This window comes from Gopherus evgoodei, unplaced genomic scaffold, assembly GCF_007399415.2.
Source record: "Gopherus evgoodei ecotype Sinaloan lineage unplaced genomic scaffold, rGopEvg1_v1.p scaffold_37_arrow_ctg1, whole genome shotgun sequence".
NCBI classification, from domain to species: Eukaryota; Metazoa; Chordata; order Testudines; family Testudinidae; genus Gopherus; species Gopherus evgoodei.
This window is the reverse complement of record NW_022060049.1, coordinates 45,716-186,268: the sequence shown is the minus strand read 5'-3', so window position 1 is coordinate 186,268 and position 140,553 is coordinate 45,716. Positions and strand designations below refer to the sequence as shown.

Sequence of the window (140,553 nt, the reverse complement as noted above, 5' to 3'; positions counted from 1 at the left end):
CCAACAGTTATCCCCTTTCCAGGGCCTGTTGGCCCTTGAGGCACCCTTCCTGTGGTGAGGAGACAGTACTGTGACCGTCTGTCCCCTCCCAGGTTAGCCTCCTGACTGAGTTTGGTTCAGGGCTTTTATATCCCTCCCAGCCTTCAGCCCAGCTGTCACTGCTTAGCTCAGTCTATTGCAGTGAGCCAGCCCTCATTAGGGCCCGCAGCTGGGCTCCCTGCTGGCTGCTTTGCACCTCTGCCCCGGCCTCTCTGCCCGAAGTCAGGGCTTAGCCAGCATTTTAGCAGGGCAGTCAAGGGGTTTTACCTCTGCCCTGCCACACACTTTTTCAGTCTCTTCTGCTGTGCTTTTGACTCCAGGTTTTGAAATTGTTACCTCCCCCCCGGTCAGTTTTGCTTTCATTCCTACTCAGTTTGTTTTCAGCTCCCTTGCGCTGACCGTAAGGCAGGGGTAGGCAACCTATGGCATGGGTGCTGAAGGCGGCACTTGAGCTGACTTTCAGTGGCACTCACACTGCCCAGGTCTTGGCCACCAGTCTGAGGGACTCTGCATTTTAATTTAATTTTAAATGAAGCTTCTTAAAAATTTTAAAAACCTTATTTACTTTACATACAGCAATACTTTAGTTATATTTTATAGACTTATCGAAAGAGACCTTCTGAAAACATTAAAATGTATTGCTGGCACACAAAACCTTAAATTAGAATGAATAAATGAAGACTCGGCACAGCACTTCTGAAAGGTTGCTGACCCCTGCCCTAGAGCATGAGGCCTGGCTTGCAGGGGAGTCTCAGAGGAAGTCCTAACTTCACACACAGTTGGCTTTGTGGAGACTTTGAAACCACCACATGGGATCATTTTCTCCTGATGGGAGTTTCTGTGAAAGCTAAAATTCACGCCCCAGCAATGGCGCTTGGACCCTCTTCTCTGAACCTGGATTTTGGGGCCTGCGAGCTACACCCTGTGTGAAGGGGGGAGAGCAAAGATAGTTCTGCCTTTGAGCCTCACAGCATCCCCTGTGGCTGGCCTGATTAAAGAGGGGCTGGCTCTGAAGGGAGACCTGTCTCCTCTTCTGTCAGCCTGAGGTTAGTGGATTGTAGCAATGAAGAGTTGTCAGCTCAGAGGAGGCTGCAGGATAAATCTCAGCCCCTGCGGGAGCCTGGAGGCTAGGGGTGATGGGCATGTTAGTAGCAAGCAGTGCTGGCAGAGTTGTTTTCTTGGGGCCCCCACTCCCAGAGGGAATAATGCAATGCTGTTCTCTAGACTGGAGATACTCTCTGCCAGCGTAAAACAGGAGCATCTGAACACAGCATAGGAAACTCTCAGGGCCTTCAGGCCTGGCCTTCCTCAGCACAGCACATCCAGGTGGGCTCTCCCTGCTCTCTCTCTCCAGCCCAAAGCCCCCCTGCTTCCCAGCTGGGCAGATGATATCACCTCCCCCAAGCCTCGCCTCTCATTTGTCTTCTCTCCAGGTAAATAGGGTCACCTGGGCCGCCTCTCCTCTCTTCTGCCTCTGGCTGGAACCACCTGTTCAGGTCACCAGGGTCCTCTCTTCACAGCCCATTGTCTTCCCACTGGCCAGAACCAGCTGTGACTCCCGAGCTGGGCCTCCTGGTCACCAGGTCACTAGTCGCTAGGGGGCATCCATTCTCTAGGCCATTGGCCGGGGTCCCGAATTCCATCCCCGGTCCTCTGTAACAACAAACTCCCTCTCCCCTCACCTCGTTAAATCAGTAACCCCGAGGGAAACTGTGTCCCACCCCCTCTGCATGCAAACCATTGAAAAAAACAAAAAAAACCCCCACTTCATCACTTCATTCAGAACAGAATATAGACGCTACTGACACAATGCCCATCGTTCCCAATAAGGCAGATGAACTTTTCCTGCTAGCCAGTCGGGATCCGGTCGTCCTGGGACACCATGCAGAAGCTGGAGTCATTGGCAGGGTGCTGGGGTCTGGCAGTGCTGATGCTGGGCTGTGCCCTGGAGCTAGTTCCCCAGAACTTCCTTTTGGACCCCAGTTTATGTAGTGAAACTTGAGTCCAGCTTAGCTCTACCTGAGCCAATCACTGTACAGACATGTTGCAAAATAATTCTCTGACCAATTGGAGCAGAGTGTGAAACAGTCATACACCCAGTCGTACACCATGACCTGTGTTGATGTGCACCTGGCAGAATTAGTTATGTAATGGAAACAATCAAAGACCCAGACAGATAAACAATAGAGAAGTGGGGACCAGCAAAGGAAAACAATCAAGAAGTAGAGATTTCACACCCACACTGCTGCTAAGTGATTCCTTGGAGCATCCTAAGATCTGTTTCTGTGCCGGGTGATGCTGGGCACTATTAGGGCAGGAGCCTTCTTGCCAGCCTGGTATTACACTGTTCTGAAATCATTTACATGGAATGTGAGGATGTGACGTTCTGCTTCTTGGCTCCTGCTCTCCTAATCTGGCTGCAGAAAGAGGCCTCCGACCGTACAGCTCAGCCCATGCCCCGCCTGGACCCTCTCTCCAGGGCTAGCTGGAAATAGACCCTGGGCTTGAGGGCAGGGGCAGTTGTCTCCGCTGGCGTGTGTGTGGGTGCTTAGTGCTCATGTTCTCACCACTGAGCCGGGTAGGGTCTCCCTAGTGGAATGGCTTTGTTGGACTCAGCATGGTTAGTTTGGAGGCTGCTCTTTGACTTTGCAGCCATGAGGGAGGATGAAGCCAGCCTGGTCAATTTCACACTCTGCTTTTGAGAAGTTTCACTTCCTACTTCTGCTCCTTTGGGGTGTCCGACCTGGCGGCAGGTTGGGTTTCCCCGTTGATCATAGACGTCGCAGCTGGGAAATCCCTCTTGGGCCTGCCTGTCCCTGCCCCTAGACCAGAGATGTGGGGAGGAGTTGGATTTTCTAGGGCTCTAGCACTAAATACTCCAAGCAATTAAAGCTTGTGCCCTCTCATTAGTGAGTATATTCCCTTCTAGGATAACTCCAATCTGTACATGGTAATGGAATACATCCCGGGCGGGGAGATGTTTTCCCACCTACAGCGGATCGGGAGGTTCAGGTGAGCATTGCCACAGGAGCCAATGTTGGGGCCAGTGTCCCTAGTGGTTACAGCTGGGTGATGGTTAGACTCCTGGGATGTATCCCTGGCTCAGGCAAGACAGTTGGATCTAGCCCTTAGAGCAGAGGGCCTGGGAGTCGGGACTTCTGCATCCTATTCCTGCCTCTGCCATTCACTCCTTGTGGGAAGGGGGGAGAATCACTCTGTGCCACAGTTTCCACCCCTGTAAATTTGTGATTTAGTTCAGTAGAGAACTAGACCTTTTATGCATTAGCAGCATCTGCAGCGACGCTGGCTTTGATCCTAATGCTGCAGGGCATGACCTGATCCCCAGCTGGTGAGGAAGGGATTCCCCATGGGGAGGGCTGCTGAGGTCTTCTGCCAGCACTAGCCACAGTCAGTGGCCAGGGATGCCAGGGCTAGATGGGGCCAGGGGGGATGGAGCTGGGGGTCCATGGGTGTGTGAGTGTTGGGGCTAGGGGAGAGATGCTGGTCTGGGAGGGGCTTGCCCTGGGTTGCCAGGCTGGATGGAGTCAGGAGTCTAGCAATGATGGGTGGGATGTGTGTTCTAGGGCTACTGGTCTGGCTAGCCAGATGGGGCCAGTAGCGTAGCTAGGAGGGGAGCCGGGGGAGTAGCCACTCCCCCACTGAGCACAAGTGGCGCCTTGTCAATTTCCTGGTGCCTTCATACTCACCTGGGGAGCGTTAAAAAAAAAAGGCACCAGCCGCTGCGGCGCTTTTATTTTACTCACCCAAGGGCGCTCCGGGTCTTCGGTGACGGGACCTTCACTCGCTCCGGATCTTCGGTGGCATTTCGGTGGCGGGACACCTGGAGCGAGTGAAGGGTCTGCTGCCGAGGAGCTGGAGCGCCTCCAGGTGAGTAAAAGCACCGCAGTGGGTGGCGCCTTTTTATTTATTGCTCCCCCTGTTCCCTCCACCTGGCTACACCACTGGATGGCGCCACCAGGGCTAGAAGAGTTGGCACATCTTGCCTGGGGTTGCCAGGGTAGATGGAGTCAGGGATCTATAAGGAAGGTGAAGGTGGGGGCGGCAGGGGGCCGAAGGTGCTGGGCTCGCTGAGAGAGGGCAGATCTGGCCCAGGAGGCCCACGTTCTCCTCCCACCTCATTGCAGTGAACCTCATGCCCAATTCTATGCTGCTCAGATTGTCTTGACCTTTGAGTATCTGCACTCGCTGGATCTCATCTACCGAGACCTGAGAATCTCCTGCTAGACTAGCAGGGCTACATAGAGGTGAGGTTGCCCCTCCTCTTCCCTTCCCCATCCCAGCGCTGGCTCCTGGCTCCCTGCAGTGATCTCCTCCCTGCCCAAGTCTCTCTCTGCTGCCATCCCCTTCCCAAAGCCAAGACACCCTCAGAAATGTAACACGGCCAGAATACATCAATCATCTGCTCCCCCCATTCCCCTCCTGCTGTCACAGCCTCCAGACTGATCCAGCTTCTCCACTCTCTGTGTTTTGGGTCCAGGTGATGGATTTTGGTTTTGACAAGCGGGTGAAAGGCCGAACCTGGACTCTGTGTGGGACCCCGGAATACCTGGCCCCTGAAATCATCCTCAGAAAGGTGAGCTGGGAAGGGCCTGTCTGCTGCCTGATCTATAGCTGATCTCTGTCCACCAGGTGGTTCCTCCCACCCCCCAAATGTTCGGTGCGTAACCTTGGGGCCTGCTTTCCACAGACAGGGTTATAACAAGGCTGTGGACTGGTGGGCCCTTGGCGTCCTCATCTACGAGATGGCGGCTGGTTACCCCCCATTCTTCGCAGACCAGCCCATTCAGATCTACGAGAAGATTGTTTCTGGCAAGGTATTTTGGCTGGGGGAGGGGACGCTTGTGCGATTTTTATTTTTGGGGTGGAGGAGGTTCCCCAGCTAAAGAGGGATGCCAAGTCTCAGCGTCTGATCAGAGTGATGCTCACATGCTGTGCCCCTGACATGCTCATGCCCTCCCATGCTCCCCCAATCCACAATACATGGGCATCCTTACTGTCATGTACCCCATTCCCCCTGCACCCCAACATATAGACCCTCCCTTGCAACGTACCCCTGTTCTCCAATGCATGAACATTGCTCCAATTGTGTCCCCCACACATGGACCCTCCCTCACCACGTAACCCTATTTCCCGTCTCATGGGGGCTTCTGGAACAGTTTTCTTAGACACTGTTGTGAGTTGCAAAGCCCTCCACAACCCTGCTACGTTGCAAGACTAAACATTCCTTAAACACATCAGTCATCTCCAGGCTCTGGTAGAGCACTTATCACCATAGTAACCAAGAGCCCATAATATTCCTCTGCCCACCCCAACGCCTTTTTGCCAAGGATCTCCAAGCACTCGTGTTGGACACGGTCAGCTTTAAACCTAGTGGGGAACTCAACAGGCCTGGGTTCTGTTCTTGATTCTCCTACCTGCTGAGTCACTTGGGCAAGTCATGTCTCTCTGTGCCTAAGTTTCCCATTATGTAAAATGAAGATAGTGATGCGGCAGCCCTGCTTTGAGATCTGTGGAGGAAAAATGCTCAATAAGAGCTGGGGGGTAGCTGCTAATTAACCATTTCAGCTCCTTTGTGTCAGTCCTCAGTAGCGCCCCCATTTCTCATCCACTCATTGTCCTGGAGTGTTTTTAAAGGGCTTGTTACTTATTATTAGGTGTATTACGATAGTGCCAGAAGCCCCAGTCATGGATCAGGACCCCATTGTGCTAGGTGATGTACATATTAGATGTATTATGGTAGTGCCTAGGCGCCCCAGACATAGCCTAGGACCCCCTGTGCTAAGGGCTGTACATTACTAGATGTATTACAATAGTGCCTCAGCAGCCAGGCGTAGCCCAGGATGCCTCTGTGCTAAGGGCTGTACAGTATTAGATGTATCTATGAATCTAGCCACAAGGGCAGGGCAAGTAAAAGCCAGACCTCTGTCCCTCCTCCACACCCCAGGTCCGGTTCCCGTCTCACTTCAGCTTGGACCTGAAGGACCTGCTCCGGAATCTGCTGCAGGTGGACCTCACCAAACGCTTTGGCAACCTCAAGAACGGGGTCAATGACATTAAGAACCACAAATGGTTTGCTACCACCGACTGGATCGCCATCTACCAGAGGAAGGTAGGAGGGCAGTGGTGGGTGGCTGCGGGCAGAAGAGAGCCTGGGTAACTTTCACATGTGTGCAGCCTCTGTAGCAGGAATTGAACCTGGGATCATCAGTGCCCAGGCCTCTAGGAGCGCATTGATTACTTGGACTCTGTAGCAGGGTTTGATGGCTGGGTCCAACCACTATGGGGAGATATGCTCACCCAGCATTGGTTTAAAGTAGGGAGCCCTCAGTCACCTGTTTGTAACATGGTGGCAAAAGCATGGTCCTGTCCTCACCCCCTGAGGATAATAGCCTACTACTGCTGCTGCCAGCTAATGACATTCCTCTAGCTCAGGTGGAAGAGGGCTGTGCTGAAGGTCCTGATTAAAACCCTACTGATGATGCAAGTGGGGGGTCCAAGGGGCTCATGACCCCCTCCCCTTCCCTGATTGCAAAGTGAGAGGAGGGAGCTCTGGGCAGATAAAAGAGGGCTTGAGGAGGTGCTGATTCTGCATCCCTCATCTGGTTGCTAAGGGGCCTGATCCTGTATTGCTTAAGAGTGCTGGGGGTCCCCAACCTTCCCCTCCCCTCCCTTTGCAGGTGGAAGCTCCCTTTGTACCAAAGTGCAAAGGCCCTGGTGACACGTGTAACTTTGACGACTATGAGGAGGAGGAGATCCGGGTCTCAACCACTGAGGAGTGCGCCATGGAGTTTGCTGAGTTCTAGGACCAGCAGCACCCCCAAGAAGGGCACATGCGGGGAGGGGGTTGGATTTTGGTTTCATAGATAAATTATATCTATATAGCCCTGTGGCTAGGTCTCCCCCCACAAATCCCCCTTTTCCACAAAGAAGCCTGAGAGTCCCATCTAGAGGGTGAGGATATCATCCACCCCGCCCTGGGAAACACGTCTGTGTCCTCCAACAACTCTTGTTTCACTGGAGAAAAACAAAACAACCTCCTCGCCCCGAGCCTCCACTTCCTCTTTAACAGTGTGCTTTGTTGTGAACATATTTGAAACAATTACCAATAAAGTTTAAAAAAAAATCAGACTGGCATGTGGGCTGTTCGGCTCTAGGGGACAGTTGTTGTTGCTGTGATGAGCTGGGAGCTGTTCCTCTCCCCGGAGGCCCAAGGAGTTCAGGGATGGGGCTTGTGGGGGCTCGGTAACTGCCATAAACGGTACCTGAACTCGCCTGGAGTTGAAAGCCCAAAGGGACGAGTGTCGGTGCTGAAATGGGGAGGTGGCATGTAGTCGATGGATAAACGGGCATCCCAAGCAGCAGTGGAGAGATTATTTTATTGCTGTGTCTGGGAGGGACGGGGGGGCGACAGCTGCTGGAATGCCAGTGCTAGGTCTAGTGCCCACAATTCGAGAAGGAAGGTGAAAAATTGGGGGGGCAGAGAGTTGCCGTGAGAATGATTAAATGGAGGGGAAACCTGCCTTATGTTGAGACACAAGGAGCTTCTTAAAACAAAGGTTAAGGGGTGCTGTGATCCCTGTTTCAAAGTACCTAGGGGAATAATGAGCTAGTCCCGCTAGCAGACAAAGGTCTAAAGAGAGCCAGTGACTGGAAGCTGAAACTAGAAACATTCAGACTGGGAAAAAAGGGCAGGTTTTTAACTAGGGTGTAATTAGTCATTGGAACAATTCACCAAGCATCATGGTGGATTCTTCATCACTGATGCTGTTTAAATTGAGATGAGAGATTTTTCTAAATGATTTGCTTCAATTCCAACAGGAGTTCATTCAGGGAAGTCCTGTGGCCTGTGTTATGCAGGTCAGACAAGGTGCTCACAATGATCCTGTCTGAATCGATAATCTAGCTCAGGTCCGCACAACATGCGCCCACAGAGCCTCACTGTGTGGCCCGTGGGGGAATTCTAAATCCCCCGCACGCAGCGCTCTGCAGGCAGCCCAGAGCCCTTTGAATCCCAGCCGCGGCAGGGAATCAAAGGGCTCTGGGCTGCCCGCAGAGATTCCCAGCCACGGCTGGGATTTAAAGGGCTCAGGGCTCTCTGCGGCTGCGGGCAGCCCAGAGCCCTTTGAATCTCAGCCCGCGGCTGCTGATTGCCCCCTCCTTGGACCCCTGCCCCAACTGGCACCCAGGACCCCCACCCCCATCTAACACCGCTGGTCATTGTCCCCTGATACCCCTCTCCTGAGACCCCTGTCCCTAACTGCCCCCCCCAGGACCCCACCCCATATCTAAATGCCAGTGCTCCTTGTCCCCCAATTGCCCCTGCCCAAGACCCCTGCCCCTAACTGCCCCTTGGGACCCCAGCCCCTATCTAAGCCTCCCTTCTCCTTGTCCCCAACTGCCCCCTCCTGAAACCCCCCCAACTTTCCCCCAGGACTCCACTCCCTACCTGTCCCCTGATAAACCCCTTGGACTTCCATGCCTATTCAACTGCTGCCTATCCCCTGGCTGCCCCCCTGAACCTCCACCCCATCCAATCCGCCCTGCTCCCTGTCCCTTGACTGCCCCCTAGAACACCCTACCGCTTCTCCAACCCTCAGCCCCCTTACCATGTCACTCAGACCAGCGTGTCTGGCTCCATGCAGCTCCAGACACATTGCTGCCATGCTCCGCCACGGAACTCACAGCCCCCTCGCCCCCAGCACCTGCCTTCCAGATTTGAACACCTCAAAATTCAGGAGTGCTCAGGCTCAATTTGGGCAGTTGTTACTTCATTTCTCCCAAATCAAATATACTGATCCACTGTAACTTGCTGTAGAAAAAGTGGGATAAAATTGAGCAAGAAATGCTTCCCAGTGGTTATTAGGACTGGAATTGCTATTTTCAACAGCCATTGCCTTTTGTTTGTTTGAAAGGAAGATAGTGATATTGCATTAGCAAATTCCCCATAGACAGAAAGAGTGGAACAAAAGAATAATAAAGGCACCTCAACTTTTCCTCATTTATGGAGGACAGTCTTATAATACGCATCCAGAGATCCTCCAATCACACAAGCTGAAAATTGTTCCACTTTACTGCAGCTCTGTAACCATATGGGAACCAGTCCTGTCTGTATTTTGTGCACATCTAAAATTCCTGCAGAATGACTCGCCCTGGGAGTGAGTTACCAGTGACCTAGGGCTGGGGCGGCAGGAGGTGTGTGTGGGGGGGCACTGGTGGGGGGAGCCCAGGGCTGGGGCGGCAGCGGGATGGGGGGAGGGCACTGGTGGGGAGAAAAGGGGGTAGCCCAGCGCTGGGGCGGCAGGGGGTGTGGGTCGGTAGGGGGAGAGCCCAGGACTGGGGCAGCAGGGGAGTACAGGGGGGAGCCTAGGGCTGGGACCGGGGGCAGGCAATTTATTTTTTTGTTTGGGGCAGCAAAAAACCTAGATCCGGCCCTGCAAAGGACTGAATGACCCATCCCAGCGGGGGATGTAGTCCAGAGACTTGATTTGAGCCTGCAATTTATTCCACCCCTGCTCTAAGCCTGAACCAAGAACTTTGCCATTACTGTATGTAATTGATTCCATTTAACCAATTTTAGCTCTCATCTATAGTTCTTTCTTTTTATGAATAACCCTTTAGATTTTAGATTCTAAAGGACTGGCAATGAAGTGATTTGTGGGTAAGATCTGACTTTCATGTTGACCTGGGTCTGGGGCTTGGTCCTCTGGGATCGGGAGAAGCCTTTTTCTTTAACTGGGGTGTTGGTTTTCTAACCATTCATCCCCATAAGGAGTGGTACTGGTAGTGATACAAGGGAACTGGAGTATCTGAGGGCAATGCTTGTATGACCTGTTAGCCAGTGGCGTAAAACCAAAGTCCTCTCTGTTTGGCTGGTTTGGTGTGCAAAGAACCCCCAGCCTTGGGCTGTGACTGCCCTCCTCTAAGCAATTTGTCCTGAATGATATTCTCAGTAGCGTTCCCCCAGAGGCCGCATCATTACAGCTTCAACCCAGAGAACTCCAAGAACGAGACCCCTTCTGGCCTTCATGCCCTTTTTTGCTGGACCCAGGTAACCTGCCTGCCAGGCTCAGAGTCCCTCGCCACACGAACTGCCCCATCTCTCTTCCCCCACAGCTGCCCACCAGCGAGTAGTTCCCTGTTGGTGCCCTGGCTGCAGTGAAGCATTGTGGGATACACAGGAGGTGGCCTCTGGTCAGTGCTGGAGTCAGTTGTTATTGCTGAGCATCTGTCCCTTCTCCCACAGGGGCGTTGGGCTCCCCCCAGTGTCTGTCTGTTCCTGCAGGCAGTGGGTCCTGGGGTGTCTTCCCTACTCCCCCATCCCTGCTCTCACGTGGCATGTGGTTTCTGGGCGAAGAGCACCGGCTGACACACCTGGCTTTCTCGCAGGAACTGCATCAGGCAGAACTTCACCATGACAGAGATGAAGGTGGTGCTGGCGCTGACGCTGCTGCACTTCGCCGTGCGTCTGGATGAGAGCAGGCCTGTGTGGTGCAAACCCTGGATCCCCCACACCTCGCTCCTAGGGCCATCCACTCCTTCACGCTGTGGGGGATCCACACAGCTCAGGGGCCTGGAGGTCAGGGGCCTGTTTAGATATGCAGGGAAAGGGCCGGGGGGGCATCTACTCTGCAAACCCAACCTGCTGCCTCCGGTCACTCTAGGTAATTGGGGTAGGAGGTGTGGAAGTGTCTTTGTTTCCATGTAGTCAGCACAGGAACATCCAGCAATAAAAACTTTTTCTTGTACAATGTTGTATTTGCAAAATGGACAGTTCTGCCCCCCTCATTGGTGACTGTCCCTGGGCCTTCAATAGAAGGCAAGAAATGCCCATAATGCAGTTGGTTGGTTCAGCAGGGGTTGGGGACAATTCCCTCCTAACTCATGGAGCAGCCAATGGGTGGGGGCAACACAGTGCTGCTAGAGTAGGGTTGCCAATTTAGTAATAATTAAAAACCGGACACTCTTCCCCCCGAGGCCCCACCTTGTGTCTTCCCCTGATGCCCCGCCCCCATGCACTCCTCTTCTCCTTCCCCCCCATTGCTTGTTGCTTTTGTTATGCAGATAAAACTACACAGGATCTTTTCAGGGGACAAGGCAATATGCCATGTTTATAATGATAACACAATTTGATTTATAACCATTAGCTAATACCTAATACCTATGTACACACACACACACACACGAAAACATCAAATGTTCTGCAGCTGCTGTATAGTTATCGGTCTCGAACGTATCTTGAGTCTGTGGCTTGCTTTCATAGCTTGGGTTCGCAGCTCGTAGCCGCTCACTGACCAGGAAGGCCGGGCAGGAGGAAGGGTTGGGTCTCTGTCAGGCACTCACCGATGCCCTTCAGTCTTGGCAGCAGAACGTTACCCAAAGTCTTCCATCTCACCTATCTCTTTTTATAGGCTGTAGTTTGAATCAAGAGTCTATAGGTCTTTCTGTGTCAAGCTGCTTCTGGGTTCAGCGTGATTGATCACCCATCAGTTGCAGACTTTCAGCCTCAGACCTGACTTTGATCTCGCTTCAGTTGTACCTTTGTTCTTTTCTTTTATAGTGGACTCTTCTCACTTTCTCAGGGCTGATGTTTGCACTTTCAACCATTGGTGTTTGCACTTTACTTCATCAGGACAGGCTGCGGCTGGGGGTTGATTCCATTATCTATACATACCTCAGTCACACATCTAAACTAAATTCTTACCGTTACAGCAGGGTTCTGCAAAATGGAGTGAGCATTTCAAAACGGAGTTTGAGTTACAATATGGAGTCTTATTAAAACCAAGGTAATGAACCATTTACAATGTTGGGAGGCAAACAGTGAACAGGAGTTACAATATTAAAACAGTGAGCTTGTAGCGGGATGGTCACCCTGCTCCTGCCCGCAGGGGTTAAAAGCAGCCCCGGGGGAGAGCTATGGCTGGGGAAAGGCTGAATGGGGGAAGCAGCCTCAGCTGTGGCCATGCCCAAACCAGGGCTCAGCTGGCCCTTATAAGAGGGCAGTGGGCTAGGAGCAGACAGTCTCCCTCTGGCATCAGAGGGAGAAGGACCAATCTGCTTGGAAAGCAAAGAGTACTGGAGTGAAGCAGGGCTGAGAAGCTCCGGGCCAGCAAATCCCCAGACTGCAGGGCCTTGTCCAAGGCCCACGGAAGTACTGGCTTGCAGGGGAAGGCAGCAGGTCCAAACCCCTGCTGCCAAAGATGCGTGGCCAATACAGACTGCGGCCAGCCTCAGTGAAAGGGGGCTAGATGGTGACTGGCAGTAGCCGCTGAGGCAAGGTGGGAGTGGGGGTTCCCCTAGGTGGGGAGACCCAGATAGTAGGTTACTGCCACAGCAGTGCTACAGATAAAGGGGCACTGGGGTCTGGGAGGGACACGGGGGCCAGCAGCAAGAGGGACAGCGACCAGGAGAGGGTGCTTCTGAGGAAAAGAGCTAATTCCCTGGTCAATCAGAAGGAGGTGCCGCAGGGATAAGTCCCTCACTGCTACGGACCCAGCAAGGATCGGTGACTTACGCAGCAATTGAATTGAAAGTGAAACTGCAAAAGCAGCCTGGCTGAACAGCTGCCGCTCTTAACAAGCGGACAGTAATTGAGCCGAACAGCAGTGGACTTTTCCACCAAGTGCCAACTACAGAGGCTTAACAAGCGGCTTAATTGTTAATTAGCTGGTTATTGCTAACCAGTTTTATGAATGAATGCTGTTTCATTCATAAAACTTTACTTATGAAGTTCTGTTTGTTTATTTACATTCTTCAGGAAAAAAAAGTTATATTAATAAAGTGTTAATAATAATAGTAATTAAAAGCCATTTCATTCTTCAGTTCTACACTTTTCCCTTCCTGCCCCGCCCTCACCTGGGTCAGGAAGGCACTTGCCTGCAGAGCTGGGGCAAGGAGCTGCAGCCTCCTGACAAAGACCAGAGGCAGCCTCAGCTGAGTCGGGGCTGGAGCAAGTGATGAGGTGTCGCTTCCCCACCTACCTACCTGGCAGTAACCGGACTTTCAGTGTTGGGTCAGTCGAGCTGACTGGACACTGTCAGGGCCGCTTTTCAGCTGGATTTTCCAATCAAAAACTGGGCATTGGCAGTACTATGCCAGAGTAGGGTTACCACATGGCTGGTATTTGACCAGCCTGGCTGGTTTTTGTATAGATTTGCCCCAGGGAATCTGCCTCAAGGAACTGATGGGCAGGATCCCCTGGGAGAATAACATGAGGGGGAAAGGAGTCCAGGAGAGCTGGCTGTATTTTAAAGAATCCTTATTGAGATTGCAGGAAAAAAACATCCAAATGTGGAGAAAGAATAGTAAATACGGCAGGAGACCAGCTTGGCTTAACAGTGAAATCCTTGCCAATCTTAAACACAAAAAATAAGCTTACAAGAAGTGGAAGATTGGACAAATGACCAGGGAGGAGTATAAAAATGTTGCTCAGGCATGCAGGAGTGAAATCAGGAAGGCCAAATCACACTTGTAGTTGCAGCTAGTAAGGGATGTTAAGAGTAACAAGAAGGGTTTCTTCAGGTATGTTAGCAACAAGAAGAAAGTCAAGAAAAGTGTGGGACCCTTACTGAATGAGGATGTGGAAAAAGCTAATGTACTCAATGCTTTTTTTGCCTCTGTCTTCACAAACAAGGTCAGCTCCCAGACTGCTGCACTGGGCAGCACAGTATGGGGAGAAGATGACCAGCCCTCTGTGGAGAAAGAAGTGGTTCAGGACTATTTAGAAAAACTGGACGAGCACAAGTCCATGGGGCCACATGCACTGCATCCAAGGGTGCTAAAGGAGTTGGCGGATGTGATTGCAGAGCCGTTGGCCATTAGCTTTGAAAACTCATAGCGATCGGGGGAGGTTCCGGATGACTGGAAAAAGGCTCCTGTAGTGCCCATCTTTAAAAAAGGGAAGAAGGAGGATCCAGGGAACTACAGGCCAGTCAGCCTCACCTCAGTCCCTGGAAAAATCGTGGAGCAGGTCCTCCAGGAATCAATTCTGAAGCACTTGAGGAGAGGAAAGTGATCAGGAACAGTCAGCATGAATTCACCAAGGGCAAGTCATGCCTGACTAACCTAATTGCCTTCTAAGAGGAGATAACTGGGTCTGTGGATGAGGGGAAAGCAGTGGATGTGTTATTCCTTGACTTTAGCAAAGCTTTTGATACGGTCTCCCATGGTATTCTTGCCAGCAACTTAAAGAAGTATGGGCTGAATGAATGGACTATAAGTTCAATAGAAAGCTAGCTAGATCGTCGGGCTCAGCGGGTAGTGATCAATGGCCCCATGTCTACTTGGCAGCCAGTTTCAAGCAGAGTGCCTCAAGAATCGGTCCTGGGGCCGGTTTTGTTCAATATCTTCATTAATGATCTGGAGGATGGCATGGACTGCACTCTCAACAAGTTTGCAGATGACACTAAACTGGGAGGAGTAGTAGATACGCTGGAGGGTAGGGATAGGACACAGAGGGACCTGGACAAATTAGAGGATTGGGCCAAAATAAATCTGATGAGGTTCCACAAGGACAAGTGCAGAGTCCTGCACTTAGGACGGAAGAATCCCATGCACTGCTACAGTCTAGGGACTGAATGGCTAGGAAGCAGTTCTGCAGAAAAGGACCTAGAGGTTACAGTGGACGAGAGGCTGGATATAAGTCAACGGTGTGCCCTTGTTGCCAAAGAAGGCTAATGGCATTTTGGGCTGTATAAGTAGGAGCATAGCCAACAGATTGAGGGACATGATCGTTCCCCTCTATTTGGCATTGGTGAGGCCTCATCTGGAGTACTGTGTCCAGTTTTGGGCCCCACACTACAGGAAGAATGTGGAAAAATTGGAAAGAGTCCAGCGGAGGGCAACAAAAATGATTATGGGGCTGGAGCACATGACTTATGAGGAGAGGCTGAGGGAACCGGGATTGTTTAGTCTGCAGAAGAGAAGAATGAGGGGGGATTTGATTGCTGCTTTCAACTACCTGAAAGGGGGATTCCAAAGAGAATGGATCTAGACTGTTCTCTATGGTACCAGATGACAGAACAAGGAGCAATGGTCTCAAGTTGCAGTGGGGGAGGTTTAGGTTGGATATTAGGAAAATCATTTTCACTCGGAGGGTGGTGAAGCACTGGAATGGGTTACCTAGGGAGGTGGTGGAATCTCCTTCCTTAGAGGTTTTTAAGGTCAGGCTTGACAAAGCCCTGGCTGGGATGATCTAGTTGGTGGTTGGTCCTGCTTAATTTGTCACTCTCCCATTTGGCCAGCTCCAGCTTTGTAGTTGCTTTGCTGATGCTCCTGTTTTTGCTTTACTTTGTTCTGTTTCCTTTACCCAAAATAAACAAACAGAAAATAATAAAATTGTAACCTTTCCTTTGGCTGTTCTCAGTCCCTATACTTGGGAATCACGTAAGTGATTCTGAACCAGGGGTACATGTACACTGGAGGTATGCAGAGGTCTTCCCAGGGTACATCAACTCATTTAGATATTTGCCTAGTTTTACAACAGGCTACATAAAAAGCACTAGTGAAGTCAGTGCCAACTAAAATGTCATACAATGACTTGTATATACTGCTCTATATCGTACACTGACATGTAAGTACAATATTTCTATTCCAATTGATTTATTTTATAATTACATGGCAAAAATTAGACAGTCAGCAATTTTTCAGTACTAGTGGCTGTGACACTTTTTTGTATTTTTATGTCTGATTTTGTAAGCAAGTAGTTTTTAAGTAGGTGAAACTTGGGGTACGCAGGACAAATCAGACTCCTGAAAGAGGTCCAGTAGTCTGGAAAGGTTGAGAGCCACTGACTTAAACTGTTTCCCCAGTGTTTGAGTGGTAAATCGCAGTTAAAATAGCAGCAGTATGTAAATCCTGCATGACTACACCACTGTGCCACAAAAATTCTTCGTCTGCACTCTCTGTAGCACTTTTCCATGTAACTTGAATGTAGCATTAATATTTAAAATAATGTTTCAACTATTGATTAGGTCAATAGAAATCATCAAAATTATTTGCATAAACAGCAGCATGTATTAAAGCAAAGATGTCATGATAGCTTCAAAGCTGTTGGGATAACACACGACAATGAGAACCATTTTGTATACTTCCACAAACACGAGAGCTGGCATTTCTATGACGGAGTTTGGGGGATGCAAAAGGAAAGGAGGTGTAGGTATTCTAGCCATACGATAGAGTTTTCCAAACTCTATTAACACATACCAAGCCACATTGCTGCTGTATGAGTCTCCCTAAACCACTAAGGATGCTAGCTGGTTTAACTTAGTGTAGTATATAGGCCTGGGTAGTACTTCTTGAAGTAGTTTGTGAGCACTCTACTGCTACGAGACAGACTCATATTTGAAGGACTCAGAGATCCGACCCCCATAGTGATGGGATTAGGGCTAGAAGACAAAGAGTTTGTGAGCACTGTAGTGCTATTAACTGTTGTCTATATTTTAGAAGCCATCAGAAATCACTCAGAACTGCAGGATAGGTTAAGCTAGACCTTGGATGTTTGCACGTAGTTAATAAACATGGTTATTTGAGAGCCAGCTGTGCCCGAGCAGCGTCTTCATGTGAATTTTGCTGCGTAACACGCAAAACACACAACTTTAATAATGTGTTTTATTGTTTTTATTAACACAATGTCATAAACAGATAGCTAAGGGTTAACGTCTCTTTCACCTGGAAAGAAGTAATCTGAAACACCTGACCAGAGGACCAATCAGGAAACAAGACTTTTTCAAATCTGGGTGGAGGGAACTTTGTGTGTGAGTCTTTTGTTCTTGGGTCTTCTGCCTGTACTCTCTCGGCTATGAGGAGTGAATTTTTCTATTTCCTGCTTTCTAATCTTCTATTTCCAAGTTGTGAGTACAAAGATGGTTTGTTGTTTTGTATTTACATGTCTATAGTTGCTGGAGTGCTTTGAATTGTATTCTTTTTGAATAAGGCTGTTTATTCAATATTCTTTTAAGCAAATGACCCTGTATTTGTCACCTTAATACAGAGAGACCATTTTTATGTATTTTTCTTTCTTTTTATATAAAGCTTTCTTTTAAGACCTGTTGGAGTTTTTCTTTAGTGGGGAACTCCAGGGAATTGAGTCTGCAGCTCACCAGGGAATTGGTGGGAGGAAGAAGTCAGGGGGAAATCTGTGTGTGTTAGATTTACTAGCCTGACTTTGCATTCCCTCTGGGTGAAGAGGGAAGTGCTTGTGTTTCCAGGACTGGAAATATAGAGAGTGGACTCCCTCTGTTTAGATTCACGGAGTTTGCTTCTGTGTATCTCTCCAGGAACACCTGGAGGGGGGAAGGGAAAAGGTTTATTTCCCTTTGTTGTGAGACTCAAGGGATTTGGGTCTTGGGGTCCCCAGGGAAGGTTTTTGTGGGGACCAGAGTGCCCCAAAACACTCTAATTTTTTGGGTGGTGGCAGCTTTACCGACCTGGTAACTAAGCTTGGAGGTTTTCATGCTAACCCCCATATTTTGGACGCTAAGGTCCAAATCTGGGACTAGGTTTATGACACACAATGAAACAAATTTAGATAAATGTTGCCATTTTCCTATTCTTAATTCACCAAACAACAAACTCCTTCATATGTAACTACTGTATAATGTCCCCGGATGGGGTGTACCAGACGCTCAGAGGCCCTGTGCTGGAGGCCTTGTGGCCTTGCCACTCCCTGCCCCAGGAAAGGGCAGTGGAGAGGGTCCTTCAAGCTGCCCAGAGTGACTGTGAGATACACAGCCCATCAGAAAGGAACTGAAGGGAGCAGCCAATCGGGGCCCAGCAGCGTAGTATGAGATGAGATGCAGGGCCATTATGAAATCAGTTCCTTACTAGAGTGAGAGCCCTGTGGTGGGCTGAGGGAGCTATCGGACCTCAGACAGAGCAGTGCTGGTGGAAAGAAGGAGCTCTGGCCTGGTTGCTGCTGGGGAAGGGATGAGTCTACTGGGAAGTGGCCCTGGGAATTAGAGCAGTGGTGTGGTGTAGATAAAGGGGCAGGATGGACAACTGCTGTCTGCAGGGGTAGTGAGCAGACTAGGGTCTTCCTCACCTGCCATTAGCCACTGGGGGAAATGGCCTGGATTTTGAGATACTCCAGAGGGGAACTGAATTCTTTAGTGGCCCAGTAGGAGAGCTGGGTCATGAACCTCCCTCTGAGGACATTGCCTCCACGGGGAAGCCCTGGAGTAAGGCCTGCTGTCAGAGCCAAAACCACTACTAGACTAAGGGTATGTCTACGCTGCGAATTAGGTCAATTTAATAGCAATCCGTTTTTTAGAAATCGATTTGATACAGTCGATTGTGTGTGTCCTCACTAAACGCATTAAGTCGTCGGAGTGCGTCCACAGTACTGAGGCTGGCGTTGACTTTTGGAGCATTGCACTGTGGTAGCTATCCCACAGTTCCCGCAGTCTCTGCCGCCCACTGGAATTCTGGGTTGTGCTCCTAATGCCTGATGGGGCAAAAACATTGTTGTGGGTGGTTCTGGGAACATGTCATCAGGCCCCCCTCTCTCAGTAAGAGCAACAGCTGAGAATCGTTTCACGCCTTTTTTCTGCACAAACACTGTAGCGCAGCAAACATGGAGCCTGCTCAGGTGCTGCATAGGGTGCAAGATAATGTGCGGCAGTTATGACCACTGTAAACACCACGCACGTTATCCTGCAGCGTATGCAGCACCTGAACCTGCAAAAGCAGGTGAGGAGGCGACAGCAGCGCAGTTACGAGAGTGATGAGGACCTAAGCCCGAGACAGGCTTTAGGGAGAGGAAGTGCAGGCACTGCACACACTCAACAGGGGGTGCTCATGAGACATGAGTGCACCCCTCTACAGGGAGTGAAAACGTTATTGCTGGATTTGAAAGCAGGCCAGAAATCAAGGGTCGGCTCTGGGAGTGGCATAGCCTGCTCTCTCCAGAACACAAGAAGGGTTATGTGGGGTGTGGCAGTCTGTCAGCTCCCACCTGGCTGCTCTGCATTGGGCTATTGCATTAACAGGCAGTTACTGTCCTTTGGCTTTGCAGCACAGGCCGCCTGGGACGCTGATGACCTTGCTGAACACGGGCTCTTGCCCGGAGATATTTGGAACTAGAGGTGATTGCCACGGGAGCGGGGCCTCTTGCTGGTGCCGTGCCAGGCGGGAGGTGTCAGGAGCGGGACAGGCCTGCGGGAGCGAAGCCAGCCCTGCGGTGAGAGGCACGGAGCCGTCCATCGGTATTGCTTCGTGCGGCCGCTAGGCGTCTCCGCTCTGCACAGAGCCCCGGCCGCCGGCGGGAGAGGCCCCTGGTAAACAGCCGAGGCCAGGCTGGAGCCGAGCGGGGTGGAGGGCGCGGGCTGCAGCCGGAGCCCGGTAAAGCCCGGTCCTTCGGGGGCGGGGCGGGCGTTTGGCGCAGCAGCGGGGGCCTTTGTGCGGGGCCGGGCCGAGCCTCCGCGGCGCGGTGACGGGCGGACGGGGCGGGGCTGTGCAGCCCAGCGCCTCGAGCCTGCTCCAGGGCAGCTCTGGGCCCGCTGCAGCCAGCCCGGTCCGCTCCCCCGCCCCCGGCTGGTTCAGCGTGGGGGGCGGGCAGCAGCCCTCCATCAGCCAGGCCGCCACACGGGGGGTGCACAGCTGCAGCCCGCGGATCTGCCCCGACCCCAGCCCGCTCCGGGACAGCTGGTAGGGGGAGGGGGTGATCCCTGTCTGTGCAGGGCGGGGGCAGGAGGCGATCGGTGTCTGTGCAGGGCTGTGTGTGTGACTGGTGTCTGTGCAGGGGTGTGTGTGTTTGGGAGGGTGGGGAAATCAGTTCTGGGTTAGGGCTCTGTCTGGTTCTGTTCAATATCTTCATCAATGTTTTAGGTGATAGCCTAAAGAAAAGTTTGTGGACGATTCCAAGCTGGGAGGGGTTGCAAGTGCTGTGGAGGATAGAATTAAAATTCAAAATGGTTTGGCCAAACTGGAGAAATAGTCTAAAGTAAATAGGATGAAATTCAATATGGGCAAATGCAAAGTGCTCCACTTAGAAAGGAACCATCAGTTGCACACATACAAAGTGGGAAGTGACTGCCTAAGAAGGAGTGCTGCAGAAAGGGATTGGGGGGAGGGCGGTCATAGTGGCTCACAAGCTAAATATGAGTCAATGATGGGACACTTGCAAAAAAAGCAAACATCATCCTAGCCTGTATTAGCAGGAGTGTTGTAAGCAAGACTCAAGAAGTAATTAGTCTGCTGTACTCCATGTTGCTATGCCCTCAGCAGGAGTACTGTGTCCAGGTCTGAACACCACCATTCAGGAAAGATTAGGGCGAATTGGAGAAAATCCAGAGAGGAGCAACAAAAATGATTAAAGATCTAAAAAACATGACTTACGAGGGAAGATTGAAAAAACTGGGTTTATTTAGTCTGGAGAAGAAAAGACTGAGTGGAGACATGGTAACAGTTTTCAAGTACCTAAAAGGCTGTTACCAGGAGGAGGGCAGTAAATTGTTCTTCTTCACCTCTGAGGATAAAGAAGCAATGGGTTTAAATTGCAGCAAGGGAGGTTTAGGTTGGACATTAGGAAAAACTTCCTGTCAGGGTGGTTAAGCACTGGAATAAATTGCCTAGGGAGGCTGGGGAATCTCCATCATTGGAGATTTTTAAGAGCAGGTTAGACAAACACCTGTCAGGGATGGTAATAATGCTTAGTCCTGCCATGAGTGCAGGGGACTTCACTAGACGACCTCCCGAGGTGCCTTTTAATTCTATGATTAGAGGGAATCAGGAGAGGTGCTGCTTTGCAATGGCAGCACCAGCTAGCGATTGCTCTTTGGCCAGTGGTAGCACTCAGAGCCAATTGAAGATCAGGCCTTATGGCACCAGGCCCTTCACAAGCACAGAACGAAGATGCTCCTTGTGCCAAGGAGTTGGGGCGCTGTCCCAGCGGCAGGGGTCCCTGGGTGTGCTGTGGGGTGAGGAGGGTGAGGCGCTTCCTCCATAGGTCCAGTCCAAGAGGGTGATGCTGTCAGATGTTTCCAGCAGAAGCACGCTCAGGGCTCCGTGGCTCAGAAGACCACAGAGCTGTTCCCTGTAGAGCTCTGGTGGCCAGGCTGTGTGCTCTGAGGCTGGTTTGGGGCTCTTTCGGGAAGGCCGTGGTCTCTTTCCCCTGCAGGGCCTGAATACGCTGTCTGCTCTGGAAAGTGCAGGAGTCTCTGTCAGCCCCTTGTGACCAAGGGGCTCGCTGGCTCTTTGCCCCATGCAGTGGGGTCCCCGGCGGGGCCGTTGGCTCACAGGATGTGGGCTGAGGTAACTGGTGCTTCCCGGACTTGCTCCTTTGCACGGAGTTGGTGTTCACCACACAGGGTGGCCTTAGCCAAGCCAGCTGTTTCCCACCAGTCCCGTTCAGAGGCTCAGTCCTGGCACTGCATGGAGCCAGTTTGGTTCAAGTCTGAAGCCGGCAGGGGGCTTTTATACCCCTGTGTTAGTGAGCGGCTCTGGGGCCATGCTGGCACCATGGCTGGGGGAGCCCTTGGGTTCATCTCCCCTCCACTCTGATTGTTTGTGTCTGAATTGACCCTCCTGTGTTTCTAGGGGCATTTCCTGGCTGTCCCGTCAGTGCCAGCCCAGAGTGGTAGATGAACGCCAAGCTCGGGGGTATTTACCTGGATCCCACCTGCTCTTTTCTCACCCAGCAGGGCCTCAATCCCAATACTGGATGGAGCGAGGGGAAGAGGTGCAAGTCCTAGATCTCAGAAAAGGCGAGGACAGTGAGAGCTGGTTGGGCCCCCAAACAGGTGAGGGATAAATAAGCCCAGCTGAGAGGGATGGGGGCAGCTGGGATCCTCCACAGCCATCCCTGCAAGCCCTCCCGGCCCAACTCCTCCCAGAGGTTGTCATCACCCTCTCCCTGATCCATGTGCACCACTGCACCCATCCCACCACCTGCACCAGGGTCCCCAGAACCATATGAGAGTAAACCATATGAAAAAGCAAATAATATTTCCAGCCTGCACAGGGGCAAAGAGAGGCTTGTAAACATGAGCTGGGTGATGCGGATGCCTGCCTGAGTCTGCAGCAGCCTGAAAATCCCAGTTTGGAAACCTGCTCCAGGGAGGGGACGGGCCATGTGGGTGATGCCTTGGGCTCTGACTGCCCTAGTTTGGGCCCTGGCCTCCTGTGGGGATGGCTCATGCCTGATTGCCCATTTGTTCCTGCAGGTGAGAGGCTGGCAAGCGTGGCTGGGGCAGTGGATGCTGCACCAGGAAGAGGCGGCACCAGCACTAATGTGGAGCTGATGGGGGCCCCTGCTGCGGGGGCAGAGGAAGCTGTGCCAGGAGGCAGTGCCAGGGTGGAGGAGGCTGTACCGGGCGGTAGCGCTAACGCAGAGCTGCCGCCGCACAGAGACCCCACAGTCAAGTGGCCCTTTAAATGCAGCGAGTGTGGGAAGAGCTTCCGGCAGAGTGCCACGCTGACAAGGCACCAGCTCCTCCATGCGGGCGAGAGGCCCTATGTCTGCACCACCTGCAGCAAAGGCTTTTGCGACCGCACGGCGCTGGCCACGCACCAGCGGGCGCACACAGGTGAGCGCCCCTTCCCCTGCCTGGCGTGCGGCAAGGCCTTTGCTGGCAGCTCGGCGCTGCTGGTGCATCAGCGAGTGCACACCGGGGAGCGTCCCTACCGCTGTGGGGAGTGCGGGCAGAGCTTCCGGCAGAGCGCCCACCTGGCACAGCACCAGCAGGGTGCCCACATCAGCCAGCGCCCCCACGCCTGCACTCAGTGTGGCAAGAGCTTCGGGCTGCGCTCCACGCTGGCACGGCACTTGCAGACACACAGTGTCGAACGCCCCTACGCCTGCCCTGACTGCCCCCGCCGCTTCCGCCAGCGAGCCCACCTGCTTCGGCACCAGCTGGCCCACACAGGTGAGCGCCCCTTCCCCTGCCCGGTCTGCGGCAAAGCCTTTGCCCTGAGTGCCACATTGCTGCGCCACCAGCTGGTGCACACAGGCGAGCGCCCCTACCGCTGTGGGGAGTGTGGGCGCAGCTATACCCAGAGCTCCTACCTGCGCCAGCACCAGCGCAGTGCCCACGCTGGCCAGCGCCCCCACACCTGCCCTGACTGCGGCCGTGCCTTTGCTGACCGTGCCAACCTCCTGCGGCACCAGCGGGGCCACACAGGCACCCGACCCCACACCTGTGCTGAGTGTGGGCGGTGCTTTGCCCAGCTGGCACACCTACGGGAGCACGGGCGCACACACAGTAGGGAGCAGCCATTCTGCTGCAGCCAGTGTGGCCAAGCCTTTGGGCACCGTTCAGCCCTGGCTGCGCACCAGCGCGCACACAGTGGAGAGCGCCCCTACACCTGTACCCAGTGTGGGTGCCACTTTGCTCAGCTTGCCAGCCTAGTGGAGCACCGCCGGCGGCACACGGGCGAGAAACCTCATGAGTGCCCCCACTGCGGGTGCCGCTTCCGCCACCGCTCAGCCCTGCTTCGCCACCAGCGCTCCCATGCTGGGGAGCGCCCCTTCCTCTGTGGGCAGTGCGGTCGTGGTTACACCCGCAGCTCCAACCTCCTGCTGCACCAGCGGGTGCATGCTGCTGAGTGACATCCCAGCGTCCAGGACGTCACCGGCATCTGGTGACTCCTCCACCCCTCATGCTGGGATGGTCCTGGCCTGGTCTGACCAGAGTCCACACTGTTGCATGGCCACTCCCCCGCCCACTGCCCAGGAATGGGGGTGGCTGGGCCAGGCCTGCGTTGTCCATCCAGGTACTGAGTGAATGAAGCTGCTGCCAGCAGTCATGGTTTCTCCAGCCCCAGGTAGCAAACCTAGGGGCAGAGCTTCCTGCAGAGTGGGGCCCTGCTCAGGGGTCGGGCTCGGAATGGGGGCTGTGCCCAGGCAGTGCCAGACTCCATTTTCTCCCCTTTTGCTGGCTGGTGCTGCCCGGGCTGCCACTCCAACACCCTGGGCCCTGCATGTGGCTCAACCAAGCCCAAACCTGCCCTGCTAGGCGGGTGGGGGCGCAGCTTCTAATGAATTTCTAAAATGTTTTGTTACAAAGTGAAAATAAACCTGTCAAATTCCCAGGAGCGCTATGTGGTGTCTGCAGTGGGCAGGCCCTGGGCCCCATGGCCTGACTGCACCAAGCACCCCGGAGGGGAATGCCAGCTGGGCACAGGCACTCACTGTTGCTATAGCTTCCTTTGTGCTGCAGCATCCTGGCTCCATTTTGGAGAAATGTCTCTTTGGGGGCTTTTGTTGCCACCACATTGTGGGTGAACATGGGCAGTGCCACCTCCCTGGTCCACACCTGTCACTGAGAGGAGCCAGCTGCCTCCCTCAGTTCAGCGCGGCATAATCCTTTGCAATGTCAGCAACGATTTCACTTCCCAGCCTCTCAGCAGCGCAGCTGGAGGTTTCTGTTCAGCTTGCAGCCCCAATGCGGCCCTCTCTTCCAGCCCAGCTTCTCCGGCCACCAGGTGGGATGGGGCTAGGCTGGCTCTGGTCACAGTCCTGCTGTGCTGCGAGACCAGCCTGCATGAGGACACCATCATCTGCTGCCTATGGAAATCACTAGCACGCTATGGCCCTGAGCAGGCTCTTCATTTCCTCTGCCTGGAAGTGTCCAAAGCTGCTGCAGAACAGCCTGCAGCAGGCCTGGGTACTCAGGGCCTTGCTTATGGGCCCGGAGCTCCAGATCAGCTTCACGCCTCATCTGCCACCTGTGGGGTGGGACATGGCTACAGCAGCATGGCCAGGCAGCCAGTGCGGAGTGGCAGACACTGCCTGGTGTCAGCAATGCCGGCCGACAATGAGCAGAGGGGAGATGGCTTCAGGCAAGAGGGATCTGTGCCCAGGTCTGGTGGAGAGGGGCAGCGACTGGGTCTTGGCTTTCCTAGGAGCCCCAGCTCCTCATCGTTCCAGCTCCCTAGACCTGAACACTCCCTGCTAGGCAGCAGGCTGAGGGGTACCAGCTCTGCTGCATGCTACTGTGGGCCTGGTCACTGGCAGCAGGCACCATGGCCATTAACCCCTGGAGCATCGATTCCCGGTGATGGGGCTTGCATGCTGCATGGGTGCCTTGGCCCTGGATTTAGGGTAGGCGTCACAGGTGCCCAGCTGAGGGGTCTCTCTCTCTGCTAGGGGGCTGGTGCCTGGGGGAGGGGGCTCTTGGGGGTTGCAGTAAGGGGGGGACCCTGAGTTTGGGTCTCTGGGCAGGCCTGAGCTTTGCCATATAGTGGAGGCTTCCTAGAGCAAAGCCAGGGGGCAGGTCTTGGACTCCCGCTGGCCCCTGCTGGGAGCCAGCCTGGGCCACATCTCCTGGGCCAGAGGGAGGCCCTTAGAGCAGGTGGGAGGTGCCGCTGCAAAGGCGGGATGGCATGAGTGCAGTGAGCCAAGGGCAGTAACTGGGGAGCAGCTGACAGGAGAGCCAGGCCAAGCAGCAGATGGAGGTGTGGGGCCTGCTCAGCCATGGCCAACTGCCCACCAGGGGGCTGCAATTTCTCCTTGCTGCTACTAGACCAAGGTTAATTGCAGAAGCTGGGGCCACATGGATCCTGGTCCTTGGTTGGGAAGTGACAGTGACCACTTGGCCAGCAGATCTCATCGGAGAGCCTGTGCTGATGTGCACCCCCTGAGCTGCAGCTGGTCCCAGGCCAGGGCATCCTGCAGCTAGAGCTAGCCCCAGGGCCAAAGCCATCTACAGGAGCAGCCCCCAGGACTTTGCTGGGAATTCAGGCCTGGGGACTGGGGGTCCCCAGCTGGGAGCAGTTCTAGTGTTGGGGAGGGGAGTAGATTCACCTTCCCCACTGCTGAATGCAGGCTGCAGGGCCCATGGGAGCTGCAGCCAGGTGGGCACAGTGGAAGAGGAGGAGTCCCACGCTTCATGGATCTGCTGGGGACTGATTCTGTACCACAGGGGGATGGGAGGGAGAAGGGCATAAGCAGGTGCAGAGCCTGCCCTGGAGAGCACAGGAGCTAGGTCCCAGTGCAGCATGGAGAATGGAGTTGGAGCCTCCTCTGATCTCACCAGGCACCTTCCCCTGCAGTGAGTTGGGGGGCCAGGCCCACCCCAGTTTCCTACATGCTAGATCCCACAATGGGAAGGGAACTGTGCATGGCTCAGTGGGCACACAGCTTGGCAGGGGCTGCACCCACCACCCCAGCAACAGTGGTTCTGCAGGTTGCCCAGAGTAGGGGCAGTAGCTCTTGAGCGCTTTGCTTTCTCCTGCAGAAGCCAGTCTGGGCTGTGAGTTGAGATCAGCAGAGCCACAAGCCCACTCTCATTATTCCCAAACACCTCCCCAGGGGCTGATCAGAGAGTTGGCCAAGATTGACTGTCAGCCCCGGCCAGTGGAAGTTTTTATTTTGGCAGGATAGGCAGACCCCGCCCCAGCCGTGCAGCCACAAGCAGGTTTCTCTTAAATAAAAAATAACAAAATCGCAGTGCTCAGGCCTCTCTGTGCCAGCTCCTGACACCTTCCCCCCCCCGCAGCTCCCACCCTCCACAATAACTTAACAAAAATACATAGCATCTAGGGTTATATTGCTCCCACCCTGGCCGCAGCTGGGATGAGGGGGCTCCATGACAGTGATAGGATACCTGGAGGGAGGTGCAAACAGCATCCCAGCAGCTAAGCCAGGAATGTGTGTGTGCGCGTGCCCAGGAGCTTGGAGCGGGGGGGATGGGGGGTGTTCATGCCTGCTGAGGCCAGGATTTGCTTCCCTGACAAAAATGGCTGCCCCAGGAATAGCAGCCTGACCTGGCAGAGTTACACGCAGCCAGGGAGCAAGGCTATGGCCTAAATCACCCACCCATGAGTCCCCTGGCTTCCCTTATAGGCCAGGCAAGCTGGGGCTATAGCAGGCCCTGCTGATCCCTGACTCTGAGTGCAGGGCCCAGCCCTGTCCCCCAGGAAGCCCAGGCCCTCTCTAGGGGTGGCAGGTGGGGCTGGGAAGAAGCAGCTGCAGGAGAGATACTGAGGGGCATGTCCCACAGCAGCAATGTGGAGGAGGCTAAGAGGAAATGACACTGCCCCTATACACAGTGGATGTAGGGGAGGAGGGAGAGGCAGTGTTTTCACCAAAGCACTCAGCCTGGGTGGGGGGACACGGGACTCCCAGGTTCTGGGCTTAGTGCAGTGTTCAGGACCCCAGGTGGAGATCTAGGGGAAGAGAAGCTGAGGCTGGACCTAGAAGGGCTTGAGGGCATCTACGTCACCCCCTCAGGCAGCTCATCTTGGGAACCCCCCTCACCTGAGTGGGTCATGCAGCAGCACGTGGCCAGGAGCTGAGCCTTGGCCCACAGCAAGGAGCATGCAGGCACAGGGCCATGGGATGTGTGTGTGGGTGTAGCGGGGAAGGGACTGGGGTACTCCTCCCCCAGCGTCCTGCCCTCATGCCCACCCCCTACCAGAGGAGGCTGTGGCACTGGGCCCTGCTGTCTCTGGAGCAATGCAGGGCCTTGGAGCGAGCAGCAGCCTGTAGCTGATACAGCGGGTAGCTGTGAGTGCCCCTGGACCTGCAGCAGCGCTGGCCTGGGTCAAGTACTGGCTGGTGGAGGGTGCTGGGCCCAGTGGCCGCCACTCCACCCTGAGGTGAGCCTGGACCAGGCTTCATTGCACACGGGAAGATGTAGAAGGGCTGCTGAGCCCAGCAGAACCCTGGCCATTAACTGAGTGGAACCAGGCTGGCCTCCGGACTCCAGCAGCAGATGCAGGCCAGGGGATCCAGTGCAAGATGGGCTCCAGTGCCCCAGCCACATGCAGGCTGCAGTCTCGAAGTGCCAGCCCTGGGCCTGCAGGCTCCATCTGTCCCAGTTCGGGAGCAGGTGGCTGGACTCACTCCTGGGGCAGGGATTTGCGGTGCCGCAGGCTCTTCTCCTCATCCTGGAAGGAGAAGACACCGTGTAATGCCACAGACCCAGCCCTCGGGGAGAATGGGGCCCAGGCAGCCAGCAAGGGGCACGAGGGGGCAGCAGTGCTGCTGTCATGATGGGCCCTTGCCCTCAGGCTGAGTGAAGTTAGTGGCTGAGTGGAGAACACACACCCTGTCCCTCCATCTAGTCCAGAATGAGACCCCCATGCTCCAGGAGAGCTTCCCTGAGGGCAATTGCCCTGCCTCTTCCCAGCTCGGGGCAGGGACGATTCAGGCCTGTTTAGTGAGAGCTAGGTAAGGACAAGCCACTTGACCAGGAGCCTCCCTCCTCCCAAGCACACCAGGGTCATCCAGGGCAACGTCTGGGTGCAGCCAAGCCCCATATTGCGGTGGGTTGGGCTGGTCCCCATACTCAAGAGGGGAAAGTCCATTTTCCACACCTTCCCACATGATTCTTAGCTCCGCCCCCAGGATCTGGCCTCTCTGGGCTTCAGAGTTGGGCAATGCCAAAGAGTGAGGAGCCCAGGAGCTGGCAAGGAGCGTGTGAATAGGAACCCCATCCCCAGAGGAGTAGGGGAGTGTGAAGAGCACCCCGTGGGGAGCCTGCAATATCCGTGCAGGGAAGGGGGGCATGGTCGCAGGGGCTGGGGAAACTAGGCCTACCCTTGCTCGCTGGAGCATGGGCAGCAGCATCTGGGACCAGCACTCCCTGCAGCTCCCAGAACAGTGGCACAGACGGAGCCCCACCTGGGCCAGCTCCCCCATCTGGAGGAGGCAGGGGGCAGTGAGAGGATCCCAGGAGAAGCAGCTGGGCCCAGGACAACCCTCCCCAGGGAGCAGAGGCCAGAGCTTAGTCTCAAATACCTCAGCGTGGATCCACTCAGCCGGTGCTAACAGCTCCTCCTCTCCCCGCGTGGGGTCCAGCCCTTCCTCCTCATACTCTGTCAGGTAGTCAGATTCCTCACCTGGGATGGGAGCACACATGGGGCTGGCAGTTGCTCCTGGCCTGGCGCTGGTGCCCCTCAATCCCGACCCGCAGTCCCCCCTTCTATCTTAGCCCTAGCCCCCCGCCCCCAGCCTTGCTGAGGCCCCAGAATCCTACTGGAGTGACATGGGCAGAAAGCCCTGCATCGCGCCCCCTGCCCCACTCACCATCAGCGTAGCCATCGGACAGGTAACTCTTGGCCGGCTCGATGCGAGACACGATCTCGGCCAGATCGGTGAACCCCGCGCTGGGGCAAGTCAGCACCTGGGGGGTGAGAGCCAGGCTAGCGATGCCCCTGACAGGTAGCCCGGGGGGGCTGGGACACAGGGAGGAAGTGCTATGTGGGCTGAGCTAGAGAGCGGGCGGTTCAGGAGTGCTGCAGTGGGTGAGGACAAGGAGCGGGGGGCATTGTGACAAAGGGTGTGGGTCAGGCTCTCACCCCATACAGGTGGCTCTGAGTCCAGCCCCGGGGGGGGGGTTCCCCACTTCCCCAAGAGGCTGGGGTTCCTGCTTGGCCTAAGGACAAAGGGACCAGGGCCATACGGTGGCCCCTGCTGGAACTGGAGTCTGCACAGATGAGGGAGAGCACTTCCTTGCCAAGCCCCCCCCCCCACTCCCCTTGGAGCCCGCAGCCCTACCGCTTGGGGCATCAGGGCTGAGCTAGTTGTTCCCCTGCCCCAGGCACTGGTGCTGTGCCATGGGGCTGCCACAGCCAGGACCCTGTAGGAACATCAGCTTGGCACAAAAGGGAGCTAAGTGGCTGGAGTATGACGAGGCACACACTGTAGCTACCCATCCCCTGCAGGCCCCCACCCCACTGCTGCCCCCTCACTCACATCCATGCGCTTGCTCTCGTAGAAGTCGGCCAAGCGCCGGTCCTTCACCATCTTCTCAATTATGTCACCGCGGCACCAGCCGCTGAACACCACCTTGCCATGCTGGTAGCCCACATCCTGCATGAGATGGATGGGCAGGGTGAGGGGCCCACTCCTCCCAGCCAGCTCCGGGGGGGACTGGCCAGGCCAGGCCGCGCCCGCTGCAGAGCAACACATGGATTTGCCCTGGGTATTCTGACGCAGCTTGGGTGGCCATCAGATTTCCAACCCAGCCCCCCTGAGCAGGGCCTCTCCCTCCCCAACCTGGGAACAGCCAGTGGCCGAGATCGGAGCCTCCCACCTTCCCCACCCCAACCAAGTGCAGCCCCCAACCTCCCACACCCTGGTGAACACAGACCCTCCCACCCCCCAGATCAGGGCCTTCCACACTCCCCACCCCTGGCTGAGCACAGACCACCCCACACCACCCAGATTGGGGCCTCTTGCCCTCCTCACCCCCGGCCAAGCGCAGCCCAGGACCCAGATCAGCGCCTCCCACCTCCCCGTCCCCAGCTGAGCACAGACACTCCCCCAACTCCTTGATCAGGGCCTCCCACACTCCCCAGCCCCACGGCCCAGGCCTTTTGGACTCACGTAGATCTCATCAAACTTGCCAAAGTCCATGGTTTTGAAGCGGTCGATAGGCGGGCGAATGTATTCACAGTAGGAACTCGACTTTACTACCTCCAGCTGGCGCACACATGACACATAGGCCAGGCGCGACTGGATCTCCGCCATGTCGGGCACCTGTACGTGTGTGGGGAAAAACAGGAGTGTACTGCAAGCGGGTGGATCAGCCCCACCTGGGACAGCATCCCGGAGGGGGCTGCAAGGGACAGTCTCTCCTACTTTCTGCAGACTGGGACAGCATCCTGGAGGGGGCTGCAAGGGACAGTCTCTCCTACTTTCTGCAGGACAAGGACACACACACACTCTCTCTCTCTCTCTCTCCGGCTGAGTGGCTGGAGCTGGATCCCAACAACTGCCACTGGGGCATCAGGAGTGACTGTGCCCAGCCAGCCTGAGGGAAGACCTGGCTGCCAAGGCAGGCCTGCATGCTCAGGCAGGAGCAGCTCCGGGAGGCATGGGCTGGGGCGGAAGGGATCCTGCCAGAACCTAGGGCTGTTGCTGCCCTTGGGGTAGGGGGAAGAGAGATGGCAGCAGCAGAGAGTATGGGAGCGGGGGAGGGATAGTGAAGAGCCCCAGCCCTGGGTGAGTGGGGCCCGCCTGCCTCCCCTCACATGCCCCCCTGGCCTGCAGCATGGGACAGGTGTGGCCCAGGTGGCCGGGATGACGTGCCCAGAGGCAACAGGAGAGATGGAGCAGGTTCCCCTTGGAGGGGGCTCTTGGGCAAGCCCCCAGGGCAGGGCAGGGCTCACCTTAACCTTCTGGGCCCAGGGATTGAGGCGTTTCCACAGCAGCCACCAGCCTGAGAGGCTGTCGCCGTAGTTGCAGAGGTCAGTCTCGTCCTGGCTTCCCACGTCGATGGCGACCACTGTCTTGGCACCCATGTTCCGGGCAATGTCCGCTAGTGTCAGAGAGAGTGCATCAGGGGCAGCGGCCCAGAAGACAGTCGCACTGCTGGCTCCCCATGCTCCTGCCTGTTGCCATTAGGGCAGCTCGCTGCCCAATGCCCCAACCCTCAAACACAGCTGGGGAGCAGAGTAGAACCCCAGCCACAAGCAGGAGGTGGGGAGCAAAGCCAGGTTTGCAGCAACCACTTTTCTCCCCTCATCCGCATTTGCGTGGGAGGCGTGAGCAGCATGAGAGCAGGCGGGGTACGTGGGGGTGGCTCCGCAGCACCCGGAAGTCCAGGACACCTTCCCACTAGCCCTGCCCAGCTGGCCAGGCGGGGAGCTTCCCAGTGCAGGGTCCAGCCCCCTCTAAATTTCTCTGTGTGAAGGGCAGGTCCAGCTCACCCAGCCTCCCCCTGCTGGCTCTGTTCTGCCTGGGAGCTCCCCCTCCATGGCACATTCATAGGGCAGTAGGAACCAGCAAGTCATCCCATGCAAGGATCTCTGGCCAGACAGGCTGCAGCAGGACTGTCCCATGCTGAACTCTGGACTCTGAGCTCTGTTAGGGACAGCCCATTGCAGTGCTGGGGAGGGCCCAGTGCAGCTCCAGGGATAGAGCACAGCTGCTGGAGCAGTGTGTAAATGGCTGTCTGTCAAAGACCTACTGAAGGCTTACCCAAGTCTGTTACTGCCAGTGGGTGCAATCTCTTCTGTTAGGCTCTATGGAAGGAGCAATTAAGCCCCTTTATGAGGTAACTGTAAACAGAAGCCATTGCCCAAGGCACTGGGTGGATCACATGGCAAGACCAACCATAAGCTGAACTGCATGGGCTGAAGGCTTCCCTGTAAGTTTTTGTAATATTTTTTGGAAAGTGTGTGACTCAGTTTCTCTATTGTATAATGCCACCCCCTGAGTATGAAGGGGTTAATTTCTCCTCAGGGACAGGGAGATGAGAGATGGGGTGTGGGTATTACACAGACAGGTCTGGGGTGGTTTGAATGATCAAGAACTCTCCCTATATGGACAAAGTTGCCTCGGAGACACAATGACCAGGCAGTGACTATTACAGACTGGGAGCTGAGGGGAGCACAGCAAGACAGGAGCTGAGACAAAGGCAGCAGGTGTATGTGTGTGGAGGGTGTTAAGATGGCTGCTGCCCAGAAGATTGGAGCAGAAGCTACTGCTAGCAAAGGCTCTGAGTTCAGACAAACCTGCCCTCCTTGGTCCTGGAGTCCAGGAGACTAATGAAGAGGGGCATGGTCTGACCAGGCTGTGCAGTGTCACTGTCAATCCCTGCTGGCTGCATCGCTGCCAAAGGGGTTGAGTCTCTCACAGAGGTCTACACTCAACTGGACTCACTGGGGAGCCCCGGCGGGAAACAGGGGGGCTAGAACCTGAAGTCTCAGAGTTGTGGGGCTCGCCCTTGCAAACAGAGGAGGCCTGGGGCCTAGTACAACCATAAGGGCATCCTGAGCATGATGGGCACCTTGGGACACCAGGAAAGAGGGGGGATTGGTTGAAGTTGTGAGGACCTGAACGTGAGCAGCCGGCAGCAGCAGTAGTGGTGGGGGTGGCCATGACAGGGAGCAGAGACAGAGCTCTGGGGGTACAGGACAGGCAGTTGGGAAATCTGGACCAAGGAATGTGCCTGCTGCTGTTTGCTCCTGCTGCACCCATGGGAAGAAGGCTTGAGGCATTCTCGGTCCACAGACACAACCACCTGGCTCGGAGCAGCCATTTCCCTGAAGGAGGAGACCCGGCAAGGCCTCACTTCACTGGGGCTGAAGGGGGACAGGGACATTCCAGGGCCTGACAGGTCCACGCTCAGCCCAGCTCCTGCATTAGCACTAGGAACCACCACTCGTGGAGCCCACCCGGCACAGGGTTGGTTTCCTTCTTCTGAGCATCAGCAACAAGACTGGTGCTAAGTTCCAAGAAGCCAGACCCTGCCCCTCCCTGTGGCTGCCTGCCCACGCTGGCACCATTTGGCTGCAGCATGGATCAGCAGGTGCTGATGCACAAGGCTGAGCTCAATGTGACTCCATGCAGCTGCAAAGGGAACCCGGTTCCTTGGGACTTGAGACTGTTTGCTCTGGAGCCTCAGGGACAAGCCTCCCGTCTCTGCTCCGGGGCTTGGGGGCCGGAACTGAGGGAAAAGCTCCCTGGGTAAAGAGCTGGGTGTGGTTTCAGCTGGGGAGCAGCCTGGGGTTCTTCCGTGGCCTTTGCTCCAGTTTAAGAAGCCCTCCCCCAGGTCGGACCCCAGCACTGCAGTTCCATAATGTCCAGTCCTCAGCCTGACCTCAAGGGGGAGGGAAAGCAGGGATCCCCCACCCCCATCCCCACTTGGGATGCCAGGGACAGCAGACAGCAAGAACACAAAGCAGTCAATGAGGAAGAACTGCTCCCCTCATACACACATATAACATGAGCCTGCCCAGCTGGTCGTGGGCCAAGGTGCTGCACCAGCCCCACAGGGTGGTGGGAGGGAAGCCCCCCTCCCTGAGCAGGATCCCCACTTCGGGTGAGTTGCTGGTTTTAACAATAACATTCCTCCACGCCCACAGAAGGGCAAGAGGCCCAGGCCCCAGCTCAGCCGTGAAGAGGGCTCTAGTGCTGCGGAGACACCAGTGGGGGTGGCGATGGAGATGTGTGCCAGGGCAGAGCCAGGCAATGGGGGCAGAAAACGCTGGCAGCAGCAGTGCCTCCCTCCGTGGCCTGCTTTGTAGTCTGTGAGCAGCATCTCCATCGGCGGCAAGTACTTGCCTGGCAGATTGTTGATGTAGCCACCGTCCATCAGTAAGTTGCCGTCCTTGGGGTCACAGAGTGGCGGCAGGTACCCGGAAAGGGTCATGCTCGCTCGCACATACCGCCACAGTGAGCCTAACCGGCAGGAACAGACGCAGTCAGGAGACGGCCTCTTGCAGCCCCTGAGCCCTGGGGAAGGGGAGGGCGCCCCTGGCACCCAGGCTGAGGAATCTGCACAGCGCAGTGATAGGCATGGCCCTTAGAGCCAGCAAGAGACTAGCCAACTGCCTAGAGCTCAGCCAGGGGGCTGGGGCCCATCCTTGTCCCTTGCTCTGGAACAGGTGGTGCGGTGCCTTGAATTGACTCCCAAAGGCCTCAGGAGAGACCAAGCACCTGGCCTGGTGGCCGAGGCTCCCAGTGCCTCCTCCCGCGAGGTGCAGATTTCTCAGCTTGAGCAGCACATGTCTGGACAGGGTGCTGGGATCCAGCCTGTGCCCTCAGGCCTGTCAGAACCAGCCCTCGCCAAAGAAGGACAAGCCATGGCATGGAAGAAGGCAGTGGCTGCAGCCCAACTTGGAGCAGCCATGGCAGAGTATGGTGGGCAGGGGTTGCAGCCAGTTGCCACCCCGGCCCAGCCTGGCCCTCCCTTCCAAGCCACGCTGGTCATCCTTGTGGCCCAGGGCCTGAGGAGCGCATGATGCTGACCTGGGACATTGTTAACATAGCAGCCGTCCACAAGCAGGTGGCTATCCTTGGGGTCGCAGAGAGGAGGCAGGTAGGGGGGATAAGATGCACTGGCTCTGATGTAGCGCCACACACTGCCTGCTGGAGGGAGAGGAGACAGTCACAGGGGATGGGGACAGCACAGATGGAGAGAAAACAGGAAATGACATGACAGAAGCTTTAGAAATCCAGCTGCCCGCTAGAGCATGGGTGCTAGGAGGTCTCTCCAGCCTGGCAGGGAGAGGGCACAGCGGCTCAGACACGGGGCAGTCTGTGCTAGGAGTCAGGCTGGGTGTGGGAACAGGTGTCCCCTGCCACCCCCAGCCTAATACAGGGACAGGCCCTTGTGACATACCCAGAAATCCACCCCCCCACCACCAAAGGAGGGACCAATTCCCTGAAAACCCATCCCCCTCAGCCTACTCCAGCTAGTGGTGGCTACACTGACAACTGGGCTGGGCTATTCTACCTACCCCAACGCCCTGCTGGCTCTCCCTGCCATGGGGCAGTGCCAGGCCCTGGCCCAACAAGACGCTGCTGTGTGCTTGCTGGCAGAAGGCTGCCCGGCAACAGGCACACAGGCATGTTGTGACCAGCACTCAAGGGGCTGCTAGACCCTGGGGCCAGGCCAGCTAGAGAATGAGGCTGTGCACACTATGAATGCAGTTGGCTGTCAGGAGCTCTTTGCACGACTTTGCCTCAGCCTGCAGCCTCCATCGCAGACAGAGCTCTTCACTGGGCCTTCACTGGGCTATAAACACCCAGCCAAGACTCTGGCTCCCCGACCCCATCCGCCAGAAACTGGTTTGCTTGGCAACACCACGAGGGAGGATTCTGGTCACCTGCAGAGGCTGACCAGGGAGTTGCCTGGCAGGGGCTGGAAGCAGCTTTACCGGAGGTTCTGGTAAAGCTGCTTCCAGCCCCTGCCAGGCAACTCCCTGGTCAGCCTCTGCAGGTCTTCGGCCCCTTTTTCAACAGCTCAAGGTAAGGGAAGCTGCTGAGGGAGCCAGATTCGGAGAGGGGACCCTGCCTCCCTGGTGCCTCCAAGGACTGCCTGGGACACGAGAGCAAGTGAGTGAACCTGTGCTCAGGAGGGTGGTGTTTTCTATAGGATCTGTATCTCCAGGGTGTTTCTAATACTTAGGTAAAGAGCACTAGTGTCACACGGCTGTGCAGAGGGCCTGTGCTCTATGCTACACCTAGCCCAGGGCCCTGGAAGAGGGGACCCAGCAGCTCACCTTTTCGGAGGGGCTTGGGAGAGGGCATTTAAGTTACTGGGGAATCTGAGGGGTCAGCACTGAGCTCGGGGCTGGTGATGGGCTATATAGTCACAGTATGCTCAGGAGAAGGGGCTAGATAGATGGGAGCACCCTGAGAGAATGCCTAAAGGAGCCGAAGTTGAGGGCTCAGACCTTGGGCATCCAGCAGCTAGGTGCCCTTACAGCAGCCTGGTGGGGAGCTGGCAGAAGGCTGCCCGGCAACAGGCACAGACCGGATCGGTTGTAGGAGTGCCCTACTGCAATGGGAGGGCCAAAGGCAGTGGGGTTGGGCCAAACTCCCCTGGCAATGGGCTGCCACGGCTCAGAGCTGGAAGCCCAGCAGGGTGCTCTCCTGTAACCTTGCAGTAACCCAACCAGCACGGCCAGAACATTCAGAGAAAGGGCGAGTGGGGCAAGCCCAGGGCAACAGATGCCAGGACAGAACTATCCAGGGCCGAACTATCCAGGGCCGGAGGCAGCAGCACAGGCTGGGCACTGCAGGTCCAGGAGGAGATTGAGGCACATGCTGAGATGGTGGTGCAGGGAGTCCCAATCATTGCAGGAGGCAGAGGCCCCATTCCATGGACTTTGGGGGAAGGGCTTCGGCTGATGGCTCTGGATGCCAGCTGAGGACCCCAGGGTAGGACAGCAGGGTCCTGGTAGGGGGGAGGCCTTCCCCTGGCATCTCCCCAGGAAGAGAGCACTCACACAGACACACCGCAGAGCCAGCCCTGCCCCTCCCTAACCCATCTCCCTGTCCCTGTCCCCCAGGCTCAGTGAGTTAGGGATGAGTGCGGGTTAGTTGGCATCAGGACAGACAAGCAGGCAGAGTGAGAGCCAGGCAGTTACAGCTGCTGGAGCGCCCCGTGGACAGGCATGGAAGGATCAATGTCCCAGGTGAGATCAGGCGCCTGTGACAGATGAGGCATAAGATGAGGACCAAGGGCAGAGACTGAGTTTGAACCAGCAGCACCCCCCCCACCTACCTCTCCTGGGATCCCCCAACCACCACCACATGAGTGCAAGGACAGAACGCTACCCCTTGTGTGCCCCAGCCCCGCCACATGCACCCCCCTCTAGCTGCCTCCCCCAAGAGCCTCCAACCACCATCACCTGAGTGCAAGGACAGAACATTGCCCCTTGTCTACCTCAGCCCAAACCTCACCACACACCCACCCACTCACCCCCACAGCAGGCCCTCTCTTCCACCCAGAGCTCCCAACCACCACCACCCAAGTGTAAGGGCAGAATGCTGCCACAACTCCGCCCAGTGACTCAGAGCAGCTGCTGCTAACATGCCATCCAGCTGGCCCAATGAGGGTGTCAGATGACAGGAGGGCTGCTCAGGCCAGGCGTGAGGGGCAGGGGGCAGCAAGGTTAGTGTGTCCCATAGCCCCATCGTGTGTTCTCCCCACACAGTTAGGAGTGGGGGATGTTACCAGGGGTTAGGGGTTAGTGAGTAGCAGAAGTGTTACAAGCAGGGAATTGGGGAGGAGCCAGACAATGACCAAGTGGGCAGTGGAGTGTGGGGATGGGCGGGAGGGACTTGCTGTGGGGCCCCAACTCTGACCAGGAGCAGCGTCAGCAGATCTTGGGCCTGGGTTCTGCTGGCCCAGGCTGGCCTTTGCTGCCCCCAGAAAGACAGGAATGGTATCTGGCTGTTTGGAGATTCTGGGCCCTGAGGCCAGGTGGTTAAGGAAAGCCAGCAGCTCCTGCTGCCCAGGGCAGAGCCATGGGTAGGGAAAGGCCCCGGCCCTTGTGTTTGGCCCCAGTCAATTCAGGTGCAGTGCTCCCTACAGGGGGTTTCCCAGAGCCTGGCTTTGCCTCTAGCACAGCCCTGGCAGCAGAGCCCAAGCGCTCCCTGTGCCATCAACGGCAGCTTCTGCCCCGGCTCTCTCGCAGGGATGGAGACCTTTATTTCAGCCCATCAGTCCTAATTAGACCTCTGGGGCCCTGCCCTGACAGCCCCTGCCCTTCTTTCAGCCCTTTCCTCTAACACTATCCTTTGCTGCAGAGCAGGACGCTGAGGGGCCCTGCCAGGTGTGAGAGTAAAGGGGGAAAGCGCAAAGACATCGAGATGGCCATGCCCGGCCCAGTCCCTCGCTGTGTTAGTGGATGGCTTGGCAGTAGAGTGACCCATGCCCGCTGATGTGGGCTAGGGGTTACAAGCACTGCTCTCTGGGGGATAGGGGGCACTCTCTACAGCAGGCGATTCCTGTCCTTGGAGACATCGGCTCAGCGCCTGAGGGGAAGCACTGCTCAGCTAGGGTTGCCAACCCTCTAGGTTTGGCCTGGAGACTCCCGGAACCAGCATCGATCTTCCGATGACTATTGAAAGCAATCAAGGAGATTTTAATAGGGTATTTTAAGAAAATGACATTATGTCAGGTTGGAAAAAAAAATCCCCCGAAATAGCATAGAGATGCCAGCTCTGACTGAAGCTGAGCCCAGGCCTGGCGTGGCCACGTGGACCCATCCAGCACACAGGCAGCAGGACTCTTCGGAGAGAGCCAGCAGGGGCTGAGACAGGCCAGTGAGGCCTGTTACTCTCAGCAACCAACCAGGCTCTACCCCACATGCTTTGCTACTAGCTCAGGGTGGGGTTGAGGGGGCAGGGAGAGGCCTTTGGCCCTAGGCCCTCACATGAGCAGGATGCTGAGGATTTGGGCACCAACATCCAGGGCACCATGCACCGAGTGCAGCCTGGGAGACACCGTGGGTGTGAGGTGCAGGCGCTTACCGTCCTTGTGGACCCGCATGGCCGAGGCTGTGATGTCTGTTGTCACGTTGAAGTAGGGGAGCCACAGATCCTGCAGGAGCACAAAGGGCTAATCAGAGACCATTACGGCGCAGGATGCTGTTGTGGGGGCTGTGCAAGGCACCATGCCCGCTGGACAAGGCCAGGCTCCAGGGAACACAGCTGCCAGCAGGAAGCATTGATCAGGGCTTCCCAGCAAGATGCTACTTTGAGTGTTCTGCACCAGGACCCTGCCCAGCTTCCTGGACCCACCTACCTCAATCTGCTTGTCCTGGAAGACCTTGTTGATGCTGGTGTTGAAGGCTGAGCCAGAGAACATGGAGGTGATGGGGTAGGTGAGGTCCAGGACCGTCTCAAACACGGAGTTCATGCTCTGCAGGAAGAGGGTGAGGGGTCACTTCGTGGGTGGCACGGCCCAGCACAGGCAGCATTCTGAGTCCAGGCTCATGGGGATAAGCAGGGAGGAATGTCGAGATGGCAGCAAGCCTGAAGCTCACAGGAGACTCACCCACTGAAGCGAGATGGTGCACAGCCCCACCACTTGGCATGCCGGCCCTGGAATCGCTGGTGGGGGTGTGACATGTCCTCCAGCCAAAGCACCGTATGCCAACTAGCATGACGGGCTGTTACTGAGGAGGCTGCAATTCCCACCGGAACCCCCTGCTGCCCTAGCCTGCTGCATGTACAACAGAGGCTGTCGTGTCTAGCAGCACAATGCTGAGGCACACCATGGGCTCGCTGCTCCAGGCCAAACAGAGATCCCAGGCCCAAAGGGAGGACAAACCCCCACAGCCTGCAGGGGGTTTGCCTCTGAACCCACAGGACAGAGCTGCATAGCATGTGCAGGGGGCAGAGATACCTGCAGCAGAGAGAGCCTGGAGGTTCTACAGGCCCCCTCAGACAGACTGATCAAGCCCAGTGCAGGCTGGGACCTCTGTATTGCACTTGCTAGCTGTGAGGGCCAGCTCCCAGTGCCTGGACCTGGCTGCCAGTGGCTGTGGGGAAGGCTGGGTTACGGGGTGGCAGCTCTGGGAGGGGCTGGTTTGGGAAGTTCTCCTGCTCCCACCCTCCCAAGTCTGGCCCTGCCCCACAGCACACCCACTCTGCATCTGCCCTACTCCACAGCTGGCCTTGCCTCTCACCTTGGCCCATTCGCGGGCACGCTGCTTGGTGCGCACAGCACTGCGCTCTTCAGCATAGAGAGCCCCAATGAAGGAGCCAATGGATGTGCCCCCAATCAGGTCAATGGGAATCCCGGCTTCCTCCATGGCCTTGATCACCCCAATGTGCGAGCAGCCCCTGTGTGCGGGAGGGAGGGGTCAGAGTCCAATGGCAGGCAGGGAGCCTGCCCCAGGAGCCATCACATGGCCCCAAACTCTGCAACCTGCCACGCAGCTGACATGCCTCCAACGGGCCAGGCAGCCAGGATTTCTGCTATGGTGCTTCCAGGATGCACTGCTCCGGGCAGGGTGGTGGGCGGCAGGTCACTGTCTCAGCCCCACTCCCATGGCCCTTATTTGGAGGCAGTGTTTGTGTACCAGTAGGGACATGGGGCTGGGAGCCAGGACTCCTGGGTTCTATCCCCAGGTTTGTCCCCCCTGCCCACTGTAAAGCTGGGGTTGTAGGTGCCTATGGCCCCCCACTGGGGGATGGTTTGCACGTAGGTGCAAAGGAATGCCATGGGAATTCAGTGCCCCAGCCAGGCCCCGTCTGAGCCCCTACCTGGCCCCTCCTCCTCCCAGCACTAAGGCTATGCTGTTGCCAGTCAGGACTCGTGCCAGGCGGGAGAAGTCGCTGTGCCGGTCAGCGTCCTTCTCAAAGACCTTCGCGTACATCTCCCTCTGCAGGGCCAGGAGTGAAAGTCAGACAGGCTGCCACCCCCCAAAGCAACCCCATACAGAATGCATGCACCCCCAGAGTCCACTCCCAACCCCACAGCACCCTCCCACCCGCTTATAACAGGGAACCCCCTGGCTCTGCACCCCGCACTCCAGAGAGGTCTGATGCCATCACAGACCTATGCCAGGCTGGCATCAAGCTCTGCCCAGGTTAATGCCATGGAAGGCAGCAGAGGCACCACAAGGACCAGACTGGCCTGGTGGTCTTTTCTGAGACAGCAGCTCTGTGCCCACCCCCATGGGTCTTATAATCCTTAGCACAAACAGCTTCACCGTGTGGCACCATGCTGCACCAGCCCAAAGAGTCCTGGGGACGAGAGGGACATTACCAGCTTGTTGGGGCTCCGGCGGGAGAAGACACGGCGTGGGCACTTGATGTGAAGGTGTCCTGAGCACCAGCTGCGCATGTTGAGCCACTCAACGGTGCGGGAGGGGCTGGGGCCATCCTCCCGGTGCAGCAGAATCAGCTGCTTCAGGGCACGCACGGCAGTGTTCTCCAGCATCTGCTCCAGCTGCAAGGGCAGAACAGGGGCCCCTAGAATGAGCCAACTCCCTGGTGGAATAATCCCTGCCCCAGCACAGCACACACAGCCCCATCCCAATGCACAGATGCTCTCCCCACCTCCCACAAGCCTCCATCCCTGCATGACATACACAGCCCCCTCAGTGGGCAATTCCCCCCCACCCCACCCTACCCTCCTAGCATGAGCCGCTGCAGCCCAGTCCAGCTCACAGCTCCCCCCTCAGGATGAGCCCCCTACCCCTGTATGGCACGTACAGCTAGGGTGACCAGATGTCCTGATTTTATAGGGACAGTCCCGATTTTGGGGGCTCTCTCTTATATAAGCACCTATTACCCCCCACCCGTCCCAATTTTTTACACTTGCTATCTGGTCACCCAGCGCACAGCCCTCCCCAGCAGGAGTCTGGAGGAAAGTTGCAGAAGGGACATGGAAGCTGGTCATAGATTCCCACACCAGAAAGGACCACTGTGATCATCAACTCTGACCTCTTGCCTGACACAGGTTAGAGAATTGTCCCCAAGGATTCCTAGAGCAGCTCTTTTAGGCTAGTGGCTCTCAACCTTTCCAGACTACTGTACCCCATTCAGGAGTCTGATTTGTCTTGCGTACCCCAGGTTTCATCTCACTTCAAATCTACTTGCTTACAAAATCAGACATAAAAATACAAAAGTGTCACAGTACAGTATTACTGAAAAATTGCTTTCTTCCTCATTTTTACCATACAATTATAAAATTAATCAATCAATTGGAATATAAATATAGTACTTACATTTCAGTGTAGAGTACATAGAGCGGCATAAACAATTCATTGTCTGTATGAAATTTTAGTTTGCACTGACTTTACTAGCGCTTTTTATGTAGCCTGTTGTAAAACTAGGCAAATATCTAGATGAGTTGATGTACCCTGGGAAGACCTCTGCGTACTCCCAGGGATACATGTGCCCCTGATTGAGAACCACTGTTTAATACAACATCCCATCTTGAGTTTAAAATGATGAGTGATGGAGAATCCACTGCGACCATTGGTCATTTGTTTCAGTGGTTAATCTCTCTGTATATCTCCACTCTGACTTTGTCTAGCTTTAAGAAGAGCCCTGCAAAGCTGCAGATATCCGCTTTATATGTGGGGATGTGGATATCCACGGACCATTTTCCGGCTCGTGGCTCCCATGCAGACACAGATGATGTCTCCGTGCAGGGCTCTGCAGCATACACTAACCCGAAGGGAAGGGCTGTCACCAGCCCTCAGGCTGCTGCTCAGCTCTCTCAATCATATGATACTGAGCATTCTGGGAGTTGTAGTCCCCAGCTTGCTTGGTCAGAGGCGATAAACCACAGCTCCCAGAAGGGAGTGAGCCAAGCACCATTTGAAAGAGGGGTAGTTGTACTTTAAATTAGTTGGCGACAACTGCGGTGCTGTGAGGAGAGCAGCCTGTCAGTCCTGGCCGGGTCTGCTTACGCTAGACCTGCCACAGCTGTATAGGACTGGCCGAGCCACTGGGAGGATGGTGCTGCACACGAGGGCTCAGGATTGTAGCCTGTGCCTGGAGCAGGGCAGGACGTAGCGTTACCAACCCTCCAGGATTGGCCTGTAGTCTCCAGGAATTAAAGATTACTCTTTAATTAAAGATTATGTCATGATGAAATCTCCAAGAATATATCCAACCAAATTTGGCAACCCTAGGCAGGAGGGGGAGCAGAGACAGAGTCATCGGCGGGGCAGGAGGTCTCTGGGGAGAAGAGGGAGCAAGTTGAGGGTCGGGGACTTCGCACAGTCCTGTGTCACTGCTGCATGGTGACCTGTGAAGCTGTTAGTAGAGCCCTGGATATCTGTGGATATCCCCATTCATAGATGCAGATATGCAAGGACAATTTTTGTGGATCATGAATCAGATGCGGATATACATTTTTGTATCCGTGCAGGGCTGTGGATTTAATTATCAGCCATTGGATCACATTAGACCTTCCTCGGCTAGATTGATGAGCCCAGTAGCAAATATCTGTTCCCCAAGTAGGAACTGAGATCTAGTCACCCCTTAACCCTCTCTTTGTTATGCTAGATAGAGCCCCTTGACTTTGACTCTAAAGCAGGTTTCTAATCTTTTAATCTCATGGCTCATCTCTGACCTCTCTCCAGTTTATCCACATCCTTCCTGAATTGCAGGCAGCAGAGCTGGACACAGGAATCCAGCAGCAGTTGAACCAGTGCCAGATACGAGGTTAAACCTCCCACTCGAGAATCTCCTGCTTATACATTCCAGGATCGCATTAGCCCTTCTGGCCACAGCATTGTGCTGTGGGCTTATGTTCAGCTGATTGTCCACCACGACCCCCAAGTTTTTTTCAGGAGTCCCTGCTTCCCAGGACGGGGCCCCCCACCTTGTCAGCACGGCCTACAGCAAGGGTGGGCAAACTACGGCCCAGGGGCAACATCTGGCACTTCAGACATTTTAATCCAGCCCTCAAGCTGATGCCAGGGAGCGGGGTCCAGGGCTTGCCCCGCTCCAGCACTCCAGCCAGGAGCTTGCCCCGCTCCACGCGTCCTGTGGCTCTGCGCAGCTTCCAGAAGCAGCAGCATGTCCCCTCTTCAGCTCCTGTACATAGGGTCAGTCAAAGGGTTCTTTCCACAGCTCCCATTGGCCATAGCCAGCGGGAGCTGCAGGGCGGCGCCTGCGGATGGGGCAGTGCGCCGAGTCGCCTGGCTGCGCCTCCCTGTAGGAGCTGGAGTGGGGACATGCCGCTGCTTCCGGGAGTTGCTTGAGGTAAACACCGTCTGGAGCCTGCACCCCTGACACCCTCCTGTGCCCCAACCCCCTATCCCTGCCCTGATCCCCCTCCTGTCTTCTGAACCCCTTGGTCCCAGCCAGCGCAATCTCCTGCACCCCCAACCCCTCATCTCCAGCCCCACCCCAGAGCCTGTATCCCCAACTGGAGCCCTCACCCCCCTCCACACTCCAATCCTCTGCCCCAGGCTAGACACCCTTCAATGCACCCTGAACTCCTCATTTCTAGCCCCACCCCAGAGCCCGCACCCCCAGTTGGAGCCCTCAGCCCCTCCCGCACCCCAACCCCCAATTTCATGAGCATTCAGGGCCTGCCATACAATTTCCATACCCAGATGTGGCCCTCAGGCCAAAAAGTTTGCCCACCCCTGGCCTACAGTCTTTGCTCGTAGATGTAGACATTTACACTAAGCCAGATCAAAACAGACTGTTTGCTTGTGTCCAGCTCACAAAGTGACCCTAATCGCTCTGTCATCTGACAGTGGGGACAAGGGAGCCCCGACGGTGCTTCCAAGCTGCACTCCACAGGCCGATGCAGCATCCCAGACCATGCTGACCACCTCCATGGGCTCGGGATGCAGCGTTCCCCCAGTCACTGTAGACAGGGCCCCAGCCTCACCTTGCCTAGGGCTGGCTCCTGGTCCCCCAGTCCAACAATGAGGATGCAGTCAGCTTGGCGGATGCAGCGCACAGTCCAGGGCGTCAGTGTGCAGTCGGTCTGGTACAGCACAATGCGGTGGATGTCCTCCTGCTGCGCCAGCCAGCCTGACAGCCGGTATTCTTGGATGCTGCCAGGGAGAGGATGTGAGCAGGGAGCCTCCAGCTTTGTCCTGCCCCACCCCATTGCTCCAACCTTTGCTTCTGGCCCTGCTCCAAGCTCCTACCGTGCAGCCCCTCCTTCCCTCTACCTAATGCCCGGATGCCAATGGGGACCCTTCCCCCAAGCTCCCAGCATGCAGTTCCCCAGCTGCAAGCTCTGACAAAGTGGAAGGTTTTTTGTAATATTTTTATGAAGCCTATATATGCCTGAGTTTCCCCTATATGCTGCATTGTTAGCTAGTGGGATGTGAGGAAGGTCTGTTTGCTCTCTGGCCAGGCTAAAAAACACAGGTGTGAACAGCTCCTAGCTCTCTGGGGCTTTAGCTCTTGAGAAGACAATGGCAAATCCAGTTGCCCAGACATGGATCACTAGCAATCAACGACCCAGAGAGATGGACTTCCCCTCTTGGCAGGGGGGCTGAGCCGCATCTCCCCAGTTCGAGGACAGAGAACTGGGGGAAGGGAGATGGGGGTGTTAAGTGTGGGCTGTGGGAATCAGTTGGGGGCACACCTAAACTGGGACAGAGCAATCAGAGGGACAGAGCTCTGGGCTGACCAGGATGGACTCTGCTGTAACTTCCCTTTCTCTGTGCTGGCCAAGGACTTTCTTTGCTGTGTTCCAGCTAGACCCCACCCTCTGTGCCCCAGTGACACAAGCCCCGTAGCACAGCCCTGCAGGCCCCACATGGTGGGGGGGGCTTTTATGGAGAACAAAGAGATCAGGGACTAAGAGTCAGCTCCTTCAGTCCACCTACCGCCTGTGCCAATCCCCTACCTGTCCAGTGCTGAGGCACCTAGCCGTGCTCGGATGATGTCACTGGTCAGAAGCAGGGTGGGACCTGGAAGAGTGAACAGGACCATCACGCCGGGCCTGCACCCCAAGCATGACCAGGAGCAGAGCGAGGCTCTGGCCCTTACTCACCTATGGCGTTGAGGGCATGCTCCAGTTCCAGCGTGAAGGCTGCCATGGGCACATCGTCACACACTGGCAGCACTGCCACCGTGGACAGGTTACTGGCTGGGTTGGTTAGCTCTGAGCTGGAGGCCACACCAAGACTGGAGCCTGTGGGAAAGATAGAGTGACCAACCGTCTGAGGGACCCAAAAGGTAAGACACCCACCAACCGAGAGTTCCCGGCCAATGGCAGCTGCAAAGTCAGTGCTTGGGACATGGGCAGCATGTGGAGACCCCTGCCCCCCCCGGAGCCACAGGGATGTGCCGGACGCTTCCGGGAGCAGTGTGGAGCCAAGGCAGGTAGGGAGCCTGATTTAGCCCTGCTGCGCCGCCAGATTTTTAGCAGCTTAAAATCTCCTGGTTTGGCTTCAGTAGCCTCCGGGTGATAGAGCCCAATTCCGGGAGCCTCCTGGCAAAACCGGGAGGGTTGGCAACCCTATGAACTGAACAACCGCGGGACCTGGTCTGGAGCTCTGCTCTGTGATGCCCAGCATCAGTGCTGGCCTGGCCCGCAAGGAGAGGAGCCAGTTCCCACCCCACCCAGGGAGCCTGGCTCTCTGCTCCAGCCATAGCAGCTCCTGCTTCTAGCCCTGGAGCCCTGCTTTAGTCCCCAGGGTGGGTCAGTCCCCAACAGGTCAGCCAGTTGCTCCTCAGGTCTTGACTGTGGCTGGGGGAGAAGCAGGGAAATGCCAGCAGCAAGCCACCTCCCCTGCATGGTGATGAAGTCACAGCCTGGAACCCCGGCTAGGGACAGAGGGTCCCGCAGGACATGCCGGGGTCTCTGTAACTCTGACAGGCCATACCCGCATTAGAGCAAGTTGCAATGTAACCCTCCCCCCAAAGCCCCTACCTGTGAAGGGCCCGCACAGCTGCTGTAGGTTCCCGAGGATCTTCTGGCTCAGCAAGTGGATCAGGCGGGTCACAACCTGTCAGGAACAGCAACCAACCCAGGTCAGAGACGAGGGGACCTGGAGTGGGTGTGGAGCATGTGGAGAGGGGCAGGACTCAGCCCAGCCAGCCTCCCAGGAATGCTCTTGTTTGCCAGCCCACCTCTTAGGGCCCAGGCGCATGTGTGTGTGGGGAGAACAAGTGCCAGGGCACCAGGGAGCAGGGCTCAGGGTCCTGCTCGGTTTGGACATGGCATGAGGTGCAGTTTGCCCTGGAGGGGCAGGTGTGAAACACTTCCTCCGCCCCCTGGTGGCTGGGCCCAGATCACATGCTACTCCTTTGCACTGTGGGACTCAGGAAGGGGATGACCCAGGGAACAGAATGCTGGCATTATCATGGCAGTGGGATGTGGGCATCAGAGCTCTCCCTTAATCAGTGCAGAGGCCAGACACAGCAGGAGGCTGGCAAACCCAGCCCGGGCTAGACCAAGATGTCCTCTGCCCCCTCATGCTTCCTAGGCATGACTGGAGTCAAATCATCATGTAAGGGGCAGGGATGGCAGCTGAGTACATCAGGCCACAGGTTCCACCAGCGGACGGCCAGAACTGGAGAACACTGTGCAATTCAGAAACTCTGACCCCTCTCCCTCATGGAGGTGTATGGGTATTGCTCCACCATGGCCTGAACAGAGAGAACAGCCCCATCCTGCTACAGAGATGGGCACACTCAGGTCCTCCCTGGACAGCCACCATCCCTGAGCAGGGCTTCAACGTGGCCCTGGCCTCAGCTTGCTAGAACGCTGGATTGGAAGCTCACAGACTTAGGCTTTGTCTACACTAGTTGGTTATTTAGGAATTAGCTGACTTAATTCGAAAAAAAAAAAGGAGATTCTGTCCACACGACCTTACTGTTTTTTTCTATTTAAAGGGTTCTTTAATCCGATTTCTGTACTCCACCTCGGCAAGTGGAGTCGCACTAAAATCGAGATCACAATCCTGGGTTAAAGGTATTGTGGATGCGATTCGATGTTATTGGCCTCCAGGAGCTATCCCAGAATGCTCCCTTATGACCACTCTGGACAACACTGTCAACTCCGATGCACTAGCCAGGTGGACAGGAAAAGCCCTGTGAACTTTTGAATTTCATTTCCTGTGTGGTCACCATCAGCACAAGGTGACCATCAGCACAGTCCATCATCACAGGTGACCATGCAGTCCCGGATTCGCAGACAAGCTCCAGCATGGTCCAAACAGGAGGTATTGGATCTCACTGCATGTTGGGGAGATGAATCTGTTATGGCAGAACTACATTCCAAAAAGGGAATGCAAATATGTACGCTAAAGTCTCCAGGGTCATGATGGAAAGAGGCTACTCCAGGGACACAGAGCAGCGTCGTACAAAAATCAAGGAGCTCAGGCAAGTGTACTAAAAAGCCAGGGAAGCGAACAGTCGCTCTAGGTCACAGCCCCATACATTCTGCTTCTACCATGAGCTGCATGCCGTTATGGGAGGTGACGCCACCATTACCCCACCACTGTCTGTGGACACCTGCAAGGGGGGAGTTGCACGGAGCGAGGAGGAGTCATCATTGGAGAACGAAGAGGAGGAGGAGAGTGCACAGGCAGCAAGTGGGGGAATCAGTTTTCCCACCTAGCCAGGCACTACTCTTAACGCTGGAGCCAATAGCCTTCCCCCACTCCCAAGGTAGGCTCCCAGACCATGACCCTGGAGAAGGTACTTCTGGTCAGTGAGAGCCTGATCGGAGCGACGCGGTGGGGTAGAGGGGGTAACCCAGCCGTGTTCGCGTTTAAAGGGCTCATCCCTGCTCAGAGCCTCATCAGTGCCACACGGTGGGTGCCGGTGGGTGTTGTGTTGTGTGAAGCAATCATCCCAGAGAGCCCGCAGGCCCTCCTTTTATATGGCAAACCTGCCAGGCATCGCTTACTATGGGAAAGGGGCCCAGCAGTTTGAAAGCACTGAAATGAATGTGGAAGCAGCAGAACCTGGGCTGCCTGCAAGATGAATTCTGTTGCCCATGTGTGATGGCTTACTCACACCAAAGTGGCAGGCACTTCAGTATAAGAGGCAAAATGCTAACTTGTACAGAAAGAACATATTATGAATTGCCTGTTTCAGTGAGAAAGAGTGTCCCCTTTGTTCTTTGAAATGTATTTTAAAATACTACCTCCCTTTTTCTCCTCCTGCAGGTGCAAATGTTTCAACGTGGCCCCTATCTACTCTGTCCCAGAGACTGGTCCAGATTAGAAGGCGGAAAAAATGAACTCGGGAGGACATGTTCGCTGAGCTCATGCAGTCCTCCTGCACTGACAGGGCCCAGCTGAATGCACGGAGGCAACCAACTGCAGAGTCCTGTAAAGCATTACAGGAACATGAAGAGAGGAGAGACACGCACGATGAGAGCAGGCAGGACGCTGTGGTCAAGCTCATGGGGGAGCAAATTGACATGCTCCGCTGTATGGTGGATCTAATGTGGGAAAGGCAGCAAGACCACAGACTGCCGCTGCAGTCCCTGTATAACTGCCCTTCCTCCTCCCTAAGTTCCATAGCCTCCTCATCCAGACGCCCAAGAACACATGGGGTGGGGGGCTACGGGGACCCACACACAACCCCAGAGGATTGCCCAAGCAGCAGAAAGTTGGCATATGCAAATTTTGATTTGGTTTCTGGACTTGTCCTTCCCTCCTCCTCCACCCCCGTAACACAATACCCACCCCCTTCCTCTGGTCTACCTTCTGATTTCTCTCAATGTGTTGTGCAACAAATAATAAAGAAGGGTTTTTAAACAATTGTGACTTTATTTCCTTTATATATATGGGATGGGTAACTTCAAGAGAAACAAACACAGCCGTCACACTGTACCCCAGCCAATCATGAAACTAGCTTTCAAAGCTTCTCTGATGTGCAGCACGCCCTGCGGTGCTCTTCTAATCACCCTGTTGTCTGGCTATGTGAAATTGGCTACCAGGTGAGTTGCCTCAACCTCCCACCCCGCCATAAATCTCTCCCCCTTACACTCACAGATATTGTGGAGCACACAACAAGCAGCAATTACAATTGAATATTGGTTGTGCTGAGATCTAACCGAGTCAGTAAACTGCACCAGCGCGCTTTCAAATGTCCAAAAAGCACATTCTACCACCATTCTGCACTTGCTCAGACCTATAGTTGAACTGCTCCTTATTACTGTCCAGGGTGCCTGTGTATGGCTTCATGAGCCATGGCAGTAAGGGGTAGGCTAGGTCCTTGAGGAGAACTATAGGCATTTCAACATCCCCAACAGTAATTTTCTGGTCTGAGAAGTAAGTCCCTTCTGCAGCTGTTCAAACAGACCAAAGTTCCTGAAGATGCGAGCATCATGCACCTTTACCGGCCACCCACGTTGATGTCAGTGAAACGTCCCTTGTGATCCACCAGTGCTTGCTGCACCATGGAAAAGTACCCCTTGTGGTTTACATACTGGCTGCCCCGGTGTGCCGGGGCCAGGACAGATGGAACGAATGTCCCTATCACCCTGCTGCAGTTAGGGAACCCCAGCACATTAAAGCCATCCACAGTGGTCTGCACATTTTCCAAACTCACTACCCTTGATAGCAGCTGGTCAATGATTGCATTGGCTATTTGCAGCACAGCAGCCCCCACAGTAGATTTGCCCACTCCAAACTGATTTCCAATTGATCGGTAGCTGTCAGGCGTTGCAAGCGTCCATAGTGCTATGGCCACTCGCTTCTCAACTGTGAGGGCTGCTCTCATTTTGGTGTCTTTGCACTTCAGGGCAGGGGACCGCAAGTCACGAAGTTCCAGGAAAGTGGCCCCATGCATACGAAAGTTTCACAGCCACTGGGAATCATCCCAGACCTGCAACACTATGCGGTTCCACTAGTCTGTGCTTGTTTCCCAGGCCCAGAATCAGCGTTCCACAGCATGAACCTGGCTCAACGCCACCATGATCTCCCAATCACCACATGCCATGCTTCTAGGAATGTCTGTATCCATGTCCTCATCAGTATAGTAATCTTGCTGTCATCGCTTCCTCGCCTGGTTTTGCAGGTACTGCACATATTGCTGGATAATGTGCGAGGTATTTACAAGGGTCAAAACTGCAGCGGAGATCTGAGAGGGCTCCATGCTTGCCGCACTATGGCACCTGCATGGGTAATCCTGGAAAAAGGGCGCAAAATGTAGGAGAGCTGTTCAGTTCAAGATGGCCAATAAAAGTTGGTAAATGGTTGTCTTCTATAGCTTCCATGAGAGCCCAGGACAGACAAAAGACAGTTACTCACCTTTGTAACTATTGTTCTTCGAGATGTGTTGCTCACATCCATTCCAGTTAGGTGTGCGTGCTGCGCATGCACACTCATCAGAAGATTTTTACCCTAGCAGCCCCGGTGGGTCGGCAGGGTTGCCCCCTGGAGTGGCGCCGCATATATACCCCTGCTGACCCGACCGCTCCTCAGTTCCTTCTTGCCGGCTACTCCGACAGTGGGGAAGGAGGGCGAGTGTGGAATGGATATGAGCAACAAATCTCGAAGAACAACAGTTACAAAGGTGAGTAACCGTCTTTTCTTCTTTGAGTGATTGCTCATATCCATTCCAGTTAGGCAATTCCCAAGCCTTACCTAGGCGGTGGGGTCGGAGCGAGATGTCGCAGAGTGTAATACTGCGGAGCCGAAGGCTGCGTCATTCCTAGACTGCTGAACCAGGGCATAGTGGGAGGCGAAGGTACGGACCGAGGACCAGGCAGCTGTGCGACAAATCTCATGAATGGGTACGTGAGCGAGGAAAGCAGCCGATGAGGCCTGAGCCCTGATAACGTGCACAGTCACGTGGCTCGATGGAACATGAGCCAAGTCGTAACACGTGCGGATGCATGACGTCACCCAGGAGGAAATCCGCTGTGAGGAAACGGGTAGGCCCTTGATACGCTCAGCCACCGCAACAAAGAGTTGGGGGGTTCTGCGAAATGGTTTTGTTCGCTCGATATAAAAAGCAAGCACTCTATGGATGTCTAGGGAGTGTAGCTGCTGCTCCCTGCGAGACAAATGTGGCTTTGGGAAGAAGACAGGTAGGAAGATCTCCTGGTTAACATGGAAGGCCGATACCACTTTGGGGAGAAAGGCCGGATGTGGTCGCAACTGCACCTTGTCCCTGTGGAATACAGTATATGGGGGGACCTACCATGAAGGCCCGAAGCTCAGAGACTCGTCTCGCTGATGTGATGGCCACCAGGAAAGTGGTTTTCCATGAGAGAGAGAGAAGGGAGCAAGTTGCTAACGGCTCGAATGGGGTGGACATGAGTCTGGCAAGAACCAGGTTAAGGTCCCATGTTGGGGTGGGGCAGCGCACCTGGGGGTAGAGGCGCTCTAGGCCCTTAAGGAATCTAGACACCATTGGGTGAGAGAATACCGAGAGGCCATTCTCTCCTGGGTGGAAGGTAGAGATGGCCGCCAAATGGACCCTCAAAGATGATACCGCTAGGCCCTGTTGTTTGAGAGACCAGAGGTAATCCAAGATGTTAGGGATGGAGACCTCGGTGGGAAGGAAGTTCTGCTTCATGCACCAGCACGTGGAACGCTTCCACTTGGCCAAATATGTCGCTCTAGTGGAAGGCTTCCTGCTACCCAGGAGCACCTGTTGCACTGGGGCAGAGCAACACAGCTCAGACTGGGTCAGCCACTCAGGAGCCATGCCGAGAGGTGGAGGGACTGAAGGTCCGGGTGACGCAGTTTGCCGTGGTCCTGAGCGATCAGGTCCAAGTGAAGATGTAGGGGGACAGGGTGGGCTATGGATAGGTCTAGCAACATGGTGTACCAGTGTTGCCGAGGCCACGCGGGAGCTATCATGATTAAGCGGGCTTTGTCCCTGTGTACTTTCAGTAGGACCCTGTGGATGAGCGGAAATGGTGGAAAGGCGTAGAGCTGGTGCGTCGTCCATGGTATAAGGAAGGCGTCCGCCACTGAACCCGGTGAGAGGCCTTGAAAGGAGCAGAACATCTGGCATTTCCTGTTCCCGCAGGACGCGAAGAGGTCTATCCGGGGAAACCGCCACCTCCGGAAGAGCGAAAGAGTAATGTCCGGGCGAAGTGACCATTCGTGGGAAAGGAAGGATCTGCTGAGGCGATCCGCCAGTGTGTTCCGAACTCCCAGGAGAAAGGACACGATGAGGTGTATAGAGTGGGCTATGCAAAAGTCCCAGAGTCGTAAGGCCTCTTGACACAGGGTTGAAGACCTCGTGCCGCCTTCCTTGTTTATATAGTGCATGGCCGTTGTGTTGTCGGTGAATACTGACACACAATGGTCCTGTAAGTGCTGTTGGAACGTCTGGCAAGTGAGGCGGACCGCTCTCAGCTCCCGGACGTTGATGTGCAGGGTCAGCTCTTGAGATGACCAAAGGCCCTGGGTGCGTAGGTGCCCGAGGTGATCCCCCCAACCCAGGGATAATGCATCCGTTGTCAGGGATGCCGAGGGCTGGGGCGGATGGAACAGGAGCCCTGCACACACCATGGAGGGATCCAGCCACCACTCTAAGGAGTCTAGGATGGTCAGGGGAATGGTGACGACCATGTCCATAGCATCCCTGGCTGGTTAGTATTGTGAGTTGAGCCACAACTGGAGGGGTTGGAGGCGCAGTCTGGCATATTTTGTTACGAATGTACAGGCCGCCATGTGGCCCAGGAGAGTGAGGTAAGTGTGTCCGAAGTCAACGGCGCTGCTCGCAGACTCTGGATGATGGCTACCATAGTCTGGAACCGTGGCAGTGGTAGACAGGCTCTGGCAAGATTGGAATCCAGGGTGGCGCTAATAAATTCTATCCTCTGAGTGGGGATCAGAGTCGATTTTTCCGCATTGATCATTAGCCTAGATGTAGGAAAAGGTCCTTGGCAATGCGGATGTGATGGAGGACTCGCACCTCAGAGGTCCCGCAGATGAGCCAGTCATCTAGATACGGAAACACGTGTATCCGACTGCGGCGGAGGTCGGCGGCGACTACAGCCATACACTTGGTGAATACTCTTGGGGTTGTAGAGAGAGGCCGAACGGGAGGACCGCGAACTGAAAATGTTGGCGGTCAGCCATGAACCAGAGGAACGTCCTGTGAGGTGGGAAGATGGCTATGTGGAAGTAAGCATCTTGCATGTCAAGGGCGGCATACCAGTCTCCAGGATCCAGGGATGGATAATGGTCCCCAGGGATACCATACGGAACTTCAACTATAACTTTATCATGTATCTGTTGAGTTCCCGCAGATTGAGGATAGGTCTGAGACCTCCCTTTGCCTTGCAGATTAGGAAGTAGCAGGAATAAAACCCCTTGCCCCATTCGTGCTCCAGTACCTCCTCTATGGCTCCTTTGGCGAGGAGCGTTTGCACCTCCTGGAGGAGGAGTTGCTCGTGAGAGGGGTCCCTGAAGAGGGACAAGGGAGGAGGGTGGAAGAGGGGGTTGAAATAAATTGGAGGTGGTATCCAAATTCCAGCGTGCATAAGACCTAGCGATCTGACGTTAGCTGGGACCACGCAAGGAGGAAAAAGGAAAGACGGTTGGAGAAAGGAGGGGACGGATCCTTTAAAGAAACTGGTACAACACCCTTGGGCGCACCTTCAAAAGGAAGGTTTTGGCCCTCAGAAAGGCTTGGAGGAGCCTTGGTTTTGGCCCCCTTGGTTGCCCGATTGCCTTCGGCGACCGGTTCTGCCTCATCATCTGGTGAAGTCTTGCCTCTACTGGGGCTGAGGGTAAGGGCGGTGCGGTTGGGGCCGGAAGGGCCTGCGCTGAGTCACTGGCGTGTGCATGCCTAACAAGTGCATAATGACCCTGTTGTCTTTTAGGCTCTGCAGCCTAGGGTCAGTTTTATTCGAGAACAGCCCTTAGCCCTCAAAAGGGAAGATCCTGAATAGTGTGTTGCAGCTCCGAGGGGAGGCCGGAGACCTGCAGCCACGAGATACGACGCATAGTCACGCCAGAGGCCAGAGTCCTGGCAGCTGAGTCCGCCGCGTCCAGGGAAGCCTGGAGGGAAGTTCTTGCCACCTTCTTTCCTTCATCAAGGATCACCGAGAACTCCTGTCGTGCGTCCTGCGGAAGCAACTCCTTAAATTTGTCCGCTGCCGCCCAGGTGGTATAACTATAGCGGCTAAGGAGGGCTTGCTGATTGGACACACGGAGTTGGAGTGCCCCTGCGGAATAGACTTTGCGCCCTAGCAAGTCCATGCGTCTCGCGTCCTTTGATTTAGGGGCTGGAGCCTGCTGGCCATGGCGCTCCCTCTCGTTAACCGACTGGACAACGAGGGAGCAAGGAGGAGGGTGGACATAGAGATATTCATAGCCCTTGGAGGGCACCATGTATTTACGCTCTACACCTTGCGCAGCGGGTGGGACAGTGGCCGGGGACTGCCAGATGGTAATGGCATTGGCCTGTATGGTCCTAATGAAGGGAAGAGCCACTCTAGTGGGAGCATCTGATGACAAAATGTCCGCCACTGGGTCCTGTACCTCCGGGACCTCCTCGGCCTGCAAGTTCATATTTTGTGCAACGTGTCTGAGGAGGTCTTGGTGGGCCCTGAGGTTGATTGGTGGAGGGCCAACAGACGAGGTTCCAGCTACAGCCTCGTCAGGGGAGGATGAAGAGGAGAGACCTGGAACAAGCAAGTCTGACGATGGCTCCTCCTGGTGGATTGTCTCTGTCTCCCTGGGGAGCTGGAAGTCCTGAGGCTGGGTCAACCCTTCCTCCATAGGAGGAGGGGGAGGAGGGTGGGTGATCGTGGCTTCCTGCACCCGGTGTTCTGAGGTGGCCAAGCGCGATGGACCTGGGTGAGAGCCTTGGGCCTGATGGCACGCCCAAGGTGTCCAGAAACCCCACTGTTGCGGCCCATGATCTTGAGGCCGAGGCTCATGGAATAATGCAGCAGGCATGTTGGTGTCTGGGGCGTATGCACTATCCGCCTGAGAAGACACGGACGGATGTCGGGACGGCTAGTGAGGAGCCAAGCGAGCCTGGTATGAGTCCTTTGCTCTCGTCGCTGGAGATCTCCTCGGTGCCGGGGATCGGTACCGGGAGTCATATCGGTGCCGAGAACGAGACCGGGACCTGCAACCAGCGTGGTGCCAGGAGGTTGACCTGGATCTCGAAGGTCTGCGGCGGGACCGGCTGCAAGAGTCTCGGTGCCGGGAGCGGTGCCTAGAACCGGAGCGGTACCGAGAGTACTGGGCAGGAGGAGAAGTGGATCTGTGCAGCGAGTACGACCAGTACTGCCTAGGTGAGCGGTGTCGGGACTGCGAGCGGCGTCTAGACCAGGACCGTCCATGAGACCGCAAGCGGTGCCAAGACCTGGATCAAGATTGGTGCCGGCTTGCTGATTTCAGTGAAGGAGGTCTCATAGCGGCTGGCTTGCCTCTGGAATGTAGTACCCGCACCGGCAGTGCCAGGGGTTGAGGCAGGGCAGACTCAGTCATCGCTATAAGGTCCCTGGCTGAGGAGAATGTCTCCGGTGTGGAAGGGACTGTAAGCTCAACCACAGGCCTCAGCGGGGAGCTCTGAAGGACTGGACTCGATGGCCCTCTCGGGACTGAAGTCGACGGTACCACAGTCATTGGTGCCACAGCAGGAGTAGGTGCCGGGCGGTCCAAACGAGGGCGAGTCTGCATCGAAGGCGTGGAGGAAGCGAAGGGCCTCCGATCAGGTCCCTGTGCCAGAGAAGGCCGGTGCCGAGGTGTCTTGGCGGAGCCGGTGCGGTCCGGTGCCGGAGGAGCGCTGTCAGCGCTTGGTGCCGAGGACGGAGGGTTCAGGGCTGCCTCCATAAGGAGAGTCTTCAAGCGAAAGTCCCTCTCCTTTTTTGTCCACAGCTTAAAAGCCTTACAAATGCGGCACTTATCTGAGATGTGCGATTCCCCGAGACACTTTAGGCAAGAGTCGTCGGGATCGCTCGTGGGCATCGGCTTTTTACAGGCCAAGCAGGGTTTGAACCCCGGTGAACCAGGCATGGGCCCCGGCACCGGGTGCGGGGAAGGGCTAATGCCCAAACCCTGCTAAACTATGTATACTATCTATCTAATAACTATAAAACTAATTACACTATAGACTAAGTCAACTATGTACACAAGATATCGAATGAACAAGGAGAAGCTAGGGAAGTGGAGGACAGCTAAGCCGCGCTCCACTGTTCCAACGCCCGACATGGGCAGTAAGAAGGAACTGAGGAGTGGTCGGGTCAGCAGGGGTATATATCCGATGCCATGGTGGCGCCACTCTAGGAGGTGACCCTGCCGACCCACCGGGGTTGCTAGGGTAAAAGTTTTCCGACGAGCGTGCATGCGCAGTGCGCACACCTAACTGGAATGGATATGAGCAATCACTCAAAGAAGAACATGGAGAAATTAGCTAGCGATGCAAAAGCGGGAGAGCAGAGTTTGTGGCGGAAGCTGTGCTGCTCAGTTCACAGTGGCCAAAAAAGGCAGGAAATGGTTAGATAAAAGAGTAGATAGAAAGACGAGAGGACATGCGAGGTGGATTCATAGGCTGCTGGCAGTATGGCATCTGCTATAGCTTTCACGGAGGGAGGAGTGAGTGACGACACACACCCAGAAACACCTGCGAGAATGTTTTTGCCCCATCATGTACTGGGAGCTTAACCCAGAATTCCAATGGGCGGCAGGGACTGCGGGAACTGTGTGATAGCTTCCCACAGTGCACCACTCTGACATTAGATGCTAGCCTTGGTACTGTGGATGCACTCTGCTGAATTCATGCGCTTTAGTGGGGGGACACAAGACCAAATGTATAAAATCGCTTCCAAAAATTTGAATAGAATAAGTTCAAATTAATTTCATACTGTAGACGTACCCTTAGCCTTTAAGACCAGAAGGGACCATCATGATCATCTAATCTGACCTCTTGCACATTGCAGGCCACAGAATCTCACCCACCCACTCCTGTAAAAGACCCCAAACCTCTGGCTGAGTTACTGAAGTCCTCAGACCCTGATTTACAGACTTCAAGTTACAGAGAATCCACCATTTACACTAGTTTAAACCTGCAAGTGACCCGTGCCACATGCTGCAGAGGAAGGCAAAAACCCCACAGGGTCTGTGCCAATCTGACCCAGGAGAAACTTGCTTCCCAATCCCAAATCTGGTGATCAGTTAGACCCTGCGCATGTGGGCAAGACCCAGCAGCCAGAGACTTGGGAAAGAATTCTCTGTAGTAACTCAGAGCCCTCCCCATCTAGTGTCCCATCTCCAGCCATTGGGGATATTTGCTGCTAGCAGTTTCAGATGGACTACATGCCACTGCAGTCCCATCATCGCATCCCCTCCAGAAACTTCTCAAGCTTAGTCTTGAAGACAGTTTTTTGTCCTCGCTGCTCCCCTTAGGAGGCTGCTCCAGAACTTCACTCCTCTGATGGTTAGAAACCTTCATCTAATTTCAAGCCTAAACTTACTGATGGGCAGTTTATATCCATTTATTCTTGTGTCCATATTGGCCCTTAACTTAAATAACTCCTCCCCCTCCCCAATATTTATCCCTCAAATGTATTCATAGAGAGCAATCAGATCTCCCTTCAGCCTTCACGTGGTTAGGTTGAACAAGCCAAGCTCTTTGAGTCTCCTCTCAGAAGGCAGGTTTTCCATTCTTCTGATCATCCTAGTCGCCGTTCTCTGCACCCATACCAGTTTGAAGTAATCCTTCTTAAACATGGGAGACCAGAACTGCATGGAGTATTCCAGGTGAGGTCTCACCAGTGCCTTGTATAATAGTACTAACACATCCCTGTCGCTACTGAAATACCACATCTGATGCATCCTAGGACCGCATTAGCCTTTTTCATGGCCACATAACACTGATGGCTCATAGTCATCTGGTGATCAACCAATACACCCAGGTCTTTCTCCTCCTCTGTCACTTCCAACTAATACGTCCCCATTTTATAGCAAAAATTCTTGTTGTTAATCACTAAGTGCATGAGCTTGCACATTGCACTATTAAATTTCATCCCACTTCTATTACTCCTGCTTTCAAGGTAATCCAGCTCTTCTTGTGTGATATTCCATTCCTGCTTTGTATTAGCAATCTCTCCCAACTTTGCATCATCCGCAAGTTTTATTAGCACACTCTCACTTTTTGTGCCAAGGTAAGTAATAAAAATATTAAACAAGATTGGTCCCAAGACAGATCCCTGAGGAACTCCATTGTAACCTCCCTCCAGCCTGACCGTTCACCTTTCAATGTGATCGGTTGTAGTCTCCCCTTTAACCAGTTCCTCATCCACCTTTCAATTCTCATTTTAACAAATAATTTCCTATGCGGAACTGCATCAAATTCCTTATTGAAATGCAGGTAAATTAGATCTACTGCAATTCCTTTGTCTAAGAAAAGCAGTTATTTCACAGAAGGAGATCAGATTGGTCTGGCAACAGCTACCTTTTGTAAAACCATTTTCTATTTTATCCCAATTATCATTAATCTCTATGTCCTTAACTACTTTCTCTTTCAAAATTTGTTCCACGACCTTGCATACAATTGAGGTCAAACTAACAGGCCTGCAGTTTGCTGGATCGCTTTTTTTCCTTTCTTAAAAATAGGAACCATATTAGCAATTCTCCAATCATATACACGATCCCAGAGCTTACAGATTCATTAAAAATCCTTGCTATTAGACCTGCAGTTGCCATGTACCAGTTCCTTTAATATTCTTGGATGGAGATTATCTGCCTCCCCACTCCCCCTTTAAACTTTGAGTTTGAATTCCACCTCGGATGTGGTAATTTCTACTTCCATATATTCATTCCCATTATCCACTCTGCTGCTACCCCTAAGCTCCTCATTACTCTTATTAAAATCTGAGGCAAAGTATTCATTTAGGAGTTGGGGTTGGGCCAGGGCCAGGGCCATGTCCAGATAATCTTTAATCTCCACCCCATCCACGGTGCTTAGCAGTTCCACTTCTTCTTTCCTTGTTTTCTTTTTATTTATATGCCTAAAGAACCTTTAATGTTGGTTTTAATTTCCTTTGCAAGGTCCAATTGTGCTTGGCTTTCCGCAGTTCTCACTTCTCCCCTACACTTTCTGACCCCTCAGAGGTCGCTTTCCTCGCTGATCCTTCCCATCATCTATTCCTTATAGGCTTTCTGCTTTCTCTTAATCATCTGTTTGAGATGCTTGTTCATCCAGTGTGGTCTGCAACCCTTCCTGACAAAATTGTTCCCCTTGCCTGGGATGCAGGCTTCAGAGAGCTTCTGAACTTTGACGAAGTAATTCCAGGCCTCCTCCACATTCAGATCCTTGGGTTCTTCAGTCCAGCCCATGTCCCTAACTAATTCCCTTCACTGTTAAAAAGTTTGTCCTTTTGAAATCAAGACCCCTCGATGTGGATCAATTTTTGTTTATCTTTCCATGTAGCTTAAACTGAATTAGCTCATGATCACTCAAACCAAGGTTGTCTCCTGCAACCAGCTCTTCTACAAGGACTTCACTGCTCACCAATATCAAATCTAAAATGACATCGCCTCGTGTAGGTTCAGTGACTGTTTGGTGAAGAAATCTGTCAGCTATCACATCCAGGAAAACCTGGGCCCTGCTGTTATTAGTAGCACTTGTCCTCCAATCTATCTCCGGGAATTTAAAGTCTCCCATAATCATACAATTCCCAGTAGTATTTATTTCATTAAAAACATTGAAGAGGTCTTTATGCAGATCAGATCCTGGGGGTCTGTAGCACATCCCAAGCACTGTCCCAGGGGACTCTCTGGTAGCTTCTTCCCCAGAATGATTTTGGCCCAAACAGTCTCTGTCTTATCCATTCCATCACTTCTAATTTCTTTACCGTCTGCCTCATCACTAACAATGCTACTCCTCCACTTTTGCCTTTGTTTCGGTCTTTCCTGAACAGCACATACCCGTCAATCCTTGTTCTCCATTCATGCTGTCATAAACATACAGCTAAGGGTAGCATAAAATCCCTCCTTTACCTGTAAAGGATTAAGAAGCTCAGACAACCTGGTTGGCACCTGACCAAAAGGACCAATAAAGGGAGAAGATACTTTCAAATCTGTGGGGAAAGGTTTTTGTTTTGTGTTCCTTTGTTCTCTCCAGGTCAGTGAGGAACCAGGGCAGGGAAAATACATCTCCCTAAGCCATATCTGAAGGAAGCATCTAATATTACAGAAATAGTAAGTAATAGCAAGGAAATGCATTAGATTATATTTTGTTTTAGCTTGTGAATTTTCCCTGTGCTAAGAGGGAGGTTTATCCCTGTTTTTGTAAATTTAAAGTTTTGCCTAGAGGGGAAATCCTCTGTGTTTTGAATCTTTTTGTTACCCTGTAAAATTATCTTCCACCCTGATTTCACAGAGATGATTCTTTTATCTTTTTTTTTAAATAAGCTTCTTTTAAAAACCTGATTAGGACACTGAAACACAAAGACCCAGGGGGGTTGATCAGTGGTCACTTTGTAACCAATTGGTTAGGATATTATTCTCAAGCCTCCCCAGGAATGGGGGTGTAGGGGTTTGAGGGGGATATTTTGGGGGAGGTAGGGCTCCAAGTGGCCCTCCCTGAATGTTTGTTTAAAATCACTTGGTGGTGGCAGCGATACCAAGGGCAAGGAAGGAATTTGTGCCTTGGGGAAGTTTTAAACCTAAACTGGTAGAAATAAGCTTAGGGGTTTTCTCATGGGGGTCCCCACATCTGTATCCCAGAGTTCAGAGTGGGGAGGGAACCCTGACACATGCCTATTCTACCAGGTTTCTGTTATCCCTACAGTGTTTGGTTTCACTTCCTGCATCAGTTGCTCTAGTTCCTCCATTTTGTTACCCAGCCTCCTTGCCTTGGTATACAGGCATCTTAACTGCTGCTGCTTGGTTTCACCCACATTCCTCACTCAGTTGGGTACAGTCATTCTGCTTCCAGTATCGCCTTCCTGACTGGTATCAGCACTGTCCTTCCTCTTAATGTCCATTTGCCTACCCATGGCTGGTCCCTTCTCCATTGCTGTGTCCTCTCTTTCTTGATTTTCCTCCAGGTCAATATTAGAATCAGGCATGGAGATTACATGAGCATCTCTTAACCATCTCCTGCGAGTTCCTAGTTTAAAGCTCTTTTAATCAGTTGCACCAACTCCATCCCAAAAGGCTATTTCTGTCCCTGCTCAGGTTTTGGTCCATCCCATGAGAACAGTCCTCTGTTCGTGAATGCCTCCCAGTGGTCAAACATCCCAAAGCCCTCCTCATAGCACCACTGCCTGAGCCATCTATTGATCATCTTAATCTTGTCTCGCCTTCACTCTTCTCCTCTAGAGAGGGCAGAATCCCACTGAAGATCCCCGGAGCCTCCATTTCCTTAAGCATCTTCCCCCGCCTGGCACAGAGAATCTAGTGTCATTTGTTCCCACATGAGGGACAATCAGTGGATTCTTTCCTGCTTCCCATTAGGATCATTTTCAACCTCAGGTCCACATCCCGAATCTTAGCTCCTGGCAGACAGCACACCCCTCTGTGTTCCGGATCAGTTCTGGTGACAGGACTGTCTGTTCTTCTTAGTAGGGCAGTCCCCAGTCACGTAGACCTGCCTCCTCCTGGCGGTGGTGTGATTCTCAGGCCTAGCTCTTAAACATTTTTCTCCCCAAGAGGACAGAGCTCTTGCTTCACCACAGCTTGCCCCTACCCCAGCCTGCCCTTGCTTCAAGAGCACCACCCACAGCGTGGCAGCTGAGGGACTGGGATGGGCTGTTTCCTGCAGGGAGAGATGGCACCCACCCTGCCCTAGTACCTGGGGGTATCTGCGCTTAATGTTGTTCAGGGTGCCCTCGGGCAGTTTGGCCAGCTCTGTGTCTCTCACAGCATGGACAGTGGTGGCTCGGGGCTGCCGGGTCAGGGCTTCCACCTAGATAAGAGCACAAAGGCCACATTAGAGACCGGGGAAGGGAGTCTTTTGCCCTCTCAGCCCAAGGGCTGCCTGGCATCACAGGGAGAGGCACCTGGAGAGGTACAGAACCCAGGCATCCTGGCTTTCTGTTCTAACCCACAAGCCCAGGGGTGGCCAAACTGTGGCTCTGGAGCCACATGCAGCTCTTCAGAAGTTAATATGTATCTCCTTGTATAGGCAACAACTCTGGGGCTGGAGCTACATTCCAGTGTGCCAGAGGGTGCTCACTGCTCAACTCCTGGCTCTGCCACAGGCACTGCCCCAACTCCACCCCTTCCCACCCCCTCCCCCTGAGCCTGCCATGCCCTTGCTCCTCCCTCCCCCCCCTCCCAGAGCCTCCTGCATGTCATGAAACAGCTAATTGGGAGGTGGGGGGAGGAAGGGGGAGGTGCTGATGGGCAGGGCTGCTGATGTGCGGGAGGCACTGGGAGCGGGAGTAGGGGACTGATGCAGGGCTGCTGACATATTCCTGTGGCTCTTTGGCAACGCACATTGGTAAATTCTGGCTCCTTCTTGGACTCAGGTTGGCCACCCTGCACTAGCCCTTCCCAAGCTGGGAAGAGAACTCAGGAGTCTTGATGCCCAGCCTCACCCTCCGCAGTTCAGCCAGGAGACTCCTCTGCCATTCTCCAATACTAGGCCAAGCCATGTCCCAGGAGCAGCCAGCAGTGTGAGAGCATAAGGGACAGTCGCTGGCTGGAGGTGGAGTGCCACTTACTAGCAGCAGAAGGTGATGATTTGCCCAGCACCCAAACCAGGAGGGTCTGGAAGCAGGGAATGGACACTGTACCCCCTGGCTGCACCCTTGGAGCAGCCTGACCTGAGCACCCATGACTTTCAGCTGCTCATCACCAAACAAGCCTAAGAGGGACCCACCTATCCATCCCACCCTGCTAGTGGGGCCCACCTACCACCCCAGTAGTGTCTGCAGAGACTGACCCCATCCCCTTGGTGGGAGAGCACAGAGCAGTGATAGGGTCTGGTCAGGAGCGGACACCCCCACCCAAGCAATGCCCTGGGAGGAAGCTCACCACTCCAATGAGGTCACCACGACCGTACTCCCCAACCAGCTCCTTCTTGCCATTGCCTTTCTGGATGACAGAGCGCAGGCGTCCATTCAGCACAATGTAGGTGCAGTCTGACTTGTCACCCTGCCTGGAGAGCACATGCAGTGAGCGGTGAGTCAGCCAACTGAGCCGATGTCTGCCCCAGGGACAGCACCTCCTACAGACCGGGCTGGGAGAGCGCCTGCAGTGAGCCAGCCAGCTGAGCCAGTGTCTGCCCCAGGAAGAGCGCCCTCTACCATCTGGGCTAGGAGAGTGGTGAGTCGGCCAGCTGAGCCAGTGTCTGCCTCAGGGAGAGCGCCCTCTACCATCTGGGCTAGGAGAGTGGTGAGTCGGCCAGCTGAGCCAGTGTCTGCCTCAGGGACAGCGCCCTCTACCATCTGGGCTAGGAGAGTGGTGAGTCGGCCAGCTGAGCCAGTGTCTGCCTCAGGGAGAGCGCCCTCTACCACCTGGGCTAGGAGAGTGGTGAGTCGGCCAGCTGAGCCAGTGTCTGCCTCAGGGACAGCGCCCTCTACCATCTGGGCTAGGAGAGTGGTGAGTAGGCCAGCTGAGCCAGTGTCTGCCTCAGGGAGAGCGCCCTCTACCACCTGGGCTAGGAGAGTGGTGAGTCGGCCAGCTGAGCCAGTGTCTGCCTCAGGGACAGCGCCCTCTACCATCTGGGCTAGGAGAGTGGTGAGTCGGCCAGCTGAGCCAGTGTCTGCCCCAGGGAGAGCACCTTCTAGCACCTGGGCTGGGAGAGCACATGCAACGAGCAGTGAGTCTGACAGCCCCAGCTGGCACCTGCCCTGGGCTGGGACGCCCCCATCCCCAGAGCACCCGGGCTGCTCTCAATCCGACACCTGCAGCAGGAAGGGGTTGAAGTCAGGTCAGTCCAAGTGAAAACCTGAGTCCCATGGAGGGGTCACAGGCACCTGGGCAGTTCTCACCTGGCCCCTCTGGAAACAGCATGGCTGCTGGCCTGGACAACACCCGCCCAGAGCTCTGGGATGCCTGAGTCATTTATGCTGCAGGAAGGGCATGGACAAGGCTGAAAGTAACACGGGTGCCCATTACCCTGGCACAGAAGGAGTTAAACACAGCAGGGAGAGTTGGTCCCAGCTGTACCCTGGGCTTGGCGGAGAAGCTGGGGTTCCCCAGCCAGGGTCTTCCAGCAGCCCCGCAGCACGGGCCTCACTCACCTGTACAAGGCCCGTCCGGCCTCCACTGCCATCCAGTCGATGGCAAAGTCCATCTGGCGCACGAATGGGGACATGCGTGCGGCCACAGTATGGGCGACACTCAGCACCACACTGGGCTGTTCCCGCATGATCCTGGGGAGAGAGCAGGCAGCTCGTCAGCGCACAGGTGGCCCTGTTGCTGCCAGTGTGCTGCTGACTGCAGCCACCCCATCCCTGAGTCACCCCACTTCCTCTGGAACAGAGCCAGCCAAGAAAACATGGCACCAGGACACATCACAGCTCAGCGCAGGAGAATTCAGGCCCGTGCAACAAGTGCACGATTGGAGGACTGGGATATGGGGCCTTTCCCCTCTAGGGAGCGGCAGCTCCCATCCAGCCCCAGGGCAGGGGATTGGTTGGTTTATGGGGATAGGGAATGGGATACGGTGCCTTTCCCCTCTAGAAGGCACTGGCCCAGGGCAGGGCCACCAGTCTAGATGGAAGTGGGGTGCGAGGTGGGCAGAGCCTGCCCACAGGATAAGAGAAAGGGGGACACCAACTCGTAGAAGTCCGACTTGGAGATCCTGAGGAAGGTGCAGTCACGGTTGGCCTTGATGGTGAAGATAAGAGGCTCCCCGGTCAGCACAGCCAGCTGGCCAACCATCTCGCCGGGCTGCGTCAGGAAGAGGCACACATCCTCCGCCTTGTCGATCATGCGCTGGTAGACATGCAGGCAGCCCCACAGCACAAAGTGAAGGCTGACGTCCTGTTGGAGGGGGAGTGGGGCGGAGGATAGAGAGGAATGTCAGCCCTAGAGCCAGGGGGAGGGGCAGGCCTGCCCCCAAGGTGCGCACCCACAGACAGGCTGCCAGGGAGACCTGAGGGACAGCCTACAGCTCCGGCTGAGCCTGAACTCTCAGGAGCACCCCATTAACGTCAGCAGAGCCACAGCCCAACATAAAATTCCACCCAACTCCATGGGAACCAACCCCTCCCCATATTCCCTAGTCCTAACTCCCAGCACCCTGGATATGCACCTGGCTCAGTGCGGGGTGGGGGCCTGCTGTCCCACCTGCCCAACAGCCATGCAGCACTGGGAAGAAGTCTCATCTGCCCCCTGGCGAGGGCGCTGCAATGGGCTAACAAGGTGCCGAGGGAAGGGGTGGGGTGCTTGGGGCAGGGCACTTGGGGGCAGCAGCCCTTGGATCCATTTGTTAGGAGCTGCAAAGAAGGCTTCAAAGCTGGCTGGAGAGAAGTGGCACTTTGAAGGGAAAAGCACCGCTTCTCTCCAGCCGCTGGCTGCGCGGCTGCCCCTGCTCCTCCTGAGTCCTCCGGCCACGCTGCGCAGAGCCACCTGCACACCCCCTGCACCAAACAGGAGCTCCGTCAGGTAAGTGCTCTGTACCTCCTGCCTGCCCCAGCCCTGAGCCTCCTCCCACACCCCCACCTTGAGCATCCTCCCACAACCTAACTCCCTCCCAGACTCTGCACCCCACCCTGAGCACCCTCCCAGACCCCGCCCCCACCCCGAGCACCCTCCTGCACCCTAACTCCCTCCCAGACCCTGCACCCCACCCTGAGCACCCTCCCAGACCCCACCCCAAGCACCCTCCTGCACCCTAACTTCCTCCCAGACCCCGCACCCCACCCTGAGCACCCTAACTCCCTCCCAGACCCCACACCCCACCCTGAACACCCTCCCACACCAACTCCCTCCCAGACCCTGCACCCCACCCCGAGCACCCTCTCGCACCCTAACTCCCTCCTAGACCCCGCACCCCACCCTGAGCACCCTCCTGCACCCTAACTCCTTCCCAGACCCCGCACCCCACCCCGAGCACCCTCTCACACCCCTAACTCCCTCCCAGACCCCACACTGAGCACCCTCCCGCACCCCCAGCCCTGAGCCCCAGGGGTAAGCCAAGGGCACCTCTCCACCACAGTACAGTATATAATGCCTTTTGTCTGCCCCCAGAACATTTCCTTGGAACCTAACCCCCCACATTTACATTAAATCTGATGGGAAAATTGGATTAGTTTAACATTGTTTTACTTAAAGTTGCATTTTTCAGGAACATAACTACAGTGTTAAGTGAGGAGTTACTGCACAATTGACCGGGGATAAGTGACTAGTCCGCTGGGTCAGGGAGTAACCTGAACGTTGCTGTAGTTCTTGGTGTAAGGGCCCATCTGTCACAAAGGCCAGTTTGCCTGGATGGCAAGCTAGACCCAGGTGCCCCAGGGCACTGTCTGTGACTTCACGGTAAGGCTGTTATGGTGCTTTAGGAGTTCATGCATGTTACGTGGTGAAATCTTTACAGAGCACATCGCCAGTTTGGAGTTTGTGCCCTGGTTTGTACAGTCTGCCCTGAGGTTGGCACACACCTTCATGAGCCACTCCAGGAAGCTTGGCAGCCCCATTGCCCTGGTCCTCACACAGCCATCAGCACCAGTGCAGAGTCGGTGAGGTGCCCCCACCCCAGCAGGCAGCACGTCCTGTCCACTCCACACTGGGGCTGCCGCAGGGCAGTGGGGACCAGGCCTCAGAGAGACAGTGGCAGCACCAGCTCAGAGCACCTGCTACCAGTGTTGCCCCGTGGCTGCTGGGCACTAGCACCCCTCTGGCACCCACCTGGTCCCCCTGGCGGGCGATGACTGTCCCAGCCTTGGCGTGGTGCAGCAGCACCCGGTTGTTGAGAAGGGAGGGGTCCTGTGGGGAGAGCAGCGGTGAGGGACCAGGCAGAGCACCCAGCAATGGGGGCGGAGGGGCTTGCAGGCAGGGCCATAGCAGTGCTGAGCCCTGCTGCACCAACTGGGACTGCACTGAGTTACCCTCCATGCTGGGGCCTCCCCTCCAGCCCTTCCTGCCCTGGCCTGACGGATTGGCCAGCCCCTCCCAGCACAGACAGGGCAGCTCAGCCCTACCCACCTGGGAGCCCAGTGTCCATCCCATCCTGGGCCACCCACTCCCCCTAGGGCCGAGAATCCAGGAACCAGATACTCCAGCCCAGCTCTTCCGCAGAGCCTGTGCACAGGAGCTGACCAGGGCCAAGCTGGGAGGCAGCAGCTGTGCAGCCCAGAGCAGGACTAGCCACAGCCTGGCTGACCTGTGGCTCTGGAGGAGGGAGAACCTACGGCATGAGGAGTCTCCCAGGCATGGCCTCCAGAGCCAGAATAACCCCAGACTCCCTAAGGGCAGCTGGAGCTCGCAGGCACAGCCCGGGGACTCACCCGGCCCCTTCCCCCACAATCCCCCAGGCACAGCCCACGGGGAACTGCCCAGCCCTGTCCTCTCATCTCCCAGGCAGACCCCAGGGAACCGCCCTGCGCTGATCACATCCTGGGAGTCCAACCTGCCCTGCCCCCCATGGCTGTGCCCCTCACTGCCCCTTCACCTCAATCTTCATAAGCTTCACCAGCTCCCGCTTGGCAGCCTCGAAGATGGCGCTGGTCTGGCGGCCCTGGTAAGGCCCAAAGGGGCAGGCACCGCCTGCCGAGTCGTCCTCGCAGTAGTTGTAGTGATAAGTACCGGGGGACTGCTCCTCCACCGTCACTGACCTGCGCTCCTTGGGCTCCTGGGAGACAGACTGCAGAGACGGGGGTGGACACTGCCACAGACTCTGGCTCTGCCCCCGGCCACTGCCCACACCCCAGAGGGCACCTCCCCATCCCTTGCAGTGACTCAGTTCTGTCTGGGCCTTTGCCACCTGCCAACCCTGCTTCAGCCCCCCTCCTGCCCCTCCTACTCTGTGCCCAGCTGCCAAACCCCCATGCTTCTATGCGGGCACACCCAGGCCGTTTCTGCTAGCCACAGAATTGCCAACCTGCTGCCTGACAGCCGGCTCTGCGCTGTCCTGGACAAGGGCGTGTGACAGAGCACAGGCCGGCCCCACCCCACAGCGGGCAGTGCGCCTGCACACCCCTTTGTGAGGAGCCTCTGCCCCACACTAGACCCCACTGGGAACCTTGTGCCTTTGGAGAGAGCAGCCCCAGCTCAGCAGCAGGATGGAGGGCATCCAGCACTGGCCCAGTCGGAGAGCTGTGTGCAGGGGACCTACCTGGGAGAAAGAGGCCATGGTGCCGGTGCTCTCCTCCTGCAGCGACACTGAGATCCTGCCACGCTCATAGGCCATGTCGAAGTCTGAGCGGGGACCCTTCTGGAGGCCTGTGCAGGAGAGAAGCCGGGGGCAGCGCTCACCGCAGTGCCAGGATGCCACCCCTCCCCACCGGTTGCCCAGCAAAGCCAGCAATACAGAGGTCTCTGTCCAGGCCAGGCTGCTCAGTGCCTTTGTCAACAAGAGTCCAGCTTAGCCCAGCACTTCCCCCTCAACCTTGCTTCACTACCATTCCCTAGGATGCCCATGTCCTGGAGGCACGTCTCTTACCCTCCGCCTGCCCCTGGTCCCTTGGCACCTGTGGCCTCTGGGCTCTCCCCAGTTGGTTCCAAACCCCAGAGTGCCCCGAGTCTCCTTCCTGCAGTCTAACTCCTCCCCAGCTCAATTGGGGAAGCAACCACCATTCCCATTGGCCAGGCAGCAACCCCACCCTGCAGCGGGGCAAGGCGGGTGCCAGGAGTTTCCCCACCATCGCCTGCTGCCCCAGGATCCCATCCCACACCTGGCCCCATCCTGGGGGAGTTCCACTCACCTGAGATATCAACTGGCATGGAGATGCAGCGGCTCAGCAGTGGCACTGAAGAGGGCTCCAGGGACCCCAGCTTGAGCTGATCAGCTGTGAGGGTGACACACACATCCCATTACTCTGGCACAGCGAGCACAAGGAGTCCAGAGTCTCCCCTGCCCTGGGTCAGACCCTGCAGCCAGGCCACCTCCAGGGGCAGGATTGGTGCCAAGAGTCACTCCATAGCTGTTGTGGCATATGGACGGTGTGGACCAGTTCCATGCAAGGGGAGTGCCAGGGACAGGCAGCACAGTGTGCCCCCTAACAAGCTTCCACCCCGCTCCCTGCAGCACAGCACCCCGTACTGAGCCCTTCGGCACCCATGACTTCTTCCACCCCTGTCCAGTCCACTTGCTCTGAGGGGGAGCACAGCTGCTGCGTTCCCCTTCCTGAGCCAGGGCAACCCTTACCCAGGTCCTTGGCGCTGGCATCTGGCTGCCTCCCAGAGCTCTCCTTATGGTCATCAATGGAGGAGATGCTGATGACACGCTTGTTGTGTCTGACAGGGCTGGTGCGCGAGGCATGGTTGGGCTGGGGGAAGAGTCGCAGCGGCTGCATCTCCTGCCACAGACACAGCTGGCATCAGCACCAGGCAAGGCTAGGCAGTGCCAGCCTGGGGACCAGCCACACCCACCACTCAAGACCAGTAGGGGCCATTCAGAGCATCTTGTTGGACCTCCCCCATCATGCAGGGGGCAACACCTCCCTCAGTGAGTCCTGCCCCCCCCCCAAAAGCAGAGCTGAGGGAGAGTGGGCAGGAAAGGGATGGGGGTGGGCACAGAGACGGCTTGGCTCCCCTCACTTGGCTGATGGCCCAGGGGGGAACATGCTCCATGCCAGCAGCCACATGGCTTGTGTGGGGGAGACCTGGGTCCACCGAGCCACAGAATGTGGGAGGGGCCAGATGTGCCACTGTAGACAAGGAGAGTGCAGAGCCCAGAGCGCCAAGTGCTGCCACCACACAACGGCCCCGCAAAGCTTGCTCTCGGGGTGCTGACTCCCTGGCAGCTGGGGCGCAGGGGGTCACAGTGCCGGCCCAGTGACCCATCTCAAAGTTGGTCTGGTTCCTCTGGCATCAGAGGACGGACCTGGCTGTTCCCAGAGGCCTTGGCCCACCCTGAGCCAGGTGCTCCACCCAGCAAGGCAGGGAACGCTGCTCCAGCAGCCAAGTCTGAGGGCAGAGCAGGGCTGTGCCGGGGGGAGGGACTGCTTGGGCAGAGAATTCTCCACTTCTCCAGAGCCACCAGGCCGAGTGTTAAGGCCTCTCGCTGTGAGTTAGTTAGCAGGGGGCACCCTGCCAAGCCCTGCTCCATCCCTGCTGCACCAGGATCCACCCCTTGCAGACACAGGGACTTTGCTCGGGGGGGGGGGAGGGGGGGTTCTAGCTCTTTCTGTCCCCTCCCCAGCTGGGTGCCAGCCTCCAGCCCCGCTAGTGGGACAAGGGTTTAGACACTGGCCCAAGTCTGGCCCTAACTGCCATGGGCAGGAGGAACCGGAGATGGGAAGGACGAAGGTTCTGGTGCAGGAAGCAGGACGCATCACTCCCATGGGAGGATCTCCAGGGCAGGGCCCATCACTCACGTGGCTGAAGAGTTCATTGGTCAGCCCCAGGTAGTTGTGCAGGGCCAGGAAGGTGACTCGCTGCAGACGCACCATGATGATCTGGAAGGGAAGGGGAGAGTCTGAGCGTGGGGGGCATGATGTGGGGGAGGGGAGGGCATCAGCATGTGGGACAGAGGCTGAGGCCGCACTCACCTGCACCACCCGCACCAGGCTCTCGGGGTACTTCTCAAAGACGGCAGAGAAGGCCTCGACCGGCAGCCGCAGCACTGTGGAATCCTCGCCTGCCCGTGCAGACACGGTCCGGTATGGCCGCTGGTGCCCCTGTGCGAGAACCAGGTGCCCATGGATCTCTGCACCAAGGCTGGGGTGCCCCCGCCTCCTCCTTTGGGTAGAGCAGCCTACCAGTGGGGGGCACTGCCAAGGACAGCCAGGGATCTGAGGGGCTACCGCATGGCATGAGGTCAAAAGGTCCAGGGAGTAGCCTACATCCACGTTCACCCGAGCCCAGCAGCCAGCCAAGGCTGAGACCCAGGGCCAGTGGAGGAAAGGTTAATCTCCTCTAGACTTCGTGTGGGGGAAGGTAGTAAGCACGGGGGAGGGTGATGGTGGCATATCACCACCTGGGACCCAGGCTGCAAACCCATCAAGCGATGGGGGGGTCAGGTGGGTTTACCACACACATCCCACAGGGCCTACCCAGATTTATCTTTTTGTTAGGGACCCAGGGTTAGGAGAGCAGGGGGTTGTGGATTGAGACTGAGGGGCATGAGCAAAATTGGGGGGGGGGCCCATGGCTGCCAATCACTCAATGAGCTGGACTATTCACTCCAGCACCAGAGGTGCGGGGGAGTGGGATGGGTGGGATGGGGCCAGCTGGCCAACAGGAGGTGGAGGGACAGGGCTGGTACCGTGATGACATCAAGAATGCTGAGCAGGCTGTGCACACTGTCCCCAGGGAACACCTCCTTCACCAGGGTCTCCTTCCCGTCCTGCAACACAGCAAAACTCTCCTTAGGGGCCCCCCCCATCACCCACCCTCGCCGTCCCTGCCACCAGAACTCACTTGGCACCAGGCTCTGTGGAGGCCTGCTTCATGAGCCCCTCCCTGGAAGGGAGGCAGCCCCAGGGGAGCCTCCATGCCTACAGCCACGGTGATCCCAAAGGGCAGGGCTGCTTGGCAGCTGGCCTCAGCCATTGTGTCCTGTATGCCCCTCTGCCCCAAGGTGTCCCCAGGTGCAGGGGACCACCCAGCCAAGGGGTGCAGAGCATTGGGGCCACAACCAGCCTCCCCAGCTGGCTTGAGGCAGGAGGGGTCGCTGGTGGCTGCTCGGCAGATAGGTGCATTCAGCAGATGGACACGACAGGGTGGGATGGCACAGGGCCCCCTCACCTGCTGGGTCAGGAAGAGCTCCAGCTTGCCATCCTGCACCACGTAGATGCTGCTGTCAGGCTGGCCAGGCCGGAAGACGTACTCGCCCTGTTGGAACTGCTGGAAGATCATGTGCTTACAGAGCTCCAGGAACAGCGGCTTTTCAAAATGGCCCAGCACCCTGCAAGGAAGGACAGGTCACAGCGGGCAGCAGGGGAGCAAAGCCTTCAACAACTCATGGCAGGGACTTGGGGCTCATGTCATGAGGGACCCTTGGGGCCCAGCCCATGCTCCTACATCACATGGGCCAGAGCACCTGCCCAGAGCCCAGCAGGCTAGGCGGGCTCTGTCAGTCATACCACCAGTCCCCATCTCAATGCATAGGGGAGTGGGAGCTGCCTCAGAGGGCCAACCCTCCAGTGACACTACCCTGCTCCAGGATCCCAGTGCCCACAAGCTGTCACCCCTAGGGACAGAGCTCTCTCCCTGATCCCAAACACAGCCACTTCTGGGGAAGAGTCTGTCTGATGCAATAGCTTCATGGCAACACAGCCGGGACTCAGCCAGGATTAACGTTGTGCTGGGTCCCAACACGAGTCCGCAAGGACCAGCACCCAGCACTTGCTCCTACCCTACAGAGGCTGCCTCCAGCTCCCCTGCCCTGGGGAGCACTAGCTCTGTATCAGCCAAGAGAGAAGGGTGCTCTCTACTGGAGAACCAAGGCCACCATTCCTGCTGCACCAGAGCATTCTTGGCAGCTCTCCCACCCATGGTCCGAATGGGCTGGAGCCTGCACAGCTTAGACCAGTGGTTCTCAACCTGTGGTCCGCAGACCCCTGGGGTCCATACACTATGCCTAAGGGGTCCACAAATGACAGGTTAAAAACAGACTGAACAGAATTCAGCTATATATACAGACAGATTTCCCAAGGGGTCTGCACTTCCATTCAAAATTTCCAGAGGGATCTGCAAATAAAGAAAGGTTGAGACCCACTGTACTAGATGATCTGACAGGCTCACACTGTGTCCAGGCCACTTGTCCAGGTTTTCCCAGGACCATGCTGGGAAATCAGTCAGACAGAGTGCTCCATTACACACAGCCACCTGGCCAGGTCGTGGTCACAGGATCATCCTGGCTCTCCTGGATTTTGTACCTCAGAGGTGCCCGCCCTAGCTCAAGCTTGCTTGCGGGGAGGGGGAAAAATGTGGCTGCAGCTGAGCCTGGGCTCTGGGCCCTGGTGCATGGGGGCACTCACCGGACGTTCTTCAGCATGTACAGCACCTCGGACGGCAAGTGGGAGTTGGCCACGTCAAACTCAGTCAGATCCGCTTCCAGCACTGAGGGCGGCGGCTCCTTCAGCTGCAGGATAGGCAGCTCCTTCTTGATGCGCAGGATCCTGGGCACAGGGACAGACAGGGTAGGGGATAGACAGGGCCAACCAGAGAGTTGCCTGCAGGGGCAGATTCCCCCACACACACCCAGGGCAGGAAAGAATCTGCATCATGCATCAAGGAGACAAGACTTCTTCCTGAGCCAAGGCCCTCCCTCATGCCAGGGGCCTGAGGCATAGGGCCTCACACAGGGAGCTGAGCAGCACCATGTCGCAGGCTGGTATGGTGCCAGTCAACTGCTCTGGGGGTGGGTTCTTCAGGCTGATGTCTAGGCTGGGGTGCAGCTGCTTTGCAGAGCAAGGAGAGGTCAGTCAGCGCTAATGGCTGGGAACATGGGTGCCTCCACTACTCCTCATGGCAGGGCTGGGCCAGTCCCAGTTGTCTCACACCACGGAGGGTGAGTGAACCCACTTACTTTTTGGCAATGTTCAACATCTTGAGTTTCTTCTTCATGCGGGGCCGGGAGGTGTTGGAGATGGTTGTGTCCACAAGGGAGGAGGTAGATTGGGACACCTGCAGAGACAGCCCAGGTAAGCCACCAGCCACTCCCGCAGACAGCACCCGCTGGAGCCAGCCATCTGGGTGACAAGATTTGGCGCTCAGCCAGCCATGTGCTGCCTGCAAGCAAGGCAGGAGACAAAGCAGGGAGCCCTGCCAGGACACCATGGCCCCTGGCATCATGTGCCTGGCTCTGTGCCCACAATGGGGAGTCCTCATGGAACCGGCCTACTCCTGCAGGTCACCCCACCTCCAGGGCCAGCCCTCCCAGCTCCTGGTGCCTGGTTCCCTGCCCCCCTGAATCCTCACAGGCAGTCAGATGATAGGCCTGGGCCAGAGGCCTTTGGAAAGCCCAGCCCCCTGCTGCCTCGCCCCAAGCTGCTCAGCAAGCAGCACAGTGGGGACCTGCTGGACAGGACTCTCAGTGCAGGTGATGGGGTCCTGTTCACATCTCTGGGATTAGTGACCCCACAAGACCCTCCCCAGGCCCAGGCTCTGGCAGAGCTATCTGCTGCTGTGCCCCATATCTGGCAACATGACCCAGCTGGGCTGCAGCATGTCCCTCACAGGAGCCCACCTCCTGCCACTGCTCCTAGCTGGAGTTCACTCCCCGCCCCCAGCTCTGCCCCAGCTCACCCTCACTGCTTCCTGCAGAGACAACCAGCACCACAAGACCCACCCCTGCATCCCAAACTGACCCATGAACACCCCCCCCCCCATCAGCATCTGGGCCAGCGCTACCTCCCCTTTGCCCCAAGGCAGGGCCAAGTGAGTAGGGGGAGCAGGGAGAAGTGGGGCTGGCAGAGGCTGGGGATATTAGTGCTTTAGAAACACTCTCCCCACCCTTGGAGCATGGGCCTGGATGGGTCCCTCTCACCAGCCAGACTGTCCTCTCAGGGCAGGTTCCTGGGGGCCTTGCATGCTGGGTTCCTGAGAGCCTGCCCGAGCAGGCTCCTGACTGCCAGGGCAGACAGCCACACACCCTGCCCTATCTGCTAACCCCACTGCTGTTGTTTAGTGCGACAAAGCTCCGTAAGGTGTTTATGAGCTATCTGCATTATTCTGCACCTAGCACACTGGAACAACTGCCCCCCGGGGGAAAGAATTCATTCTCTCCCTAGGCCGTGGGAGAGCTGGCCAGGGATCTGAGACAGAGTTGCTAGGACTTTCTGGGCTGGAATCAACATATCTGAGCAGACCCTCAGGGCCCGGAGACAGACACCTGGTTCAGAGGCAGATGAGCACAGCGTGGCTGGGTCCGGAGAACAAAACCAGGTGGCTGGGGTGAGAGCTTATGTCTACACTGCAACAAAAGACCTATGGCCCAACCCAAGCTGGCCCAGGTCAGCTGACTCAAGCTGCAGGGCTAAAAATTGCAGTGCAGATGTTTCGGGCTGGAGTCTGTGCTCTGGGGACCTCCACTCCCGTGGGGTTTCAGAGCCTAGGCTCCAGCCTGGGCACAAATGCCTAAACCGTGATTTTTAGCCCTGTGAGCCCAAGTCAATTGGCCCAGGCCCAGCCTCGCAGCTGTGGGTTTTTCATTGCAGCGCAGATGTGTCTCCAGAGACACAGAGCTGACCTGGGGCAAACAAAGGAACAGCTTGGCTTGAGGGAGGCCTGGCGCTGGTCAGCCTGAACTGTCTTCACTTTTTCTTCTCTGTGCCAAGCTAGGATCTCTTGGAGCCTGTGTGCCAGATGAGTAATAAACTGTCCCCTTGGCTTGAACAGGCTACCTGGTGTCACTGACACTCTTCACTGAGCATGGTGCCCCAAAAGGCACAGCACAGGCCTCCCCAGGAGTGTGGCTCAGCCAGATTTGCTGCAGAGAGACAGGCAGGACTTATGCCCAAAGACCAAGTTCTGCACCTACCCTGTGACCCTTGGGACTCATCACACTGAAGGGGTCACATCCGCTCCTGCAGCCAGTCCCTTGGCATAGGCCAGATTCTGTGGCTCTGTGACAGGGATGCCAGAGACCAGGCCCCCCTGCAATGATTCACCTGCCAGAGCTCTTACTCCTCAGCTGCAGCATGAGGAGAGGAGCATAGGTTGGGGGCGGTGCCATGGGAGCCACCACTCTGTCCAACACCAGTTTCTAACTGTGAAATTGAACAACCCCCCGAGACAGGTCACAGCTGGCCACAGTGAGTAGCGTAGGTGGCGGGATTCAGTGGAAGCAGCTACTTCCCCTCAGGCCGGCGGGCGTGGAAGCGGCGCCTGCCGGCCGGCGCTGCCCACCACATGGCCGGAGGAGCTGTGGGGCAGCAGCGGCAGCCTGGCGCGGAAGCCCACCACACAGCCGGAGGAGCCGCGGGGCAGCAGCGGCAGCCTGGCGCGGAAGCAGTGCCTGCCGGCCGGCGCTGCCCACCACATGGCCGGAGGAGCCGCGGGGCAGCAGCGGCAGCCTGGCGCGGAAGCGGCGCCTGCCGGCCGGCGCTGCCCACCACACAGCCGGAGGAGCCGGGGCGGCAGGCCGGGGTGGAAGCTGCATCTGCCAGCCGGTGCAGGCACAGCCGAGCGCTGGGACAGGCGGCAGCGCAGAAGGGAAGGTGGGGGGGGTCCGGTCTGGGGGCGTGATCAAAGGGGAGCCAAGGCGGGGGGGCCTTTTTTATGTTTTTTGCTCTCCCTACACTGAAAACCTGGCTACACCACTGGCCGCAGCCAGGCTTCTGGGCAGGGAGGGGACAGGGATTAGAGCACTACACTGGAGCTAGCAGAGCCATCAACACTTGCACTGCCAGCACCCACTGACTCCCCAGCTTGGGCCAGCACATTGTGCTCTGCCCCAGCCTCACACCTTGCGCATGATCTTGCGCCCGTAGAACAGCACTTTGTCCCGCTTGCGGAATCGATACTTGGGCGTCTCCTGAGTCTGAACCTCTGAGAGAGAGAGAGAGAGAGAGGGGGGACATGAAAGGTTACCAGTGCAGAGAACCCGCCCCCCCCCCCAGCAAGGGTTGGAGCCTGCCCCCTTCCCCACCAATCGGACTCCCTGCTTGCACTCCCCATTGCAACCCACCTCCCAATCCAGGGAGCAGTATGGAGGTCTTGAGGGTACAGATGGCAGAGTTCTGCTTGCCCCCCACCCCCAATTCCAGCCCCAGGAAGCTGGGCTGCCTGCAAAGAACCCCAGGACTTTCTGCCCTTCCCAACCAGTCCCTGGATACCCCTCACAATCCCTTTGTATGTAGGGAAACTGAGGCACGGGGCAGTGAGTCAGTAGGAGAGAACCCAGCAGTCCAAGTTGCCAGCCCCCTGCTCTAGCTGTTATGGTCTCACTGCCTATACAGGCATGCAGACACTAAGCCCGAGATGGCCTGATGGGCAGCAGCATGCCAGAGCCATGGCTGCGAAAGGGATCAGATATGCTCCCTGCAGGGATGGGCACTTACTCTTGTGGCGCAGCCTGCGGACCAGCACCAGGATCAAGGTGGCGATGAGCAACATGGAAACACCAACACCAATCATGACACCCAGCACCTGTGGGAAGAGGCATGTTCCAGATCAGGCTTCCAGACAGGCCGCGGGTGGGTTCAAGGCAGAACCAGCCACGCTCCAGGGAACTGAACGGGGCAGGCGAGAGTAGCCCTCACCCTGTGGAGCACTTGTGTGGAGGTGGAAATTCAGTCAATATTTTTATGAGCAGTGTGTGCCTCAGTTTCCCTGTGGGCTTTGTCCTGCCATGCAGTGAGTGGGAAAGGGGTGCGTCTCCCTCAAGCAGCTTGCCCTGCTCCAGCAGTGTAGCTCTGAGGGGCTCTGAGTGCTTCACAAGCTGCAGCACGCTGCTGGGAGTGAAGTGGGAATCCCCTATCAGAGAGAAGGGGAAGCCTTGGCATTTAACCTCCTGCAGCTGTGTGGGCACATGTGTGCAGGGGCTGCACCTGCAGCTCTCAGACCTGGGCCCAGCTGCCTTGTCCACCTCACAGAGTCCATCCCAGAGCCAGGAATAGAGCGTTTGAGACTGGGATCCTGCGGCCAAAGACCAGGCAGGACTGGCCAAGGCAGGCTGGGGAGGGGCAGGCAAGGAGCTGGCAAGTTATCCTGCATTGCACTGAAGAAGACAGTGAGTGACTGAGGCAGTTCTGCAGCCCACAAGGCCGTATGGCACACTTCCCCCCCGCACGTGTCACCTCTGCAGGCCATGTAGCCTCACCGCCTCCCAAGGCTGAACTGCTGCAGCGGCATCAGCACTCCGGCTTCACCCCGTGAGCTCTGCTCAGCTAATCCAACTGAGATATTTCTGGTATAGTCCACTCCGCAGTGATCAATGGCACCAGATACTCACACAGGTTTGTTTATTAGGCAGCTGGAACCCAGCATGGGAAGTGCTCGGGTCACCATTAGCGTTAAAGCACAGGCAGATCCTGTCAGCTCAGAGCAATGCCCTGACAGCCGTCTCTGACTCCCTTCCTTAGGCCAAGCAGTGAGAGCTCCCAGCCTCTTCCAGAAGAGCACTCATTTACCCGCAGCTCCCACCACTCAGTCCTTTGGTCTCGAGCCAGGGTCTCTGCTCAGATACCTGCTGAGAGGTGGTGGGGCACTGGTTGCCAGTTGTCAATTTGCTGGTGACTGGGGTTTTCCATTGATATGGGTTGGCCTCAGCCAATCCTTTCTAATGACCACTTCAGTCCGCTCAGACAGCGAGGACACACACACACAGCCCTCCCCCTCATGTCTCTCAGTCTGCCCCGAGAGCAAATAATCCTTTTCCCCCCACTGGGTAGCCATGCAAAATATAGGGGAAACTGAGACAGCAGGACTCAAAAATACTACAAAAAATTCCCATTTCATCACACCAGCCCCTGTGGTGGAAGATCCCAAAGAGACAACAGAGGCCCAAGGACTGGGCTGTTCACAGTTAAGCCGAGGCAGACTTGGGCATGGGCATGCAGCCTGGCTGGAGACCAAGGGAGGGCGAGGAAACAGATGGCTGCAGGGTGCTTCTGGGAGCAGAGACTTCGAATGGGGGAAAACACGAGGATGGTGTTCAAAGGATCAGGATGTGGCACAGCCCTGACTCCCACCAAGACAATCTGTCCCAGGCTCACCTGTCTGATGCTAACCTAAGGGTCCCCAACACCATATTCTAGGTGATCAGTAACTACCCCCACTCTGGAAAGGCCGCACAGTGTCACTGTAGGTACTGGCTGATGCAGCAATCCGACAGGGAAAACGTCCCCAAACATGACCTCACTGTGAGCAGCAGGGGAGGCTGGAGCCCAGAGGCCCAGACTCAGAGGTGCTGAGGCTGTGTGGCTTGCCCTGCTGAGACAATGTGACCCCTGGGATCTAATGCATTACAGAGGTCGCTCCCAGAATGCTCTGCAAAGGGCACAGCACAGCACAGACTGTGTGAATCAGTAACAGCTGGTTCCAGCATATAGTGCAGCACCACAAGCCAAGCACCTGACCTGCACAGGCAGCGACTGCATGGGCCACATCACAGGGAGGGGGGCTGCACTGCAGGGTGCCAGGGCTGTACAGTAGTTGGGCTGGCTGCTGCTTCAGCAATGGCGCCCCAGGCCAGGTCTTGGGAGAGTAGGGAAAGCTTCTCCCAGGGATTCCCCTACACCCCCCCCCCCCGGAACTTCCCCAACACCCTCCCACCCCCCAGTTTTGTGAACTAGTTACATGCAATGTTGTGAATTTAGTGACTGGAAATTTGAATTGAAATGGAAACATTAATTCACACTTTATATGCTTTTAAAGTGTATCATAAAATGTGTATCTGAAAAAGTATAACAGATTTGAAAAGTATGAACATAGACTAACTTCCTTATACAGCTGTTTTTTATGACAATGTCAGTGCATTTATTTTGGTGATGTTGGACAACCTAATAATTTCAAATGATGATTTTGTAAGCAAAGTCTAAATGAGCTCTCCCTGATAGCTAGTGATGAGCTGGTGGGGAGAAAGGCTTCAGGACCAGATTAGGCGTGAATATAAATACAATCTACCTAGGTATCCAGCAAACAGAGCTGTGTTGCCCAAGTGATAGATTTTGGCTGGAGTTGTATTACAAATCACTTGAATGCCGGGGGGTGGGGAGATGAGTAAAGGGCAGTGGAACTATACTTAGCCTGTGCTGATTGAGGGTATCAAGAGAAAGGGTGGTGACAGGTGTTTTGCTTGATGGTCTGCCTGAGTCAAAATACTATTTGTCCTGCCCTCTCCACTGTTTAAAGACAGAGCTGATTAGGCTCCATAGATAGTCTTTTGTTTTGTTAAGTGACCACTACAGCTGAAGTCATTGATAATCAGGTCTATGTGCTTAGACCTGCTGTGGGACAGTGTTTCCTTGGAAGAGACAGCCCAGTCTGCACTAGCAGTGAGGTTCCCCCACTGAGAGCTCAGCTGAAATCACTGAGGGCTTGGCTACACTCACACTTTACAGTGCTGCAACTGGGGTGTGAAAAAACACCCCCCTGAGCGCTGCAAGATACAGCGCTGTAAAGCGTCAGTGTAATCAGGGCAGCAGCGCTGGGAGCGCGGCTCCCAGTGCTGCATGCTACACCCCTAAGGGATGTGGTTTACATGCAGCGCTGGGAGAGCTCTCTCTCAGCGCTGCCGCTCTGACTACACTCACACTTCAAAAGTACTGCCGCGGTAGCGCTTTGAAATTCCATATGTAGCCATACCCTGAGAGCTGGGTGGAACCTCAAGACAGGGGTGGCTCCAGGCATCAGCGCACCAAGGGCGTGCCTTGGGCGGCAAGCTGCGGGGAGAGGCCTGCTGGTCACTGTGAGGCGGTATGCCTGTGAGAGGTCCTTCGGTCCCACGGCTTCGGCAGCAATTCGGCAGTGGGTACGCTGAAGGTGCGGGACCGGTAGACCTCCCGCAGGCATGCTGCCGAAGGCTGCCTGACTGCCGTGCTTGGGGGCAAAAAACAGAGCCACCCCTGCCTCAAGAGACCAACTTGCAGAGGTCACAGTGGTAGGTGGCAGCAGAAGATGATGGTGCAGGGCCATTGGCAGCAATGGAGTGAATGGTGACACAATGAACAACAGTGGTCAGAGTGAATAGTGAGCAGCTGGAGGAACGAACAAGGTGACTTCTTGCCCCCCACATGGGAGGTGAACTCATGTGAAAGCATCTCTGAACTCTGAGTCTTCACTGGCCAAGAACAACACTGGTGAGTATTAATGAGGCTGTTCTGAATGCTGGAGACACATCATACCTTCTATTTAAGCAAGAGACACCATGCACCACAAACTGGAGGCCAACGTTAAGTGCACTGTCGCTTATTCATCCTAAAGTTGAACACTGGTTCTGAACAAGACCAGCAAATGCTCACTATCTTTCTGCAAGAAAATCAACTGACTGGCTGGAAGCATATGGTGCAACAGTGAAAGACAACAGCTGAAAAAGTGAAGAAGTCTCTCACCACATTCAAAAATTTGCATACGTGGCTGATGAATGCACCAATGCAAATGGGCATCAAGTCATTGTGTACGTTATCTTGATGTCAGTGGTAAGCCAGTAGATGTGCCTTCTATAGCTTGAACATCTAGAAATGCATCAGCTGCATCTGTGACAACCTACATCTTAGAAGAGTTAAATGCTTGTCAATTGGACCCCAAACAGATGGCTGCTTGTGCATTTGATGGAGCTGCAAACTTCGCTGGAAGACAAGGTGGAGTACAAGCTTTGCTCAGAGAAAAGTGTAACTCTAATCTCTCCTATATGCACTGCAGAGGCCATTTGCACCAACTAGCGCTGTACGAGCCGCAGACTCTTAAATAGCAAAGATACACTGGGAATGAAGTTCAAATTTGTTCAACCTGGGGAAACCCTCTGGCTTTCTCATGATCGATCCTTGGCTGTTGTCTTAAAATTACTCCAGCTGTTATTACTGGCTTTGGAAAGTACCTACCAAGACGAGATGGATCTAAGTAGTGAGGCTGGTGGATTACTTTTGCTACTACATTCAGAGAAGACTATTGCCATTCTCTCTCTTGTAAGTCTACTGATGAAACCACTTGGGTCATTAAACAATGCCATCCAGGAATGTCCAGCAATAGAAGCTACATTTGGATCAATCTGAGAAAGTACTGGAATAAACAAAGACTTCAGTCCAGAAGTTGACTGATGAAGGCATTTATATTGAATCCTTAAGTGAAGAGGACAAGAAGTGTTTGTTAAGACAACTGAAAAAGTACACAGACTTGATTCTTAAAAATCTACAACAGTGACTTCTAGATTCTACTCAATCTCTACTTAGCGTTTAGAGATCCCTGTCCTATAAAACACCAACAGTTGAGTGGAGTGAGGTACTACCAGCAAGTGGGCTGCCATGTTGTGATGGAGCAGGAAGCAGGGCGGATTTGACCTGGGAATGTTGCAGTGGAGTTACACTGGGGATGAGGGACTTCCCTTGAAGGAAGCTACCTGAGCTGTAACCTGAGCCAAGAGGGGGGTTGGGAGAAGTGACACCTTCTGCCTGGGAGAGTGAACAAAGGAGGAGGAGCAGGGGGAGGGGGAAGAGAGCTGCTGGAGGAGGTTTTGGTTTCAGTGTTGGGCTTGGGGGACCAATGCAGGGAACCTCAAGCTGGGGTCTAAGCTCCCTAACCCCCCCAGAAGGACTTGATTGAGGGGTTCTGGTTGTACCTACACGCTTCATGTTCCTGTCATCTAATAAACCTTCTGTTTTACTGGCTGGCTGAGAGAGTCACAGTGAATCTCAGGAAGAGGGGTGCAGGGCCCCAACTTCCCCACACTCCGTGACACCTGCTAAGGACAGAATAGAAAATTTGAACACAGAGTGGAATATTGATACGACGAATGAATGAAGATTTGACATAAACTTCTTTTTTATCATCACTAGTGGCTTGACCTGATCTTTATGCTATGTTTCCTGGGATGAGAGAAGTAAGAATTCATATCTTGCTACTCTCAGTCACAACAGCTACAGCTGAGTGTTCTTTTTCATCACTGACTAGAATTGTGTGTTCTGAAAGAAGTCGTCTTCTGCCTGATCATGTGAATGAACTAAGGAGCATATCAACTGAAAGACTGGAAGTACTGGACACGTGAGAAGCCACCAAAGATGAATGCATTGCATTCGAGAAGTTCATTAAGAGTTGTGCAAAATTATGACAAGAAACCAAGAAGGACATAGACGTTGTGCTTCATAGAAGGCTTGAGTAGCCAACTTTAATTTGTGTGATTACTTTAAAACATGAAAGCAGCAAAGAATCTTGTGGCACCTTATAGACTAACAGACGTTTTGGAGCATAAGCTTTCGTGGGTGAATACCCACTTCGTCAGATGCAACATGAGTTAACCTAATAAAATGGTCACAAAACATTTTTCAGTTTTTAATATGGTGCCATATGGCCCACTTTCACCCTCATGGTCTCACCACTCATTGGCCCTGACCTCATAAAATTGAACATCCCCCCAATTTCAATTCCTTGGGAAAACACTGCCCCTCCTCCCCCCAGCCTGCCCTTCAGCTAGTAACTGCTCCCACCTGCCACACACCCCACCCCTGCCGTCAGAGGGACCAATGGGAGTGGGGGGAGGGCAGCCACACTAGAGGAATTAGAAGCCAGCAGGATCCCCACAGCTCAAACCAGGGGGAAATTCTTTCCCAGCCCCTCCCCTAGTCCAAGGACAGTGTCTGACCCCATCATCCCCTCCACTTACCAGCCAAGACTTGTCCAGGGATGGCTGAGCCCCAAAGGTGCCAGCACATTCCTGGGCAAGTACCAGAGCCTCCCCTCCCACCAGGAGCTGGGATTTGGTCGGGAACCATGGGCTATGCCACCGGGCCAGCACTTCCACTGCCCACCGGAGAGACCACTACACTCCTCCATATCCCCCAGGAACACAATCCCTTCAGGAGACCCCACACCACAGGCATAACCTCCCAGCAGCCCCTCCTCACCATGCTGGTCTGGAGCTGATCCTCCACAAAGAGCTTAAGGTTGGGCAGCACGGCTGTGAGCACTGCATCCTGTGTGGACAGAGATGCAGACAGAGCCTCAGCACCAGCAGGCAGGCTGATGCTGCCATCAAAGCCCATGGGCCCAACCCTACAGCCGCGCCACCCAACATCTGGTCATAAGGGTCTGTCTATAGCACCTTCCATCCCAACATGCTTTGCTGAGTGTGCAGTGACCACGGGCCCACCACTGAAATGCAGCCAACCCTGGAGTGAGGCTGGCAGCTGTTCAATGGGGCACACAACAGTGCAGAAGTAGAAAGGACATTGAAGTGGAGGGCAAGCCTCCAGCAATCCTGGGACACTGTGTCCTGGGCAGGCCCCAGCAGACCACACCTAACCAGACACATCCTAGAGGGCCACTGGGCTCTGGAGAGGCATCTGCCGAACCCAGTTACCCAGTACCACATCTGGGAAGAGGATTCCGATGGGAGATGGGGGATTTGTGGAGCTGGAACGTGACTTGGATGCTGGATTTAATATTCCCAGTCAGAGGGGAGGGGCACCCTGCTGGGACAAGTGGGGGTCCTGGGGAGGACTCTGACTGGGATCCCAGCCAAGGTGCCCTGCACTAGGGAAGTGTCCCCAGCCCCCAGGAAATGGTGCTGGTGGGGAGGGTCTCTTCAGGTCCTTGTCCAGTCAGTGGATAGCACCAGCAGGGGTAGCTCTCTGAACATGGGTGGCAGGAGTGGAATGATGGGTTGAGAGCCTGAGAACTTGCTCACTCCAGTGACTGCCAGGCTACAATGGACAAGTTGCCAGGAGCCCCAGCCAGGAACTAGACAGCACCTACCTCCTGCTCATCCTGAAGCTCGGACTCACTCTGCCCCATGTCTGCTGCTGGCCCTGGTCCCAGAAACGTGCCTGAGAACAAGCAGAGACGTTTATGGTGTGCCCTTTGGGAGAAGCCAGGGTCAACCACGCACAGCTCCCATCACCCCCCAGCACCACAGATCTCCTTACTCACCCTACCAATAGTTTCCCTCCCTCAAAGAGGGTCTCATTCCCCCCATCCTACCTCCTCAAGACAGCACCCTCTCAGACAGTCTGTTACCTCCTGCTGGTTCCTGGCTGGGAGCACAGGTCATGGGGCAACATGGGGCTGGCCCTTCCCTCCCTGATCCTCACCCTACTGTCCCTGACCTGAACTGCAGACACACCTGGGGAGCAGCTGGCCCTTTGCAGGTCCCCACCAGTGCTAGCCCCACTGCTGGGGGAAGGAGTGTTGCTGCTTGATGATCTGCCAACGGAGAAAGGTCCCAGTCAGAGTCCAGACCCTGCTCACGCACCTCCTGAGCCAGTGGTGTCCCTGCCCCATTCCAGGGCAGATGGGTCCTCTGCACCTGCCCTTCAAGTCACTTCCTTGTCAATGACCAGACACAGGTACCATGACTCAGACTCAAAGCCCCCTGTCAGCCAGTGCAGGGTGTGGAGGAGAGAGTCCCAGTTCGCACTGTGGAAGTGGGCAATTTCCAGCTCAGGACAGGGCTGGGCACTTGGGATCAGGCCTGTACTGAGATGCAAGGGCTACTTCCCAGCATGGGCAGACTGGTACATATGAGTTAACCTGCTTCCACTAGCAGCGGGGTCACAGCAGACGGTTGACTCCCACCTGAGTATGTTCCCCAAGGATAAGTGGGATTGTACCCTGGAGGCCACCCGCACACTGGGGCCACAGTTACTGTTAGAGCGCTAGGTTGAGTAGAACTGTGTTCTGTCTATCTGGCTAGGGAGCAACCTCCTAGCTGCTGTGTAGATGGACATAGGAAGGGAGAGGCTAGTTAAGGCCACCAAGGCAGTGTGTTGCCTGGGGCAGATGAGGAAGGATGTCCAAGAGGGGTGCCAGCCCCTACAGAGGTGGAGGTGACAAGAGAGACTCACTCATTCCCTTCAGCAGGGACAACCCTCTCCCCCACCCTTGTTAGAAACCTTATCTCCATGCTGTGTTGGCTTCCATCAGACTAGCAATAGCCAGTGCTGCCCCTGCAACCTCTCCTGCCAATGCTGCCCTGCCCCAGCACCCTGTGCGGGTGCAGATCCTGGGCTGAAATGGCACCAGCAGAACGTTCTCACTGCACACCAGGACCTCACCGGGAACATGCTTGCTGCAGCTCGGACACATGGGCAGGCCAGGCAAAGTGGCAATACACAGGGACAGCTTAACCTTACCCAGCCAAGGCAGAGCTCTTTGGTCTTAGGGGAAGGGGATGCCAACAGAGCCCTGGCTGGCCAGGGAGCACATGGGAGAGGCTGTTGGAGGGCCAGGCCTGCACCAGTCCCCTAGTGAGGGTCGTGCACCCAGGATTAACCTGGCTCTAACGCTGGACGCATGTGCTCAGGCAAGCTACTGTTTAGGCTGAGAAAGGAGCCTGGACTCCGGGCCCATTGGGGAAATCCATCTTAGCCCCTCCTCCATCTCAGGGATTGACACAGCAGAGGCAAGAAAGCATTTCAGGATAGTGCCCAGCAATGTGTCTGGCAGCCAGTGCTGAGGAGCAAGGGCTGGTTGGTGTGCAAGCTGTGGGAGGAGGAGCCCAGGCGTATGTCATGTTTTGAACCTGGGTAACTAAAGCTGTGCAAACTGACTCCTGTGAACCCCTCACCCCCTTCCACTCGCAGGAGATTATGCAAGAAAGTTCACCCCAAGGCACTTCCTCTAAGCTCTGGGCGGCACTGGGCAGAGTGCAGACCCCTCAATCATGGGGACAATACCTGTATCCTTGTGCCCCAGGCTCTGTGATGGGGTGCAGTGCCAATGGCTTGGAAAGCTTCCCCTGTGAGCTGCTCCCGGGTTAGACCAGGCTGCACCCAACCCACGCAGCAGAGCAGTGGTGATGTCACTGCGGTGTAACTCCCCACCCCCCTGCTCCTCTCTCTGCTGTTTCCTGGAAAGTTCCTGCCAGCCACAGCATTTAACACAGAGCTGCAGGAAGAAGGCCCCATACAGTTAGCTACCAGCTGACCTCCTCCCTGCCCTGGCCTCCCATGCTAGTGGACCCGGAGAGCACAGCGGCTGTGGACCCATGCTCAGAAGGAGCCCTGGCCTGCTCCGCTTGCACTGTGCCCTGAGACCCTGCTGGCTTCCCCTGCCCACCACTTGCTCCTCTTGGCCTGCCCACTGGCCTGCCGTGGCCAGCCCACCCTTACCAGTCATGAGCTGGTAGCTCCGCCTCCTGCTGCAGGAATACGCTTCACCCCCCACGGCCCCAGGGTCTCACCCAGGAGTTTTGCTCCTTGGGCGGGGTCAGCTGTGGGCAAGGCAGAGAGCCGCACACTTCCTGAGCTGCAGCCATGCCAGCATCTCTGCATCCCTCTTGCCATATCAGGGCTCCCCATCCCCTACTTCAGTTGGGCAATGCCCCTATGCTGCAGGCCCTGCTCTGGGGGTCCCATCTCAGCCTGCCATCTCTGGCAGCTCCTGGACCCTGCACTTTTGCTTCTACTACCATCCTGGCCCCATTTCTCCCTCAGGCCTCTCCCCCACTGGCCACTCACTGTCTGGTTCACCCCCACACTCATTTGTGGTTTGGTCCTAACCGCGGCCGGGAAATACCTCAATGATGGACACGCGGTGAGCTCTGAGTGTTCTATCAACCCATGCCCCTTTCTGTGCAGCACATGGGCAGGGCTAATGTGGGGCCATCACAGGGCGGTGGTGCATGGTACCAACCACAGAGTCTGGTCAATATCCTGCCCCAGTCCTGTGAGCAAGCCCCACCCACCCCCCAATCTTCGCCACCAAGGTTACAGGTTTGCTTGGACTCTCAGCAGTGAATGTCACCATGTCAGATCTTACGGAGCGCTTGGTAATGGGAATATCTCCAGAGCAGAGATACGGCAACCCGGGTGCTACATTCATTTAGCTCTGCCTGAACTTGGTTTAGGATGAGCGCTCACAGCCAGCACATCGCCAGCTCCATCCGTCAAGGCCCCCTCACCATCCAACTGCAGCACAATGGTGTTGGGCTCCATCTCAGCCAGCGACAGAGCAAGCCCTTCCCACCGCACACAGAATTTGCTGCCTGCAGTTCACCACAGGGAAATCTCGGAGGAGTTGGACTTGCCAAACCCCAGAGGCTGCAGCAGTTGCTGTGCTACAATCAGCAAGGTTTCTAGCTGGCTTCCTCCAATTAGCCACATGCCTCCTGCAGGTAGGAGCAGCACTACAAGCATGAGAAGGGGACCTGGGGCCTGCCCCGTGCCCTTTGAATCAGTCACACAGCTGCCACTGAGCTCAGGGTGGTAGAATCAAGGCCTCGCTGAGCACAAGCAGCACCAACGGTTCATGGAGAATAGGCCCACCAATGGCTATTAGCCAAGATGGTCAGGGAGGCAACTCCTGGGTATCCTGAGCCTCTAACTGCCAGAAGCTGGGACTAGACGATGGGATAGATCACTCGGTAATTGCCCTGTTCTGTTCATTCCCTCTTAAGCACCTGGTACCGGCCACTGTTAGAAGGCAGGATACTGGGCTGGATGGACCATTCGGCTGACCCAGCATGGATGTTCTTATGTTCTTAAGATACAAAGACTGATTTTAAGAGAACTGGCCTCTTAAATCACAGCATAAGGACCCACTTTGTGGAACTCAAATAGCTGCACCGATTTTGCATAAACATTGAAATAAAACCACTCACCACCCTCAGGCAAACGCCAGGTGGCGAAGCTCCTGTCCCAAGGTGACAGCATGAAGCAGGGTTCAAATCAGAGTCCCAGTGTTACCATAACACTAGCATGGCAGTCGGTGGCAGGTCGCCAAAGCTCAGGCTCCGGGCCCCAGCACTGCCCTCACACTCAGGGCCGGCTCCAGGTTTTCTGCTGCTTCAAGCGGCAAAAAAATAAAGCCGCGGCAGCGCAACTGCACCGCTCGACTCTTTGGCGGCAATTCGGCAGCAGGTCCTTCACTCAGAGAGACTGAGGGAGCCGCCGCCAAAGACCAACACGTGCCCGCCTCCTGGTACTGGCCGCCCCAAGCACCTACTTCTTTAGCTGGTGCCTGGAGCCGGCCCTGCTCACACTGTAGCCCCGTTATTGGCCAGGGAGAGGCTACAGATAACTAGGGTAAGGGATCAATGAACAGCAGCCGACTTCTATCCCACACAGGCTCACGGACTAGCCCGTGATGCTGTTACTAGCCACCCAAGGGACAAAAGGTGTTGGATCAATAGGATTCAGATTCCTTCCAGGGTCGCCATCTCCTCTCACCCCAAAGCTCTGGCGCAGAAGGAAAGGCTGCTTGGGAGGACCCCTTGGCAGGGAGCTCTGCTCAGGACACAAGGGTCCCTCCACTGGCTCTCATTCAGGATGCCCACAGAGGCATGGGGAAGAAGCAGTTGGGTTAATCCAGCTGTTGATTGCCTTCGCACTGCAGCAACAGCCTCTGAAGACTGATCAGCAAGCAAGGCCATGCCCTGATAACAGGGCTGGACAGATAAATGCTGTGTGTAATGGCCAAGCAAAGTGCCTGTAGCCCGTGGCCTTCCCCACCCTGCCAGCCTAGCCTTTCCTGCCTCGCATCTGCCAATCCCAGCCTAGCTTTTGCCCCTCCCGGCCCACCGCCCATGACCCCCTTTTTCCAGCCAAGCACCTCAACTTTTCCCACCCAGCACCTGCTTCCCCCAGCCCAGCCTCCAACTGACACCCTCCCTATTTCCCACCCAGTGCCTACCACCCCTCCTCCCCACCCAGCACTTGCTGCTACCACTGCCCCCACCTTCCCCACAAGCCTTCCCTGCCAGCCATCCCTAGTTTGCCACCCTCAGCCAGCCTTCCCTCCCACCCTGCCAAGTCAGCCTTCCCCACTTACCACCTCACTCTGTCCAGCCTGCCCTGCCCCACCCAGCATCCCACCCCACCACCCACCCTTTCCCACCCAGTGGGTCAGCTAAGCCTCGCAGCTCCCCTGATTAATAGTGTCGGCCACTTCAAAAGAGGTCTCTGTGCTGGTTGTTACTAGCATGCTTTGGAGCTCATAGGCACATAGAACCCACCATCTATGCAGCGTCACCAGCTTCAATGCTCAGAAGTGAGGCCCCCAAAATCATGGGATTACAAAACCCAATCAGTTTGGGTTCTTTAGTTATCCCTTCATGGAGTTGCTGGACCGTGCTCCCCAGCCAAGAGTGCTAGACACTGACTTTATTGGCTAAGCAAAAGCTGCAATTGTCATAAATTCACATGACTCCAGGAGCTGGGACTTTAAGAAAGCCACCAGTTCTCTTAAGAGTCAGTGACCTTAGCTGTGCTCAGGGGAGGCTCAGCTCTGTTCCCAGGTGCCCAGCTGTGCCCTGCTTGGGAGCACTCTGTCACAAGTGTGATATTGGAGAGAAAGGAGCACACAAGGAGCATGGCCCATGCCTGAGAGATAGCTGGACACATTTCCACATGCAGCATCATGTTTAAAACCAACCAGAGCGTAATAAAGTGGGAATTGTCTGTAATATTTTTAATTAATCCTAGGCATGCCTCAGTTTCCCTCTGTACTTCACACTGTTGTGGGTCCAGAAGGGTTAAAATGCTCATGGGGCAAAGCAGGAGACATGAGGTTCCTGGACTTTCAGACAGTCTTTACCAAAGAGCCTTTGGTGAGGGTCCTAAGCAAAGTAAGCAGTCATGGGATAAGAGGGAAAGTCCTCTCATGGACCAGTACCTTAAAAGACAGGAAACAAAGGATAGGAATAAATGGTCATTATTCAGAATGGGGAGAGACAAATAGTGGCATCCCCCAGGGATCTGTACTGGGATTAGGGATGTTCAACATATTCATAAATGATCTGGAAAACAGGGTGAAAGGTGATGTGGCAAAATGTTAAAATGATATAAACTTACTCGAGACAGTTAAGTCCAAAGCAGACCATGAAGAATTACAAGGGGATCTCACAAAACTGGGTGATTGGGCAACAAAATGGCAGATGAAATTCAGTGTTGACAAGTGAAAAGAAATGCACATTGGAAAACATAACCCCAACTATACATATAAAATGATGGGGTTTAAGTTAGCTGTTACCACTCAAGAAAGAGATCCTGGGGTCACTCTGGATAGTTCTCTGAAAGCATCTGCTCAATGTGCAGCAGCAGCCAAAAAAGCAAACAGAATGTTAGCAATCATCAGGAAAAGGATAGATAATGAGACAGAAGATATCATAATGTCTCTATATAAATCCATGGTACGCCCACATGTTGTATACTGTATCCCAAAAAGATATATTAGAATTGGAAAGAGTCCAGAGAAGGGCAACAAAAATGATTAAGGGTATAGAACAGCTTCCGTATGAGGGGAGATTTAAAAGACTGGGACTTCTCAGCTTGGAAAAATAGACAACTAAGGGAGGTCTATAAAATCATGAGTGGTATGAAAATAATGAATAAGGAAATGTTATGTCTCTCTTCACATAACATAAGAACCAGGGGTCACGCAATGAAATTAATAGGCAGTAGGTTAAAACTAACACAAGGAAGTACTTCTCCACACAATGCGTAGACAACCTGTTGAACTCATTGGCAGGGGATGTTGTGAAGGCCAAAAATATAACTGGGTTAAAAAAGAATTAGATAAGTTCATGGAGGACAGGTCCATCAATGACTATTAGCCAAGATGGTCAGGGATGCAACCCCATGCTCTGGGTGTCCCTAAACCACTGAATGCCAGTGCCAACCTGGGACTGGATGATGGCGATGGATCACTCGAAAGTGCCTCGTTCTGTTCATTCTCTCTGAAGCGTCTGGCACCAGCCACTGTTGTAATGGCATTGGCACAATTTTTATAGTGGAGGTGCTGAAAGCCACTGAACAAAACTAAATGCAGTATATGATGGAAACCACTCCAAGCAAGAGGGTTCTGCCACACCGCCCAGCACCTAGTTCCAGTATCTCTGCACTGCTGGAAGACAGGATACAGGCTGGATGGACCTTTGGTCTGACCCTGTATGGCTGTTCTTAAGAGATGTTGGGTCACACTGTCTGCAGTGAAATGAATGGGTCATTAAGGACTGGCTGAAACAGACCCATGTCAGTGGACGATCCAAAAAGACAACGGGAGCCCAAAAGCTAGGGCAGTCACACCTAGCAACCAAGGAGGCTATTTCCCCCACCTCTCTGCAGGGAAGTAGAGCACAGGTCCCCCAGCTAGCAGTTTTATAGCCCCTCAGCCCAAGTCAGCTGACCCAGGTCAGCTGTGGGATTCACTGCAGTGTAGACCAGGGGTTCTCAAACTGGGGGTTAGGACCCCTCGGAGGTCACAAGGTTATTACATGGAGGGTCGTGAGCTGTCAGCCTCCACCCTAAACCCTGCTTTGCATCCAGCATTTATAATGGTGTTAAATATATATATATTAAAAAAGTGTTTTTAATTTATATGGAGAGGTCGCACTCAGAGGTTTGCTATGTGAAAGGGGTCACCAGAACAAAAGTTAGAGAACCACTGGTGTAGACATACCACAGATGCACATCCACCCACCCACTCTCACCACCTGCTCCCAGAGCTCAATGCAGAGCTGACAAGTGCAGAACACCCAGTCTCCTGAACCTGCCTCTGCTGCTGTCTAGGACCACAGGAACTGCCGGATGGGATCAAAACCAGGGTCCCTCTTGCCCAGCAGCTGGTGCGAGCCCCACAGTCATAGAATCATAGAATATTAAGGTTGGAAGAGACCTCAAGAGGTCATCTAGTCCAACTCCCTGCTCAAAGCAGGACCAACAGCAACTAAATCATCCTAGCCAGGGCTTTGTCAAGCCGGGCCTTAGAAACCTCTAAGAATGGAGATTGCACCACCTCTCTAGGTAAACCCTTCCAGTGCTTCAACACACTCCTAGTGAAATAGTGTTTCCTAATATCCAACCTAGACCTCTCCCACTGCAACTTGAGACCATTGCTTCTTGTTCTGTCATGTGCCACCACTGAAAACAGCCAAGCTCCATCCTCTTTGGAACTCCTTTTCAGGTAGTTGAAGGCTGCTATCAAATCCCCCTTCGCTCTTCTCTTCTGCAGACTAAATAACCCCAGTTCCCTCAGCCTCTTCTCATAAATCATGTGCCCCAGCCCCCTAATCATTTTCGTTGCCCTCCGCTGGACTCTCTCCAATTTGTCCACATCCTTTCTGTAGTGGGAGGCCTAAAACTGGATGCAATACTCCAGGTGTGGCTTCACCAGTGCCAAATTCAGAGGAATAATCACTTCCCTCAATCGGCTGACAGTGCTCCTACTAATACAGCCCAATATGCCATTGGCCTTCTTGGCAGCAAGAGCACACTGTTGACTCATATCCAGTTTCTCATCCACTGTAATCGCCAGGTCCTTTTCTGCAGAACTGCTGCTTAGCCAGTCAGTTCTCAGCCTGTAGCGCTGCATGGGATTCTTCCTTCCTAAGTGCAAGACTCTACACTTGTCCTTGTTGAACCTCCTCAGATTTCTTTTGGCCACATCCTCCAATTTGTTTAGGTCATTCTGGACCCTATCCCTACCATCCAGTGTATCTACCTTCCCCCAACTTAGTGACATCTGCGAACTTATTGAGGGTACAATTCATCCCATCATCCATATCATTAATAAAGATGTTGAACCAAACCAGCCCCAGGACTGACCCCTTGGGCACTCCGCTTGATACTGGCTGCCAGCTAGACATTGAGCCATTGATCACTACCCGTTGAGCCCTACAATCTAGCCAGCTTTCTATCCACTTTATAGTCCAATCATCCAATCCATACTTCTTTAATTTGTTGGCAAGAATACTGTGGGAGACCGTATCAAAAGCAGTGATGGCCTAGAGCTACATGGTCCGGGTCTTTGCTCAGATTAAGGGCTGTGTCCGCATACATTAGCTGAGAAGGGCAATGTGAAAAAGTGGGGAGCAGCTACTTGTGAGGAGAACTCCTCAGGGAGTGACTTCACCCCTGCACAAGATGGTGATGCCTGGTGGGAGGCAGTGAGGTGTCAACTTGCTCTCGTACACAAGATTTGTGCCTTCAGCTGCACGCCAGATGCAAAGGAGGATGCTACAGAGGGCCAACAGCCTTAGTGAGAGATGGTGCCAGGCAAAAGAGGGAACTCAACACCTCAATGAAGCAGCCCCCACACTGGGCAGATCAGCCACAAGACAACTGTGAGACAGACGCTGATGGCACCGCCAGAGGGGCGGACAGCATGGCATGACGCTGTTCAGACAGAAGGGGGAGTAGGCCACAGACAGGCTTCTGAAGGCTTGAGATCTGCCACCCTCCTTAGCTGTAGTTGGGGGCCCAGGCTGGCATTCCCAGAAGCCCTGGTATCCAGCTTGGCATTCATTCTGTCATTCATTCTGTCATTTCAATTCTTTGCCAAGTATACTTTGCCCTGGTGACTGGTACCAGCAGAGCAGGCGCTAACAGATGATCCCCATTAGGAACCAGCATCTGACCTTACAGCAGCAGCAGCAGCAAATGCAGCTGCAGCACTGTTTAAAGGCAGGGTTCCTGCTGAGAGATGCCGCAGGGCGTCTGGCATGGGAAGTGCCAGGCATGGCTCTCGCATAGCAAAGGAGGCAGCATGCCCACACCAGCTGCGAGCAGCAGCCCTAATACCCAGGTTATACTCTAGCCTGGCTGTCAGTACACTACTGCACATGCACTAAGACACAGGGTACCGGGCACAGCCAAGTTGGGCTTCTGACATACAGCCGCACCTAGGCTAGCTACATGGGCTGCACAAGTGTGTACCCATGGGAAGTGCCCATTCCCTAGCAAGTTTCCTGGCCCTTGACCCACAGTAGAGCTAGGCAGCAGCACTGTTGTGACACTGGCACTCAGGAAGCTTGCCGATATAGTGGGCATCTACTATTAATACTTGGCCTTTCATCAGAGACACCACACCCACCACAAACCAGTTACTGAACCCCAGTGCCCCTACTGGGGGGATAACTGGCCCCATGTGAAGAGGAGAGCAATTCAGCTGAGGTCACCCAAGAGTCAGCTGGTGCTGCAGAGCCTGTCTCCTGGGCCTTGTCAGATTAGATGAGGGTTTTCATCACATCACGCCCCCATCGCTAGCCCAGCCCTTGCAGAGAGAAGACCTGGGTGCAGCTCTGCCAGACTGAGCCCAAAGCAACACAGTCAAGGTGGAGAGTTAGCAGTAGGCACAGATGAGCAGCCCCTCGACCCTCATCTCTCAGGCTCTGGCCTTCAATCCCCTTCCACTCCACCATTACTCGGGGTAACAGCAACACCTCCGAGACTCTGAGAATCCTGGCCTTTCATGCACACTGCCCCTACAAAGGCAGGTGAACAGCCAGGCCTTCACTGAAACCATGTAGGTCAAACCAGATAATACACTGGGGGTTTGTGGAGCAGGATCTCGGGTGGGCAGGGGGCCAGGACTCCAGGTTTCCATGCTCAGTTCTGCCACCAACTTCCTCTGTGACTCTGTGAAACAGGCCAAATGACTCTCCCAATCTACAAAACACACCTCATACAAATTCAGGGAAGTGTGCTTAAAGGGTCAGCTCCCAGGCAGGAGAGGGAAGAGCCTCATTGAGAGGGCCAGGGTTTGTAGTTCTCTGTAGCAGAATCACTGGGCACAGCAGGGCTTGGTGCTCTCCTAGACCTGAAGGACTCAGAATGGGGGTCATGCTGGCATGTTTGAGAACTGACAATGATTAGGAGCCACATAACTCAAGAGAAGCACAGAGATCTCATGGACCAGTTTCCAACTGGCCAGGCCGCTCCTTCACTCTCAGAGCCACTAGCCAGGCCCACTGTGTCACTAATGTCAGCTGCCTGCAAGCTCACAGAGCCAGTGTCTAGCTGCAGGCCCCAGGGGCGCTTTTGAGAGTAACGGCATCACAGATCAACATGACTCATCCCTCCCAGGCACAGTGAGGTTGATGATGAGTCACCTCCAAGTCCACTCTAGGACAGATCCCCTCACCCCCTACACATACCAGCTGGCTCCTCCTGGCATAGGCGCCGACTCCGTGGGTGCTCCGGGGCTGGAGCACCAACAGGGATAAATTGGTGGATGCTGTGCACCCACCGGCAGCTCCCTGCCCCAACTCGCCTCCGCTCTGTCTCTTCCCCGAGCGCGCTGTGTCCCCGCTTCTCCCCCTTGCTCCCAGTGCTTCTCACTGCAAAACAGCAAGCACTGGGAGGGAGGGGGAACGCAGCACACTTGGGGAAGAAGCGGGGCTGTGGCAGAGATTTGGGGAAGGGGTCCAACAGGGGCAGGGAGGGGGCAGAGTTGGGGTGGGAACTTTGGGGAAGGGGTTGGAATACGGGTGGGGCCAGGGATGCGGGGCAGGGGGGTTAAGCAACCACTGGCACCAGGAAAAGTTGGTGCCTATGCCTCCTGGGATGAGAGGAGCTGTCAATCACTCTGCCCTGTGACAGTAATCACTGGTGCAAGGATGAGGGAACAGAAATGTCCACCCCTGGAAATCAACCCTCTGGCCTGTGCCCAGATTGGCAGGGGCCTTGTCCTACTGCCAGAACCCAACAGAAGGCAGATGAGCTGCTCCTCCCTTGGGAATGGATCACGGAGCCCAGGCAAGAATCCTTGCAGAAGGGGATTCATCTGTGCCCTAGAACTGTTCGACAGTCACACTGAGCTGGGCCCACAGGCCCCAAGGCAGGGCTTGAAGGCTGTTCCGCTACAGGGCTAATAAGAGCAACAGCCCAGAGAAGATCGGTCATATGAGAGAGAGAGATGGGTCTGTTCTGCATGGCAGTTCATGCTTCATACATGCTATGTGTGGAGCTAATGGCATCTGGGAGCCAGTGACCTCTGGACTCCTGCTGCAGTGCCAGTGATAGGCAGGTGCAGTGCCAGTGATAGGCAGGTGCAGTGCCAGCCACACAAAGTCCCACCCCAGCCCAGTTCCTGGGCTGCCCCACCCAGTGCCTCCCCAACCTGCCCAGCACCACCCATTCCTCCAGCACCTCTCTGAAGCACCTAGCACTGGCTCCCCCAGAACCAAGCAGAGCCCACCACCTCCTGTAAGTAGCCTCGGCAGCTATGCAGCACCAATTGGCAACCTATCCCTTCCTGGACACCCCTTAGCACTGCCCCAACAAAACTATTCCTCACCACTGCCTGCCCCCAGCCAGTCACTGCCAATGTCCCAGGTCACTACTCCAACATACATTAGCTGCCAACCAACCCCACCAATGGGCCCACCAGCAGTCACCCAGCCTCACTGTGCCCAAACCAGCCAGTGCCATCAGGAACACAGACCAATCTCTGTGGCCACTGCCTCATTGCACAAGCAGGCACCCTGGCCTCCCGCCCAGAGCCTGTGACCCAGCCCTATGGACCCAGACAAAACATCTGCTTATCGCCCCCCATATGAGCACACACTACTCAGCCCAATGAGACCTCCAACCAGTCAGGTACTAATACCTCCCCCACTGGCACCCAACAAACTAGGTACCCACACACCCTGCCAGCCACGCATTGCCTCCACCATCACTGCTAACCAGTACTACATCATCCCCACACTCCTACCCCCACCAACCCACCATTATCTGCCACAACACCCCTAGGCAACAACATACTCCCTCACACCACCCCTCCACCCCAATACCTAGCACCACACCCCACAAACTGCCCTTTCCCCCAAGCCCAGAAACTCACCCTACGCACTGCGCCCACCTGCGCTGCCAGCCACATACCCACCCAACCCTGACCCCACCACAGCCCCTCCCCACACTCACCCTATGCACTGCCCCCTCCTGCGCTGCCAGCCACATACCCACCCAACCCTGACCCCACCACAGCTCCTCTCCCCACACCCACCCTATGCACTGCCCCCTCCTGCGCTGCCAGCCACATACCCACCCCACCCTGACCCCACCACAGCTCCTCTCCCCACACCCACCCTATGCACTGCCCCCTCCTGCGCTGCCAGCCACATACCCCCCCCACCCTGACCCCACCACAGCCCCTCCCCTCAGACACACCCTACGCACTGCCCCCTCCTGCGCTGCCAGCCACATACCCCCCCACCCTGACCCCACCACAGCTCCTCTCCCCACACCCACCCTACGCACTGCCCCCTCCTGCGCTGCCAGACACATACCCCCCACCCTGACCCCACCACAGCCCCTCCCCTCAGACACACCCTATGCACTGCCCCCTCCTGCGCTGCCAGCCACATAACCCCCCACCCTGACCCCCATACTCACCCTACGCCCCGCCCCCGCTGCCAGCCACATACCCACCCCCTCAGCGCCCTCAGGATCGCACACTCAGTCCCCGCCCCTACCTCAGCGGCCGCGCTGCAGCCTCCTGCCCGGCTCGTCTCCGCAGTGGTTAGTACATGGTCCCTTTAAACTCTCCCTCTTCCACCGCCTCCCGCCCGGCACCCGCGGCGCAGCCATGTGTCACTGACACCGCGACAGTTCCGTTGCGGCCGCCATCTTAAGCGAGTCAAAGGTACGTCTACACCACCCGCCGAGCCGGACCGGTGGGCAGTGACCGATCTACGGGGAGCGATGTATCGCGTCTACTATAGAGGCGATAAATCGATCCCCGATCGCTCTGCCTCCACCGCAGCGAGGCGGAAGCGGAGCCGACGGGAGAGCGGCGGCAGTCGACCGCGCGCCCCGAGGACACAAGGTAAGTCGACCTACGATATGTCGACTTCAGCTACGCTATTCTCGTGGCTGAAGTGCCCTATCCCAGGCCGATCCCCTCTAGCGTAGAGCAGCCCGAATGCGGCCGCCATCTTGTGAGCGCAGAGGCGTAGCTCGGTGACGTCATGGCGACGTTAAACGAAACAGCTCGCTCCCGCCTCCATCTTGAGTGAGGCAAGGGAGGCTTCGGGGGAGCCCGCAGCCAAACCCCAGACGGGGGCCTCTCCTCCCCCTCGGGAGTGGCAGACTGGGGGGAAGGGAGGGGGTGTCAACTTTCTCATCACACAAAACCTCACAGCCCTTCCCTGCGCCTCCTCCCTACCCCTGCTGGCTCCATCCCTCCCTCCCTCCAGCTGGGCTGGGACAGGCTCGGGGGTGGGGAGATGAGTGGCTTGGGGTGCAGGAAGGGGCTCCAGGCTGGGGGGCGTGCAGGGGCCCAGGGCCACATACCACAGCTCTGAGGAAGCGGCAGCCAGGTGTCCACAGCCTCTAGGCGCACGGGCGGCCAGGTAGCTTTGCACAGTGTATGCTGCCTTCGCACCCACAGGCACGGCCCCCCACAGCTCCTAAGGTCACAGGTCCTGGCCAGTGGCGCTGCGGAGCTAGTACTCAGGGCAAGGGCAGCGCACGGAGCATCCCTGGCCACCCCAGCGCCTAGGAGCCGCAGGGACCTGGCAGCCGCTTCCAGGAGTCGCGCAGAGCCAGGGCAGGTAGGGAGCCTGCCTTAGCCCCAGGTCCCCACTGCACTGCCAACCAGACTTTTAACCGTTTGGTCGGTGGTGCCCACCAGAGTCCCTTTTCAAGTGGGTGTTTCTGTTGAAGACTGGCCACCTGGCTCCCCCAGGGGGCAGTAGACTAAGGGGGTGGCAAACTCAAGGGGGAGGAGCAATCCCCCCCCCCCACACACACATAGGGGGCAGCAGACTCTGGGGAACAAAGGGAGTTGCTCTGGGAGGGTAGCAAGCCCCAGGTATGGGGTGGGGGGGAATGTCTTTGCCCATCTGGCATTGTACCAAATGCTCTATGATGTGTCACTTTGGCCTACTCACACTGGCCCAGCTCCTAGCAGCTGCACAGGGCCATTTCTCATAGGTGGCAGAAGCAGTTCCCCTAAGCACCAAGCTTCTGGGGGAAGGGTAATCAGCCTGCTGTGCAACTTGTTCTCCTGGCACCCTGGGGCTGCTCAGCGGAGGGGGGGGAGGGGTGCGGAGACAGAGATTGCCAAAAACCTCCCCCCCCCAGGGAACACAATAGCTAGGAGGGCTCCTGAGACCTCCTCGATGGAAATGAACACCTGCTGTCCCAGAAGCTTGCTGGGGGTTGCTCGCTGGGGGAGTGGGGGGATATGCTTTGAGAGAGGACACACTAGTGAAGGCAAATGCCTGGCTGGCTTTTTGGAACAGGGCCCTGCATGCAGTAGCTGGGACCCATTGCTGGTCATGGGCCCAGTAAATTCCTTCCACTTCTGGCCTTCCCTGGAGCCTGCAACAGGTAGTTTTGGGAGCAGGCCAAAGGAAAATCAGACTGAGCACAGGGGCTTCCTTTTTATATATTCCAAGGCCAAAAAGGACTCCTTTGATCATCTAGTGTGATGTCCTGTATAGCACAGAGAACTTTTGCAAAAAAATTCCTACAGCAGCTCTTGAAGCAAAACATCCAATCTTGATTTAACAACTGCTAGTGATGGAGAATCCACCGCAACCCTTGGTAAATTGTTCCAATGATTATTACTGTTACTGTAAAAAAAAATTACCTTATGTGCTGCCTGAATTTGTTTAACTTCAACTTCCAACCATTTTAGCATAGTATAGCTTTGTTTGCTAGACTTAAGAGCTCCTTATTAAATAATCGTTCCCCATATAGGTACTTACAGACTGGAATCATATCACCTCTTATTCGCCTGTTAGGATAAATAGACTCAAGGAGCTTGATCAATAGCATGTTCTCTAATCCTTTAATCATTCTCATGGCTCTTCTCTTCCCTTCTCCAATTTATCAGCATCCTTCTTAAATTGCAGACACCAGAACCAGCCACAACATTCCAGCAGCAGTCACCCCACTGCCAAATCCAAACATAAAATATCTAGTCTACTCCTACTTAAAAGGCCCCTATTTATGCATCTCAGGATTATATTAGCCCTTTGGGCCAGAGTAGCACACAGGGAGCGTATGTTCAGCTGATTATCCACTGATCTGCAACTCTTCTTTAGTCACTACCCTCAGGCTGTAGCTATTACTTTGTTGCCAAAGAGGTGTCTTGTCCTGAGCAGCTCTGTCCCCATGGCTTCCTACATAAGGGGGTCATGACCTGTCCCAGAGCCAGCACCCTCAACAAGCCTCCAGGCTTCCACATGCCTATACTGACATGTTCAGGGATAGGGGACCTTATCAGACAAGCCTTGTATGATCCAGAAGTTGATGCTTTTAAAAGGCTCTTATTGTTTGAGGGACACAAACAAAAATCACTGTGGTGACAAAGGACTTTTCTTCATGCTTCACACACAACCTGCACTGGCTGCAGGGTCATAGATGATCACGTACTGGGTTGCACAAGGCAGTTTAGCGTAGACAGACAGTGATGCACGCTGGCTGTAAATATGTCCTGGACAGCAGATACCACTTTGTCGCTGCCATGAGTACTGTAGGCTGTGCTGTTGGCCTCTGCACAGCGCTTCAGGGCACCACAGAACTTACCTAGCCGCACCCATGATTTTAAGTTATGTAAGGAGAGGTTAAAAAAAGACAACTCACTTCTCCCTGAAGCCAAAGTTGGTGCAATTTGCCCTTAAGAAACAAGGCAGCTGCACATCCCCACCAGAGAACAGCCACTTCTCCAAGATTACCTTTATTTATCAATTGCCAGTGACTATCCTGCTGCACTCGTTACACCAATCCCACAGCCTTAGTGTTGCCCACCACCACAAACAGAAGTACAAGGGCTGCTTTAGCTTTCACAGCCCAATCCAAACAAACATCTTGCCAAAAGTGAGAGAGGTCCATAGGCAGGTGCATCCTTACACACCTGAAGGCTTCAGCCACTGGGCACAGTTTGTGTAGTAGTAGCAGCATTACAATAGCTGCCAAACAGCCCTATCTGGCTCTAGGGTGTAGTGTGGTGACAGCTCTACAGCCCCCCCCAGTGTGCCTGTGCACGTCTGTGGCACAGACAGCATTCTGGTCCCACATCACCAGGAAAGCAGGTGAAAGGTCAGCAGTGAGTGACACTCCAAGACATAGGTGCATGATAGAGCTTCACAGAGTTTGTAGTGATGTACTAATGAAAAGGTCCATTCCCAACCCAGTGTGGCCTCCTTCCTCACCAACACACAGACACCTTCAAAAATCATCAGTCTGTCCCCCCACATCAAGAGGGTTCTGACGTAGGGTTTTTCACAAAACATGCTGGTCTCTGAGCCTTTAGGCTTTTTCTCCACAACCAGGAAGGCTAGAAACTCTTTAAAACAAAAGCTGAGATTCCCCCGACAGCACATGATGCTGTGAGTTTAAGGGGGGCGGGGGGGGAGTCACACCAAATATTGCAAGGCTCACACTAAAGTCACAAATTAGCAGCGGTGCCAAGCCCTGGAGGAAAGGGCTGCATGAACAGATAGGCAGGCAGCAGCCAAGATCATTTTCTGTAGCTGGAGCACTGAAAGATGCCTCATCATTGTCTTCCCCCAGGACCAACTCCTCAGGGCAAAGATGCTTGTAATAAGCTCATCACCCCAGCAGCAATGCAGATAGTGACAGCCCCTGTGCTTGGGGGGTGTAGGGGAGAGACACATTGCAAAAATTTGTCCCCAGCACAGCAGTCCTGACCCTAGAGCAGGGCTATGACAGGTGCATCCTATACAGATGAACACAGACCCAGGCTCAGCTGCTGGCACTATTAGCTACCCACCTAAGCCTTGCCTCACAGTCTACACTGTTTATAGCCACGTGAAGGGGGCTACACGCTGCTGAGAGATTGGGGCAACGTAGACATATCTCTAATGGTTTTAAGCAGCCTCCGTTCCTTTAAGGCCATGTAGCTAAAAGCACATTGGTGGGAGATTGTGCCTCTGGTACCCAGCAGCAGTGTAGACTGAGGCAAGGCTTAGGTGGGTAGACATACCTGAAGGCGGTGGGTATGTACTCGGATAGATAGCCCACACAGCTCTACTCACCCAAGCTGTGCCTCCCTATCTACACGGCTGTTTTTAGCAGGGTAATGTCCTGCTGCTGTTGCCCTTCTTCCACTGCAGGGAAAGTCTCCAGCTGCAGGGAAAGGCTTGGCCTCCCCCATCATAGCCTTTCACTGATGTGTAGCTACACCCAGTGTGGACACGGCTCACTTTTCACTACAGCATGTAACTATGTATGCACTACACATCACCACCACTGCCATCCCCTTCATATTGCACCTTTCCATCTGCCTGTTTTGTACCTGCAGCTGTTAGGAGTCTTCACACCAGAGCTGGCTGCACCCCAGAGAGTGAGTGGGGAAGGGAAGGTCTCCTAGTCCACTTTTCTTTGTTTGCCAGCCCTCTGGGGAGGGGCAGTTGCACTGCCTGGCCCAGGTGCTCACCGGTAACAGCACAAGCCAAACAGAGTGGAGAGGCTGTGTGCAGGGGAGGCAAGTTCTGCTGCCACTTGTGGGGATGTTAGAGACCCTGGCAACATGAGAGGGATTTAGAACAAAGAGCAGGCCAAGACCTTGAGGATTCAGTTATTCCCTGGGTGTGGATGCTCGCCACACCCCTCTAAGGCCCAGGGGGAAAGATCTGACTCCACAGAGGCTTAGCCAGCAGCCACTCTCAGCACACACACTACTGCCCGGCTGTAAACAACGCACAGGAGAGGCAGCGAGTCCTAAAAACACATGATTTTAAAAGTATTAAAACTGCAAGGTGACTGGAAAAGGGCCCTGGGGCTATGCTGCTGCTGGCACAGAAAGAACCTGTCCTTTCCTACATGCATTTCCATCAGAAACCAAGGGTCCCCTCTTCTCTGCACTGGAGGATTCTGAAGGGCTTGGGGTATAGCAGAATTGTGACATCAGAGAGCAAGAGCCCTTGGGAGAGGAAGGGATTGGTGCAGAACCCTAGGGTATGTCTACACTACCCGCCAGATAAGTGGGTAGTGATCGATCCATCAGGGATCGATGTATCGCATCTCCTCTAGACGCGATACATAGATCCCCAAACGCACTCCCCGTCGACTCTAGAACTCCACCAGGGCGAAAGGTGGAAACGGAGTCGACGGGGGAGCGGCAGCTGTCGATCCCGCACCGCAAGGATGTGAAGTAAGTGATTCTAAGTCGATCTAAGATACATCTACTTCAGCTACACTATTCTCATAGCTGAAGTTGCATATCTTAGATCGATCCCCCCACCCAGTGTAGACCAGGCCAAGGCTTTGCCAGACACTCAAGGTGGAAGAGGTCTGTGCAAGGCCCCAGCCCAGCATGCCCTCCCTCATCAGCAGGCAGAAGCCATACCTCCCTCCCAACTCTCTGTTCCTCCAAGGAGACCTCCAGTAAGAACAGGGGAGAGCAGACTGTTTCTAAAGTTAACAAATGTAGACAAAAAATAAAGGCCCAAAAGGCTTTTTTAAACATCCTGAGGCAGCAGGAAGGGCCCAGTCCTCCCCTCCCCACCTTCCCCCCAGGCATGGCATTTGGGGGCCGGGGCGAAGAGGCAGCTTGAAAACATTTTAGAAACACCTTCAAAACTAAACCCAGCCTATCAAGTGTCCAGGCTGCCGACAGCACCCAGCACAGTGCAGCTTAGTGATGCCCTCAGTAGGGTCTCTCTGCAGCAGACAGGCCAGCAGTCAGAAGAGAGCAGGGACTGGAAAAAGCAAGATGCAGAAGACAGAGTACCCAGAACACAGCCCTGGGATGGCACCAGTTCCCAACTGGGATGGGGAGGGTCCTCAAGAGCAACAACAAGGCCTAGAGAGCAGTATCTTTCCTGAACTCTCCTAGCCCACTGCAAAGCTGGGCTTCCCCTGCCTAAGGGAGGAAGGGCTCCATCGGGGAGCTCCTTCCGCTACATAAACTCAGCAGTCTCTGCTGGGCCCCGGGTTGCAAGGGACAAGGGAGGGTTCTGCTGAGGGATGGCACTGCCACGGGACAGGAGTGCTGGCATCACTGCAGTGCTCATCTCATTCAGGTTCCATTTTTGCATGGCTCCATGTGAAGAGCGATGCCATTTCCCCTCCCTCCCCCAACCCAACGCGGTGACAAAGGGGGGGTCCTCAGCCCTTTTCCTCTCCCCTCTGCCCCACTGGATCACACAGCCTGGTAAAAGCCAGAAGGTAAATAAAAAATGTGCTACATGAAAGCTGTGGCCCAAGGTTCCAGCCCACGTGGCTGGCACACACGGAGCAGAGCCCAGCTGGTGCTATAGCTAAGGGCTGACTCAGCAGATCCAGGGTTCATCTTGGTGGACAGAGCTCACCCATGTCTCTGCTTGGGGGCCACACAGCCCCACTCCTGCTACCAGTCCTTGGAGTCCAGCCAGGGAGGCAGCTGCCAGTGGGTGCGGTCACAGGGCTGGGACTGTCCCCATGACCAGTCCCCTCCAGGCAGTTCCATGTACAGGCTCAGTTCCCCAGCAGTACAGCAGACAGCGCTCTCCCTCATAGGTACACAGATCAGGCTCTCCCGCAGCTGCGTTGTCAATTCACCACCAGTGTGTTGTCCTGCAGTGGAGCCCTGCAGGGTGAGCAGAGGACACTATGTGAGCAGTACAGCCCCAGCCAGAGGCTAGCCTCTGGCACACGCACCAGCGGGCATGCTGACAGCAGACAGAATCCAGCCCCAGGGCAGAGCTGGCTGTGAGGCTGCCATGCAGCATAGCGGAGCTCAGAGCTGCACGAGGACTGACCTGCACCATAAACAGTTGCAACCTCTGGAAGCATGTCCCTCCCACCAGCCTGTTGCCTGCTGCACAGCTCAAGCAGGAGCTGATCTGCACAGCATGTTGTGCTGACGACTTCCCCATGCAGCGATGCCTGCTGCAGAGAAACGGCTGGGCCAGGAGGTTCTTCAGCAGGTTGCTAGTTACTGACCTGGCTGCTGTTTAGCCTGATGTTTGAGGAGGATCTTTTATACCCAGACAGAACAATCTGTCCAGATGTCCCTCTCCATCCCAAGTCCTAGGGAACAGCTGGGGAAGGACTCAAGAGCTGCCTCCCACCTCTAGACTCTAAGTATGCTCCTGCCAGTAGTTTGACATGGAGCTCATGAAAGCAAAGGACTAATACATTTGTTAAGATTACAGGCTTCCTGGTCCCCCCCCCCCCCCCTCAAATTCTGACTTACAGCCCCCAGCTATCCCAGCCCTGCCAGTGCTTCTCACTCCTGACCCACTGCCCCCTGCTATCCCATCTCTGCCAGTGCTCTTCAGTCCCAACTCACAGTCCCTTGCTACACTTCTCTTCACTTTTTCCACACCATTCATGGTTTTACAGATCCTTATCATATCTCCCCTTAATCATCTTTTATAAGCTGCATAGCCCTAATCTTTTTAGACTCTCCTTGCATGCAAGCCATTCCATAGTCTTTATCATCTCTGTTGCCCTTCTCTAAACCTTTTCCAGTTCCACTATACCCTTTTTCAGATAGGGCAACCAGAACTGGACACAGTATTCAAGGCGTGGGCACATCTTGGATTTATATAGTGGATGGTATCATCTTCGATCTTATTTTCTATTCCTTTCCTAATAATTCCTAACATTGTTAGCACTTCTGCCTGCTGCTGTGCATTGAGCTGAAGTTTCTTGAGTGGTAACTAATTTAGAACCCATCATTATATAGATGTAGTTGGGATTATTTTTTCCAGCCTATTACTTTGGATTTATCTATCTTGAATAATGTTGTATCATCTGCAGACTTTGCCACTTAACTATTCAATGTCTTTTCCAGATCTTTAATGAATATGTTGAATACCACAGTTCCAGTACAGATCCTTGGGGGACCCTGTTGTTTAACTCTCTCCATTTTGAAAACTGACACTTGGCTTCCTATCATCTAACCAGTGACTGATCTGTGAGGTCGCCTACCAGTTTTCCCATAGCAACTTAGTCCCTTAAGAGCCATTGGTAGGACCTTGGATGTTCAGAAAGTCACTATCCACTGGCTTGCCCTTATTCACATGCTTGCTGACCCCTCATAGTCATGCCCCACTATTTACAAATGCCATGTTGGCTCCTTCAACACATCACATTTCTCTGTGTGTCAGATAATTCTGTTCTTTACCATGGTTTCTACCAACTTGCCCAGTGCTGAAGTTAAGCTCCAGAAGTGATCCTGGCCAGTAAACTTTTTTTTTTAGAAATCAGCGTTACATTAGCTATCTTCCAATCATCTCAAACAGAGGCTTGTTTCAGTGATAGATTACATACCACCGTTAGTAACACTGAATTGAATTTCACATTTGAGTTCCTTCAGAACTCTTGGGAAAACACCAACCGATCCTGGTAACTTACTACTGTTTAATCTATAAGCGTGTTCTAAAGCCCTTTCTACTGACCAGGGTACAACGTGCAGTTCACTTATCTGCTTAGTACATGGGGACCATCCCCCCCTCCCACACCCACACCCCCCTCCTAACAGCCACCCCCAACTCTGACCCTAGAGAGTTATTGGAATGGGGTTAGAACAGAGTGGTTCAGCCCATCCTGCTGGGTCCAGCCCTGGGAGCATATTGGCTCCCACCCTGCATACATACCGCTCGCAGCAGCAGAAAACCGAGCAGGAGGAGCTGCTCTCACGGCGGAATTTGCCAGACCCTGGACTGTCTTTGCATTCGGCAATATACATATGGAGCTGTGTGATGGGCACATCATCCTCACATTGGTGCTGCAGAAATGGACAGAGGAGTCAGGCTGCCTGCCCACCAAACCTGGACTGATAACCTCCCCTCAGAGGCTCCTACCTCCTCTCAGCAGCAAGCGAGCTCTTGGGGACACTGGGAGGGGGAGCCAATCCAGGGCACTAATGGCTCTGAGGGCTGGTCAGGGCCTGTGTGAGCATGCTGGAGTCTTGAGCATGGCGTAGCAGAGACCTTGATCATCTTAGCAGAGGCCAAGGATCTGATGGGCCAGAAACAATCCCCTCACCTCACAGGCAGCCCTGCCATGTCCTGGTGCAGCCTAGGGAAAGCTTGCCCTATGCTGCCCACGCTGCTCATGTTCCAGGCCCAGGGCTGTCCTGGAGGGTGCAAGGCCAAGGACAAAATCAGCCCCCCACCCCCATTCCACCCCTTCCCTCAAACCCCATTCCACCCCACTTCTTCCCGCCCTTCCCTCAAGTGCACCCAGTCCCCACTTCTCCCCTTCCCTCCCAAAGAGGGCTGGGACACAGCGAAACAGCTGTTGGAAGCGGAAAGGAGGCTCTGGGAGGGAGGGGGAGGAAAGATCAGCAGAGCCACCAGCAGGTGAGAGGCACTGGGGAGGGGAAGGGAGAGCTTAGCTGCCAGTGAGTGCTGAGCACCCCCAGGGTCAGCACGTATGGAGCACAGGGGCCCCCCAAAGCATGGGGCCTGTGGCAGTCGCACCTATTTGCTGTACCCTAGGGACAGCTCTGTCCAGGCCTAGAAGGAAAAGTTCCACAGAACTGAAGATAAGCCAAAGCCTCCCCAGAGAGGACTTCCCAACTCAGTACCCATGATGGCAGGCTCCAGGGCCCTCACTCCGCTTCCCCATAGCCCTCAGAGGGCTGGCAGCAACAGGGCACTGGCAGCACTGCCACACGTGCTAGGGCCGGAGGAACCAGAGGTGGTGCCACTTCGAATTTAAATTGGTGGAGCCCATGGGTCGTACTGGGAACAGGCTGGCTCAGGCACACAAGTGTTTATGGTCTCAAGGAAAGCTGTCTCCAAACCATGTCCCCAGGCGATGACTGCCAGCTGCAGCCAGGTCAGGGGGAGTGGATGTGTCCTACCTCACGCGCCTGTCATTGGGTAACTAAGCCCACTGTTGGCACCATTCTTAATGAGCAGCCCAAGGAGTTCACAATACTCCCTGCTGGAAGGGTGTCGCGTCACAATATGCTGTGCTTCACCCAAAGATGGAGGTGGCTGAGGGAACCTGAGACAAGGTCCATTTCATGCAGGCTGGACATGGCTCTCGGGCCCTGACAAGCCTGCAGCCCACGGAAGGCAGCACTCCCCAGACTGACCTTGATGGTCTCATAGGAGCCGGTGATGAGTGCAATAAAGAGGCTGAGCACCATGTAGATGAAGAGGCTGATGAAGGTATAGAGGTAGAGCTGGCTGAAGAGCCACACCAGGTAGCTGTTCTGCTGCATCTCAGCAAAGGTCACGAACATATCATCCCCGTTGATGAGGGAGAAGAGGCATTCGGACACCATGGAGAGGGTGCGGAACTGTACATAGGGGAGAAAGAGCCAAGCCCCTGAGTTCAGGTATGGCCAGGCAAACCCTGGAGCAAAGCCACACGGGGAGCTGGAGCAGCGCTGCGTGACCATCTAGGCTCAGTGGCAGCAGAGCTACCACCAACACAAATCATCCCCCTTCATAGCAAAGGGCCCTAAGCTCTATCCAGCCATTAGCCCCCTTTCCCAAATGGATGCAGAGAGGGGAAGGGACTAGCCAACATCCCCCAGCAGAGTAGGAACAGGAGCAGGCCCCCGAGGGCTCCCATTTCCTGCTTGCCTCATGCCTCTCTCAGCATCCGCTGCTTGGTGCTGCCTGACCAGGAGCAGAGACTCTGGCAGAGCCAAGCCAAGCCATGGGCCAGAGGTTCTGCTGTAGTAGCCTCACCTGCTCCAGACCCTGTACTGCACTAAACAGTGCAATGGGACGGAGAGGGCAATTCCTCGCTGCTGGTACCCACGGCGCAAGGAGAGGCCGATGCCATCTGGGTTGGAGGAAGGGCTGTGGTGTCTCCTGCATTTTGTTTCTATTGGGAGGTTCCTTATGGATCTCCCCCCACTGAAGGGACTGGGATGGGGATCAGGAGTGGCTGTGTTCTCCCCTAATGCAGGGCAGTGCTTGGAGGGTTATTGCCATTTTACAGGGCAGACCTACCACCCGCACAGCAGGAGACTCCAAGGCTCTGGGATCTCTGGCTTGGGCTAGGGACTTGGAATTCCACCCAAGCAAAGGCATGACTCCAGTGCCCTGTACCACACAGACCTAGCCCCCCAACATGGTACAGTCCCCTCCCCAATGCCCCTAGCCAGACCTAGTCCCTCCCTGGACCACAACATGGTACAGTCCCCCCATGCTCCTAGCTACAGTCTGACCCCCCCCCCAGTTGGTACAGTGCCCCCAACACTCCCAGCTGCAGCCTGGTCTCCCCAACCAACTCTGACATGGTACAGCGTCCCGTGGTACCTTGACATGGTATGGGCCCAGTACGATCCACCCGCAGAAGCAGTAGCCCAGGTAAATGACAGCAACACAGCAGCAGAAGCGGATCACGTTGGGGAGGGCGACCCTCATGGTCACTATGAGAATCTGGAAGAGACAGATGCGATTGGGAAACACTAATAGTGCAGGGACTCTCCACCAGGGCACCCAGCATCAGCAGGCAACGCCAAAGGGCACACCATGATGGAGCTGGGTATCCCCAAGGGATGATGGGATCAGTCAGCACACAGAGATCAGATGGGAGCAATAATAATTGCACAAAGGTCTGGGAGAGGAGGCAGCAGATGCAATAGAGGCCTGCAGCTTTGCATGGCAGCCAGCAAGGCCACAGCTACTCTGTGCTGAACGTGCAACGGCATCAAGTCATAGAGCAGGGAGGCATATGTCTTGCTAGAAACTTTCCTGCAGAAACAGCACCTGGGACCGAGTCCTGTCCCCAGGCCAGCAGCAATCCTCCAGAGGAAAGGTTCAGGGAGCTGAGTGTGCATAGCTGGGGAGACCCTAGTGGCTGCTGTGGCAGAGGCTGCTCCTAGAAATAGGAGGGACATGTCAACCCAGGGGAGGAGGGGCTTTTAGGTGGCCCAGGAAGAGGACCAGGTGCAATGGCATGATATCACAGGGCAATGAAGCAGAGTATCAGGGCGAACGATCAGGCTGCAAAATGATTCTCAGAGGGAGCACTGGAAGTCCCATCCTTTCGAAGCACTTATGTGGAGTGGACAGAGCATTAGCTAGCACAACAGGTTTCCACTGAATTGCTCCATTTTTGTTTGCTGAGAGAGCAGGGCTGGAATAGCAGGGGGTTGCAAGTCAGCACTGAGGGGTATTGGCAGAGCTGGGGGAAGGATGCACGCCAACTGGAATCACAGGGGCATGGCTGCAAGTCAGGACTGAGGGGCATCGGCAGAGCTGTGAGAGAAGAGCCAGGGGTAGGGAGATGCAGTGGCATGCTGTAGGTCAGGATTGAAGGGGCAAAGTCTGCCCAGGCCTTCACTTCGAGCAGAATATAGCACTTCGGGCAGTGTTGCCACTCACTGGGACAGAGCTCTCTCACTACATGCTGTGTGTGCATCTGCATGCAGGCATCACTCACATTGTATTTCTGGAAGAAGCTGAGGTAGCGGATGACCCCGACCCAGACCAGGAGAGTGGAGGTGCCCAGAAGGATGCTGCACACGTCATAGCTGGCAAAGTTCTGCAGACACACAGACACAGACACATCAGGTGACCTCACAGCAAATGTGCCTCCCATCATTAACATAAGCTTAGGTGCTGAGTGTCCCAGACTACCCATCACTCACCACCATTCCACCAAGGGTTGTGGTGGTTTCTCCATCACTGACAATTTTTAATTCAAGATTGGATGTTTTTGTAAGAGCTCTGTTCTGGGGAAGTTCTCTGGCCTGTGCCAGACCACATGATCACAATGGTCCCTTTTGCCCTTGGAATCTATGAATCCATTACAGCCAGGGGAGCAGAACCCAGCTGACAGCTACAGGCAGGTGGACAGGGGAGCCCAAGGAGCAGCAATACAAGACGCTGAGGGCAGCATGCATCCCATTATGCATTTGGAACATGATGGATTGGACAAGGGTTGCATCAGTAAAGGCCTCACAGCATCTGGAGTAGGGAGGTGACAGTCCCTCACTGGGCCGCTCCAGCACTGCCAGGCATGACACCTTGTGCTCTCAGGAAGCAGCGAGGGGAAGGCAGGTCAGCAAAAAGCAACAGGACCAATCAGAGGGCAGAGGAGGAGACTGATGACTCCCAAGCCTGGCTCCATGACAACAGCACAGTCTGTCAGTCCTAACCCAGGCAGGGGTCCCTTTTGGGATGGGCCAAGGGCCAGGACAAGTTGGGCTCAGGATCAGGACAGGGTTGGCTAAGTACTGGCATGGTTTCCCAAGGAAAGGGAGGAAGCCACTCGGGCCCTTTTAAACTAGACAAAGACCTGCCATGAGGACCTAGTGCCTTGGGTCCCCTACACCTGATTTTTACGGTCTGTGGCAGGGAGGGGCTGTACACTGGAGGGGGATCGTCACTCAGGGCCCAGTATGGATCTGCGCAAACCAGGACGACACTCCATTCCCTCACTCCAGAGTATGTGGACAGCAGCAATCCGGCACCCATATGCAGCTAGTGAGCCACCCAGTCTCAGTCGGTCCTTCCCTGACCCTCTCTCCCTGCTGGGAACAGACCAGGCAAATGGTGCCTCAAGCTCTTCAGGAGGCTACAGAGCCACATGATTACTGCACTGATCTTACAAACAGCTCTGAGTTAGGAGGGAACATGACCCCAAGGCAGGCGGTTTGGCAGTGCCCACATCTGCACCTAGGCTGGGATCGCCATGCCCAGCAAGCTGCCAGCCCCACAGCCAAAGTCACTTGTCAGCAAGACTATTGGCTGCCTCTCTGTTTTGTGACTTACTCCCATTGAGTGCCCTGGGGCCACTAGGGCGCTAGTTCCTCTAGTTCCTTGGTGCAAATCCCCTCAGACTGCAGCTATTAACAGCTCTAGCAGGGGGCAAATGGTGCATTCCCAGAGGACCAGCACCTTCCTCTCCTCCTCTGGCCTGGCTGAGCAGGGTTCTTGTCCCTAACCCTATCAGGGAGGGGCAAGGAGGAATCCCAGCACCCCAGCCACAAGAGAAGAGCAGCCCCCCGCTGGGATCAAAGGTGTGGCCTTCCAGTGGCCCTGCACACCCTGCCAGTGCCCCTGCCCTGGCAGCATTCCCAGGGTGGAGAGGAGATGTTTTGCCAGAGAGATTCTCTGGGAGGGTTCCCTGGCACAGCCCCATGGGGAAGAGGGGGAAGAGAGCACACAGGAATGGATACCTGTCCATCCCCTCACCTTTGACTCAATTCCAATCTTCATGATGGTCCCGGACACAGTCAGGACATCACTCACCACCAGCAGGATATACCAGCCATTCACAAACTCCATGCGGTCTGACAGGCAGACGTCCTGGTTGTAACGTCTCTGAAAGAAATGGCCCAACTCCTGCAAGCAGAATGAAGAGCAGTGACGAACCCACAGCAGGGACAAAGCTCCACAGGCAGGGGACTGAGGTGAACTCCCAAGAGTCCCTTGGGGATGTTTGTGTTAGAACATGGCTGCTGGGCAGAGAAGGCCTCAGTGGGAGCAGCAGGGCCCCCATCTCCCAGAATCCTCACCCTTGCAGAGGGAGAAATAGACAAAGCAAAACTCCCAGCTCTGCCCAGTGCTCCAGGAGAGTGAGATTTTCATCTGGCTCAAAATAAAATTCACATTTGCCCTTTTGACCAGGTCAGATCACCACGTTTCTCTCACTTCACTGGTCTGATGCTCTGCTCACCTCCAGGGCAACTCAGCTGGGGACAGCGGGTTCCAGGCTCTGACAGCTGAGCCATTCCCTCCCCAGAGATGCCCATGGCCCTCAGCCTTAGTCAGTAGTTGTGTGTCCCAAGAGATTCATAGGAAATGCCCTGGGAACCCTCCCTCCTGCCAGAGAGACCAATCCTCAAAGGGGATAGCTGCAGCAAGCACAGCCTTACACCCAAGTGGAGACCCATTGTTCCTGAGAGGCTGCAGGAGTGCAAGGGGTGTGCTGTCAGAGTCTAATGTTTGTGCCCAGTTGCACTCAGCCCAGCAGGCTAGGCCAGTACTCACATGCTGCAGTATCAAACCCCGGATGATGGAGCGGGCACACAGGATGAAGGACAGCACACAAACAAAGATCACAGCCACGTCGAAGAACATGCGGAAGGTGTTGTCTCCTGGAAGAGGCAGTGGATCTCCTCAGCAAGGTAACACCAGGGCGGCCAACCGGAGCCCAGAGTACAGTGTGGGAGAGCCCCAGTACAGGAGAAGCAGATAAGGAGACAGGCTCCTCCACAAGAGCCGAGCGCTCAAGGGTCTGAGAATTGAGCCTGCAGTGCCCAGAGCCCACATGCCACACCAGCCTAGAACGCCCAGCAGAGAGCAGCCACCATCATCAGCCTGCTAGACAGCAGGGGTGATACCCAGTGCCCATCCTGAAGCCAGGACTTTAGTTATGTGGAAGTAAGGAGTAAGCATGTCTGCTCCGATCACAGGAGCAGTGCACAGTCTGCCATGGACAACTGCCCTGAGTCACATCACCTAGAGATCACTCTAACACAGCTGAACAGATCCCTCCACCTGCCCAAATCATCCCCCGGCAGAGATCTAGCTGAGGAAGGCACAGCCCAGAGGCGAGGTCACATTTGAAGTGAAAGGGAATGTCTAGAATGGACAGGCCTTAATGGTTCCCAGCAGCGCTAGCACAGCCACACCAATGGCCCTTCCGGTTAGCAGGGGTGGGGGGAGAGGAAGACTGCCCTCAATTCTGTCTGCCCTTCCCATCCCCTACCTCGGCCATAGATGCTGGGGTCCTTGCACTCTTTAATGTCAGCTTTGTTGTCCAGGCTGATCTTCACCCGGCCACTGTGAGCCTTGTTGTCAAACGTGATCTGGTGAAGGAAGAGGAAGACTGCTACTGCACAGCAAGGTGGGGATGGGATGGCCAGGAACCTCTCTGGCTGGATAGTCCTCACCAGTCCTGCTCCCACCGCAGGACTCTCACTCTCCCTTACTGCAGTCCTGCTCTGCAGGGCAGCATGTGCCAGCAGCACAGCTGGGTCTCACGCTGACCTTCTGACGGAGAACCTGCTCAGCTAGCCGCCATGCAGAGAGGGTGCATCTGGCAGCCCCGCAGGCTCAGGGAGCCCAACTGGGCTCCCGCTGGCTCTCTGGGAAGAGTTCTTGGCTCACAAGCCAGTTGGAATCCAGCTCCTGAGCTGGTTCTGCAGGGCTAAAAAGAATGAGCGGCAGCAGACTTTTCCGTCACTTGAGTCAGCAGGTGGCACTGTGGAGGAAGGGCAATTTTCAAAGTGGCTTTCCACCTAAGACTCCCACTAGAACTGCACCACAGCCAGAAACCTTGGCCTCCTCCCTGGCTCCCTCCTCTTATGTCATGGCTGCTCACCACCCGAGGGACACAGCCCAAGGAGCTACCTGCATGTTGCTTGGAGGAATTCAGCCTGACCACTCCTTTGCTCAAGAGCAAGCGCTCCCTGACAGCAAGAGCAACCAGGCTGTGGGGTGGTCTCCCAGGAAGAAGGTAGTACAGGCTAACGGCTTGTCCATCTCTAACGCTCATGCTTCCCTCAGGCAGCTGCAGCCCTGGGGGAGTCCTGGCTATGTATTTCTCTGGTGCAGGCAGGCCTTCTGCAGCCCTGGCTCAGAGCTGGGCCGGGGTTACTCACAGTAATGGTGAAGGTGTAGCAGTCTGGGATCTCATTGTTAATGATCGTCTGGATGTTGATGGCCTTCAGTTTAAACTGGATGGTGACATTAATGAGCCTGCAGGAGACAGCGATCAGACTAACAGGATGGCTTCTAAGTGGTACGTTCCATTCCATTGCTCCAAAAGGGAACGGCTCTTCACAGCTAGAAACTCAGCACCACACAACCCCTTTCAGCCAAAGTTACACAGGCCCTCCTCCCATAAGAAGCAGGTGTTTGTCCATTTTACAGATGGGGAAACAGCAACTTAGCTGAACTCAAGGGGGCAGTGGCAGAACCAGGAGCAGAACCCAGAATTCTGACTCACTGCTCCGTCCCAACCACTAGATAACACAGCCGAAACAGAAACCAAGGTAACGTCTTTACACTGCAGCTGGGAGGTATTATTTCCGCCTCGGTAGATGCATGTGCACTAGTTCTGCTTGTGCTAGTGCCTAAAAATGACAGTGTGACCACCGTGGCTGAGGCTAATCATCCTAGTACAACCACAGCTAAGATCCTAGGTACGGCTCATGCAGCTAGCCTGAGCCGCCACCCAGGCCACAGTGGCCACGCTGCTGTTTTTATTGTGTTAAATTGAGTAGCGCACGTGCCACACCTCCCCGCTGCAGCACAGCTGTACCTTTAAAAATAATGCCATGGGCCTAACTGGTGGGCACCTTCTGAGCCACCTCCCCCCACCAACACCACCTCCTGCTTGTTAGTGTGTGGGAAGCATTGCCCCTCACCCCCCAACCCGTAGTCCAATTCAACAGGGAGCCATCACCTTCAGACTGGTCCTGCTAGAACTAGGACGTACGTCTTTCAGCTCAAGCTGGTGGTATCTTCCCCAACCCTGCGCTCACTCACATTATACAGTGGTCGCCGCACACATCCTCAACACCACAGACTTCCTAGGTCTCTATCACATGGTCTTCCAGAGCTTGGCCAGATCCTGGCAGCTGTGGTCTCTTAGCTGCTGAGTCCCCAGATTTAGCAGCATGCTGACTAACCACTTAGGAAGCAGAAGTTCTGGTAGACAATGCAGCAACAATGCCACTGTGCTAGCACAGGCTGAAACAGGCCCCAGAGCCCACGCAAGAGGAAGGGGAAGGGGAAAGAGGGATCTGGGGCACAGGAACAACGAGAATAGCTGATTCAGCATTTCAGAGCCCAGCTGAGCACACTGCTCATATGCAGGAGTCCCTAGGAGCCACTGAACAAGATCAGAAGCTTTTTAGGATATTGAACTGTTCTGCTCAACTAACGCTTCTGCTCTGCCAGTCAGCCTGCCCCCCAGTATCCCCCAAACTCAGCCCTGCCAGCCAGCCCCCACACCTGTCATCCCCCTGACACACACACACTAACTTGGCTCTGCCAGCCCCCACACCTGTCTCCCCTCCCACCAACTTACCATCAGCCAGTGGGCCAGCACGTCTCCCCATCAGCACCCAGTGCCAACAACCAGCCCCCCCACGTCTCCCCCGCTCACACCCACTTACCCACCAACTCGACCCAGCCAGCCAGCCCACCAGTGTTCCCTCTCCCCCGCCCACCAACTCGATCCTGCCAGCCAGCCCACCTAAGTTTTTACCCCCCCCGGCCATGCCTTTACCCTGCCACAGAGCCTAGCCACTTTCAGTCCCTCACTCACTCTCCATCACTCTCAGGCCCAGGTTGCCCCACTAAGAAATATGAAGATTGTCCCTGCTGCACCCTATGGTTTCACCCCTCAGCTGCAGGGCTTCTGCCTCTTACACTCATCAGGCCTTGTCTACACTACAGGGAAAATCAATGCAAGTTACGCAACTTCAGCTATGTGAATAACATAACTGAAGTCGACATACTTAGATCTACTTACCGCAGGGTCCACACTACGCTATGTCGACTGGAGACGCTCTCCCATCGACTCCCCTTGTGCTTGTTGTTCAGGTGGAGTACAGGAGTCCAGGGGCAGTCAATTTAGTGGGTCTTCACTAGATTTGCTAAATCGACCACTGATGCATCAACCTCTGTGCATCGAACCCCCAGTTAGTGTAGACAAGCCCTTAGTAATAATTCTGCATGAAGTGTGGTCCAGCCGATAGAGCACCGGCCTGGGACTCTGCCATTGGCCTGCTTGGTGACCTTGGGAGAGTCAATTCCCTCCCCATGCCTGTTCCCCTCTTATCCTGTGTTTGTCTTGTCTACTCAGATAAGGCTTTTGGGGGTGGGGGCTGTGCCTCACTAGGCATCTGTGCAGCACACTGCACAGTTCTGTGACAGAAACTGAGTGACACTGTGGTGGGAGATGGTGCCGGCTTAGCAGGGCCCACAGAAGCAAGTCAGACCTGTATATACTTGAACTGAGCTCAAGCAAGTGACTCTCCCCCTCTGGCTGAGGAAGTTGATTCATCTCTGTCCAGCGACCCTTTTCATGAAGGAGGCTGTTTCTGCTACAAAAGCCCTAGATTTGGAATCATCGCAGCAGGAAACTTCGAAGAGCTGAAGCCACACACGATGCTGCATGCACTGCCCCCTGGGTAATGCTGCCAGGGAACTAACAAGGTCTCCCCTCCACCAGTATCAGACCCAGCCACTGCTCAGTTTCACCCCTTTCGGCTCCCTAATAGTATCCCAGCAACAAGTCTAGCCCCCTTCCCGTGCTCAGCAACTTGTTTGCCCTTTTTGGTTTGGAGCAATAAACAAGGACTTCCTCCCAGCCACACCGGGAATCCCAGCCTACACCCCATAGCAAGTGCAAGAGCCAATACTCTTCAACCTCCACACTGTCCCAGCCAACCTGCTTCTAGAGACACCTCCCCCAGGTAACACTGCCAGCGATCCTAGCTTTGACTGCATCTCCTGTTTTCAGCAGTTAGCCGTGCACTGCCCTTGGTAATAGAAAAGACGCCACCTCATGCACAACATGCCGGGAGAGATAAGGCACTTACTTGTGAAACTTGAGCGTGAAGTTCCGGTAGCTGGGGTGGGACTGCAGGGAAAGTGTCTCCACAGGCTGCAGGGGCCAAGGCATCCTTTCCATGGGGTCCACACCCAGGCAGTCTGCAGAGGGAGGGGAGGCTGTCCTCAGAGACGCAGCCCAGCCAGCACCCAAACAGGGCCTACTGTCCCCTCCCAGCAGCAAGGAAAGGCCCCCCCCCCCCCCACAATAGCACCATTTGCCACCATCAGGGACCAGCCTGTCCCCAGGATTGAGCCAGAAAGGAGCAGAGAACAAGGACCGAAGCCTGCTTTTCAAACAAGAGGTAGGAGCTAGTCCAGGGGTCAACAACCTTTCAGAAGTGGTGTGCCAAGTCTTCATTTATTCGCTCTAATTTAAGGTTTCGCGTGCCAGTAATACATTTTAATGTTTTTAGAAGGTCTCTTTCTCTAAGTCTATAATATATAACTAAACTATTGTTGTATGTAAAGTAAATAAGTTTTTTAAAATGTTTAAGAAGCTTCATTTAAAATTAAATTAAAATGCAGAGCCCCCCAGACTGGTGGCCAGGACTCGAGAAGCGTGAGCGCCACCGAAAATCAGCTAGCATGCCGCCTTCAGCACATGTGCCATAGGTTGCCTACCTCTGAGCTAGTCTAAAGCCAATCCACCCCTCACATGTTTACAGAGCACTTTAGCATGGCATCTGTCCCACTACGCCATGGGCAGCGATCACAGGCTGGGTGCAACAGGCAATGCCTGCCTAAGGCACTCCCAGCAAACGCACCCCCCTCCCCGCCCCCACAGAGGCCACAGCAAGGCTCCAGGAACTCACCTGCCAAAAGAGAGCTCACCCACCGCCTTGGATTGAGCCTGAGCAAGGCCTTGGGTGCACTTCCCTTCCCAGGCACCACTGGGGCTATAAGCCACTGGCACTCACTTTTTCCCCACCAAGGTGTGTGGGGACCCCATGGAGAGGTGCAGGACAAAAGCCTAGGTAGAGACAGGGGCACAGACAGCAAGCCCACACTTTGCAGGGCATTGCCACCTTACCCAACTAAACCCTCAACTCTGCCAGCCAGTCAATGCCTGTTGCCACCTCTTCAGCTGTCATGCAGCTTGGGCACCACCCGATACTCAAAAGGCCAGGGTGAGCACACAGCTGAGTGGGCAGTAGTAAGCACCAGCCCATGGGGCCCAGCAGAGAGATCCATCAGGGAGCCTGACAGCACTCCAGGGACCCAGAAGCACCGTGCAGCCCGGGGCTACTTACCTGTGATGATCTTCGGGTCGATGTTGAAAGTGTCATTGGCAGGGTCGATCTGCCCTTTGCGATAGTACTGCTGGCACAGCATGAGGGCCGACTGGTTCCCGCTGCACTCCCCATGCACGTAGGCGTAGCGCCCGATCGTCTCGTTAGGAATGGCCAGGTACTGGGGAAGGAGGAGACTTTACTACCCTGCCCCAAAGCCCCCATGTCAGCAATGCTCTGCTATGAGCCATGGAGAGCCCTCTGTCTGAGCCCACACCACTCCTCCCTCACTCTGCTCAACCCAAAGGCTAATGCCCTGAAAATCTGCAGATAGCCGCTTTGTATCCACAGATATCCGCATACCATGTTTGCGGATCAGATGTGGATACAAATCTTGTGGATTTGTATGTGGATCAGATGTGGATACCCCCACACAGGGGTCTACCAATGGCTTCCTGCCCAGCCCACCTAGGTCTCCTAGGACCCCAGTGGGTTCCTCTCACCTTCTCCACGGCATAGAACATGTGATCATAGAGGTCCCTCTGCGTATAGACAGCATGCGTGTCCTCTGACCCATCCACATAGTCCTTCAGAAACAGGTGTTTGAAAGCAATGGTGTTCTCCTCCTTGAACGTCACCACCATCTGATTGCTGAGCCCAAAGAGGATGAGCTGCAGAACAGGATGAAACCAGCTGAGACCGCTGCCCCTAGCAACGGCTTACCATTGGAGTGTGTCATTCTATAGAAACACAAGCTTCACTCACTCGCACAGCCTCTATTACACAGCTGCATCAGCCTTTTGAGTGTTACAATCTCATCTCAGTCAACCTGACCCAGAAGCTGGTTTCTAGAATCACTATAACTACCTCTTTGGCTAGAACATTAAGAGCTGGAGGAGAGAAGCAATGACCGACAATCATCTCTGGCAACAGCAGAGCACTCTAGGAGCTTCCACTGAACAGTACAATTCCACAGAGGACATACGGTTTGCGACAGCAGTCGTAAGTGGCGTTATATTAGGCTATTGGGGTCTCAGAGCACGGCGATGGCCCCAACCTCTGCTATAAGCTTCCTTGTCATTGATAGTTTTAGGAACTAAGTTGGAGTCATCTTTAAGGAGAAAGCCATACTCCCCTCCACACTATGCCTTCTGCTTCAACATAGCTAACCTCCATCAATTACTGGAAAAGTGGGAATAAGGAGAAATAAGAACTTATATCATTATTAAATGTCAAAGACGTCACATTTCCCCTTGTCTAACTAGAGCTACTCCGACTGGAACACAGGACGGACAGACTGGATCAGAACCAAGATGCATCTTGACAAGCACCAGATGCTGCAGAGGAGTGGGTGAGAATCCTGCAGTAGCAGATGAGGGATATCGGTCCCCACCTAGGGCTCACACGTGTCACTGGTAGCTGCAGATTGCCTAAAGACCTGAAGCAGGGGGTTCAATATCCCCTTCCACAAGACTTGTTATCAATTACAACTCTGGATATTATCGTTAGCTGTATAAATGTCCAATCCCTTTTCAAATCTTGCTGAGTTCTTGGCTTCAATGACTCAAGGCAGAACTGTGGTACAGAGCTCCACAGTCTGATCACAAATTGACAGGTGGGAAATTCAAAGCTGAAAAGAGGATATATCTTTTCACTCAGTCATTACTTTAGGCAACAAGCCCAGTCTTTTCAGTCTCTCTTCATAGGAGAATTTTCCAGGCCATCAATCATTCTCAATACTCTTCTCTGAACCCCCTCTAGTTCTTCAGTACAGGGCCGCCCAGAGGATTCCGGAGGCCTGGGGCCGTTGGCGGCAGGTGGCTCCGGTGGACCTCCCGCAGGCGTGCCTGCGGAGGGTCCGCTGGTCCCGCGGCTCCGGTGGAGCATCCGTAGGCACGCCTGCGGGAGGTCCACCAGAGCAGCGGGGCCTGCGGGAGGTCCACTGGAGCCGCGGGACCGGCAAGCGGCAGGGCGCCCCCCGCGCGGCAAAATATCTAGTGCCGGCCCGGTTTGGCAGTGGGGGGCCCTTCCATTCCGGGATCCGCCGCCAAAGTGCCCCAAAGACCCGCAGCGAGGGCCGCCCACCGGCGAATTACCACTGAAGTGGGACCCGACGCCAAAGTGCAGCCCATTCTTCGGTGGTAATTCGGTGGCGGGGGGCCCCCGCTTCGGGTCTTCGGGGCACTTCGGCGGCGGGTCCTGAACGGAAGGGCCCCCCGCCGCCGAATTACCACTGAAGACCAGGTTACACTTCGGCAGCAGGTCCCGCTTCGGCGGTAATTTGCTGGCAGGGGGTCCTTCCGCCCCAGCGTGGAAGGACCCCCCCGCCAGCGAAGACCGGGAGTGGAAGAAGCTCTGGGGCTCGGCCACGCAAGAGTTTTCCAAGCCCCCCGGAGCGAGTGAAGGACCCCACTCCAGGGGCCCCAAAAAACTCTTGTAGGGGCCCCTGCAGAGCCCGGGGCAAATTGCCCCTCTTGCCCCCCCCCGGGCGGCCCTGCTTCAGTATCCTATCTGTTATAAGGTTCTCAGCACCGCACAGCGTCCAGATGAGGCTGCACCACCTACTGGATAAAGGCATTAGAATATTCTCTGACTATTCACTATCCTACTCTTTATGCATTATTTGCTTTTCTGACTGCAGCTGCACAGTGAGCAGAACTACTGTCTACAATGACATTCAAGTCCCTTTCCTGGGGGCAGCTAATTTACACCCACCAGGTGAAGGAGTTCAGATTTTTCCTTCAACATGTTTTGCATTTATCAACATGAAATGTTATGCCACCATGCTGCCTATTCATCCAGTCTGGTTAGGTAATACTTTGGATCTTAGATTAGAATGAGACTAGGCTTGGCAACATGTTTGACCACAGTCAAATACTGTCAAATATTCCAGCAAGAACAGGTGGCAGCCCACCCTACCCTTCTGATTGCACCATGGTGCCCTACTTTCATGTTTTAAAACGTCATAATTTGCATTTTTCTGAGTTAAAATAGCTAAAGTAACTTATTTTTTGTAATTAGGCATAAGTATTGAAGGCTGAGCCTACTGGAGGCCATAAAGTCTTACTAACCAAAAAAAAACAAAATAAAGTGTCACAATAAGTTAGAATTTTAGAATATTTGACCAGCGCCTGACAGGTCAACTGGCCAATTACTTTTTGATGGGTCAAATTCCCTACCCTAAATCAGGCAGCTACTCAGTGAGGTAAGGCCTTCTTCTTGACAGGGATTTTACTCCAGCTATTGCTTTCTTTTAAGTGTGTCTTTACGAACTGTCTTTATTCATTACCGCTATCGATGAAATCTTACCAGCTAGTGATATTTTTAGAGATAAAAGTGCAGTTTTGCCCAAGTGACAAATGGGTTTCCTGTACTCAGCAGATGTGGGGGAGGAAGTCAGCCAGATCTGATGGCTTCAGAGAACACAGTTTGCTTTTTACAGAATGAGAAACTAGTGATTAACTAGTGCTGTGTGTACACTACAGAGCCCATGCTGTCATAGCTGTGCCAGCATAGCCCCTTAGCATAAACACAGTGTACATCCACAGGAGTCTTTCTACTGGTACAGGAACGCCAACTTTCCGAATATTAGCTACCCAAGAAAAGCCACCTTCTGTAAGCATTGCTATGTCTACACTGAGGGATTTCTGAGCACTGGTCTGTGGCTGAGGGAGGTGTTTTTTTCACACACCTGACTGAGGCAGCTATGCTGGTACAAGTTTTAAGTCCAGACCAAGCCTAGAACAGTTCTTGGAGGTGCAAGAGGGAGCATGAACAGTCACTCCCACCCACACAGGGAGTTAAAGGGGAGCTGCATCCTTTATCCAAATCTGGAGTCCCAACCCTTCTTTCACACCCTCCCTGGTGCCACTGTCCAAGGAAAGCTTCCCACTCAAAGTTTATTCAAACTGCCTGTTAGCTGCTGAAAGGAGGAGAAATGACAAAGGGAAATGGGAGTGATAGCCTAGATGGGAAACAGATGCAAGGAGATACCTAGGCAGAATGGGAGTAAACAACCTTGAACCAAACAAGACCAGTGAGGGGCCTGGAAACAGGAGGAGAAAGGAAAGGAAGATGACCTTTGCTGCTACATTTGGATACGCTGGAGGGAAGGGAGAAGATGAGATCCTGGGAGGCCCCAGAAAAAGATATTGTAGCAGCTGAGGTGATGCCAGAATTGCGGTATTTAAAGCTCCCTCTGTCAGTGGATTTGAGGAGGGAAGTTTCAGTCACAGCTCAGATCTAGACTCCAGCATTTCACATCAGTAGATGAGCCGCTTGCAGAAGGCCTTCCCAGACTTGATTTCACAAGTTGCTTGGCCAACAGTTATGTGAACATTATTCACCTTCCACCAACTGTTCTTCTCCCTGCTCTTAAGTGCTTTGGATTTTCCCCTTGACGTTCACATATTAATACAGAGATATGCTCCCACTGAACAAGCTAGATGCAGAACTCACTGTGTGAAGATTCTCTGGCCTAGATGTCAGATGAGATCATCCTAATGAATAATTCACACAGCTCACCCTCAGCAAGAGCTACTGATGGACAAGCTTGGGAAGGGATTTGAACAGCAGCTTTAGAAGCAATTCCAACATTTAGATGAGTGCAGAATAGAACAGTTGAGGGTGGTTTTTAATCACATCACCTCTGCATCCAGAGGAGTTACCCAGCGGGCAGCCAAGTCCCTGTGTTTATCAAGAGCCTGGTGTAGTTTCAAGCCTATTGAATTGCACAACTATATTGTGCAATTCAAACACAAGGCAGAAAATGCACATGCAGAGGTTCCAATAGCAACATCAATCATGTCAAACTGCGCATATGTCCCAATCTTACATAAGAACAGCCATACTGGGTCAGACCAAAGGTCCCTCTAGCCTAGTATCTTGTCTTCCAACTGTGGCCAGTGCCAGGTGCTTCAGAGGGAATGAGCAGAATAGGTAATCAAGTGATCCATCCCGTCACCCATTCCCAGCTTCTGGCAAAGAGCTAGGGACACTATCCCTGCTCATCCTGGCTAACAGCCATTGATGGACCTATCTCCCATGAATTTATCTAGTTCTTTTTTGAACCCTGTTATAGTCTTGGCCTTCACAAGATCTTCTGGCAAAGAACTGTACAGGGCGACTGTACGTTGTATGAAGAAATACTTCCTTTTTTTGGTTATAAACCTGCTGCCTAGTAATTTCACTTGGTGACCCCCTAGTTCTTGTGTTATGAGAAGGAGTAAATAACACTTCCTTATTTCCTTTCTCCACACCTGTCAGGATTTTATAGACATTTACCATATTCCCCTCCTTCATCATCTCTCTTCCAAGCTGAAAAGTCCCAGGCTCATTAACCTCTCCTCATATGGAAGCTGTTCCAAACCTCTAATGATTTTTGTTGCCCTTTTTGTTACATATCTAGAGCACCCAGAACTCAAAATCAATGGGAAAGTAGGATCAAGCCCATCTCATTTGCAAATGCTGGTCAGAGCATTAGATGTGCAGTGTGTCCTCATTAACCTCACTGACAATTTTAAAGCAGGAGGTCCCAATGTGGTATGCATACCCTTGCGGGTACACAAGACATCTCAAGGGGAACACAGGAGAAAGTGTGTAACAGTGGGTTTCATTTATTGCATTTTCATAATAGGCTACTCAGACAAAGCTTTAAAACTGTGGGAAATTGTTCTATAAAATACAGTAGTTAATTTACTTCATGATATTCCAGCGAGAACACAGATATACAGAAACGCTGACATACAGAGCCCTCACCTCCAATGACTGTACAGTGTAGATTTAGTTGCCTAGCAACTATCCAATCTAACTGAGCTCAGAACTTAGTCAGGGTTATTTTTTTGGTTGTACACATCACACTATAAGTGAAATATGGACAGATGGCTAAAGACAGGTAGTGTTAAGAAGAAGTATCAATGATGAGAAGGGCAGCTGCCAGATCTGGAAGGGGGCATGCAATAACAAAAGTTTGAGAATCCCTTTTTAGGAGAAACTCAGGTTTAAAATAATTACAAAAAAGTTACCTTCCCCATATTATTACCACCATCTTTGCTTAATTATTCAAATTTACTAAATCCAATTTACTTGCGTGATAGTTCTCCCTTTTGCATTGCTCTCCACTTGCAAAATGAAGAGACCAGCTCATCAGTTTATCAAAAACATTTTGCAGAAGAGCAAGACTTCCTCTGACAGGGCTCACGTTAATTTATGTTTGCAGACTCTCATGTGCTAGCACAGGGCTGCAATGGTATGGCTAGGTTGCAAGTGCCACTGGAGGATGACAGTTTGAGGAGGAGATATTTCTACTGATTTTGTGTTTTTATAAAACCTGAACTGAGCCAGTTAGGCCCCTTCCATTTTTGCAAGACCGACCGAGCACAAGCCTAAAGAGGCAGCATTCATGCTGCACTGATGGAGCTCTGTACATTCAATGCACTAACGGAGGGGTCGTGCGGAGCACACACTTACACGGTAGATCTCACTCTGCTGAATATGCTGCCCATTGGCTAGTGTTCCAAGCTCGTTTTCAGTCAGATAGTCAGGCCACTTCCTCATGTTCCCATCATGTGCCTGACTACAGACCACGTGGTTTCAAAGTACTGATTTTCCTTTCAGCAGGCTCAGCCTGCACACAGAGCCTGCCTGAGTGCCCCAGCCTAGCATTACTACCCAAGAGCAAGCAGTCCCCCAGGCTGCCTGATCTATCACAGGAGACTGGAGTTACCCTGAACAATGGAACCCGAATGACATGGGCTGCAGGTTGCCGTAGGCCAGAGTACAGTGCTTTTCCTCTCCATGCCCCCCCAGCCAGCCCCCACACACCTGGATGGTGACAATGATGATCTTGATGATCTGCAGCACCAGCTTGAAGGGTTTGCGGCCTTTGGCGCGGAACTTGTCACACGGGCTCATGAAGAAGTACTTGAGGCGCCTGCGCAAGTCTTCCTCCTCAGGCAGGAGGGAGGCGGAGCCCACGCCCGGCCCGGCCCCCCCGTCTTGAGACCCATAGCTATTCACAGGGGTCAGCAGCCTCTGTGTCTCTGGGAGGGGGAGAGTGGCAGGAGGTAGAAGAGACAGGAATATAAATGTAAGTCACCATGGTCCTCACCTCACTGATATAAGAGATGCTCCAGAGCCACTCACCTGCCCCAAACCCTAGGAGGGATTTCAGATCATGGCCAGGTTTAGCCAGCCTGTTCTCTTCACCAGCCTCCCTTCCCGCTCTCAGGCTCCAGCAAAGTGGTTTGTCACCTCAGCCTAACTTAACTGCACTAAACAAAGATCTGAATGGTTGGAGGGGAAGGGCAAGACACCCTCCCTTCCATGGCCTTAGAGGTGGGGGTCCAGGTGTTTCTCAAGCAGCCTAAACCCCCAGGCTCAATAATCCTTACAACTCAACCCTTCACCATCTGTACGTCCAACAAAAATGACTTCTTCCTCCTTGATCTATCTGGTGTGCCCTCTGACAGGAGCCTCATGGATCCAGCCACTTTGGCTCCTCAGATGAATCAGACAAGACGATCAACAGGCCAAATGGATTTCTAATCAGAAAGGTGGTTTATTTACTACCTGGCAGTGGCCTCAGCAATGACCTAGATACCAGCTCCCTAGGGTTTGGCCAGATGATTTCATGTCCTCATAGGACTCAGAAGAACGCCACCTAGACAATTGTTAGGTGCCCTATAGAGCTACAAACAACACAGGGTCCTGCCCTGAGGAGCCTATAGCCTAGATTTAGACTGGAATGTAACAAACAAGGATGGGAGGCATTAGGATTATAGCAGGAAGATCTCATGGTTAAGAAAGGTAACATCTTCATTACAGTTCGACCATGCCACACAGCATTTCATGAGACACCAGTTCATTGCAGCTCTAGAACCAAGGAGTAAGAGACCCTGTAGGATCAGGCCATTGTTACCCCCAAAGGTCCAAGTGCATATGTGTTTTGTTCTGTGATATGGTCCCTTGTCAGAGGAACTTTCTGTATCAGTCCTGGCATGGGAAACGGGTATAACTGCAGTGTCACCTCAGCATGTGCTCTAGGAGGGGGATAAGAGCTCAATGGCCTGGTCCTACTTAGGTTTGTGAATAAAGTTTTCCAGACTGAAGCCATGCTGGAAGGCAGCTCCACCACCACCACAGCTCAGAGTTTTCCCAAGCAATCATAACAAGAGTAACAAGATTTTGAAGAGGGCCAGTTCTACTATTCAGAACCCTTGGGCAGCAGTGGAAGTTATGAGAACGATTGTTATTGCTTAGCTGCTGCTTGAGAAAAAGTTCTGTTACCACAAGCACTGGAGCAAGTACAATCCAAAGGGTCCTCCTCCTCCACCAGAAAAAAAAAAATCGAACACAGAAGCCTGGAGGTTGGGGAAGGGGTTGAATAGTTGAAGCCCCCAGCCCTCCCCCACAACAATCAGGAGGAGACACACAGCCTGGCCACCAGGAGTCTGAGTGCTAAAAGCCACTGGACCAAAACATAAAACACCCAGGCTTCTGGGAAGGTTAAGGAGAACTATTATAGATCCCTTGGTAAAACAACCACACCTGCAGATACTTCCCAGCAGTGGAACATGCAGAGCTAAGGCAAACCCCTACCAGGTACTCAGAATCATTGACAATAAACCTGACATGGAAACTGGGAGGCAGAGGACACTGCAAACCAAGAGAACAGCAACCCTGCAGCACGACAGAGTTCTCTGCTCCACTGTAGAAACTATGATGGAAGATGAGAAATTCTCCCAACTTTCGGAATGGACCTAAGTCGTTCCAACTGTGCCTGGCCCTGCGAAAAACGACACACACACACACACTGAGCTGCGGCTGAACTGCTGGGGACAGGGGAAGGGATGAGCCCCCAGCGCACTGGGAACCCTGCCCGGGCAGTACCAGTGCATGCTCTCCCTAGCAGCCCCGCAAAAGGAGGGGAACTAGAAAGTGCCTCGTCTCCCGCAGGGGCCAGAAGGAGCTCCAAGCAGGAGAAGCCCAGCACCTTTCCCCGCAGGGAGCTCCCGGGCCGCCGCCCGCTCACTCAAGCCCAGTTCCTGCTGCCCGGGGAGGACGCAGCAAAGCCGGGCTCGGCCAACCTCCCCCGTCCCTTCGGGGCCGCACGGGACTCCCACCCCGGGCGCCAGTCCGAGCCGTGCCAAGCCCGGCCCGCTGAGCCGAGGACGGGGCGGGCGCTGCTGCAGCCGCCGGGGAGCGAAGCAGCTCGGCAGCGAGCGGGAGGGAGGGAGACTCGAACCCGGGCGGCCTCACCTGCGGGCGGGCTGTGCGGGCGGCAGGGAGCGGACATGGTGCGGGCAGCACGAGCCCGTCAGCTGTGCGAGCGGAAGCGACAGCGCGCAGCCCGCCCCCATCACGTGCAGGGCCCCGCACCGCTCCTCCCTCACGTGACCCGACAGAGCTCCCAGTGCCGCATTGCCCGGGGCGGTCGTGCGGGCAGTGTTGGCCGCGCCCTGCCCTGCTCGGGCACATCCACCCATCGGCCCGAGACACGGGGACTGGGTCCGCTCCCGCTGCTTCCACACACGGGGTCTGGCCTGTGGCCCCCAGGGCCATGAGCCCTGACTGTGGGTGTGATGTGCCCCCCTGACCCACTGTGGCGGACTCTGTGCCCCATCCTACTCCTGCAGGTGTGATGGGCCTCTTATGACACTCCCATCCCACAGGCAGTAGACCCCAGCCCCTAGCACAATGTGGTCCTTCCTGCTCCATTGGCAATGGGCTCTCTCCTCCCATGGAGGTTAAGTCCATTAATGGCTATTAACCAGGATGGGTAAGGCATGGTGGCCCTAGCCTCTGTTTGTCAGAGGTGGAGATGGTTAGCAGGAGAGAGATCACCTGATCACTGCCTGTTAGATTCATTCCCTCTGGGGCACCTGGCATTGCAAAAGTGATGAATGGTGCTATTTTCTCTGAAACATCAGGAATGAAAGTACAAGGGAAGGTAACAAACATGTCATGAAATGCATAAGGTGATTTGTAAGCTGTTTATCCCAGCTTCATTGTCTCAGTCGATAAATGTTGGAATAACTCACCTTAACACTTTGTCCAGCCTAGGGGGCAATGGAAAGTCCTGCCACTGACTCAGCGGCGTCCATTGTCACAGGTATATATGTGCTAGTGTAACTGTAGATATTGATCTAGAGAGCTAGGACCGTGCTTCGTCAGCAATAAACCTAGCCAGGCACCTTTACAACTAAACCAAGTCTTGTGGTCATTGCGAGGTCAATCAGAGCCTGCTGTACAGGCTGTCTGGCCAGAGCCAGTGCAGCATGCAGAAAGAACACTGTTGAACATCTGACGATATTGATTCCATTCCAAGTTTCTTCCACACTATATTTTTTAAATTCATATGGACCTCCTTTGCTGGCAACCCAGAACGTAGATACCTTATCAAACTCTGCGGATTTTCAGGAAGGGATTAAGGAGGGTCCCTAGCACATAGCTTTCTGCCATGTTACATCACAATTCCTACAGAGGGCTTGCTTACTTACCAGATCAATGGTTGAGGTCACCAATGTCACCAGATGTTCAGCTGTGTGTGTGTGTTCTTTCTGCATGCTGCACCGACTCTGGCCAGATAGCCCATAGAGCAGGCTCCGATCGAACTGTTAAAAACACCTAAGACAGAACTGGGGAAGAACTGGACCCAGTGTCTGGCCTATGAAAGGAATATCTGAATTCTAAGCTGCAAGCAAAACAAGTTTGTCTTCCAGAATCTCTGCAACCTGCTTAAAACAACATTTTTGGGTGAGAAACTACTACTTGTAGCTACTTTCTTTAGTGTATTAAGCTTAATTTGCGTGTGTGCTTTATTTGCTCAGTAATCTACTTTGATCTGTTTGCTATCCCTTATAATCACTTAATAAACTTATTTTGTTTTCTAAAACCCAGTTTGTGCAATTTATAGGGATCTGGGGGTCACAGTGCATCACAAGCTAAATATAAGTCAACAGTGTAACACTGTTGCAAAAAAAGCAAACATAATTCTGGGCAGTATTAGCAGGAGTGTTCTAAGCAAAACACGAGAAATAATTCTTCCGCTCTACTCCGCACTGATTAGGCTTCAACTGGAGTATTGTGTCCAGCTCTGGCCGCTACATTTCAGGAAAGATGCGGACAAATTGGAGAAATTCCAGAGAAGAGCAGCAAAAATGATTCAAGGTCTAGAAAACATGACCTATGAGGGAAGATTGAAAAAAATGGGTTTGTTTAGTCTGAAGAAGAAAAGACTGAGAGGGGACATAACAGTTTTCAAGTACATAAAAGGTTGTTATAAAGAGGAGGGAGAAAAATTGTTCTTAACCACTGAGGATAGGACAAGAAGCAATAGGCTTAAATTGCAGCAGGGGCAGTTTAGGTTGGACATTAGGAAAAACTTCCAAACTGTCAGGGTGGTTAAGCACTGGAATAAATTGCCTAGGGAAGTTGTGGAATCTCCATCATTGGGGATTTTTAAGAGCAGGTTAGACAAACACCTGTCAGGGATGATCTAGGTAATACTTAGTCCTGCCTTGAGTGCAAGGGACTAAACAGATGACTTCATAGAATCATAGAATATTAGGGTTGGAAGAGACCTCAGGAAGTCATCTGGTCCTGCTTTGAGCAAGGGGTTGGACTAACACCAGTTAATTCATCCCAGCCAGGGCTTTGTCAAGCCAGGCCTTAAAAACCTTTAAGGATGGAGATTCCACCACCTCCCAAGAGCCAATGCCTGCCTAGTCCACAGTGAGTGACCCCTGGAGCTCCCAGGAGAGCCAAGGGAAGGGAATGCAGAGCTGCCAGGACAGGACATTCTGGTCTGGTGCCTAAGACATCTAGGATAATCCTCGATAGTGACCGACTCTCACTAACACTTGCAGTGAGTGATGTTCCCAGCTGACTCATAACCAATCCTGCGTCATTCCGGGGGCAAAGCACCTTTACAGCAGCAATGAGACCCAGCTAGAGATGACTGTGTCACAGGCTGGTATTGGAACAGAGCAGAGGACATCTTACTGTCTTGGTGCTGGCGGTGGGACAGCAGACATGGACAGATCGGATGTCTGAGATTTCGTGCTGAACGTTTGGAATCCCTTGATCCATCTCCTGTACTCCTCTCTCACCTGAAGAGTGAGGGACACAGTCACTGCACTATGTAACTAACACAGAGGAGATCAGACATGGCCACTGCGAGGCCGATGAAGGTGCTGGGTGGGCACTGATGGGCTGTGGGCATTACCTGGTCATTGAGGAGACAGTGCACCAGGAAGATGAAGGCTCCCTGCAGGCTGCTGACGATGGTGAATAAATACGCCATGACTGTGGCTGCTGGGCTGACTTGGAGACCAAGGCTCCATGTGCAGCCCAGAATGAAGAGCTGGGCGATGGCTTTAAAGGTCAGTAACCTGGATAAAGGCAGATGGAGAGATCCCATTACAATAACTCTATGGAGAGCAATTGGGTCAGGAGGATCCAGGCAGAGTAGGGTGGAGCTACCATCTCTGGCTTTCCTATGTGGGACAGGGTTACTGTCAATACAAACACACTGGGAATTCATTCCTATGGATCCTAGATATGCTGTTCCCCTCCTGCAATCCCCCACACCCTCCGGTGCCAAGGACCTTCCAAACCAAGACATCTGACCCTCCAGGACTGTTTTGTTGCCCTCTCACCTGTGGTCTCTGACAGCGGACACATCTTCATTGAGGGAGGAGAGTCTGTTTCTCAGGATCCACAGGGTCAGCACAAAGAACATTATATTTATCTGTGGGAACAGTGGGAAATATTTCCTGTAAAACATCCCATCCAGGGCCAGTGACACCAGCTGAGGCAGAGAACGATCCCAGGGGACCGAGCCGAACGCTGCAGAACCGGGGACTGCTCATTTCCAGTGGGAATTATCCCCTCCCCGTAATATCCCCTGGAAGCTCTCAGTCCGTCCCCTTGCATAGAGCTGGCAGCACAGCCAGGGCTGAGATGGATCAATGGGATCACAGAGGCCAGATGCTGCTCAGAGTTCAATATGGAGCCTCTCCAGTGAAGTCAGGAGTTATTTGGGGTTTACACTGATGTAACTGAGAGCAGGATCCGGCTCAGAGATTCCAGATCCTGCCTGTAGAATACTCCTTGCCATTTTCAGACTGTAACAAATTCCCCCACCCCTCCAACTTCCCCAGGGGTAGGGAGGAATATATAGGGACATTTGTTTCCTCCCCTACAAAAACCACTGCAGAGTGGAGCCCTCTCCCTTCCTTGTTCCTTGGGTCATTAACTCAACTAGACCAAACTCTTCTGTCTTCACTTGGCAAAACTCCTGCTGATGTCCCTGGGAGCTGTGCCTGAGTAACGGCTGCAGGCCTGGGGATACAGCACAGGGACTCATCCAGGGATTGACCACAGCCGATGAGCCAGGTGGGACCTAACTGGGTCTTTCCTTATGTTTTATGGGCCACATTCCCCTCCCTGCTTCACTGAAATCAATGGGGTCTCAGAGGTGAGAGGAGAATGGGGCCCTGTGGTTCTGTGAAGTACCCACCAGGATTATGGCACAGACTGGACCCAGGAAGCTCCAATGAAAGCCTCTCTCCAGGCTGAGCCAGCAGCTACAGGCAGGGAGGAAGAAGAAAGTGACTTTAATGGGATTACTGCCTTTTTTCAGCCCCGGGGGCAGAGAGGGAGTGTCACAGGGCAGCTGGGTCTCAAAAGCGAGATGGATCTCAGCCTGCCTGTGACATGGCCGACTGTCTTGCAGGTAGCAGGCAAACAGCCCTCCCCATGTGCCTCAGCATCTCCTGCTTTCGGCCACCACTTCCTCTTCCACCTCCTCAAATGACCCTTTCTGGCGGATGGGCACAGTATTGATGGAGGGCCAGACATGCAGCGGAGGGACCTTGGCCTAGCTGCACTGAAGGAAGTGGAGCTGCCCTGATTTACACCAGCTGAGGATCTAGCCTGGGATGTCTAGAACAGACCACGCCCCGTTTTAGTGGAGTCACTCACTTTAGAGAGGGGATGCTCAGGGATTTGCTCACAGTAAGAAGGTGCATTTGTTTCCTACCCACCAGCCCCACAAACCCAGCCTGGGAGCTGGGAGTCCAGTGGGATCTTTCTGGCTTGTTCTTCCACATCGTCAGTGGGATGAGGAGTGTAGATGTCTGACAGGGGGCACCTCAACTCTGGGCAGCTTAGTGTCCCTGGGGATGGGAAGGGTCCTGGGGGGACATTCGGGTCCCGGGGGGACATTCAGCTCCCAGGCAGGGTGAGCAGGGAAATCTAGATTCAAGTCAGACCTGGGGTGAGCCGGACAAGCACATGGAAGCCACATCCTAGCTCCCCTTCGGGGTGGGCGTGCATGTACTGTGTGGAAGTTCCGTAGCCTTCAGAATTCACCCCTGCAGAAATAGCCACCACTAGGGCTGGGAATCCATAGCCGAACAGGTACATGAATCTCTTCTTGAACTGGCTGGCGCTGGTGTAATTCACGACCTTCAGCTTCCTGATGGTGAGGAAGAGGTGCAGCCCCTCCAGTAACATCCAGGTGAAGCAGGCCAGGAAGAGGTCATGTAGGAGGCCAGCAATGACAGCACACACCACCTGGGGCAGAGAGAGCCCCGGGACACTGCGATGGGGAAGAGAAATGCTGAGTATGGGGGGGGGGGGTCACACCGGGATTCTTGTTAGCACAGCTCTCCAGGTATAGTGCTCCGTGACCTAGAGATGGAAGGTACCTTGGTTTCTGGAGAGTCCTGTAGGTGCACATTGCTGATGCAGGAAGGGAGCGGAGATTAGTGGTTAGAGGAGGGGAGCAGGGCTCAGGGGATCCAGGTTCTGTTCCCAGCCCTGCCACAGAGTCCCTGGCTGACTATAGGCAAGTCATGTAGGAGAGGAATCGAGGCACAGGGAGACTATGACATAGGGATAGAACTGGATGAACTCCAGGGATTGTGGACACTCAGAGCACTGTGCCCAGTGTGGAGGGGCCTAATGGGGTGGAAACAGCCCCCCAGGAATCCCCATTGTGGCCTGCATAGCCCAGAATCCAGGATCACAAAGGGGTTCAAAGCCACACACCCCAGCCCTGCTGCAAGTGGAGGAACAGAGCAGGGGAGAATCAGGCCGTACCTGAGTGTGGATGCAGGTCACCTAGATGAGGAAGAGCAGGTTGGCCAGGAAGAGGCAGAGGCAGAGCTGCAGGTGGAGGGAGGTGCTGACGTTGCGGATGGAGCGGCACAGGAGGAAGGTGAGGATGGCGAGGAAGAGGCACAGCAGGGAGAGGGTCAGTCCCACGTAGGTGATGATGGTCAGTGGGGAACTCTCCTGTAACACAGCAAAGGGGAAATCACCAGTGGACCCCCAGCCGAGCCCCCTCAGCTCTGATTCAGCCTTTTCCCCAGCAAAGCCTCCAGTCGCTCCAGGGAGAGCTTTACCCACGGCTGAGTGAGGAGCTCAGGGTCCTGCCCTGTGACCCGAGTCTCACGGTGAGATACCGTCACTGCAGTGGGAGCCATTAGGACAGCGAAGATGGAGAGATGGTCACAGCTGCAGGTGGTGTGAGTGCTGTTCGTGTGCACGGCGGTGCAGCCGTCCAGAGACCAGCTGCCGCTCTCGGCCACTACTTTCCAGTAGATGCAGACAGGACCGGCACTAGGGGTTTTAGCACCCTAGGCGCACGGCAATTTCGCCTCCCCACGCGCTGGTCCCCCGACTCCGATGGACCTGCCACAGTCGTGTCTGCGGAGGATCCTGCTGGTCCGCGGCTCTGGTGGAGCTGCCGCAGTCGTGCCTGTGGGAGGTCCACCGGAGCCGCGGGAGCAGCGGACCGTCCGCAGGCATGACTATGGCAGCCCCACCGGAGCTGTCTGCCGCCCCTTCCAGCAAAATGCCACCCCCTAATAATCCTGGCACCCTAGGCCATTGCCTAGGCCGCCTAAATGCAAGCACTGGCCCTGGATGCAGAAAGCCTCTTCCTCCTCTTTTTTGGCCTGGAAACACAACAGAATCATCCGCATCCTCATGGGAACACAGAACATTGTTTCTGTTATCACGTCTATTGCAAATCCGAGGCCACTGACAGCTCCATGGCTGTCCCCACACAGCCCCCAGTGCCCACTGGGGCCATCCCAGTGGCAGCAGAGAGAGAACACAGATCCTGCTGCTGCAAAAGCCCAGACCCTGCTATTGGAAAAAAGGGTAATAAATCCTTGCCAGCCAATAGCACAATAAGGAATGTGAGCTGAGCAGTTCCGATAGCGTCCAGCAGAGGGCAGTGCTGTGTGCACACATACACATACGCACCCTAACCACTTCATTATCGTATCAAAGAGTTTCATGCTGACTCCCTGAACCCCACTATCTACACAAAGCGGCTTTCCAATTATTCCGGCTCAGGGGTGAGCTAGGTGGAGCTCTTACCCTAGAGCACTTTGCACAGCCCTGTGTCGTGCTGTGACCCTCGGTAACCTCCTCCAGTAACACAGCCCCAGTGCATCAGGAATAAGGAGGCCTCCTCTTCTCAGGACCACCAGGAGCCAGAAAGGCAGCACGGTCCAAACGCCCAGAAGGAGATGGTGCCTTCTATATACCCCTCTGGAGCCCCAGCTATGGAGCAAAGCGAGGGGCTCTCCCTCCACGCACCTGTCTGTAGAGCAGGGTGAAGTTTGCGGGTCTGGAGAGGTGAATGGGTCTCCCGTCTCCGACGGCCCCACTCACCACCCTGGAGTTGAGGTGACTCTTCCCCAGCTTCCCACCACCTGGTTGATTTCCCTTGCTCAGACATCTTGCATGGATGATGGAGTCCAGGGTGGAGTAGGAAATAAAAGCAGCAGCCCCCAAACCTGCTGGGAGAGAAGATGACCCCTCATTAGGGAGATGGAGTTGCTATGGCAAAGAATGAGCCGGCCAGCTGCCCAGGGGTCACAGTGAGGATTCGGGGCCCTGAATAGGCAGCTGAGGGTCCACGTTATTCTGGACCCCCACATCTCCATTGGGGGTCTATCTAGACTAGGGTGTCCTTGCCCTTTCCATTCTCTGGGCTCACTTCATACCAAAGACCCTCTCATGAGCCATCTCCCCTCTGTACCCCCATATCCCCAGTGCTTGCGGCTCAAGCTGTGGGACAGGCAGGAAAGAAGGTGTCAGCTTCATGGCCCAAGGCCTGAGAACCACTGGCTCAGCCAGCAAGGAGCACTCCAGGGCTAGAGACAGCAGCCCGGGCCAGCCTGGGGATCCATGGAGAGGGAGGAAGGAACGGGGGAACCCAGACTGGGGTTCGGTGCCAGGGAACCGCTCTGTGCCGTGGTTTGGGCCCTGGGTGTCGCCATCCCCAGGATGGTACCTTGTGTGGCTGCCCCGGTGACCGTATCACAGTGCACGTCCATCGTCTCCTCGTGAGCTCTCAGCGTGAAGACTTCGCTGGGCTGGCTGCAGTTCCCTGTGACGAGCCACGTCTGCATAGCTGCGGGGCGTGGGGGTGAGGAATGACAGAGCCCCTCGCTGTGAAACCACTTCCGTGGGAATCTGTCCATTCTGGTTCAGATCCACCCCCATCCCACTCCGCTTGGAGCCGGAGGGGTTTCAGAGCACTTCCGCACTATGGGAGGGGGAAGTTTGGTGCCCCTCCCCGCCCTGAGTTGCACTGATCCCCCCCCATTCTGGCTGTGTCTCCCTGGGGATGCTGCACCCCAGCAGGGGGAGTAGTGTGAGTGGGGGGAAGCACCTGGCTCAGCGTGGCAGCCCCTAGTGGTGAAATGCCAAATTTTACATTTAAACCCTTCTCGGGCATTGCTGTTGCTCCTGGGGCACTGGCGGGGCTGGGTGATATTTCCTGGTGCAGGGGCACCTGCTGCAGGGTTCTCTGTCTGTACTGAACACAGGCTCACATCACAATGGGATATAGGCTCTAACTTCCAATGGATTTGGGGCACAGAGTGTAGCCCCATATCTCACAGCAGCCAGCAGGTGGCGCTGAGAGCCACACGTCCCCCCTCACCCAGAGACTCTGTCGTCACGTTCTGTGTTGTCCTCTCCAGAGACCGGAGCGCAGTGGCCAGTGCAGCCAGTTCCGCGCTCTGCGGCAGGACCATGACGGCCGACCTGTCCATGTCTCCGCTGTCCCAGAGGGAGGTGCTGTTCAGGAGGCATTGAAAGGGAGAGTCACGTTCTGGGGACAGGAAAGGAAAAGCCCTGGGAGCGAGGCATCCGGGGGTTCAGGTGCCACGTCCCATGTGTTCCCAGGGGGTGTCGGGCATCACAGCCAATGCCAGTTCAGGGGCTGCAGTGCTCTCAGAGGGGAAGCCCTATACAAGGGAGGTTCACTGAGTCTGACTCAGGGCCCCACTGGGACCTGAAGCTAACTGGGGCTAGAACCCTTTGTCCTTTCTTCTTCACTCCTGCTCCCCCATCCCTCCATTACAGATGCCAGGGAACAACATTGTCACAAGCCCATGGTTTCCTAGGCTGTCTCTATGCTGCATCAGGCAGCTGCTCAGAAATGTCTGGCAGGGCAGGGATAGGGCACAGATCCTGCTGCCTGCAACACTCAGGTCACTGACAGATGAGTTGAAGGAGGATCCCCATTAACTGTTAGCAGTATAGCACCTCTGATGAACAACAACAGTTCTGAACACTAGAGTGCGCATGTGGGTGGATAACACAAACGTGCACTCACACAAACACCACTAGTGGGTGCACCCCCCCTCCCCACAGCAGTGGAGGGCACAGATCTTGTCTGAGGAGTATCTATATGTCTCCCTCCCCTTCAGTGAGACTCCTAACCTGGCACAGCAGCACGCAGGGCTCTGGGACACACTCAGGGGCACTAGCCTGCAGGGCACATTTAAGGGGCGGAGCCTCACCTTTCCAGTGATAACGCCGCACTCCCATCTCCAGACGTGGACATGAAACTGTCTAACGTTGAAATAAAGAAAGAGCAAAAACTGCTGCTCCTGCTGCTCCGCTTTCCCTGCAGAGAGACCCAAGGCAGAGGGTGAGTTCTGCAGCTGCGGAAGGGCGATCGACATTGGTGTTTGCCTTATGCAGGGACCTGATCCTGACACCTCACACTGAGTGAATAAAGCTTTTATATCGGATGTGTCCAGGACATGTACAATGGTTCTGTTGCCACAGCGAAAGGTTCGTGTGAGAAAGGAAACAGTTTCTAGTAATGGCTGGAATACATCAAGGTTTGGGACTAAGTCCTTTTTTGTTCATATTGGTGCTGGATGCATTGACAGAAAGCAGCCAGAGAGGAGTGTCATAACCTTAGTCCCAGATTTGGACCTTAGCGTCCAAAATATGGGGGTTAGCATGAAAACCTCCAAGCTTAGTTACCAGCTTGGACCTGGTACTTGCTGCCACCACCCAAAAAATTAGAGTGTTTTGGGGCACTCTGGTCCCCCTGAAAAACCTTCCCTGGGGACCCCAAGACCCAAATCCCTTGAGTCTCACAACAAAGGGAAATAATCCTTTTTCCCTTCCCCCCTCCAGGTGTTTCTGGAGAGATACACAGACACAAGCTCTGTGAAACTACACAGAGTGACTCCCCCTCTCTGTTCCCAGTCCTGGAAACAAAAAGTACTTTCCTATTCACCCAGAGGAAATGCAAAATCAGGCTAGCAAATCCAACGCACACAGATTTCCCCTGATTTCTTCCTCCCACCAATTCCCTGGTGAGTACAGACTCAATTTCCCTGAAGTAAAGAAAAACTCCAACAGGTCTTAAAAGAAAGCTTTATATAAAAAGAAAGAAAAATACATACAAATGGTCTCTCTGTATTAAGGTGATGAAATACAGGGTCAATTGCTTAAAAGAATATTGAATAAACAGCCTTATTCAAAAAGAATACAAATCAAAGCACTCCAGCACTTATATTCATGCAAATACCAAAGAAAAGAAACCATATAACTTACTATCTGATCTCTTTGTCCTTACACTTAGAAACAGAAGACTAGAAAGTAGAAACTACTTTTCCAAAGCTCAGAGAAAGCAGGCAGCCAGAAAACAAAGACCCAGACACAAACTTCCCTCCACCCAGAGTTGAAAAAATCCGGTTTCCTGATTGGTCCTCTGGTCAGGTGCTTCAGGTGAAAGAGACATTAACCCTTAGCTATCTGTTTATGACAAGGAGTCCCCTGGCACATGTCTTTTCCAGATGTTGTAGTGCTCCGTGTTGGGAGAGGAAAGAGGAAGTGAAGGAAGATGCAGAGAGACACGGAAGTGCATATTGGAAAGAAACAGCATGAAAATCAGCAGAAGAAATCAGAGTATATGGGCTGTAGATTCAGTGCTCTCCTGCAGGAAGACAAGGGGTATGTAAGTCTGGGGACCAGCTGCTAGCAAAACTACAGAAGTTTTAGAAGGTTTGATATCGATTTGTAAACACCTAGAAGATAATAAGGTGATAAGTAACAGTCAGCATGGATTTGTCAAGAATAAATCCTGTGAAATCAACCTGACAGCTTCCTTTGGCAGGGTAACAAGCCTTGTGGCTGGGGGAAGCGGTAGATGGGGTATATCTTGACGTTAGTGAGGTTTTTGACATTGTCTCACGTGACATAAACAAACTAGAGAAATACAATCTAGATGCAGCCACTCTAAGGTAGGTGCGTAACTAGTTGGAAAACCGTTCCCAGAGAGCAGTTATCAGTGGTGTACAGTCAAGCTGGAAGGGCATAACAAGTGAGGTCCCGCAGGGATCAGTGCTGGGTCCAGTTCTGTTCAATATCTTCATCAGTGATTTAGATCAGGGCACACAGAGAACACTTATAAAGTTTGCAGATGATCCCAAGCTGGGAGGGCTTGTAAGTGCTGTGGAGGATCGGACTAAAATTCAAAATGATCTGGACACACTGGAGAAATGGTCTGAAGTAAATAGGATGGAGTTCACTAGGACAAATGTAAAGTGCTCCATTTAGGAAAGAACAATCAGTTGC

The 140,553-nt window shown here is 54.5% G+C and overlaps 4 protein-coding genes and 1 pseudogene across 18 annotated transcripts; 2 read left to right on the top strand and 3 right to left on the bottom strand.

The window, feature by feature from the left end:
- LOC115642027 overlaps positions 1-6,863 on the top strand; it is a 23,218-nt pseudogene extending 16,355 nt beyond the window's left edge.
- Positions 6,864-19,519: 12,656 nt separating this feature from the next.
- On the top strand, positions 19,520-24,087 carry LOC115642095 (zinc finger protein 883-like). Its single transcript, XM_030545515.1, has 3 exons — positions 19,520-19,701; positions 21,592-21,794; positions 22,218-24,087. The coding sequence occupies exons 2-3, from the start codon at positions 21,716-21,718 to the stop codon at positions 23,600-23,602; spliced, it is 1,464 nt and encodes a 487-aa protein (XP_030401375.1). The 5' UTR covers positions 19,520-19,701; positions 21,592-21,715; the 3' UTR covers positions 23,603-24,087.
- Positions 24,088-26,342: 2,255 nt separating this feature from the next.
- PNPLA6 (patatin like phospholipase domain containing 6) lies at positions 26,343-98,915 on the bottom strand. Of its 15 annotated transcripts, XM_030545499.1 has the most exons (39): positions 98,426-98,914; positions 91,204-91,253; positions 85,358-85,437; positions 84,991-85,061; positions 84,141-84,209; positions 77,643-77,730; positions 77,048-77,130; positions 74,168-74,265; positions 73,617-73,757; positions 72,382-72,541; positions 71,900-71,980; positions 71,184-71,312; positions 71,010-71,090; positions 69,839-69,989; positions 69,396-69,479; positions 68,807-68,913; positions 68,144-68,335; positions 67,381-67,458; positions 65,309-65,514; positions 64,770-64,901; positions 63,559-63,682; positions 62,372-62,485; positions 46,563-46,638; positions 45,681-45,821; positions 45,534-45,597; positions 44,559-44,727; positions 40,962-41,144; positions 40,457-40,575; positions 39,877-40,033; positions 38,991-39,107; positions 38,717-38,786; positions 34,700-34,819; positions 34,013-34,129; positions 31,114-31,262; positions 30,329-30,481; positions 29,696-29,812; positions 29,027-29,123; positions 28,739-28,839; positions 26,343-27,885 (listed from the first exon to the last, which is right to left on the bottom strand). In XM_030545499.1, the coding sequence occupies exons 4-39, from the start codon at positions 85,027-85,029 to the stop codon at positions 27,838-27,840; spliced, it is 4,155 nt and encodes a 1,384-aa protein (XP_030401359.1). In that variant the 5' UTR covers positions 85,030-85,061; positions 85,358-85,437; positions 91,204-91,253; positions 98,426-98,914; the 3' UTR covers positions 26,343-27,837. The 15 variants fall into 15 exon arrangements, with proteins under 15 accessions (XP_030401359.1, XP_030401361.1, XP_030401360.1 ...); XM_030545501.1 differs by lacking the exon at positions 85,358-85,437; XM_030545500.1 differs by lacking the exon at positions 91,204-91,253.
- A 2,711-nt stretch (positions 98,916-101,626) lies between these two features.
- MCOLN1 (mucolipin 1) lies at positions 101,627-128,981 on the bottom strand. The gene is made up of 14 exons (XM_030545414.1): positions 128,896-128,981; positions 126,460-126,677; positions 120,141-120,308; positions 119,659-119,818; positions 118,396-118,507; positions 115,444-115,540; positions 114,549-114,648; positions 113,828-113,934; positions 113,030-113,179; positions 111,273-111,374; positions 110,144-110,266; positions 108,964-109,170; positions 107,513-107,643; positions 101,627-105,495 (listed from the first exon to the last, which is right to left on the bottom strand). The coding sequence occupies exons 1-14, from the start codon at positions 128,930-128,932 to the stop codon at positions 105,459-105,461; spliced, it is 1,749 nt and encodes a 582-aa protein (XP_030401274.1). The 5' UTR covers positions 128,933-128,981; the 3' UTR covers positions 101,627-105,458.
- A 2,620-nt stretch (positions 128,982-131,601) lies between these two features.
- LOC115642085 (adhesion G protein-coupled receptor E3-like) lies at positions 131,602-138,579 on the bottom strand. Its single transcript, XM_030545473.1, is given in 13 exon segments — positions 131,602-131,663; positions 131,666-131,747; positions 131,864-132,029; positions 132,297-132,388; positions 133,160-133,226; positions 133,982-134,217; positions 134,746-134,940; positions 135,111-135,247; positions 135,572-135,605; positions 136,258-136,457; positions 136,958-137,077; positions 137,612-137,748; positions 138,477-138,579. Coding segments are annotated over 13 exon segments (1,572 nt in total). The 5' UTR covers positions 138,521-138,579.
- Positions 138,580-140,553: the final 1,974 nt, after the last annotated feature.

Coding starts and splice junctions, on each gene's coding strand:
- LOC115642095 (XM_030545515.1), top strand. CDS start 21,716: ATGGAGCGAGGGGAAGAGGTGCAAGTCCTAGATCTCAGAAAAGGCGAG. Junction 21,795..22,217: donor CTGGTTGGGCCCCCAAACAG/GTGAGGGATAAA, acceptor TTGTTCCTGCAG/GTGAGAGGCTGGCAAGCGTG.
- MCOLN1 (XM_030545414.1), bottom strand. CDS start 128,932: ATGTCCGCTCCCTGCCGCCCGCACAGCCCGCCCGCAG. Junction 120,309..126,459: donor TCATCATTGTCACCATCCAG/GTGTGTGGGGGC, acceptor CCTGTTCTGCAG/CTCATCCTCTTTGGGCTCAG. Junction 118,508..119,658: donor CGACCCGAAGATCATCACAG/GTAAGTAGCCCC, acceptor CTCCCTCTGCAG/ACTGCCTGGGTGTGGACCCC.
- PNPLA6 (XM_030545499.1), bottom strand. CDS start 85,029: ATGGGGCAGAGTGAGTCCGAGCTTCAGGATGAGCAGGAG. Junction 71,313..71,899: donor GCATTCTTGATGTCATCACG/GTACCAGCCCTG, acceptor GTTCTCGCACAG/GGGCACCAGCGGCCATACCG. Junction 64,902..65,308: donor TCCAAGTCGGACTTCTACGA/GTTGGTGTCCCC, acceptor CTCTCTCCCCAG/GATCATGCGGGAACAGCCCA.